This window comes from Pseudorasbora parva, chromosome 14 (assembly GCF_024679245.1).
Source record: "Pseudorasbora parva isolate DD20220531a chromosome 14, ASM2467924v1, whole genome shotgun sequence".
Classification (NCBI taxonomy): Eukaryota; Metazoa; Chordata; class Actinopteri; order Cypriniformes; family Gobionidae; genus Pseudorasbora; species Pseudorasbora parva.
The window spans coordinates 35,774,391-35,918,569 of record NC_090185.1 but is presented as its reverse complement, the minus strand read 5'-3'; the positions used below and the strand labels follow the sequence as shown (position 1 = coordinate 35,918,569).

The following is a 144,179-nucleotide window of genomic DNA, read 5'->3' as shown; positions in this document are numbered from 1 at the left end:
TCGTTCCTGTTAAAGAGACAAATTTGGTTAAAACAAACACATTAAAAAAATCTAAGATATAAAGTTTCAAACATCTTCAATAAACAAGCAGAGATACTTACATAGCCTGTCTTCCTTTCAGGATCTTTTAGGTTTGTAGAGTAAAAATGCCAAGGGCATACATAGATTGTGGCCTTAAGTGGTTTCCTTCTGCAATAATAAACAATATTCCATGAAACAAAAATCCTCCAAAGCAGAAAGCAAACTAAAAGACTCAAAATAATCAGGTCACTTTGTGTTTTACTTCAGGTTATTTTTATACCAACACATAGCAAGAAAACGTTATATTCAAAACATAAGCACTACTGTTACAGATTTACAATGCTACAACTAGAAAAGGCTAGAACTAAGTTGTACAGAAAAAATCGCGCATGGAAGGGCACTAATGCATGTCTGCTCAACTAATACAAAATTAGACGAAAAATGTCAAATAGTACGAGTGTGCAATGTCGTGGAATGTATACGCCAAAACTCATTTCGGCGTGCATATGATACACACTTTATGGCGTATATATGACACGCTCTCTTGGGTAGGTTTAGGGTAGTGGGGTGGGGGATTCGTATGTATAATACGCCATAAATTGCGTATCATATGCACGCAAAAAACAGCGTATCATATGCAGGCCACAATGAGTTTTGGCGTATATATTCCACGATTGCACACTCGTACTCGATCTTGAGTTTCTATATATTGACTGAAGCAGTTCATGAAGAAAAGCGTTTCCTACGATGTTTTCGACATTTTGGAGCGCTGTACAGAATGGTCGGCGTATGTTATCAAAGTACCACGAGAAGATTGCTAGAACACACAGAGCATTTCACTCGCAAAATGTTGCAGGCCGATCAGTATGCGCAGCGCCTGAGCGCCGACAATGATGGACCGTGCTATCCGTGGGTGCTCGGCTAGGGATCGAGCCCCGGCGTCACACAAGAAAAAAAAATTAAGAGCAATTAATTCATTCGGTTAACGTCTGCTTTCTCATTTGAATGACATTTCAAAACACCAGAATTAACTCGTATTTACGGGGTGAAAGATATAAACGGTCTTATAAAGGTCGGAAGCCCTAAAGATACTTAACGTTATGCCAAATGAGAAGAAATAACTATCCAAGTCCAGTGAGTTAAAAAATGACACAATGTTAATGCTGCTACATTATTACAAAATTAGTACAACGAAATTAAGTCACTTACGTAAATCTCGTCCTCCATTAACGAATTTAGTGTGTTAGTGGGGGTTATTCAGTTATGTTAAACTGAATGGCGGATCAAAAGCGCGCTAAATTTAAACTGAGGTAAAAAAAAAAAAACGCTAACAGAGTTAAGTCAACCACATCGGCTACGTTACTTATTATACAAGCTCATTAATAAATCACAAGTTGATAAGATAATAATACTATACTATACCTTGTCCTTGTAACCGTTGTGTGTGCAGGGAAATCCATAAAGATGGAGAGACCGAAGGATGAGCTGGGAAATTTAAAATGCTCTGCACATGCGCAGATGTTGATTGTTAACACCCAAAGGAAACACTGTGCTTTATCACCCAAAGGAAACACTGTGCTTTATCACTAAACAAGTGATAAAGCATATAATATTTGTAAATTAACACCAGATTTTATCACTAGATGCCCAACACCAGGTTTTTATCCCTCAGTAATTTGCTGTGTATATATATTGAACTTCAGTAATCCCATCTCATCCCATCTCTCTTCTGCTCACCAAGGCTAGATTTATTTGATCCAAAATAGTAAAACCAGTAATCTTGTGAAGTATTTTTACAATTTAATTTTTTTTAAGTAAAGTGTAATTTATTCCTATGATCAAAGCTGAAAGCCAGGCCTGGTTTGTGAGAGCGCCCCTCCCCCCTCAGGTTGGTGCGCCGAAGCATACATGTTACATGGAAGCGATGAGGCACGAAGACAGCGGGTGAGTCCCCTTTTTATGGAGCCAGAATGGTGACTTTAAAATTTGGCATCACAAATTAAAATTGTCATTGAAAACAAAAGCAGAACTGAAAAAGGAAACATTGGCATTGAAACATTTGCATTGAAAACAGTATTGGCATTGAAACAAGTATTGGCACTGAAAAAATAAAATTATTAAAATATTACAATCGTATTCTTTTATTGAATTGGGATTTATTTGTATTTTTCAATGACAATCTTCAGATTTTTTCTTCATGTCACTCTTTTTCAGTGACAGTTTTTTTTACAATGTCAGCTTTTTTTCAATGTCACTGATTTTCAGTTTCAACTTTCTGTCACTGTTTTGGCGTGGAGAGGGGCGGGGTCTGAGGGGAGGGGTAAGTAGAGCGTAGTTTGCATATCATTTGTATATAGGTATTCTGAAGCCGTCACCAGCTCTGAAGCCGCATGACAGATGTCCAGTTTACCGGAAACTTCCAAGCCGCAAGTTTAAGTCTTTTTTTATATTTTTTATCTGCCATTTATATGTTTTCTCGTGCAACCTGGCCGGCTTGGATAACTTTTAACGGCCGTTATGCTGTTTTGTTTTTTTCCGACGTCGACTGGAACATGTAAATTAGCCTACTGACATTAGCCGTGTTGGCTAACTTAACTGTGGTTAATGCGGCTGTGTAAGTTACACTACTGACATCCCCAACCACACACACACACACACCGGAGACAGACGTTACTCCTAGGGCCGCGAGTGTGCTTTTATCTGTATTTAATTTAGTTGTGCTGCTGCACAAGACCTCATAAACGTGCTAACGCAAAACGTTCAGCAGTATCACACCAGCACAGCAGAATCCAGTGCCGTCACATGAGCACCATTAAATACAGATAAAAGCACATTCGCGGCCCTAGGAGTTACTGTGTAACGCTGCGTTTAAGCCGAACTAGCGGCTCTCGTGTGTGTGTGTGTGTGTGTGTGTGTGTGTGTGTGTGTGTGTGTGTGTGTGTGTGTGTGTGTGTGTGTGTGTGTGTGTGTGTGTGTGTGTGTGTGTGTGTGGTTGGGGATGTCAGTAGTGTTACACAGCCGGCGCCCTGCTGATTATCATGTCAGTGTTAACGTCACAGGCTATGTTACTGTTAGCCACTGTTGTGATGTACTCGACAGACACCTAACGTTAATTATTTTTTGCCAAACCGGACTTTTAGCCTTATTCTGTGCATATGGTGACCGGTGTTTATATTTGACCCTGCATTAACCACAGTTAAGTTAGCCAACACGGCGTTAGTAATTTACATGTTTCAGTTGGCGTCGGGGAAGAAAAAAAACAGCATAACGGCCGTAAAAAGTTAAGCAAACCGCCCAGGTTGCACGTGAATAAACATGTAAATGGCAGATAAAAAAAAACAGACTTGCGGCTTGGAAGTTCCCGGTAAACTGGACATCTGTCATGCGGCTTCAGAGCTGGTGATGGGTTCCAGTAAAGTGACGCTCGGCCTACTGCTTCAGTATACCTATATGCAATGATATGCAAACTACGCTCTACTTACCCCTCCCCTCAGACCCCGCCCCTCTCCACGCCAAAACAGTGACAGAAAGTTGACACTGAAAATCAGTGACATTGAAAAAAAACTGACATTGTAAAAAAAAACTGTCACTGAAAAAGAGTGACGTGAAGAAAAAATCTGAAGATTGTCATTGAAAAATACAAATAAATCCCACTACAATAAAATAATAAGATTGTAATATTTTAATAATTTTATTTTTTCAGTGCCAATACTTGTTTCAATGCCAATACAACTGTTTTCAATGCAAATGTTTCAATGCCAATGTTTCATTTTTCAGTTCTGCTTTTGTTTTCAATGACAATTTTAATTTGTGATGCCAAATTTTAAAGTCACCATTCTGGCTCCATACCTTTTTAGGGCAAACATTCTTTCTTTTCCCATATGTTTGGACTCTATGCTTCCCTGAGGGTTTTTTTTTTTTTTGCGGATGTGTAATAATTTCATCAGTTAAGTCTGGGCCTGTAGTTCCCCAGAAAAGTGGCTAGAACAATGTTTTTGATAAACACAGAGTGTTTATGTAGGCTTTATGTTTGCTAGCACAGCACTGTGGTTTCTGGAGGCAGTTTCTCATCTGGATATGTGTAATATTAGCAGTTGAGGCCACCGCGCATGCCCGCGGGCATGTAGCGGCGATGTAAACTGATGTGCGTTCTCCTAGTCGAACTATTAAGCCCATAGCCACCTCTGGGTAGCGTTAGCACCTCTGCTAGTGAAATATCTAGATGAGTGTATGAGGTCAGGCTAGCGCATGAACTGCAGTAAGGTCTGTCCCAGCCCTTTTTAGGGCCGTGGTTTTTGGGGTTTTCAGATCGATGCTGGCTGGCCCTCACGAGGGCACTGCATCAAGTTGGCCTAGACTGCTGGTGGGATGGCGGCGGCATCTTGCGGTGGCAAGGTGCTCCGGCAAGTTGCCCCGGGCTCCTGTCAGTAGATCTGCAGGAGCTTTTATCCCTACCCGGCCTCCCCTCAGTTCAGGGTCGTCCGGCCAATGCCCGCCCCCCTTTCTCTGCGTTTGGGGGCTGTTATTAATGCAGAATGGTGTGTAGCAGAATGCATTGCGACTTTGCCATTGGTCGTGGGACGGGGTAGGCATGTAACATGCTGTCAGGTGGTAGGCCCCTCTGGGCCTCCCTGGGAAGGGATTTGCCGGATCCGGTCTCGGTGACAAGCTAGCCATTAGCAGGCCTTGCTGCCAGGTAGTAGGCCTCGCCAGGCCTTCCTGAGGGCGAACTCCACTGTTTGGACACTCGCGCAGCTAGCATGGGTGGCTTCTGGTGTTGATGGTCTCATGGGCGGCTTCTGGTGTTGATGGTCTCATGGGCCTCCCTGAGGGGACCAGTAAAGACACCTCCCTGTGGCCTTTAACAGCTAGCCTCAACGGTGCCAGGTTAAGGCTCCTTCGGGCCTCCCTGGGGGGAACAAGTCCCTTAGACAGGAACACATAATTGGCTTTATGCTGACAGTTAGCCTTAGTCGGCAAGACCCAAGGGCGGGCTCATGCCCTAGCATGACGAGACACCGTTTCTGCTGTGTGGTCCCTTCAGGACAGGGACCTGCCAGCCTACAGCCTAGTCAGGCCTCCCTGGTGGCATTCGGTGAAGGTTTTCCCGAATAGTGGCCGGCTGGGGCGCCCTCGGGCCCCCTAGCCACATTCCCTTAAAGGAACCCCTTCTGTTGAAGTAGTTGGTCCCAGGCCTTTGAGCAGCCGAGGGTAAGAGACCTCAGATTTAAAAAAAAAATAAATAAAAAAACAGGATCAGTTTAAACAAAGAGAGGGCTTAGCTAGGGTAGACGAAAAATTATTAGAAGTCCAGAACAATCATGACAGAATTCTGACAGATAAAGCTGATATCGCAGAGCAGAGGCTAGAGGAAATAGAGAAAATAATGGAAGAGTTAGACATAAATAGGGACATGCCCTTTGAACCTGAACTACCAAGTGTGCGCTTCAGCTTATTCAGCCTACTAGTGAAAGACCCCTTATTTGATAGCCCCTCACAGAGACAAGGCTATCATGCCTCAATATAAATCACGCTCGGTGTGCGGTGGAAATCGTGTTTGTGCGGGCACTGTGGTGCGATTGAAAAGGGCACTTTCACTTTCTTTTTCAAAGGGGCAGGGGCAAGGGCAATAACAATAACCCATATTGGCTGCCCCTCCCAGCCAAAGTCCGGTGAGTTCCAACAGAACACACATAAGTCCTCAGGCAATAGAGGATACAAGGGTGGCAGGCATACACGCAAGGAAAAGAGGTACAGTAGGTTCAGAGATAAATCAAGGGACAGTCACAAACAGGGTAGTCAGAAGAAAAGGGATCATGATAACTTTAAGCAAATTCAGAAAATACTTGCTAAAGCCCCCAAAGACCACAAGTCAGAGGAGCACAGATCCCAGAAAGAAAAGGACCCTCCTTCCAAGCAACCAGCTACATGCAGGATCAGGCCCATTAACCATCGGGTGTTGGTGGATTTGACCTTTGGTGAGATGAATATAGTTCTCCCTCTCTACGTTGTTGGATTTGACACAGAGCTGCTGCTTATTAGCCAGGATTTGCTGAATAGGCTAACACCATTAATTGACTATCACAACTGTCAATTGTGGGCACAAGTCAGAGTCTCATGGCCCATCGAAGCGACTAGCTCTAGTTAGAAGATATGCAAGGCAGTAGGGGTAGAGAGAACATTTGACACTGAAGGATACCTACCTTAGTTAAGACTCTCCTGCTGTCAAATCATCAACCCCCAGTCAGCAGAGACATCTCATGGAAACAGGACACCCCTAGAGCTGTTAGAAAAGAAAAAGGCATTCTTGTGTGTCCTGGAACTTCTAACACCCATGTATACTTACATGTATACTTAACACAAGTGGTGGGGGCATACATATTAATGAAGTACAGGTTGAGGATACTGTGGTCACACTCTGGTCAGAGAAGTCAGCAATAAGTCAGGAGCTGTATTCAACTGTTACACGAACTTGCATAAGTTGTAGAGAAGAAACAAAAAAAAGTTTGGCTCACTAGTTGCCCCCAAACAACAGTTAAGAGTGTTGGAGTTTGCTCTGTCTCCCTTAAGCTTGGCCATAAACAGCACAAAAAAACTACATGCTTGTGATACCTGACCTGACACACATTGGTTCTGATGTGTTAGTAAGATTAAGTGTGCAGTTAGACACAGTCAACAACGTGCTGTGGTCCAGAGCCAATATTGGCCTAATATTGTACTATCATGTGATCCTAACAACATGCGTTCTGCTCAGACAGTTCCACAAGCATGTCAGGTTATGAATGAGTTTGACAAAGTGGTCCCTGCCCAAACTGCAGAGGTCCCAGTCAGACTAGTCATAAAAAGGGGTCAAGAAATGAACCAGACAATAATAGCCTTCTTCCAACCCTCTGCTAAGTTTTGTAGTTTGGGACTCAAAAATTGTGTGAACTGTACAACCGCTTAACTTACCTGCTTGTACAAAATCTCACCAGAGGAAATATTTGAATACCTCCCCACACTCCTGATCGATAGTTTGTTTCATGATTTTGAATGTACTATTCCTGTAGGAGATCTTCCTGACTTGCCTATATAGAGAGACAATTGTGAGCAAGTGTATCTCACCTACCTTACCAACATGATTTCCATCATAACTAGGGGTGTAACGATACGCGTATTCGTATTGAACCGTTCGGTACGAGGCTTTCGGTTCGGTACGCGGTACGCATTATGTACCGAACGGTTCTTGGACTAATTAATTAGATTTGGAAAATAAAAAAGTGTGTGAAATATAATAATATGCGTTCAACAAGGTAGCCCAATAACCAAAACGACATAACAGGCAATGCCCCTGACACCGCCGAAGTGAAAGAAAACAAAAACACCAAATATGTTTTAGGCTGCTCAGTCAGGTGCTCGCTTACTCAGTAGGCTACGCGCTGAATGCTCGTGGCAAAATGGCTATTGCGTTTAACAAACCAGAAATAGAAGATCCTCCAATAACCAACTGGTCTGGTGTTTGGGTGAACTTTGAATTCTTGGTAAGCTATGATGGTGTTGGCAAGATTGATGGATTAAAAAACAACGGTATGTCGCATTTGCTGATGGTACAGCAGCGGGAATAATTCATGTCATGTCAATCAGAGCCGACAACAAGACGATCTTGTTGTCTTTACGCCAACAACAAGACGATCTTGTTGTCTTTACGCCGACAACAAGACGATAAAAAGGAGAAACAGCCACAAACTATCCCACAAACTATCCCCGCAGCATTTAGACAGACATTTCCAACTTATTCAAATGGCAAAAGACATCACCGCGGTGAGTGGTCCATTTATAGCCGCGGATATGAGACCTAACGCCCGTTTCACACATACTCCGTCTGCAGTGCGTGTGCGGTGCGTATTTTTTTCCGTACCCATATTAACGGATGACAGCTTTCAAACTGCACGCGGGTGCTGTCCGTCAGTCTGTTCCAGGAGCGGTGCGTCTGCAGCAGTGCACGGATCGTTTTCGTACAGAGTCTATTTTTTGCTGCGCTGCGCTGCGTTGCTGCATTAAAGTGATAGAACATTGTTCGCATTAAAATAAACATGTACTGACGCGAAAATCTAGTAATTTCACCACAGATGCATCTCATTTAAAATATACTCTTGTTTCAAAGTCAACAGATGGCTTTTTTTTCTCAAGTAAAGCAACAAAACGACACCTTACCTGGCACTTAGGTTAAAAAAAAAAGTGCCATAATGGAGAGCACTCGTACTTTCTTGGAGGTGAAAAGCAAAGTTCTTTTTGACCTGCAGGATTTCTTTTAAAAGGGGTTAAAAACGAAAGAAAAGAGAGTCGGCTGTTTTTGAATAGACTATTGTAAGTTTCTAATTTAAAATGTTTGTGATTTAAGGCTATAAACTATGTTTAAATGTTTTGCCACTTGTGTGAGCTAAATCTAAAGTATATACATATGAATAAATGAATTTAATAAAATGTTGTTTAAATGTAGTAGGCTACTTAACCTGACTTCTATTAAAGAGTAAACAAAGAAAATTGGAATTCTGACGAGGCATGTTCAGTAAAAACTTTTGGATTTTAAATAAAAAATAATGAATAAAGGCTGTGTTTGTGATATGCAACAGCGGATCAGTTGCGGACTGCAAACGCAGCATATGTAAAGCACTACATGGGTGTGGGGCTCCTGCAACGCACACGCAACGCAACATGCACCACATACGCTAATGTAAAGAGCTAATGTCTTATTCCTGTAACTACATAGAAGATGGGTAAAATCATACAACAACAAAAAATCATACTGTTAGTTTTAATAAAATAATAATAAAAAAAGGTAATTTCTGCCATTTTTTTCTTTTTGCTGTATCTAAAACATACCGAACCGTACCGAACCGAACCGTGACACCAGTGTATCGTATCGAACCGAACCGTGAATTTTGTGAACCGTTACACCCCTAATCATAACCCATCCAGGTGTATTTGAGGGAGCTCTGTATAGAGTAGACTTTGAAAGTGACAGTGAGATAGTGGTCCTGTGATGGCCCAAGAGTCGCAGGCACCAGTGAACAGTGAGGAAGATGCAGTTAAATGCACTGAACCATCCCAGAGGAAAAACAGTTTGCTCATTGGTTGCTTTTTCTAAGCTCAGGAGACATAGTTGTGATTCTCCTATGTCTGATTAAGTGTCAGTTGTTTATCAGATGTTTCTCCTAAAATTCCTTAGGAGAAAAAATATATATAGATGCAAATGAGAGATGTCTAAGAGAGTCAAAACTGAGATTGTAGTGAGAGAAGCTTGGAAAATCTCTTTATTGTCTAAATTAGGTGTCAGCTTTGTCTTCCCATGTTTCTCCTAAAATCCATTAGGAGAAATAAGAGTAGACACAACTGAGACATGAGGAATATCTGAGACTTAATTAAGATTCTTATTTAGCTCTTGTTGTAGTATCAGCAATGTCTCAGATGTTTCTTCTAAAATCCATTAGGAGAAATAAGAGTAGACACAACTGAGACATGAGAAATATGAGAAAAAGGAGTGCAAAATGAGAAACAAGAAACATTTGCGTTCTGTTTATTATCTTGCTGTAGGTTTTTTTTAGTTTTTTTGTTTTATGACATTGGGTTTTTCACCTTTAATGGACAGAACCATACGATAAGCAACCAGAAACAATGGAAGAGATGATAAGAGAACAGGAGCAGGAAAGTATACCTTAAGCTGGGACTTGAATTTGTGCTGTGCCTCAATGTTGATGTGTGGTTGCCACGGTGATTAACATAAATCTACTTGCGGGTAATGCGAGTGAACTTATTGTGAGGCTAATGACAAGGGCAATGATTTCATTAAGTAATCAATCAATCAATCAATCAACTTTATTTGTATAGCGCTTTTACAATCACGATTGTGTCAAAGCAGCTTCACAGTGTCAAACAGGATAATATTGCGACAAAATTAGATTTGGCTGTACAGTCATACTGGAGAAAACAGTGATGTTATCATCTTATTTTAATTTATCATATAGCGACAATGTTGGCAGATCAGTATTAAAGTTTATAGAATTATATAAGACCTAATTCATGAATTTTATTTGTATAATAAGTTGAATAACTTTAATCATGTTTTTAGTGTCCCCAACTGAGCAAGCCAAGCCAAAGGCGACAGTATGCAGCTTTTGTCCACTGGAGGGCGCCTATGCAAAACAAATGCGTAGTTTGATGACGCAAAGTGTGAGCGCAGCATCTTGGGAGATGTGGTCTTCTCATCACAGCCGGTGAAAAATTGGACTCGGGCAGAAATCACGTTCATGCATGTGGTTATTAACGTTACTGTAGTCTAAAGCAGAGCAGGACCGAGTGTTATGGACCTGAGCAAAGCTGCTGGAGCGATTGTTAAACAAATACCCGCCTTGCGAATACCGGGACTTTTATTATGATGGGACGGGACTCATTTGCCGGGCGCCTGCACAGATCCGCTCTTCCGGTTATGATTTTGAGGTAATGGAGCTCTGTTTATCATATTAGATACATTTAAGTGTGTTTAAAACGATGTTATGACGTTACTCCGTGCGTTCACTTGTTCACACTGCTAAGAGTAAAGCGCTCCTGCCAAATAAAAGCCGAAATCGAGGGTAACGCAGATATGACGCGATTGACAGGCGACTCCCTCAAATGCAATGCTGCAACGTCCCTGTCCTTAGTTAAAATAGCAATTTTCTCACAATTTACAAATAGTTGGAAACATCTGGGATATTGTAGGTACTCAACTGAACAAAATATATAACACTGGCCTAGTGGTTTTTGGATATTTTACAGCAAAAATACTACATAGTTCACCTTTAATGTGAACTTTACTAATGTGAGCATTCACATTTCAAAATATGAATGGGGCACTTTTGTGCGATCTAGGGGTAAAACAATGCTTCAGAAGGCTTAAGTTCAGAGCATTTTCACAATCAATGGTTAGCACACGGAATGCTTTACAGAGAGACCGGATAGCTGACCGAACGGTTGCAGCAAAGTGCAAGAAAAACTTACGTAATCTATCTGACTCTTCTCATGAAGTTTATTATCAGCGCCGTTCCCATGCATTGATGGGGCACTTTGCTAGCCTAGAAATCTAGACGCACCCTAGCGGCAGCAAATTTAATTTGCCCGCAAGTGTGGTCTAGCAACTCTCAATTCCTATCTGAGCTGTATTCCTCAGAATCTGGACGGCCCAATCACATCGTGTAGGCTATAGAGTCGGTGGGCGGGGCCATAATGACGACGGCCGAGTTGCGTTTGCGTGCTTCTAGTAAACACAGAAACTGGCGAACGGCAGCGGTCTTTCGAATCAGCTCTGCCCGCGCCTCCGGAAGACTTGGAGTTAAGCTTTCTTCTGAGAAAAGAACAAAGAGCGGCACTGAAGTCATTCTTAAAAAGGGAATATGTGTTCGGAGTTTAGCCGACCGGATACGGCGAATGTTTAATCAGTCAGCGAGCTCCCCTTCACCGTCGTTGCTCCGGTTGGTGTACCGCTATCCTATCGTGTGCAGAGGGAGTTTGAAAGACAACCGTTTATCCCGCCCCTCGGATTGAGCCCTGTCTATGGTGAGTTTCCAGACCAAACATCTTGATGTGGGTCTGGCTTGTCAGGCTAGCACTTTGCAACACTTCTCTGACAACTGTTACTAAACAGAGACATAAACAGCAAAGAGAAACAGTAATATGCATGCATGCAATGCACAGCTCGTGCGCTTCATCTATGGACTGCCCACTCATCAGTGAGTGAGTGAGAGTGCGTTCTGCCTTAAAGGAGCAGTACCTAATTCTATTGGTTACACACACATTTATGCAAAGCGAATTCTTGTGAACAATTACTATTGGCTAATTCTCCACTGCCACAGCAGTGCGGTTCAGATCCAGAACCTCTGAACCTTCATGACCACCTGATTTTAAGCATCCCACTTTTTATAGGAAGTGACCAAGCCCACCTGTCCAGACACCAGACAACCTATAACGCACACCCTCTGCACAGGCTACCAGACCCTCAATACCGCCTGAACACTTGACGTCACGTTTGTCCTAGCTTTTGTTAGTTTCTTAGATGGTCAGAACTTGCTATAACTTCAGAATTTCCACGTCATAAAAGCCCACCAAACCTTCATCGATTAAAACCTTCTGGGCCGTCCACCGGTGGGGTTTTCTCTCTGTCCAGCGAGCATTTGAGAGGACGCAGTAAGAAACCTCCCAGTTAAGCACTCATGCTTTTCTTTCCTGTTTTTCAGTGTTCCAATGAGAAGTGGAAAGTTTCCACGCAACTATGGAGTGGTAAGTTACAACGCAACAAGAGGGTGGAAAGTTACCACGCAACAAGAGAGTGGAAAGTTTCCACGCAACTATAGATGGGAAAGTTTCCATGCAGCAAAAGAGTGGAAAGTTTCCACACAACTATGGAGTGGTAAGTTTCAACACAGCTATGGAGTGGTAAGTTTCAATGCAATGGAGTGGGAAGTTTCCACAAATCTTTTAGTCAAGGTCTAATGTTCTTTTTCCTGTTTTCTCTTTCAGGTGGTCTCTCACATATGAGGCAGCATTCTGCTCCCGTCTGCTTGTTCCAAATTACAGTTGCTCCCCATTCGTGAGCCAACAGGGCCCGTCCGCCAGCACCACAAGCCACTCACAGGCCCTCCTGGTCAAGCAACTAGGACCCTTCTCGAAATGCCAGCCCACCAAGCTTGGCCCTCCTTTGGTATTTAGCAGGCGGCTGTCCTATGCTTTTTAACCTTTTGGGGGGTACTCTGGGTTTGGGCCAAATTCATCATCACATACTGTGCTCAGACTTTTCTCCTTAGTGAGAACACTGGAGCTCTCACACCCGTCTTTTCTGAAGATTCATAAAAGATCTCAACATCATCACATACTGTTCTCAGACTTTTTCCCCCTCAGCTAGAGACTCTGAAGCTCTCACATTTGTCTTCTCTAAAGTTTAGAAGAGATCTCAACAACATCCCACTGTGCTCAGACTTTTTTCCCCTCAGCTAGAGACTCTGAACCTCTCACATTTATCCCCTTTATAGGTTTAGAAGAGACCTCAGCAAATAACCAATCGTTGATACAATAAGAAAGCTGTACAGTTTATGTGCACAGGGCACATCATTTGTTTGACAAATGTGAGAGTGCCATAGTCTTAAACTAAGGAGAATATTCTGAGCACAATGTGGGATGTTATTGAATTTTTTTTTATGAAACTTTAGAAGTGACAAAAGTGAGAGTTCCAGAGTATCTAGCTGAGGAAAAAAGTCTAAGCACAGGGTGTGATACTGTTTAGATCTTTTCTTGAGATACTGTTCTGAATCTTTAGAAGAGACAAATATGAGCAACCCAGTGTCTCTAGCCAAGGAGACAAATCTGAGCACTGTATGTGATGTTGTTGAGATCTCTTCTGAAGCTTTAGAGGAGACAAATATAAGCCATCCAGTCTCTTTACAAAGGTGGAGTATGTTGGACTGACCGTTGGCCCTGATGGTATTCAACCTCAGAAGAATTAAAGCAGTAAAGAATATTAAACCTCCCACAAATATACCTTCCTAGGAGTATGTTTATAGAAGATTATGCAGACATCGCCAAACCACTACATGAACTGCTTCAGAAAGGTAGAGAATTTAGCTGGGAAGAAAGACAGGCGCAGGCCATGAAAGAACTGAATAACAGGCTGTGCACTGCCCCATGCCTAGCCTACCCTGACAAAGACAAATAATTTTTACTTCAGGCTGTTTTTTCTGAGCACTGCCTCAGTGCAGCACTCACCCAAAAGCATGACCAAGACAAGCAGGTTGTTGCCTATGCTAGTTGGGCACTCAGTAGTGTAGATATTAAGTTCTCAGACTGTGAGAAAGCCTTACTCGCTACAGTATGGGCAACTGAAAATTTTCGTAGCTATATTGGGTGTCAGAAAGTTATTGTTGAGACATGTCATCAGCCCGTCAAGTTTGCCCAATTGTAGGGATGTTGAAGGAGTACATTTCAGCTAATGAAAAAGGGATGGTATAACTTCCCCCTGGTCTTAATAGCCATTAGGTCCACACCCCATAACAATACAGGTGTCACGCCTTTTGAAATGATGACAGGGAGGCAAATGACACTCTCTCAGCATCTTCTTTACCAACCTTAAGATGTCAGTGTGGCCATTGGATATACTACCCACCAGTATGTGCAACAAGGTGATGTATTTCAACTTCACAAAGCCAGTAGGTGTTCCCAAAAAGTTTCTCCCAAACTGGTCTGGTCCATGAATTTGTATGTAAACTATCACCAGTAGCATACCACATTAAAATCTCAAAAGGGAAAAAATCTCCTGTGTACAAGTGGGTCCACTTTAACCAGATTAAGTTTTACAGACTCCAAATGGGAATACAAGGGGTGAACACTGCTCATGAGTAATTTCTGTTAAAGGTGTAAGATCTCAGGCAGTGTAGAGAAGTCTATACTATATCAGTGCATTGTTGCCAGTGTATCCGTGACTAGTTGTTGTGGCTGGTCAATGGTATTTGTTAGTTATACTCTGCTTACAGTAGTGAAAAGGGCCATGTCACCCTGTAGCCCAAGACTGGTCTCCCACTGAAGCTAAGCAGGGCTGAGCCTGGTCAGTACCTGGATGGGAGACCAACTGGGAAAACCAGGTTGCTGCTGGTAGAGGTGTTAGTGAGGCCAGCAGGGGGTGCTCACCCTGTGGTCTGTGTGGGTCCTAACGCCCCAGTATAGTGATGGGGACACTAGACTGTCAAAAGAGCACCATCTTTCGGATGAGACGTTAAACCGAGGTCCTGACTCTCTGTGGTCATTAAAAATCCCATGGCACTTCTCGTAAAAGAGTAGGGGTGTAACCCCGGTGACCTGGCCAGATTCCCTTGATTGGCCCTTACCAATCATGGCCTCCTAATAATCCCCATCCACTGAATTGGCTCTATCACCCTCTCTCCTCTCCACCTTTCGCTGGTGTGTGGTGAGCGCACTGGCGCCGTTGTACTGTGGCTGCCGTCGCATCATCCAAGTGGATGCTGCACACTGGTGGTGGTTGAGGAGAGACCCCTGACATGAGTGTGAAGCGCTTTGGGTGTACAGTTGTACATTTGAAAGCGCTATATAAATGCCTCATTCATTCATTCATTCATTCAAAAGTGACACTCCATATATGTGCAATTTAACCTGATTAACCTGATGAGTCTAATCATATTGATCTGAATTCTTAATGCAATCCAGCCCATGGAAATAGTTGAATCAGGTCATCCTACGGGCATTATAATTCAGGATGACCCTGGTCAGCTCGACCCTGCCGATGTGTACAAAAAGCATGTGACCTCAGGGGGGACGGTCCCCTGGCATGTCGCCCAATTAAGCAAGGACATCATAGGACACGCAGATAGCCACAATCCACATGTTTAAACAGCTACAAAAAGTAACTAACTCACTAAAACTAACACCTGTTAGTGAAGCCATAATGACATAACCACCATGCTGCTATTCCGATACCCCTCCCTAATGAAACTATGCTGATTTAAATCACAGTAGGAGCAATTCTCTACATCAAACATGTAGTTCTGTACCTTGATGCAGATGTACATGATATGGAGTTTGAAACAGTGGATGCTTTTGAGGGGCACACTTTGGAAGTAGATAAGTCACTCATGAATCAAATCTTGTTTGAGGGACCTAAATTAGCAATGATCAGTCTCCAGTTAGATAGCCTCTGAGCTTCACCTGTGGAGCCAAAACCTAAGAAGGTGTCTTTCACTTGGGTGTGGGATATCAGTGCACTATTACACTCAAAAAATGAACTTATGATGCTGTTCACTTTATTTAAGCAATGCATCTTGATTTAACGCTATTAAATCAGGTTTCTGGTTCCAATGTAATTGATTCATGTTAAACTGACTTAAAACCGTTACACTTTGACATAACTTAATGGTTTTATTTTGAAATAACATGTTTCAATCAAGTAACCCAATCAAACAGGACTTTCTTTCCCATCATGCTTTGTAAATGGGCTGAATTCGGAGAGTAAATATTTAAATAAAGTGCTATTTTATGCATTTCTAACGAGATGCAAAAATGGAGAGACTTTTTAATGTTTAATGTTTTGTTATGTTGGTATTTAAAAGTTTGTGTTATGTTAGTGTTTTTGGAGGTTACCATTGTGGTGTGGTGTAGAGCATGTGCTTGGGGTAAGGATTTAACTAAATGGCACTGAATTAACTTCACGTAAAAAAATTATGTTTACTGAAATAAACAATGTTAACTAAATTCAACATAACCCAATTACGTGGAACCTGTTGACATAAAAAAATTAAGTAAATCCAACGCATCATTTTTTTTTTAGTTTACTCATCTTCACACTATGTGAGTTTCCCATTTCTTACATACATGTGGATAATGTGTAACCTGTTTATCCATACAGATACAGGATAGCCTTAGTATACACTCTAAATTTAGTATATGAACTATTTAATTATAGTGACAGAAACTGCCAATGGTCAAAGGATGAGGTGAGGTTTGCGTTTTGTTCCTGCTTTTCCCCTTTTAGTACATTGCCCAGATCAAACAGGTCCTCGATCAGATTGAGCAGGAGGCATCGAGGTAGTGAACATCAGTTAGGATGGTATTCCAGAGACCAGTTTATGGCAAGGCCCCTCCCTAACTACCGGTGTGGAAAAAGATGTGCCCGACTTTGATTGGACCCTTGGTGAATGAACATAAACAATTGTTCAGCAACATCAAATAAGATGCCAAGACAACTGCCAGACACCTCTTACATGGTAGGAAGGGGGGAACTTCTGGACCCACCACCACCAAGGAGAGGACTTATCATTGGTCTACAAGTTTGATTTTAACCACTAAACTCATTCCTAAGGTTTAGGCAAGAGGCGCCATTTAAAATTATTTCTGGACCTCCTGGATGCAGCAGCAAAAGAGTGGCCACATAGGTCTATCTAAATCCATTCATGCACATGTTTGGAGGCATTAAATGTATATAAACTGCAACTCATCCACTTCATCTTCACACAAAGCAAACTTTATGTTAATGGTTATTGACTGTAAAAACAGTCAATGGGACAGATCCATTAACAGATAAATTAATGTGTGGAGGATGACTGTTTATCTGTTTCTAATCATGTTTGGTCTATCTGTTCCATACGATGCCTTTTATATTATAAAAGGGGTTTGGTAAAGAAACTGTTAATTATGCCACTTTATGCTATGCAAATGAGTTCCACATTAGGGTGGGCAACACCGTGGTTACTTCAGACCCCAGTTGCTAGAGGAATTAGCCAGAGGAGCTGCGCTCCTGCCGGAGCAGAAGAAACAGCTCTTCTGCAGCAGTGGGGAAATTAGCCAGAGAAACTGAGCTCCTACGTAGCAGTGGAACAGCACTGTTGCAACAGTGGAGAGATTAGCCAGAGAAATGACGGATTTCAATCTCCTCCTCACCAGAAAGGGATAAATATGTCCCCCTGGTAGATGCACCCTTGTTCTGCGTTTCTAACCTGATGGGAAGGAAACATTAACAGACACACCACGTCCTGAGCTTCTGACCTGACAGCCAGAGAAGCTGCGCACCTGCGGGAGCAGAGGAAACACTGCTGTGGCAGTGGAGAAATTTAGCCAGAGAAACTGAGCTCCGGCGGGAGCGGAGGAACAGCACTGATTCGGCAGTGGAAAAATTATCCAGAGAAACTGAGCTCCTGCGGGAGCAGAGGAACAGCACTGCTGGCAGTGGAGAAATTAGCCAGAGAAGCTGAGCTCCTGCGGGAGCAGAGGAAACAGCACTGCTTCAGCTGAGGAGAAAAGGTTAGACAGACAAATGAAGAACCAGATTCGTATAAGGGAAAAAGCACCAATGACATTTAAATCTAGCACATTTTGTGCATGAGCCCATGTAGTATCCTATTGAAATAAATATCCATATTTTCCCTTGAAATTGTAATTGCGATTATTTAATACGACTATCACAATTTATTTTGAATGATGTTTTGAATTGCTTCATACTAGGGGTGTAACGATACACTTGTGTCACGATTCGATATAAACCACAATACTTACCTTATCGATGAAGTGGACCCACAAATATTTCCCCATTGCATCATTATACATTATATTTCACATTATATGTAGTGGTTTAATGTAGTAATCTCACTGATGTTTGCACTTTGACATTGAGGAGCGCCATTCCAGCAGCGCTTGCGCTTCAGTTGATCAGTGCAATCCGACACAGTTCTGAATGCAAGAGAACTGTGCCAGAGAACAATAGATTCCTAAGATTTTATTCACAACAATGAAATAATGTACTTCCTTGACAATACAGTGATAGAGAGCTAGTTAAACTCGTAGCTCAAGTCAACAGCAGCTGGCTGAACTGAGGCATGAGTCACTTGGTGACGACAACTTTCCTCTTCGATTGATTGGCTACGAGATGATCTGTCAATCTAGAACTAGTGGACCAATGGTGATGCTAAGACCCGCCCCTGATTTACATGAAACTCGAACTGCAACATTTGGAAACGCAAGCGCAGAATGTGGAAACAAGAGCAAAGGAGAAAAGAGAACAGATATTCAAAAAATTAAAATTAGAGCAGAAAACCTGATTTTGAGTGCGATCCAGATCATTTCAGTTTTGAGCAATATAATTTTAAACTTGTTTAAATGTTTGACTCATGCTTATTATTTTTATTTCTGTGACTGCATTGTTTGTGATTCTGGTTAACTTTGCATTGATTTTTCAGTTTTGTGCATTATATTTTCACATGCGTTTTAAAAAGTTTGGATTCATGATTATAATTTTTTTATGCCTGACCGCAATTCAATTGGCGGGAATCTGATCCCATAATCCGGCCTCTCTGTGTGAAGCGTATAATACGACATACAATATTAATCAAAATAAAGAAAAAATCATTTTTAATAAGAATTCGCTTTGTCATGAATGTGCGCGATTCATTGTGAACTGCTCTGAACTGAAGCATTGGTGTGTGAGCCCGTAGAACGCTCAGAATCTGAAATGTGAGGCTCACATTATCAGCTGGTTCCAACTAGCGGCTGATCGTTTGATGTAATATGCGCTTATTATTGGCATCTTTTTAGTGATTAAGCTTTAACAGCAAGTAACATTATATTTATAGTTCATCACCACGGCATCCATGATGAACGCAATTCTCGCATGTGAAAGGTATCTGTCTATAGTGGGCAGAGGCAGCAATCGCAAGAAAGATTGATGTGTGCCTGTAACAAATTATTTAAGATATTTCTATTTCTGTTGTAGGTTCCCCTGTTGCAAGTCTGCGGTGTGCACTTTTACACTGTCCAAGCGTGACTCTGTCGTTATTTTTTTATTTTATTTTTTCTAAAACAACCCACTGTTAATATACCTTAGAACAATGATTAGACTTTAGAAGGCAGAATCGCAATTGTGAATGGTAGCAAACACAATTACATTCAGGAAAAGCTGAATTGGTTTTACAGTGAATACTGATGGAAGCGGCCGAAATGGCTTAGAAATCTGTAAGGAAAATTTTTAGCATTGTAGAATTGCTTTGAGCTGTTTGAGAGATCTATACAACGTGGGCGGGCGAGGCGACCTGCCGGAAAAGCCATCCATGCTAAAATGAAAATGATCAATGAAAGAAGGTAAATCTGCTATACACACCTCTTATCGTTGATTAGCTTGATGTGCTCCACTCATGTTTAATTAGGTTTAATTATCTGAGCGTGCTCCACTTGAGTTTAATTAGGTTTAATTATCTACATGTACTTTTCCCATAATTTGTTTAATAAAACATTGCTAATTGCTTATACACATTTTTTGCAGAATTTGACTCATTGTGTCAAAACTCTTCACACAAGCCAATCATACATAGTACTCGGAAATTAACAACTCACATCCACGCCAAACTAAATCACTGCAATCAAAACTAAACACAAAAAATTCTTGCAACAAAACCATACACACAAGCAACATTTGATTTACGCTTTCACATAACCAAGCAACACACTAATGGGCTTTATATAAAACACTGCAGTCTGTGTTTCTATTTTTATTGCCATTTTTTCACAGTCAGTATTCCTTAAAACTCAAAGGTAGAACTTCTGCACTAATCAAACAAGAGCTTTTACAAAAAAAAAAAAACTAAAACATTCTTACAGAAATATAAATATAACGGAAAAATAGAAATCACAAATCATCAAATTTAGCAACAAAAATGTTATTTAAAAAAAATAGTTACTGGATAAATTGCTATTGGGGAAAAACGGTGCTTCATTCTGAAGTTATGTTTCTGTAAGATGTGACTTAGTGTATAGGTTTAAGTCAGTGTAGTCAGGGTTCGACAGGGTTCGCCATTTCTGGGGAACACTACTGGAAAATAATAGATGCACGTATCCGGCCAGAGGCAGGAGTGGCATTGCAAGCTGACACAGAATGGGAACTGGCTCTACATAAAGGCTAAAAATATAGCGAACGTGTTAGGTGTTGCCCAGCCTGCAGCTCTACATATATCTGCCAGCGAGGCGACTTGAGCCAGTGGCCAGGATGAAGCCACACTCCTAGTCGAGTGTGCCCGCACCCCGAACGGGCAAGGCACGTCTTGCGATTGGTACGCTAAGACGATAGCATCCATTATCCAAATTATCCTAACCTCTGCTTAGACAGCCTTTCCCTTCTGCTGGCCTCCGTAACAGACGAAGAGCTGTTCTGAGGTCCTTAAGATGTGAGTCCAGTCTCCTGCAAGTGTGCAGGGTGTGAACAGAACACAACAAATCCAGGGCTGGGTCTGCCTCCTCCGAGGGCAGTGCTTGCAGGTTCACCACCTGGTCCCGGAAGGGAGTGGTAGGAAGGGGCCCAAGGAGCCTGTTGGCCTGTCGGGGAAGCCCTCACAGTAACCCTCAAGTCTCCACCAAAGGCATCAGCCAAAGTAGCAGCCCTCTGCTTCGCAGCTGGAGGGCCATTAGATTGGGTAATGCGCAATGCGACTCCATCTCGTTTGAGGTAGTCGAGCCTAGATCGTAATACTGCAATGGTCATGTTCCCGCAGTGCAGCAAAACCTTCTCACACTCTTCACAGAAATCAGCAGCTTCAAACAACAACCATTCCGAAGCCTTCGGAAGATGAAAGCGAGGATGCGCAATTTCACTTCCGTATTTATACCCACGCTGCGGGGTGGTGTGTGAACCACATGCCAACGTTATTGGCTTGTTTTTATACACTCTAAGCAGATTGGTCTTTGAAAATGATCCCCAATTCGTCGGTCAGTTCTGACGTACGTCAAACATGACCAAGTGAAAGAGAACGGGATTTCGTTTTTGAACAAGGTAAGAAATGTAAGAAAATGTGTATAGTGTTTCTCAATGTGTTACAGAATTCCAAACAAAGTGCAAAATTGACAATGTGTTTACAGTTTTTCTTGATTGCTTTGACCTGGTTAAAGAAACTAGGATTCACTCAGTTTTCATCATCACTATCTCGCCAGAGCAGAAGACATGTCTTGTGTTTACCCTTTCTCATTGGATTGACACATTTTCCCCACGCTTTTGCAAAACAGGTAAAATGGATGTCATTTAAGCACCTGTTTCACACTCCTTTGCACAAATCTTCAATTAGCAATAAGTCTGAATTTTTTTAGTGCTGAGCAGAAGGTGGCTGTTGTAAACATGGTCGTGGCAAACAATGCCATAAGGCTGCGTGAAATCAGGGAAGCAGGGATCGCAGATCAGGGCGCATTTAGGAACATCAACAACCTGAGCTTGAGCATCATTGACCGCGTCCTAAGAAGGACCCATATGGCCATGAAGCAGCTCTGTAGAGTTCCATTTCAAAGGAACCCTGACGTTGTGAAGGAGGGCAGATGCCAATATGTGGAGGTAAAGATTTTTTGCTTTTTTATGGTAAATGGACTGCATTTATATAGCGCTTTCAACAGACCATATGGCCATCCAAAGTGCTTTACATGTTGCCTCACATTCACCCATCCATACACTCATTCATACACCGACGGCGGCTTGTCGGGAGCAGTTTGGGGTTAGGTGTCTTGCTCATGGACACCTCGACACTTGGTCAGGTGGAACCGGGAATCGAACCACCAACCTTCCAGTTTGTAGACAACCTACATGAACCACTGAGCCACTGCCGCCCTCTGAGTGTCTTTTTTACTCAGAGAATAATGGAGCTTGAAGTTGAGGGGGCATATCATGTCTTCATTTCTGTTGATGAAGCCGGCTTTAATCTCAGCAAAGTGAGGAGATGTGCTATTGGCCCATAAAACAACGAACGCCTCATAACATTCGTGAATGCACTTCATGAGAGGCTGATCCTACCCGAGCAGAGAGGATTATTGAGACCTGGCATGCCACTCTTCGTCATTATCTGGGACAATGTGGCGTTCCACCACTCTCGCCTTGTCAATGAGTGGTTTAGGGTACACCCTCGTATGATGATTCACCATCACCATCACCATCCCTGTGAGGGAATGCCCTTGCTGAATGCAATGACTGCTGCTGCCCAAGAAATAGGTGCAGAGGAATGTCAAGGTTGGTTGCATGCACAAAGATTTTTCCCTAGGTGCATTACAAGAGAGGATATTGAATGTGATGTGGATGAGGCCATGTGGCCCTATCGTCACGACAGAAGAGACTATCAATAGTGGCTATGTCTTATACTCCAATATATTTTACTATGCATGTATTTTGGTTTGCATGCATTCTCTGTAATATTTAGAGTATTTAAGTTTTCAGACATAGTTTGAAAAAAAAAATACCATGGAATCAATAAAAAATGCATCAAAGCATGTCTTCACACTGAGTTCTGTATTTTGTATTTAGTTTTCCATTGTGTAATGATTGACGGAAAGAGCTGATATACTTGTTTGCAAGTTGTGTTGTTTGAAGGCAAAATTTGCTTTTGTTGCATATTTTCATCATGGATCCTCATGAGGGTGCTCAAATACGACCATATCACCCCCATTCTAAAATCACTCCACTGGCTTCCTGTGTCGTTCAGGATCGAGTACAAGATTTCTCTCCTTACCCACCAGTGCATCCATGGTGATGCTCCCTCCTATCTCAAGGAACTCCTCACCACACAAACAGCCACTCGTAACCTCCGCTCTGTTTCGCTGTATCACCTCAAAACTCCCACAGCCAATCTCCGTACTATGGGAGATCGGGCCTTCTGCTCTGCAGCCCCCAGTCTGTGGAATGCTCTCCCTGACCACCTGCGGACTCCACAGACTATAGATACTTTTAAGCGTGGTCTTAAAACCCACCTTTTTAGCAGAGCTTTTAATTGACTTTTAATTGACTTGCTACTTGTTTAATTTATTTTATTTTATTTTTCGGTTTTATTTATTTATTGTTGTTCATTGTTTTTTTTTTTTTTAATTCTGTAGCACTTTGAGATATTGTTTAATATAAAGTGCATTATAAATAAAATGTATTATTATTATTATTATTATTATTATATTTTAAATGTTTTGGCGCGGTTAGAGCCTTTTGCAAACAAAATGTGTCATTTTGACCATGAGTACCACTGTTAACTGTAGGCCTGTGTGTTAACTGTTTTAAAAATGTGGAGTTTGAGTTGACGGCTGCAGCAAAGCAATCAAGAAAAACTGAACGGTTGAAGGTATGCTACAAGAAGTTTTGCTATTGAGGCTTTGGTCTAAGCATTTCATTTTAGTGTGTAAGCAATGGGCAAAAACTGTAACTGCTGAGTTGTCAATTCACAGCTGTCAAACATTTCTTAACTCAACATGAGATCCTATTGATTTTTACGTAATGCAAACAAGGATTTTGGTCAGAACTGTTTCCCACGTCTACTATGCACAAACACAATCATTCACACATCATTGGGGTGACTACTTTTCTTTAAAAAAAATTACCCAGTCCATATGCTTGTTTTAGTATATAAGCAACATTGATATATCTCAAAATATGTCAGTGTCATTGTTTTTTCTCAAGATGCACGCCAATAACGCACTTTTAGATACTAAGGTCTAAGGCCTATTCCTGGCTTAATTTAAGCCCTGCCTGTGAAACCAGGCCTTAATGTCTTCATGTCAAAATACTTACTTGTTGCACAAATGAAACCTGACACTCAAACACTGGAACCACACACCAAATCTGGAAAACCATACACTAATTATCACCCTCCTAAGTTTTCAATTTTTATTACACATATTTTGCAAAATAACACACAATTCTCTATGTAACACACAAAAATCTGAGAGGAAGATTACCTTTTTCAAACACAACCAATCAAAATGCCACACTAATTCATCAGTGTCTCACACTAACTCCTCATGAGTGCAAACACTCATTGCTACTTAACCAACCAATCATGGCTTTAGAATAGGCCAAAGGTCAAGTTATAGGTTTTGAACAAGCAATGCAGTCAGTAGGGGAGTTAGAGACACATACACAAACACACACACACACACACACACACACACACACACACACACACACACACACACACACACACACACACACACACACACACACACACACACACACACACCCCACCCCACACACACAACTGTGTTCTTTACTGTATTATAGAATATACTTTTTGTTTACATATTGGTATTGTTTTGGTGTATGCTACACTGTACAGTAATGTTGGGCCTAATAAATATTTTCTGTTTCTACATTGCATTGGTTTACAGTGTACTTCTCAGCAGACTTTAACTGTAGAACATTGTATTGAAATGTAGATCCAAGCCTATGAAGACCAAAGAGCTTTAGATTTAGAACAACAGTGTTTACATGGTATATCCAAAAATTTACTATTATGAAATATGAAATTATTTTCAGTTATGAAAGTGTTTGCCATTTTATGCAAATGCTTCATTCTGATATGTGTATATGGCATTTTGAATGCAGTGTTACATTTTGAAGATGTTTTGCATTTTGTGTGTGCAGTTTTGGGAATTGTGTGTAGAGTTTTGAAAAAAGGAGACAGTTTTAAAAATGTGTGTAAGCAATTGGGAAAAAAAATATGATTCAGATCCGAATGGGGAAAAGCAAAACGATTCAATCCCAAGCTTTATCAGAGAAATGACATCAAAGAAAACTTTTATGATAGACAGGGATTTCCTAGTGTCCATCAGGACACATACTAAATCCATGGGGTCATGAACTGGTAGACGCTACACGCAAGCTGTGTGTGTATTAGTTAACTTGTCCTCTTCACTCTGTTGTGATTGGCTGACTGCTGTCACCTTCTGTCATTTAAAAAAGCAAAGCATCTGCTCCATTCTGATAGTCAAATCCCAATGACCCAAAATGAAGGGGCTGCAGTGGACACTGCTCGGGGTTTTGTGTTGTGCTGGCATTGTGTCTTCTATCACAAGGGAATATTTTTTTGCCATTAAGGAGATTCAGTGGGATTATGCTCCTAGTGGTAAAAATCTGATTCAGAACAAAACCATAAAAGAAGATGAGTGAGTATAAACACTTTTAAGTAGAATATACTTAAAGTTATGAGTTATGAGTCCTGTAAGCAAGAAACTAATTATAACAACATTTTAACTCAAACATTTAAACTACACTGCAGTTTTAAATTTGTGATTGCAAATTATAACCTTCTTTAGAACTTTTTTGACAGTTCCGCTTGTATATTGCTTATTACTGAAAAAACAAAAAATAGGAAATTACAGTATTAAAGATTATTATTATAAATTACTGTAGTCAGAAATTTACAGTGAAATGAATGCATGCTAGGTCATTTTCTTATGAATTACTATTAATTAACAGCAACATAATATAACAGTAATTTTTCTGCTCTTGTTTTACTGTGAAAGTTGTCTTTAACCATACCACTGTCAGAAATTATATTGTTTAGTACTGTAATTGTTTTGAAGTCACCATGATGTTGATCAGTGTTCCATTAGCTTGGGACATTGGACCTTGTATATTCTTGTGTGACAAATGAAAACATTTGTTAAAACGATGACAAGCTAGAATTTTTTTTTTTTTTTTTTTTTTAATTTTTTTTTTTTAGTTAACTGGCTGATTTTAAGTTAGTCAATATATACTATTGTGTTATCTCAGCATCTTATTTCTCAGATATGATTGACTGATAATTAGTGTAGGGTTGGGATTGCCTTTTGGGCAAGAACTCCCTGGGCATATATGCAGCCTAGCATGGATAAGAGCAGGGAGAACAGAACAGAACCGACATAATGTATAGCAGATATCATTAATGTGATTGAACATACAACATAATTCAGGAATTTAGTCTGATTCAAGAGGATACACTTGATTTCAAATCCACAATTGTTTGTAGAAGGATATTTCACAATAGCAAAGCAGCTGCTGAGATTATCTTATCAACTTGATGCACAGACATCAATACTCGACTCAACAATGGTGACACTCAACAAATGCTACTACTACTAAAGATAGATTCTGAACATTACTAAATAAACAAACTAGAAGTTTATCAGCACAGATAAAACCAACAAGAATCAATAAAATCCACAGCATAATCTATTCATGCCGCATTCCATGCTTGGAACTTATGCACTATAGAAATACAGTATGATATTCCAAGAGTGCGGTTAGATACAAGAAAAGTCCTGCTGTGGAATTACTGTGAAACATTAACCTGAAATATATTGTCATTTCACTCAACCCAATGGGAAATTTAGATGTTACAGCAGCATGCACAAGACGGTAAAAAGAAACACAAAAAAGAACAGATAATTTAGCAATGCCCTATTCAAAGTTTATGGAGTGGTCATAGATGCAGTCTCAAATCATAAATCGTTTTGAGAAGATGTCTACTAATCCTAAGAATTGTAAACATTAAAATAAATTCTCCATAGACAAGAACCATTCACATTTACTTTATTAATTGATAATTTATAAAAAAATAAAATAGACGCCTACAAGTGTAGGAATGTAGGTTGCTAGGCTTTCTGTGAGTGTTTGCATGTAAAAGCCTCACAGATAATGTTATTTTGGTGTTTGACAGAGATGCACAGGTGTTTCTGGAGAGGGGAGCGCAGCGGATCGGGCGGGTGTATAAGAAGGCAGTGTATCAGCAATATACTGACGCCACCTACAGGCAGGAGATAGAAAAACCCAAGTGGCTGGGCTATCTTGGACCCATCATTGGTGCAGAGGAAGATGACATCGTTTTTGTGCATCTGAAGAACATGGCCACTCGAGCGTACTCCATCCATTCACACGGCATCACTTACAACAAAAGCAATGAAGGTGCCTGCTGCAAATTATGTCAAATAAGTGTCTGGATTCATGTCATCAGCTTAACTCATGAATTTCTCATCATAAATACCTTGAATTTGGGATTTCTCTTCAGGTGCACTATATCCCGATTCATCGGAAAAAGTGGAGAAAAACGATGATTCAGTGCCCCCTGGAAAGTCTTTCACCTATGTTTGGACTCTAACGCCTTCCCAATCTCCTGCCAAAGATGATACTAACTGCCTGACCAGAATATACCACTCCCATGTTAACGCCCCCAAAGACATCGCCTCAGGTCTCATTGGACCTCTCATTACATGTAAAAAAGGTACAAATCTTTCTCTTCACTTCAGGTTTCACATGCTAGAACCGCTCAAATTACAGTAACAGTTTGGATTTTAATACAAGCAACTACAATGCTAGCAAAGTATAGCCACAAAGCATTATAAATTAGCATGAGGCTAGTATTAAGTAAAACGCATTTTGTCTTTTCACTCAGTGTGTCACACCACCCAGTTAGAATACAAATTTACATGTGTCTATTTTTTTTTTTTAAAGAGTAGATTTATAGATTACAAACAGCCTATATAACAAATAATTGTGTTTTGTTTTAGTCTTATGCATTGTGCACCACCACCAGTATATTACTAACGACCTACTGAAAAAATACTGCGCGATTGACTGTAGACCAGCTTTTTGTTGGTCACTGGTGCAGTCGTTTTCAGTTCCTCAAAATAGCAACGTGCAAACAATTCGCCTGAACACACCTGGTTTTTAGACTAACACGTCCATGGGCAAAACAGAAGGGGCATGAGTAAATTTACTTTTTTAACAATGTCCTGCTGGATGTGAAAATAACTGTCTGGCTGAATCTAGCAAAAACACTTTACGGTGCTTGTCTCAAGTTGCTTGCAATCTCATCATTGGGTCCTTTATGGAAAACATCTGGCTAAGTGCTACACTATGAGAGTTTGGCGAAATTTTATGCACTGTATTTTACATTTACAAATTCATATAATAAGCTGACCACCATGGAAGTCGTTGTATAGTATAATTTACACACTTATCTACAAGTTCTGAAATACTAATAATTAATCATTCTTTTTTTGTTTTGTGCAATTGTTAGGCTCTCTGGATATCCATGGTGATAAGACAGGTGACTATCTTTACACCCTAATGTTTACGGTGTCTGATGAGAACTTCAGCTGGTACCTGGATGAAAATATCAAGACCTACTGCTCAGCAGCAGCCAAAGTAAACAAGAGTGATGAAGGCTTTCTGGAAAGCAATAAAATGCACTGTGAGTTCAGTAACAATGTCCTGCAATAATGTCTCATGATAACATGAACAGGCCAATAGGTCAAACCCTGTTCTAGACACACCTATAATACTGTAAAGTATTCCATATACTGTAACTGTCCAAGAATTTCAATTGTGGACTTTATTGTAGCTATCAATGGGTACGTCTATGGCAACTTGCCAGACCTCAGTATGTGTATGGGAAATAAGATCCACTGGCACCTGTTTGGGATGGGGAACGAGGTGGACATCCACTCAGCCTTCTTCCATGGACAGATCCTGACAGACAGGCGGCACCATGTTGACACCGTCAGTCTATTCCCAGCTACTTTTGTTAATGTAGAGATGGTGGCGGACAATCCCGGGCAATGGCTCCTCAGCTGTCAAGTCAATGATCATCTGCAAGGTAAAGACTAACCACATCGGAGTGTAAATTTTGCATCATTTATACCTGTAATTGTGGTGTGGAATTTAATACCTTTTTTCCACACTATTAGCTGGCATGCAAGCAATTTTTGAGATTAAGAAATGTTTCCCAAACGTACATAAACCCAGACCATTTGGAGAAGTGAGACAGTATTTCATTGCTGCTGAGGAAATTATCTGGGATTATGGACCAACAGAGATAAACCAGTATACAGGGAAGAAACTTGTTGATGACAGGTAAAAATATTGTTTTAAGATCTTCACTGAGATACATATTGAAGTCAAAGAGAATGTTCTTGAATTCTTGCTTGAATTCTTGCTTGTGTCTGAATACCCACAGTGTATCTAACACTTTCTTTGATAACCGTAATAATCGAATCGGGGGCAAATACAAGAAGGTCCAATATGTGGAATACACTGATGACACATTCACTGAATGCAAAGAGAGGACCCTAGAGGAGCAGCACCTGGGAATTATGGGTAAATGTTGTAGATAGAACATTGCATTTAACTTGGACTCTTCCTTCCTTGGCTTTTACAGTTTTTCTTGCTTGCTAAACACATTTCTTGAAACTATGCCTCATATTCTCAAAACAGTGAACACAAATCCATATAGGATTTGTAGGATTTAGGACCCAATGCCCCAACGTCCTATTTTCAGGTCAAAAGGAAGCTCTACACTCAAAACTATTTACTCTTGCTGAAAAAACAAACTTTGCCATCAGACAACACACACAAGAAAAACTCAACACACACTCAGAAAAAACTCAGTCAGCTTTTTAATAGATTTTTTAATAGCTTTGTTTGTTGATTTTAAAGCTTATTTGGATGACTATATAGGCTATTAATATTACTTTTATCAAAGTGCCTATTAATTATAAATTTACTAAAGTGATAAATGTGTAGTTGATTAAGGGTATAATAATTATATAAATTATATCTAAATCATTCAAAATTAAGATTATTATAAATAAGCATTGTTAAAAGCCACACGTTTTAGTCTTTAAAAACAATTTGCTATGTAGTGACCTTTAATTTGGCGCAGAAACAGGGGGAAGGACTTTACTTTATCAGAGGTATGTAACTTTACTCAGAGCTGATTGGTCCAATTTCAGTTTGAGATCTCATATTCAGAACATAACCTATTATAACCTGCCCTGGAGCAGGTCAGCCATGGAGCGTAAGTTACTATGGCAATGAACACAGCTAAAAGCCAAACCACTTCAATGGTACCTAAAACCCAGGATTGGCACAAACTAAGTTTAAGTGAAGTTAATAAACGTAATTTCGGGAGGAGTACGCCCATCTAATCTTTCAATTAATACCAAGGTATAAAACCAGCAGCTTACCTCTTCCCCTTTTTAGTTCCTGAAGCATTTGGCCTGCCCAACTCTGCTTGACTGGCTGCGCTGCTCATTTCACCTGTTGATCTCCAGATCGCCGGTCTCTCCGCTCCACATAACACCTAGCTCAATAAAACCTCTCTCTTCTTCCATCTAGAATCATCACAGGGCTCGGTAGATCCTCATCGTGATGTATCGAGGCCATCAACATCATCCTCTTCAGCAGGAACGTTAGGCCTCGTACCGCCTGCTGAGAAATGGTCCGTCAACGCGCTCAGGCAAGCGTTATCCAGCGCGGGTTTTCCATTTCACCCAGAGGAATTCAAAAGCGCAACTTCACGATCTGCTCGTGTGTTTTCGCCAAAAACTCTCACTCTCACTCTCACGCCGCATTCAGCGTTCTCGCAGTAACACGCAAACATCAACACAAACAACTGCACGATCTATACGGTCAGTTTCAGTTTCAGCCGGCAGCCGCAGCTGCCGACGCTTTCACGTCCGCCCCTTAATTCGGCCGGCACTATCGCGGCCGCAGACATTAGTTCCGCGTCTGCTCGCAATAGTTCCACGGCCTCTTCGACAGTGACTGTTACCTTCCACCCTCCCACAGGTAAGTATAGCTTCTTCTGTTCTTCTTTCCACGCTTCCAATATTTCTGTGCTTTCTGGCTTTTATTCTCTGTTAAATCAAGAAAAGCTATATAATACATTTCTCCTCTGCTATTGGAGCAGGCCCAAAGCGTGAGGCTGCCTCCGCAAACGGTCCTGCCCCCCCACCCCCTATAATTTCTCTTCTGCTATCAGTGCAGACCCAAGAGTAAGGCTGCCTCTGCAAACGGTCCTGCCTCACCCCACCCCCACTAATTTTTGCCTCTACTATCAGAGCAGACCCAAGCGTGAGGCTGCCTCCGCAGATGGTCATGCCCCTCCCTCTCTTTCCTTTCTCTGCCGCCATTGGAGCCGATCCAAGCATGGCGTTCCTCCCCAAGCTTTCTATTCTCCAACCTTATTCCATCCAGCTTCTGCTTCCTCTACAGTTCATTGCCTCCTTCTCAACTGCATTGCTCTTATAGTTCCTACTACATCATTACTATGGATCCATCACCTGTCTCCACCAAGCCTCCGCACCTCAATCGCCCCAGGTGGTTGGTCCCAGTATAGCCCATAAGCCCCGCCCCTCCGTGGTTTCTAATGGATATGAGTAAAACTAAACAATCAAATTACACTTCATATTTTACAAGATGTTTTCTGTCTTTTAAGGCAGTTTTATCACTGATTTTATTTCAAGTATTTGTCAAGTATTTAAGTTTAGCTTAGTTCGTTGTTTGACGCTATAAAAGTTGTCACTGAGGAACCAGCATCTTTTTCAGGAGAAGAGTGGAGTTTTTATCTTAATTTCTATATTTCCCAGATTTTGGCATAAATATTAAGAGCATTAGCCCGAAGGTGGACACCATTCCAACCCCAGCATTGCAATCCTACTGGACAACTTGGAGAGCTTTCAAACAATTCCTACAACCAACTTGTTTTCCCAAATTCTCCCTCTTTTTTCATTTCTTGATGTCATATGAGATGTCCACCCAATCTAGTACCATCAAAGTCTATCTCGGCTGCTTTCAATTTCTAATCTACAACCATCCATTCAACCATCTATGATCTCTAAGTTTTAAACGAGAACACCATCCGTTTCCTCATCAAAAGCAATGAACGGATCAATTTAAAAAACTGCCTTTTCATTCCTATCTTCAATCTCCCGACACCCATCCAGCAATATAAATATCTTTCCTTCTCCCTTGCCACATGGGGGTGCAGATCTCCTCACATCTCGACCCGCTGTTTTCTGATGAGAACAACCTTCCTGTGACCAGGCAGTGAAGTTCACTTAAAAAGCTTCAGCAAATCCCCACACACTCTGGTATTTAAGCTTACTAATATTCACCTCACTTCTTCCGCAATGGAGCAGACACCACCGCAGGCCAAAAAAGGACTGCCATACCATCAATTAAACTACTGGGTTGGTGGTCCTCAGAGGCCGTTCGATTTTACTCTGTTCGGACCTCAGCCTCATCAAACAAGCCATCTTCGCTTAATGCTGCACTGCTCTGCCAATTTGATACTGCCACTGCAGTACTTGGCTTTACTAGATAACACTGTTGTAGTCCTTCACTTAATGCCACTGTCCCTCGCTTGATGCTCCAGGGCTTCACTTGCCACTACAGTGCTCCTTCAGTTTAATGCTGCCACTGCAGTGCCCTTATTATTTAATGCTGCCACTGCAGTGCTCCGTCATTTTGATGCTGCCACTGCAGTGCTCCTACTCTATTTAATGCTGCCTCTGCAGTGCTCCTCTTATTTGATGCTGCCACTGCAGTGCTCCTCCAGTTTATTGCTGCCACTGCGGTGCCCCTACTATTTAATGCTGCCACTGGAGTGATCCGTCATTTTGCCGCTGCCGCTGCAGTGCTCCTCCTATTTGATGCTGCCGCTGCAGTGCTCCTCCAGTTTGATGCTGCCGCTGCAGTGCTCCTCCAGTTTGATGCTGCCGCTGCAGTGCTCCTCCTATTTGATACTGCCACTGCAGTTCTCCTCCTATTTGATGCTGCCGCTGCAGTGCTCCTCCTATTTTGATGCTGCCGCTGCAGTGCTCCTCCAGTTTGATGCTGCCGCTGCAGTGCTCCTCCTATTTGATACTGCCACTGCAGTTCTCCTCCTATTTGATGCTGCCGCTGCAGTGCTCCTCCTATTTTGATGCTACAGTGCTCCGCCATTTTGACACTGCCGCTGCAGTGCTCCTCCTATTTGATGCTGCCGCTATAGTGCTCCTCCAGTTTAATGCTGCCACTTGCAGTGCTCCTCCTATTTGATGCTGCCGCTATAGTGCTCCTCCTATTGGATGCTGCCACTGCAGTGCTCCGTCATATTGATGCTGCCACTGCAGTGCTCCTACTCTATTTAATGCTGCCTCTGCAGTGCTCCTCTTATTTGATGCTGCCACTGCAGTGCTCCTCCAGTTTATTGCTGCCACTGCAGTGCCCCTACTATTTAATGCTGCCACTGCAGTGATCCGTCATTTTGCCGCTGTCACTGCAGTGCTCCGCCATTTTGACGCAACCGCTGCAGTGCTCCGCAATTTAACGCTGCTGCTGCTGCAGTGCTCCACCAATTTGATGCTGCCGATGCAGTGCACCTCCTATTTAATTCTGTCGCTGCAGTGCTCTTCCTATTTAATGCTGCCGCTGCTGTGCTCCGCCATTTTGATACTGCCGCTGCAGTGCTCCGCCATTTTGACACTGCCATTGCAGTTCTCCTCCTATTTGATGCTGCCGCTGCAGTGTTCCTCCTATTTGATACTGCCACTGCAGTTCTCCTCCTATTTGATGCTGCAGCTATAGTGCTCCTCCAGTTTAATGCTGCCACTTGCAGGGCTCCTCCCCTTTAATGCTGCCGCTGCAGTGCTCCTCCTATTGGATGCTGCCACTGCAGTGCTCTGCCATTTTGACGCAACCGCTGCAGTGCTCCGCAATTTAACACTGCTGCTGCAGTGCTCCACCAATTTGATGCTGCCGCTGCAGTGCTCTTCCTATTTAATGCTGCCGCTGCTGTGCTCCGCCATTTTGATACTGCCGCTGCAGTGCTCCGCCATTTTGACACTGCCATTGCAGTTCTCCTCCAATTTGATGCTGCCGCTGCAGTGTTCCTCCTATTTGATACTGCCACTGCAGTTCTCCTCCTATTTGATGCTGCCGCTATAGTGCTCCTCCAGTTTAATGCTGCCACTTGCAGGGCTCCTCCCCTTTAATGCTGCCGCTGCAGTGCTCCTCCTATTGGATGCTGCCACTGCAGTGCTCTGCCATTTTGAAGCAAGCGCTGCAGTGCTCCGCAGTTTAACGCTGCTGCTACAGTGCTCCACCAATTTGATGTTGCCGCTGCAGTGCACCTCCTATTTAATGCTGACGCTGCAGTGCACCTCCTATTTAATGCTGCCGCTGCAGTGCTCCGCCATTTTGATGCTGCCGGTGCAGTGCTCCGCAATTTGACGCTGCTGCTGCAGTGCTCTGCAATTTGACGCTGCAGTGCTCCGCAATTTGACGCTGCTGCTGCAGTGTTCCACCAATTTGATGCTGCAGTGCTCCTCCAGTTTAATGCTGCCACTGCAGTGCACCTCCTATTTAATACTGCCACTGCAGTGCTCCTCCTATTTAATGCTGCAACTGCAGTGCTCCTCCTATTTAATGCTGCCTCTGCAGTGCTCCTCCTATTTGATGCTGCCACTGCAGTGCTTCTCCTTTTTCGATGCTGCAGTGAGCTGCAATTCGATACCGCCGCTGCAATGCTCCTCCAATTTTATGCTGCCACTGCGCTGCTCCTCCATTTTGATGCTGCCCCTCCAGTGCTCCTCAATTTGATACTGCCACTGCAGTGCTTCTCCTATTTGATGCTGCCACTGCAGTGCTCCACCATTTGATGCAGCCGCTGCACTTCGCAATTTGATGCTGCAGAGCTCCGCAATTTGATTCTGCCACTGCAGTGCTGCACCAATTTTATGCGACGTGCTTCTCCTTTTGATGCTGCCACCGCAGTACTCCGCCAATTTGATGCTGCAGTGCTTCTCCTATTTCATGCTGACACTGCAGTGCTTCGCTAATTCGTGACTGCCGCTGCAATCCTTTGCTTGATACTGCCGCTGCAGTGCCCAGTGCTCCACAATTTAATATTGCCGCTGTAGCGCTCCTCCAATTTGATGCAGCCGCTGCAGTGCTTCTCAGTTTGATACTGCCACTGCAGTGCTTCGTTATTTTGTGACTGCCATTGCCATGCTTTGCTTGATACTGCCGCTGCAGTGCCCCGCTAATTTGAGACTGCTGCTACAGTGCCCTGCCAATTTTAGACTGCCGCAGCAGTGCCATGCCATTTTGAGACTGCCGCCGCAACGGCGGATGGAATCCGCAATGCCCTGCCATCTTGAGACTGCTGCCGCAGTGCCCACCATCTTGAGACTGCCGCCGCAGTGCCCGCCATCTTGAGAGTGCCGCTGCAGTGCCCTGCCATTTTGAGACTGCCGCTGCAGTGCCCCGCCATCTTGAGACTGACGCTGCAGTGTTTTGCTCAATGCTGCTGCATTGCCCCGCTATTTTGAGACTGCCGCTGCAGTGCCCCGCCAATTTGAGAATGCTGGAGGCTGCTGCAGTTCCCCGCCAGTTTGAGAATGCTGCTGCAGTGCCCGCCATTTTGAGACTGCCACTGCAGTGCCCTACCAATTCGAGAAAGTTGCTGCAGTGCTTTGCTTGAGGCTGCTGCAGTGCCCCGCTCAATGCCTGACTGCTGCTGCAACACCTCACCTATTTCATAAACTGCCACAGCAGTTATACCTACCTCAATACTGCTACAGTGCCATCTAATTTTGGGGGGTCTTCTGGAATAATTATGCAGACTCCTCCTGTAATCATGAGCTGTTCAAATTTCCATGATTCTTGCTTGCTGTCTATTTCTGCATTATGTTTTTGGGGGGCAATCGGAGCTCGGGTAATATATCCTCTCCGAGCCCCTCTATAGCAGACAGCAAGCCAAATCTGTTTACCACTTTCACTAAGATTATATGGGCACACAAACTCGTGAAGTGAAGTTAATAAACGTAATTTCGGGAGGAGTACGCCCATCTAATCTTTCAATTAATACCAAGGTATAAAACCATCAGCTTACCTCTTCCCCTTTTTAGTTCCTGAAGCATCCCTCCTCCTCCCCTGCTCCTCCCTTTTGTACAATTTTGTATACCACATTGGTGTTGGTTGAGGAAAGATCCCTGACACGAGTGTAAAGCGCTTTGGGTGTACAGTAGTACATATGAAAGCGCTATATAAATAACTAATTCATTCATTATTTTATTCATTCAATTTGCCTGTTATAGGGGGGCAATCGGAGCTCGGGTAGAATATCCTCTCCGAGCCCCTCTATAGCAGACAGCAAGCCAAATCTGTTTACCACTTTCACTAAGATTATATGGGCACACAAACTCGTGAAACATATCTGGCTAGCCAGCTAAACTAACTTCATGGTATAGGCACCTGGTGTTCATATGAGTCCACTATGAGTCCACACTCAGTGTTAAACGGTAACACTAAATCAATGTTGAAGTTAATGAGAAAAGTAAGTGATGATTGAACATTAATGATGCACACCCGCTGTTAATAAGCTGTTACCTGATGATAACAAGCAGAATCACTAAAGGAAAGAGAAACAAAAGAACTATATCTGACTTTGGCCACAGCCTTAGATGAAATCAACTGAAGATAAAAGAAGACATTACATCTCTGAAGATCTCATCAGAGGATTAAACAACTCCACAAACAGCATTACCAACTTCACACATTACTAACAGACTGACTTAATTTCTGTTATACATCTACATAAGCTCTTATTGAAAATGAATAGAGTGTGTGTGTGTGTGTGTGTGTGTGTGTGTGTGTGTGTGTGTGTGTGTGTGTGTGCGTGCGTGCGTGCGTGCGTGCGTGCGTGCGTGTGTGTGTGTGTGTGTGTGTGTGTGTGTGTGTGTGTGTCACCATTATATGGATCAGTGTTTTAAGTTGGACAGTTTGACAACTTTTTAATGTAATTATTTCTCTGGCTGCTGTATCTGGGTTTGCTATGGCAAGAAAAGCAAGAGAAAACAACTGTTGAGATTCATAGGCTGATTCTTGATGTCTGTGTGTGAGTAAATCTCGCTGGAGTTCAAAGTGCTTAGTATACCATTTGTTTTAAAAAAAAAAAATCTACTTTTCTCGTTAAAACCATGCTGGATCTTTTCTATGGGTGCATCTCAATCAGCTCCCTAGTTCAGTTGTCAGGGCACTGATCAGGGAGTCAGCCCATTGACATATGTCCTAATCAGTGCCCTGACTATTAAACTACCGAGCTGATTGAGACGCAGGGTATAATCACAATAAAACTAAGTTATTAGCATATTGCTCATACTCAGTCATAAGATCGGCTAATTAAGTCACTATACAATGATCTTATTCTGATTGTGGTTTATCTTGCTTGTCTGGCCATGGCAAAGCCAGACACAGCAGTGAGAGAAACACTAACTAATGTTAGTGCCCAACTTTTTCTTGTAGATGTAGTATGTAAAACACTAATCACCATAAAGGTGACACAAAAAAAAACCTCTATTAATTCTCAATAAGAGCTTATTTAGATGTATAACAGAAATAAAGTATTCTGTGAATGATACCGTTTGATTAACTGGTCATTGTCAAACATTTCAAAAACATTCTCCCTCTCTTGAAAGATTTGCGCACATCTCTGTCTCCTCAGTGCCATCACAAGCCCCTCCAGGCAACTCCTAACCACTTGAGACCTCTCGAGCTGTCTTAAATAACTGGGAGAGTAAGAGTGAATCCTAGCTTTAAGAAATTTGATAACTTGCTTTACATGAATTCTCAGCACTTAAGACTAAAATTGCACTTTAAGAAGCTTGATGAATCCGGGCCCTGAATAGTGAGCAGACTATCTAGATAGTGTGGTAAATGTATCTAGACAATAAGGATGTATGGCTGAAAACTATTACCATTTTAGTCTTTAAGAAGCCTTATCTTGTCTACATTATGCCTTTATTGTGAATCTAATTATAAACAATATGCTTTTGTGTTGTGCTGCTAGTGTTTGCCAGTAATTCTATGATTTTCTGGGGCCGGGAAATGACTGGAATGGTTATAGTGTCAAAATAACCTTTCCCAAGACGCACAAAAGTATTAACCTGGCGTCCTCCATTCTTTCTGACAACAAAACACCTGAACACAACAAGCTCTTAATCACGACTTCTGAAGTGGGAAGTAGGAAACATCCGTTACCACGTGAAGGCAGCATTAGTAGGGTTGGAGCTAAACTCTGCAGGACATCAGCTCTCTAGGACTGAACGTCCCTACCCCTTACTTAGAGGTACAAAAATGTACCCTTAAGGGTACCACCCCAGTGATGGACACTTGTACCTTAAAAGATAAAATTTCGTACTCTTTTTTTTTTTTTGACAGTGTAGTGCTTTCTAAATGACAACATGGTGTAGGCAATGAGGAATTAAGGGATTTGTGTGTAGAGTTTTGCAATGACAGTTCATCAAATATAATTAATGTGTCAAAATGTGAGTAATGTTTATAGTTTAGGGAAATGGGTGTGATTTTTGATAAATGGTTTTGAAATTTTAGTTCAAAAGACTAAAATGTTATAATGTTTAAGCAATCGAGACAAACTGTAAGAGCAGACATTATTTGTCTTTATTTCAATGTTTTGCTTATACTGTGATTTTAAGCACAAATTAATGTCTTTGAGTTGTTGTTGTTTTTTAGGTCCAGTCATCAGAGCAGAGGAAGAGGACACAATTGTAGTGACATTTAGAAATAAAGCAAGCAGGCCTTACAGTATTCAACCTCATGGAGTGCAATATAGCATAGAAATGGATGGAACACTCTACCACAATGTCCTGGAAGGTGAAGAAAAAAAACATATATTTTGAATTGTTTTCAAAATATATGAGCCTTTTTATTCTTTTCTTTTCTTTTTTTATGCAGAGTCATACACTGCCAAGAAGCTCCGTGAACTAAAGAAAGAAGAAAGTAAGAAAAAGATCTCAGTTATAAACAGAATGATCTGTAGATTAAGGGATAAGCTTAATCTACAACTGACTTCAACCACAGTTTTAGATTAAATCAACTGAAGATAAAAGAAGACATTAAATCTCTGAAGATCTCAGCAGAGGATTAAACAACTCCACAAACAGCATTACCAGCTTCACACATTACTAACCAGATTGATTTTATTTCTGTCAGACGTCTCCAGAAGCTCTTATTAAGAATGAACAAAGGTTTAACTCTAATGTGGTTCATCTGAAGTCACCATAACGGTGATCAGTGTTTCCTTTAGGTGGGCTCTTTACTCTTATTATACATTTGTCTCCTGTGAAAGTGTACCCCATGGTGTGTGAATAAAACACATTTGCAATAGCAAAGGAAGCGTAAACAAACTGACACTAGATGATGATGGTTACTTGATGGCTACTTGATGCTTACTTGATGGCTTTATAATTATCTTAAAAGTGACTGATGGCATTTGATTCTAACAATTGTGTTAATAATGCATTTTCATTGCAACCCCTGAGTTACTGCAGCATCAAATCTTGCAGCATTAGCTTAAAACAATCAATTACACGATTTTAACAACTATGCTCAAAAAATTAATCTACAACGACACGGACAGACATCAAGAATCCGTGTATGAATCTCAACAATGGTGACAGTCAAAAATGGGCATATTCCAATTCAGCTGCATAATTTATTAATGCAGCAGTGCATGCTGGGTACCAGCATAGTACATAACTCCCAGCATGCATGAATACATTTTGCAGCTGAATCGTCCTAATTTATTTCTAAATATTTGCTTTTATTTTTTGATTTTTGTTGATCGGATTATATGTTAAGATTCATACACTGATTGTTGATGTTTGTTAAAATCGTCTCCGGTTACTTTTGTAACCCTTGTTCCCTGAGAGGGAATGAGACACTGCGTCGTCGAGTGACGACACTCTGGGGAACGCCCCCAGTGTGACGGCACTGAAGTATGAATGAAATCAGCCACCAATCCGATTGGTGCAACGTCATGACGTAGTAGGTGACGTGTACGCGGAAGCTATAAGAAGGCGCCGTCTCATACAACAGACAGCCTTTGCGATGAAGTGAGCACTCTACGTGAAGGTGTGGCGACGTTCCCTCTCAGGGCACAAGGGTTAAAAAAGTAACCAGAGACGTTCCCTATATCGAGGGAACTCGCACTGCGTCGTCAAGTGATGACACTCTGGGGAACGAATACCCACTATGCCACACCGAAACACACCCATCCTGGTGTAAAGCTGACATTTCAACCACACTCAGGATGCAAGCACTCTAGCACCTGGCGTAGCCGGGAGGTCCAGCTTATAAAACCTGATAAAGGTGTGCGGATTAGCCCACCCCGCTGCCTCAAAAATCTCAATAAGTGAGGCTCCCGAAAGTAGGGCCACCGAGGAGGCCAAACCCCTCGTAGAGTGAGCCCTCACGGCTATGGGTGAAGGCAAATTGCGCACCCGATAAGCTGTGGCTATAGCCTGAACGATCCAGTTACAGTCTCGCTGTAAGGCAACCCTTTCTTAGGGGGGCCAAAGCACACCAAGAGCTGGTCCGACTTCCTCCAATGGGCTGACCTGTCCAAATAAATCCTCAATGCCCTAACAGGGCAGAGCAGGTGCAGCCTAGCTTCCTCAGCCGTCGCGTGAGGCGGAGGATGAAATGCCTGAAGAAAAACCGACCCCATCCCCGTAGATGGAACCTTAGGCACGTAGCCCGGTCTGGGGCGCAAGATAGCTTTCACCCCGCCAGGGGCAAACTCCAAGTAAATTGGCGTGAACGCCAAGGCCTGGAGGTCCCCCACTCTCCTCAGAGAAGTGATAGTGAGGAGAAAAGCTACCTTGAGGGTCAGATTTCTCACCTCAGCCGACTCCAGAGGTTCGAAGGGGGCCTCAACCAACCCTTCAAGAACCACTGCCAGGTCCCAAGACAGGACTCTGGGATGAGCCGCAGGCCTCAACCTTCTAGCCCCACGCAGGAACTGTACAACCAAGTGGTGCCTACCCAATGGGCCCCCAACTAAAAGCTAGCGAAAAGCCCCAATGGCAGCCACATACACCTTCAGAGTGGATGGGGTCAGACCGGCGGAGAAATGGTCCTGGAGGAACTCCAGCACTGAGGTCACAGCGCAGTTAACTGGTTCCACCCTCTGTTCTCTACACCAGCTAGAGAAGACATTACACTTAAGGCTATACAGTTTCCTCGTAAAGGGAGCCCTAGAGCTGAAAATGGTCTCTACGACCTCCTGTGGCAGGCCATCCCCTAGGTACTGGGCCCTCTCAAGGGCCATATCAATCAATCAATCAACTTTATTTATATAGCGCTTTTACAATCACGATTGTGTCAAAGCAGCTTCACAGTGTCAAACAGGATAATATTGCGACAAAATTAGATTTGGCTGTACAGTCGTACTGGAGAAAACAGTAATGTTATCAGCTTATTTTAATTTATCATATAGCGACAATGTTGGCAGATCAGTATTATAGTTTATAGAATTAAATAAGACCTAATTCATACATTTTATTTGTATAATAAGTTGAATAACTTAGTGTAATTTTATAATTATAATCATAATTTTAGTGTCCCCAACTGAGCAAGCCAAGCCAAAGGTGACAGTGGCAAGGAACCAAAACTCCATCGGGGCATGATGGAGAAAAATAAACCTTGGGAGAAACCAGACTCAGTCGGGGTGCCTGTTCTCCTCTGGCCTATTAACACACCCTGTAAGATTATTATTCTGGCAACCTTACAGGTCGGAAATCATATTAGATTGGAATATTCAAAATTTCATGGTATCACGGAAGAGACAGATTTATTTAGGATGGGGCATCGATTACACAAGAGTATGAATACAAGAAAGATCGGAATGATTGCGCCGAAGACGGGTTTTGAGCATGTTGTGCCAGTGAGGAAAATTTGGAGGAGACACCATTTGACACGGCTCAGCAGACACTCCAGGATGCGTTGGTCATGTCCAGGCAGGTCCACCATCCGATCCGGACAGGGCCCAGATCCGGGATAAACCTCGGGATAAAAAGAGAGACTAACATTAGCGTAGATGCCACTCTTTTTATGATGTAACGAGTACATCAGGTGTTATGGGAAGTGTTCCCGGTTCCGGCTGACCTAGTTAATGCAGCCTAACAATCAGTCAATTGATCTGAATAATGAAAGTTAAAAATGTTCTATGTGTATGCCATAGTAAGGGGATGTGTTTTTAGTCTAGATTTAAACTGACAGAGTGTGTCTGCTTCCCGAACAATGCTAGGAAGTCTATTCCAGAGTTTAGGAGCTAAATAGGAAAATGATCGACGCCTGCAGTTGATTTAGATATTCTAGGTATTATCAACTGGCCAGAGTTTTGAGACCGCAATAGACGTGATGGAGTGTAATGTGTTAAAAGCTCGCTTAAGTACCGGGGAGCTAAACTATTTAGTGCTTTGTAAGTAATAAGCAAGATTTTAAAATGTATGCGATGTTTAATAGGGAGCCAGTGCAGTGTTGACAGAACTGGACTAATATGATCATACTTCCTGGTTCTAGTAAGAACTCTAGCTGCTGCATTTTGGACTAGCTGGAGTTTGTTTATTAAGCGAGCAGGGCAACCACCCAGTAGAGCATTACAATAATCTAGCCTTGAGCTCATGAACGCATGTACTAACTGTTCAGCATTTTGCATTGAAAGCATGTGCCGTAATTTAGATATATTTTTAAGATGATAGAATGCGGTTTTACAGATGCTAGAAACGTGGCTTTCAAATGAAAGATTCGTATCAAAGAGCACACCCAGGTTCCTCACTGACGACGAGGGCTTGACAGAGCAGTCATCAAGTGTTAGACAGTATCCTCGGTTACTACTTGTGGAGCTTTTCTGTCCAATAATTAAAAATTCTGTTTTATCTGAATTAAGTTGCAGGAAATTACTATTCATCCAATTTTTTATATCAGCTATGCATTCCGTTAATCTTCTGAATTCGTAGGTTTCGTCAGGGCGTGAGGAAATATAGAGCTGAGTATCGTCAGCATAAGAATGAAAACTAACGCCATGCTTCCTAATGATATCTCCCAGTGGTAGCATTTACAGGGTGAAAAGCAACGGTCCTAACACTGAGCCTTGCGGTACCCCATACTGAACTTGTGATCGGTGTGACATCTCTTCATTTACTGCTACAAACTGATAACGGTCAGATAAGTACGATTTAAACCATGCCAAAGCAGTTCCACTAACGCCAACATAATTTTTGATTCTATTCAGAAGAATATTGTGATCGGTGGTATCGAATGCAGCGCTAAGATCGAGTAACACTAATAGAGATACAACCACGATCAGATGATAAGAGTAAATCATTTGTAACTCTAATTAGAGCAGTCTCAGTACTATGATACGGTCTAAATCCTGACTGGAAATCCTCACATATACCATTTCTTTCTAAAAAGGAACATAATTGTGAAGACATGGCCTTTTCTAGTATTTTTGATAGAAACGGTAGATTCGAGATTGGCCTGTAATTGACTAATTCTTTAGGATCAAGTTGCGGTTTTTTAATAAGTGGTTTAATTATAGCCAACTTAAAAGTTTTCGGTACATATCCTAATGTCAAAGATGAATTGGGCCATACCCAGAGGTCCCACAGCTCGGGCCTGGGGTGGAATATCATTCCCCCTGCCTGAGACAGCAGATCCCTCCTCAGAGGGACCTTCCATGGGGGGCCGTCTAGCAGTGCCACAATGTTAGAGAACCAAACTCGGGTCGGCCACCGGGGTGCTACTAATATGAGGCTGATGCCCTACCGGCGGACCCTCTCTAGAACTCCCGGGAGCAGAACGATCGGGGGAAATGCGCACAGACGCCGCCTCGGCCACGTCTGTGTCATGGCATCCAGCCCCAGCGGGGCCGGATGCCTGAGGGCGAACCACAGCGGACAGTGGGTTGTTTCTAGAGATGCAAACAGATCCACATCCACCGGGCCGAACCTCTTGCACATGGCCTCCACCACCTCGGGGTGGAGCCTGCCACACCCCGGGCCTCAGCCCCTGCCTCGACAGGACGTCCTCTCCCTGGTTCTGGTCCCCTGGGATGTACATCGCTCTGAGAGACGATTTTCCCCTGAGGAGAGTTTCCCCTGGGACCACAGGAGGATCTGATGTACCAACCTGCATAGTGGGCGCGACCTCAGACCCCCCTGGTGATTCAGATACGATACTACTGACATGCTGTCGGATCATACCAGGACATGGTGGCCATGGAGGTCCGGGAGAAAGCTCCTCAGAGCTTTGTAAACCGCCAACATTTCCAAACAATTTATGTGCCAAGAAGAATGCTGGGGTCCGCACAGTCCTATCGAAAACCGGCCTTCCATGACCGCGCCCCAGCCCGTGAGGGAGGCGTCTGGAGGTTTTTAGATTAGATTCTAAATAGATTAGATTTTAGATTAGAATCTAGATTAGATTCTAAATAGAATCTTTTAGATTCTAAATAGATCTTTTAGATTAGATTCTAAATAGAATCTAATTCAAATTAAGATTTGAATTAGATTCTATTTAGACCCCATTGACATGCATCATACGAGCAACGGTTGGAGTTAAAAATCTTAATTTGTGTTCTACTGAAGAAACAAGCACACCTACATCTTGGATGTCCTGGGGGAAAGCAGATAAACTTTACATTTTCATTTTTGGGTGAACTATTCCTTTAATAACACAACCGTCAGAATCAAATGACATCAACCAATTTTAAGATGATTATAAACATGTCAACAGGTAACAATCATCATCTGATGTCAGTTCTTTTAGAGTTCTTTTGCTACTGCAAATGTGTTTTAGAAACACACTCTCACAGCAGCCAAAAACAGACAAATGTATAATAAGGGTAAAGAGCCCAACTAATGATCACCGTTATGGTGACCTTCAGATGAAACACATTAGAGTTAAACCTCTGTTCTTTCTCAATAAGAGCTTCTGTATATGTCTGACAGAAATAAAGTCAGTCTGGTTAGTAATAATGTGTGAAGCTGGTAATGCTGTTTGTGGAGTGGCTTAATCCTCCTCTGCTGAGATCTTCAGAGATTTAATGTCTTCTTTTATCTTCAGTTGATTTCATCTAAGGCTGTGGCTGAAGTCAGTTGTAGTTCTTGTGTTTCTACTTGTGTCTTGTTCTGTTCTATGTGATTCAGTGATTCTGCTGGTTGACAGGTTTATGAAGGCTGAGATGACTCCATATTTAATAAATACAGATTTTGTAGCTCAGATAAAATCAATCAATCAATCATCTTTATTTATATAGCGCTTTTACAATGACGATTGTTTCAAATCAGCTTCATAGTGTTAAACAGAACAATATTGCAACAAAATATAATTTTAGTGTCCCCAACTGAGCGAGCCAAGCCAAAGGCGACAGTGGCAAGGAACCAAAACTCAAAAAAATAAACCTTGGGAGAAATTAGACTCAGTCGGGGTGCCAGTTCTCCTCTGGCCTATTATCAAACAGTGTATGATTATTATTCTGGCAAGCTTACAGGTCATAAATCATATTAGATCGGAATATTCAACATTTCTGCGTATCACGCAAGAGACGAGCTCATTATGGTGCGTCGATCACACAAGAGTATGAATAAAGATCGGAGTTATTGCGCCGGAGATGGGTTTATTGAGCATGACGTGCCGGTGAGGCAAATTCAGAGGAGACACCAATTGACATGGTCTCAGCAGACACTTCAGGATGTGTTGGTCATGTCCAGACGCAGGTCCATCACCCGATCCGGACACGGCGACTGCAGTAAACCTCAGGATAAACAGAGAGACTAAGCACCTAATTAATTAATTAATTAGGTCTTATTTAATTCTATAAACTATAATACTGATCTGCCAACATTGTCGCTATATGATAAATTAAAATAAGCTGATAACATCAATTTTTTCTCGACTGTAAACGACTGTAAAGCCAAATCAAAATTTGTTGCAGTATTGTCCTGTTTAACACTAAGCTGCTTTGAAAACAATCGTCATTGTAAAAGCCCTATATAAATAAAGTTGATTGATTGATTGACTTTATCTGAGCTACAAAATTTGTGTATATTAAATATGGAGTCATCTCAGCCTTCATAAACCTGTTAACAAGCTCAGCTTGCTCAGTTGGGGACACTGAAGCACCTAGTGTAGATGCCACTCTTTTTATGATTTAACAAGTACATCAGGTGTTATGTGAAGTGTTCCCGGTTCCGGCTGACCTAGTTAATGCAGCCTAACAATCAGTCAACTGATTTGAATAATGAAAGTTAAAAATGTTCTATGTGTATGCCATAGTAAACAATTGCGTTTTAGTGTAGATTTAAACGGACAGAGTGTGTCTGCTTCCCGAACAATGCTAGGAAGACTATTCCAGAGTTTAGGTGCTAAATAGGAAAAGGATCGATCGCCTGCAGTTGATTTAGATAGTCTTGGTATTATCGACTGGCCAGAGTTTTGAGACAGCAAAGACGTGATGGAGTATAATGTGTTAAGAGCTCGCTTAAGTACCGGGGAGCTAAACTATTTAGTGCGTTGTAAGTAATAAGCAAGATTTTAAAATGCGATGTTTAATAGGGAGCCAGTGCAGTGTTGACAGAACTGGACTAATATGATCATAATTCCTGGTTCTAGTAAGAACTCGAGCTGCTGTGATTTGGACAAGTTGGAGTTTGTTTATTAAGCGAGCAGGGCAACCACCCAGTAGAGCATTACAATAATCTAGCCTTGAGCTCATGAACGCATGTACTAACTGTCCAGCATTTTGCATTGAAAGCATCTGCTGTAATTTAGATATATTTTTAAGATGGTAGAATGCAGTTTTACAGATGCTAGAAACGTGGCTTTCAAATGAAAGATAGGTATCAAAGAGCACACCCAGGTTCCAGGTTATTTTTTGTGGAGCTTTTCTGTCCAATAATTTAAAAATCAGGTTTTAAGTTGTATTAAGTTGCAGGAAATCACTATTTATCCAATTTTTTATATCAGCTATGCATTCCATTAATCTTGTGAATTGGTAAGTTTCATCAGGGCGTGAAGAAATATAGAGCTGTGTATCATCAGCATAACAATGAAAACTAAAGCCATGCTAATGATATCTCCCAGTGGTAGCATATAAAGGGTGAAAAGCAACAGTCCTAACACTGAGCCTTGCGGTACTCCATACTGAACTTGTGATCATTGTGACATCTCTTCATTTACTGCTACAAACTGATAATGGTCAGATAAGTATGATTTAAACCATGCCAATGCAGTTCCACTAATTCCAACATAATTTTCGAGTCTATTCAAAAGAATATTGTGATCGATAGTATCAAATGCAGTGCTAAGATCAAGTAACACTAATAGAGAGATTCAACCACGATCAGATGATAAGAGTAAATCATTTGTAACTCTAATGAGAGCAGTCTTAGTACTATGATACTGTCTAAATCCTGACTGGAAATCCTCACATATACCATTTTTTTCTAAAAAGGAACATAATTGTGAGGACACCTTTTCTAGTATTGATAGAAACGGTACATTTGAGATTGGCCTGTAATTGACTAATTCTTTAATCTAGTTTATTATAACCAACTTAAAAGTTTTCGGTACATATCCTAATATCAAGGATAAATTAATAATATTAAGCAGAGGATCTATGACCTCTGGAAGCATCTCTTTTAATACCCTATTCGGTATAGGGTCAAGCATACAAGCATGTTGTTGATTTTTATGATTTAACAAGTTTAGCCAATTCTTCTCCTCCTATAGCAGTGAATTTCACTGCTATAGGAGCATGTCACATCGATATTCAATGCTATTTTCAATACCACGGGGGAAAAACGCTGCATATACTGTCAATTAGATATTTTTTATATAATTTTTTTTTGTCTGTCTTTTGAAAGTCTACTATATAAACATTGATCAATTACTATTAAAATTCTTTCACAAATATTTGCTAACTCAATGTATTTTTTTCAACGGGGTAATTGTGTTGCAATAGCTTACACACAGAACAAGCTTGATTTCGAATGGTAAATTGAATTTAAAAAGACGACTAAACAGTAATTAAATAAGAACAAATAAACATATTACAAGAAATAGCACAAATAAATACAATAGAATATAATATATAAATGAAAGATTGCTTTATTTTTTCAGGTAGGTCTAACATTCAGGTAAGAAACTGAATTAAAAAATGCAAAGTGGCTAATTAAATTTAAAATAACATTGGATAATGTTTTTTGCAAAAAATTAAATAGTTTCATATAAAACCATTAAAGTTACACACGTTGATCAGTCAAGAGCAGTGTGATCGTTTGTCTTTTTGTATTTTGTAATGAGTGTAATTTTTCCTCAGTGACACTACAATGCTCTGTCTGATGTGATACTGTAGTAGACAACTGCATTGTTGTCATTTTATTCCTAATATTATCAATCTTACTAGTAATCAAAAAAGACAAAAGTCCAGTTCTGGTTTACTTCTTTGCTCTTGGCTGGCATGTTGCATTGTTATTGGTCTGCTTATGGCCCATATCTGGGAAATAGGAGTGGGCCACTGAAGGGCTGGCATTCATCATAGCATGTGGGCCAGCTCAGTATTCCACATATGCCAGACGTGGGCCAGATCTGGGCAGACACAATGTTGCTATGTGGGATGGTCATCAGGATCACTAGAATTTTCCAGTCAAGTGTGTTGGAGCTAAACTCTAGAGGACATTAACCCTCCAGGAGTGGGACTGGACAAACTTTCAAACTTATCAACTGCAAATTCATATTCAGCTCTGACTGCATCTTGGTTAAGAAAGCCTAGTTTAAACAATTCAGCTTCCACTGGATAAAATGCCTTTCATATTATAAGGCAAAACAAAATTCACTTAATGTAGAAAGGTTATATGTTCTTCATCTCTTTTAGGAGTTTTTGAGCAATTTCCCGCTGCATTGGTCCGTCCTGGCACCACTTACCAGTATTACTGGGTGGTACCAAATGGTGGAGGACCCACTAAAAAAGATCCAGACTGCATCACCTACCTGTACTACTCAGCGGTAGATCCCATCCGAGACACCAACTCTGGGCTGGTTGGACCTCTTCTGATCTGCAAGCCAAAAACCCTCAAATCAGGAAAGCAGGTGAGAGATTACGCTGAGTGAGCTGTGCAGTATTTTTCACATTTGTAAAACTTTTGTCACTTCTTTTGTCTTTCAACTAACTAACTCTCATTGTTGTATTATTAGACTGTCAGTAGACTGGTAGGTTATGGTTAGGTGTAAGGGTTCGGTTAAGTAGAATAAGTTGAATCTTAGTTGTCAAGTTCCCTTTCAGACGGTCACTACGACGTATGTCATACCGACGAATTGGGATCACTTCTGGGAGCCGCTATAAGCTTCAAGATATAGAAAACGGGCCAATGAACATTGGCGTGCGTGCTTTGCATATCGACGTGGTCGAGAGCTTTGCCCAGCAGTTCTCGGCCGCCCAGAAGCAGATGGAGGGCACTTCCTGCCCTGGCGGTCCGCTGCTGCCTCCACGGTCGAGTTGGCCAGCCCGCTTGGGCCGCTGCCAAGCCAGGTGGCAAGCGTCGCCGTAAGAGACCCTGAGACGGGCCACCCAGAGATGGAGGATCCTGCTCGACAGGAAGTGGCAGCAGCACCACTTCCTCCCCCTGGAGGAGGGCCGGGGGGCTCCCTTGTGACAATTACATCTGTCCCAAAACTTAACAGAAAGTCCCAAAAAACAAAAAGTCCCAAAACTTAACAAAAAGAGCAGTTTCCAAAATCTCTGGGTGCCAAGAGAGTGTGCTTGGTGGTGTTCGACGCTCCCACGCCTTGTCACCCTCACTCCGCATTCACACGGGGCGTAGGCGTTAATGCTTCCCATTTACTTTGAATGGGTGACATCATCCGTTGCCGAACTGAATTGTGGGTTCCGTCGCGGCGCTTCACTCGGGTTGCAAGCGGCAGAAGTTGAAGATTTCTCAACTTTTCAAGCGCCAGCGCAGGCGTCATCCAATCAGATCGCCGTATGCATATATCCTACAGCAGACGCTAGCCAATTGCATTTATTACTGCTCCGTGAACCATCCAGACGCAGCTCCCGGACCACTACGTAAAATTCTTACCACTGTCGGCGCTTTTTCAGGATTTAATGTACTTAACAGCTTCGTGCACCTGTGCAGTGCACTGACAACAACTACACGGGCAATCGCTAGGGTTGGGCATCGTTTTGATATGAACGATTCTGATTCCGATTCCGATTCCGATTCCGATTCTTACTTTCGATTCCGGTTCTTTTCGATTCTCGATTCCGATTCTTTGAGGGGTGGAGTCAAAACATGTCACATCGATATTCAATGCTATTTTCAATACCACGGGGGGAAAACGCTGCACATACTGTCAATTAGATATTTTTTATATAAATTTTTTTTGTCTGTCTTTTGAAAGTCTCCTATATAAACATTGATCAATTACTATTAAAATTCTCTCACAAATATTTGCTAACTCAATGTATTTTTTTCAACAGGGTAATTGTGTTGCAATAGCTTACACACAGCACAAGCACAGCACAAGCTTGATTTCGAATGGTAAATTGAATTTAAAAAGACGACTAAACAGTAATTAAATAAGAACAAATAAACATATTGCAAAAAATAGCACAAATAAATATAATAGAATAAAATATATAAATGAAAGACTGCTTTATTTTTTCAGGCAGGTCTAACATTCAGGTAAGAAAATGCAAAGTGGTTAATTAAATTTAAAATAACATTGGATAATGTTTTTTGCAAAAAATTAAATAGTTTCATATAAAACCATTAAAGTTACACATGTTGATCAGTCAAGAGCAGTGTGATCGTTTGTCTTTTTGTATTTTGACTTTGAATAACAAATGACTGCTGTCCCTTTAAGAACTGCCGCACTCATGGATCCTGAACACTGTTCCTGTTACTCATTCTTCATTTCTTCCTGAATTGTTTACGACGGTGTTTACATTAAAACTCTAAATGTGCACTGAGAATTTGTTTGAGTGTATTTGACCAATAATAAGCTGGGAAAAGAAGCAAATATTTGCACTTGTATGTCAGAGGGGGCTTTATTACGGTATGTGTGTGTGCGCGCTTCAGATGTGAGCCTGAAATCTGAGGGATTCATAGAATTATGTGCAATCCCGCACCAAATTCAGACCGATCACACACACGCTGTCGTAAGGAAAAGTCCAGCAGAACGTGCATTCGCCGTGTAACCGGGCTGATTCCAATGGAATCGTTATTTTTTAAACGGTTCCAAGTTGGAACCGGTTCTCGATGCCCAACCCTAGCAATCGCACTCACACATACAACCAAATCGGCACCCATTTCGTCTCACAGACTAGCTGTCATAAAAGGTGCTTTTTTGTGTTGTTTTGGTTCAAGCGGCAAGTTAATGTCATTGGCTGTTGTCACTATGACGATCGCGTCAGCACCCAGCTTCAGCCAAGCCCTCTGTCAAGCGTTAACGCCTACGCCCCGTGTGAATGCGGTGTCAGGCTCCTCTCCAATCGCCAGCAGGGGGCAGGAAGCAGGTAAGTGAAGCAGGTAAGTGTTGCCACGCGCACGCAGACCCCACCACGGGCCGGGTCCCTGCATGCCGCTACGCTGCCCCGCTGCAGGTACGTCTGTGGTGCCGTTAGTCCCGCTGGTGCAGTTGCTTGGGGCCTGGCTAGCGCTCCCCAGCCCGTCCCGCTGGCTTATCCGCACCATCAGACACCGCTATGCAATTCAGTTCGCCCGGCGTCCCCCCAAGTTCAGAGGCGTCCACTTCACCTTTGTGTTGAAGGAGGGCGCCCCAGTGCTTCAGGCGGAGATTGCAGTCCTACTGGCAAAGGACACGATCGAGCCGGTCCCTCCAGCCGATATGAAGACTGGCTTTTACAGCCCGTACTTCATTGTACCCAAGAAAAGCGGCGGGTTACGGCTGATCTTGGATCTGCGGTTCTTGAACCGGTCCCTTCATAGGCTACCGTTCAGAATGCTAACGCAGAAACGCATCTTCAGGTGCATCCGTCCCCAATATTGGTTTGCAGCGATCGACCTGTAGGACGCATACTTTCATGTCTCGATTCGCCTTCGCCACAGACCGTTTTTACGCTTTGCGTTCGACGGACGAGCATATCAGTACAAGGTCCTACCCTTCGGGCTCTCGCTGTCGCCCCGTGTCTTCACGAAAGTCACGGAGGCGGCCATTGCTCCCATGAGAGAGCGTGGTGTTCGCATCTTCAACTACCTCAACGACTGGCTGATTCTTGCTCAGTCACAAGACCAGTTGTGCGAACACAGGGACATGGTGCTCAAGCACCTCAGCCAGTTGGGGCTTTGGGTCAACTGGGAGAAGAGCAAACTCTGCCCGACGCAAAGGATCTCTTTTCTCGGTATGGAGCTGGATTCGGTCGTTCTGCTTGAATTCGTTCAAACGCAGGACGGCGGTCCCACTGAAACATTTTCAGAGGCTCCTGGGGCATATGGCATCCGTAGCGGCGGTCACGCCACTCGGGTTGCTCCATGTGAGACTGCTTCAACGCTATCTACACGACCGAGTCCCGAGGTGGGTGTGGCACAGCGGGTCCCTCCGTGTCTTAGTTACACTGAGGTGCCACCAAACCTTCAGCCCGTGGTCGGACCCTGTGTTTTTACGGGCGGGGGTGCCCCTAGAACCGGTATTCAGGCATGTGATTGTCTCCACGAATGCCTCATCCACCGGCTGGGGTTCCACGTACATTGGGCTTGCAGTTTCGGGTCTGTGGACGGGGCCTCAACTGCAATGGCCATTTACCATTTACCATGGCACATCAACTGCCTAGAGTTGTTTGAAATTTGTCTTGCCCTGAGCCGCTTCAAGACGCCGCTCCAGGGCAAGCACGTTCTGGTCCGTACGGACAGTACTGCGGTCGTAGCGTACATCAACAAACAGGGTGGTCTACCCTCCCGTTGCATGTCACAACTCGCCCGCCACCTCCTGTTATGGAGTCAGAAGTATCTGAGGTCACTTTGTGCCACTCACATTCCGGGCCTGCTCAATCGTGCGGCTGACGAGCTCTCATGACAGCCAGTGCTTCCGGGAGAGTGGACACTCCATCCCCAGGTAGTCCAGCTGATTCGGAACTAGTGCTCTTTGCGACAGCACCTCCTTGGCCCATTCCTCTGAGGAAGGACCTCCTGACTCAGAGACGGGGCACCCTCTGGCACCCACGTCCAGACCTCTGGAAACTCCATGTCTGGTCCCTGGAAGGGACGCAGAGTTTCTAGGTGGCCTGCCACAGGCTGTGGTAGACACCATCACTTCCGTTAGAGCTCCCTCTACGAGGCACCTCTATGCGTCGAAGTGGAACCTGTTCGTCGACTGGTGCTCTTCTCATCGAGAAGACCCCCGAAAATGTTCGGGCGGGGCCGTTCTTTCCTTTCTACAAGATGGGTTGGAGAGAAGGCTGTCTCCCTCCACCCTCAAGGTGTATGTGGCCGCAATCGCTGCCCATCACGAACTAGTAGAAGGTAAGTCTTTGGGGAAGCATGACCTGATCGTCAGGATCCTGAGGGGCGTGAGGAGATTAAATCCGCCTTGCCCCCCCTCTATACCCTCTTGGGACCTGTCTCTGGTGCTCAGTGCACTTCAGAGACCTCCCTTCGAGCCTTTGCAGCTAGTGGAGTTAAAAATTCTTTCTCTAAAGACTACTCCTGACTGCGTTGGCCTCTATCAAGAGGGTAGGGGATTTTCGGTCGACGAATCGTGCCTGGAATTCTAGCCGGACTACTCTCACGTAATCCTGAGACCCCGGCCTGGATACGTGCCCAAGGTTCCCACAACTCCCTTCCGGGACCAGGTGGGAAGCCTGCAAGCACTGCCTTTGGAGGAGGCAGACCCAGTCCTGGCTTTTCGCTGTCCTGTCCAAGCTCTTCTGATTTATGTGGACAGAACGCGAATTTTTAGGACCTCAGAGCAGCTCTTTGTCTGTTACGGAGGACAGCAGAAGGGAAAGGCTGTCTCCAAGCAGAGGATGGCCCACTGGATAGTGGATGCCATTGTCTTAGTGTATGAGTCCCAAGACGTGCCCTGCCCGCTCGGGATTAGGGCCCACTCCACCAGGGGTGTAGCCTCTTCCTGGGCGCTGACTCGTGGTGCCTCGCTGACAGATATTTGTAGAGCTGTAGATTTTATAGCCTACGTGTAGAACCGGTATCTTCCCGTGTACTCACTTCTCATAGTCGGTAGCACCAGAGTGCCCATTCTTGTGTCAGCTTGCTGCCCCACTCCCTTTCTCATGGAATGGATACGTGCGCCTATATGCTCCAGTCGAGTTCCCCAGTATGGTGAATCCTGTCGAGTCCTCCGCAACCCGCGACAGTCAGACGTGGCGGAGTGTCTGATGCCGTTTTCCATAGGGATCCCAATTCGTCGGTACGACGTACGTCGTAGTGACCAACTGAAAGGGAACGTCTCGGTTACGTATGTAACCCTCATTCTCTGAGGGTGGAGTGGAGACGTACGTCCCATCGCCACAGTTGCTGTACCTTTACTGCAGTTCGAGCAACGGGTTTGGCTCCTCAGTGAAAAACAACAGTGCGTGGCGATTGCTTCCGCTTTATACCCGCGCAGCGGGGCGAGGTGCGATATGCAAAGCACGCACGCCAATGTTCATTGGCCCATTTTCTATATCTCGAAGCTGATAGGGGCTCCCAGAAGTGATTCCAATTCGTCGGTATGACGTACATCTCTGTTCCCTCCTTCAGGGAACGAGGGTTACATACGTAACCGAGGCGTTACTTATAGACAGTAGAATGTCTGTTGGGGAACCAAAAAAGGAAGTTTTGGTAAATATGTAAATATTTATCAGATAGCCAACAAATACTCTAATGAGATCTATAGTTAGTAGAATGTCTAAAGTGGACTATCAAAATAAAGTGTTACTAAAAACTGAGTGGTCCCTCCAGAGGGACTCCAAAGGAGAGAGAGAGAGAGAGAGAGAGAGAGAGAGAGAGAGAGAGAGAGAGAGAGAGAGAGAGAGAGAGAGAGAGAGAGAGAGAGAGAGAGAGAGAGAGAGAGAGAGAGAGAGAGAGAGAGAGAGAGAGAGAGAGAGAAACAAAACGTCATGGACGTAACAGTTGAGATGAGATTACTACATGGTTGGTAGCTGAAAGCAGCAGCAGAGAACTTTGATATCTGAGTTCCAACTCAGATTGGTGTAACAAATCTTTGCTCACAACTTTGCCAATATTTATTTTCCATTCCAGAAAAATGTGGATAAAGAGTTTCACCTTCTTGCAACTGTGTTTGACGAGAACCTGAGCTGGTATTTGGATGACAACATCAAGAGATGTGTTAAAGAGCCCAAATCAATAAATAAAGATGATGAAGAATTTCAAGAATCCAATAAAATGCACTGTGAGTGCTAGTCACATTCCTTGATAAAACATTTAGTAATTTCTTTAGCACACAAAACGTATTGTTTACTCTTTTGTCCTAAATAATATTTTTTTTTACCATTTACAGCACTCAATGGATTTATGTATGGGAATCTCAAAGGTTTGAGTATGTGTAAATGTGATAAGGTGTCTTGGCATCTGTCTGGGCTAGGATCAGAGACAGACATCCATGGACTTTATTTTGAGGGCAACAGGTTCCTCTACAAAGACACCAGGAGAGACACCATCAGTGTGTTTCCTCACATCTCTCAAACTGTCATCATGGAGCCTAACAGCATGGGTACAATCCCACCTCTTCTTTCTTTCACCTCACTGTGAGGAAAAACAATGATGTGCTATGTTGAAAATCTTGACAAGCATCCAACCAGTGTTGTATCAAACCTGTTTGCATTTCCTTCTTTTGCAGAACACAAAATAAGTTATTTAAATATATATATATATATATATATATATATATATATATATATATATATATATATATATATATATATATATATATATATGAGATATTTTTGTCCATACAAAGAAGACTCAGTGGTGTCTGATGTTGTTCTGGACCAAACTGACTTTCATTCTTTGGACAAAAACAGTTGAAACATTATTCAAAATAAAGTGTTCCACAGATTAATTAGTCCTATAGGTTTGGAGTTTCACTGAACTGTATTATATTTCTGCTTAAAACAAGACAAATAATCATTCATTCCTTACATAATCACATAAATATGCATTTCTGATACACATTAAAGAATTACAGATTGTACTGTTCTGATGGTTTAACATGCTGCATCAGCAGGACAGTTTGAGGTGAGCTGTAAAACCACAGATCATTATCATGGAGGCATGAGAGCCAACTACACTGTGGAGAAGTGCCACTTCTGGAACCGTCAGTCTGAGACGATGCTACACCAGAATAATTATTACATTGCTGCAGTTGAGATGGATTGGGACTATTCACCCACCCGCACCTGGGAGGATCAAATGTACCATGGTCTGAAAGATAGGTATTCCCCTTTCTTCACCATAAGTAATGGTAAATGGTAAACAAACCTGCTCAAGCTCTGAGCTGAACCTCACTATAGCTGTACTATGTAGAGGAAGAATGGGAGAAATAGAGGAGATGGGGAGTCGAAGGGATGTCGAAGTAATTGTACCTTGGCTCCTCCTGAACCTTACTTAAGATATTAAAGAGCACCAGTTGTGTTTTGTGTAATTATCCCGGTTTCCATCCACAGATTTTTTCGAAAAAAATGTTTTTTTTGTTTAACTTTGGAAGCATTGTTTGTCAAGAAAAAGGGCTTTAAACACAAATAAATGTGGTGTGTTATGACAGAATTAGCCTATACAGCAAGCATCCACATTTGTGGTGTTCCTGGTGTTAAAGCAACGTTTCTCTGTAGTTCAAAAGCATATTAAATCTATTATATTCATATTATTAAATTGTGTATTCAATTATTTTATTACTATTCACTCAAAAAAAGACCTACTTACTTACAAAATATGTGATAAATGTTTGCACAACTATATTGAGCAATTTTTACACATAACAATTTAGTTATATGAACAAAAAAATTCAAGTAAAACTTTAAATCCTTACAAACCATTTAATTTTGTCACTGTTACATAATATTTATGTGCCATTTATTTAATTATGTTATGTTAAATTTGTAATAGTTTATTATGTAAGGTGAACACTGTTATCAATTTAGTTTGCCTTTAAAAAAATACATAACAACAAGCATATTATTAAAAAAAATGCTAAATTAACTCATTGGACAAACTAAAAATATTAAATGGAGAATTCCATCCAATCAATTTGTATATATAGTGCCCACAGCCTAAACACTCTTCTGCATAATGGTAACCACAAAATGACAGAAACTCCACAACGTCCAACATAACTAAACATTAAACACTAGCGCAGTCCCTTGCAAAACATGCTAGGAACTACAGATCCACTGCCCAGTTAGTTATGTCAGCACAAATATTTCATGTAGTTTTAATGCAAATTAATTAAGTAAACTTCAGTTTTAAATATATTAGGCTGATTGAACACATTTCGACACAACTTAATTTAATTAGGTAAAGTAAACATAATTTAAATGTGTCTTATGAAGGGCCTGAATCATTTTTTTTTTTTTTTTTTTGAGTGTTGGTAAGAACATGTTACTTCTCAAACATATTTTTTAATTCTGAATATTGCTTGATCAAGTATTGATCTTTATAACAAAGTACAAAAAATACTTTCATAAATAAGAATAAATCACAATTTCATGGGCATGATCTGGCTACTTGACAAATTAAATTCACCAACATCACTCTTGTTAATAAAATAATTTTATAAATACATTTATTAACATACATTTATTAACCAAGGAGGGAAAAAGTGGGAATCTAAAAAAGCTCAAAATTTTAGAATTGTTAAGCTTTTTTTGTAGTATAGTATAGAACATTTAAAAACAGATAAATATAGGCCTACACAAATTTAAGGTTTAGGCTTACAGCTGCATCTGTCTCTGAGAAAAACATTTAACAGCGATATGATGTTTTTGATCCATTGACGTTATTGAAAACCAGAACAAGCAAGATAGTCTTTTTTTAGACTGTCATTAAAATATAAATACAAGTTCTAAATCATATTTATTTTGACATATTTAGTCCAGGCAACGACTTCCTCGAGAAAGAAGAGAAATTCATTGGTTCAAAATATAAGAAGGTTTTGTACAGAGAATACACTGATGAAACCTTCACCAAAACAAAGGAGAGACCTGCTGATATGGATCACTTGGGAATTATGGGTAAATATGTACAGAATATTCTGCATATGATGGTTGACACATCATTTGGTGTAAATGTTTGTAAACCTTCAGAATATGCTAAGCTGTGGTATTCCCCACCTCAGGGCCCATGATCCATGGTAAAGTAGGAGAAAAAGTGAAGATTGTGTTTAAGAACATGGCTAAGAGACCGTACTCCATACACGCCCATGGAGTTAAAACTGACAGTCCTCAGGTCGCCCAAACACGTCCAGGTAAATTACAAGATGATCTGACAGTTTTATGTTAGACAAATTGAAGTTCATATTGTTCCTTAAGTCTAAAGAAGTGTGTTTCTCACTCAAGGTGATACTCAGACCTATACCTGGTACCTCCCAAAGAATTCTGGGCCGACAGAGGAGCAGGAGGAATGCAGTGTTGGAGCTTATTACTCCACCGTAGATGTTATTAAGGTACTTCTCTTACCAATGAAAGTTTGGATCTAATCTTTTGCTAAACTTTTGCTGTCTATCTGAGAAATCAATATTTCTTAAACCCTAATGATCTTCAACAGAGTCTCATGGCAATCCATAACTATTTAATGTTTTGTTTGCAAATTTTTAATGCTTTTTTATAATATCATTTTTAGGGTTTGTATAATCACGCCCCATAGAAGGTTTACGGGTGGGAATAGAGGTGCAGCATAATGCTTATTTAATTATTTCTGAATGTATTCATTTTACTTGTTGTTATTCGGTGAAATGTATGAGTATTTATAATCAACATTTCTCTTGACTCATCCACCACTTTGGATCATTTATTTTTCATTGAAATACATTTATTGCAAATGTGATGCTGCCTTAGAATTTGGTCAAAAGAAGGTGTTTTAGAAGGCTGCATAATTATATCTATGGTTTTGGAATGGAGCAAGAGTGTGTAAATCTGATTTCTTCTTGCACAGGACATGTACAGTGGTTTGATTGGGCCGCTGGTCATCTGCAAGAAGAGCCTGGCACGTACACTGGGGCTAAAGAAAGAGATTGAAGAGTTTGCTCTACTCTTCATGATCTTTGATGAGAATGAATCTTGGTATCTCGATGACAACATCAAAGCTAATGTTAAAGCCCCTCCAAAAGAACTTAAGGAGGATGAGGAGTTTATCGAAAGTAACAAAATGCACGGTGAGTTTAATTTGTTCTTGTTTTTGATGACAAGTACAGTTTTTTAGAACGGGGACATGCTACTTAAGGTGTGTTTCTACTGAAATTACCTGGAGCAATTTGTCCCAGGAACTTTTTTGCCCCAGACCTGTTTAAGTACTATGAAGATTAGGGTTTTTGAAGACAGGATTTTGTCCTCCACATATAAGCTTAATAAAGTATAAACCTCATCGTTGGTCTATAGGTGGGTCCATCAGTTAGTCCATTGGGTATTTTTTAAAGTCAAGTCACCTTTATTTATATAGCGCTTTTTACAATGGCAGTTGTTTCAAAGCAGCTTCACAGTGTTAACTAGGGATGCACCGAATCCAGGATTCGGATTCGGATTCGGCCGAATATTGGACTTTTTGATGGGGTTCGATTTCTGCCGAACCGTAGAATTTTTTTCCACCAAACCGAACCTGCAATATGCGTGCTACTGGTGAACGTAATGACGCAGCCGTTGATTACGGGAAGGTGTTTGTTTACCAGGTGGACTGTTCGAAAGAATGCAGTAGGCTGTGAGAGTGAAAAAAGTTCAGCAGTTTGGCAGAGTGTAGTTTGGCAGTACTTCCAGTTAAAAGAAGCAACATGTTCACTTTGCAATGTCTCGTGGTGGAAAGGACCCCAAACAGTATACAACATCGCCGCTGTTAAAACATTTGCGCATAAAACATCCTAAAGAATACGAGTTGTGCATGAAGGAAGACAGTAATAGCCAAAACGCAGCAACTTCAGGTACGGCAAGGAAGGACAGTCACAGCTAAAAACTTGTGTTAATCAGACGACCATTACCAGCTTTGCTAGCCCTACACTGAACACGAGCGAAAGCCATATATGCAGCAATTGGGAAAATGATAGCCATTGACTTGTAGCCATATAGTGTAGTGGAAGAAAATGGATTCAATGAGCTACTTCATCTGCTTGAGCCACGTTACAAAATCCCATCCAGGCACTTTTTTGCTGACAAAATTATCCCTGAAATGCACAAGTCCATCACTTCCCGCATAAAAGTTGCCGAAGCACATGCTTTTGCATTTACATTTACTTGTGAGTACACTACACAGTCCTACATCAGTGTGACCTCACATTGGGTTAATGATGATTTTAAGTGCACATGTGCTATTCTTTGATGTGAAACGTTCGATGGAAGGCACACCGCGTTAAACATTGCAGATGCACTGCAAGAGATTATTAGAGCGTGGGACATACCTGTTACCAAGTGTCACCTGGTCTTGAGGGACAATGCTGCAAACATGCAGAAAGCCATGTCCGAGGTAGGGATTCCAAGTGCTGGCTGTTTTGCTGGCTGTTTTGCTCCAGTTACGCATCCAAGTGTCTCTGATATGATTGCACTGGCCAGGAAAACTGTTGGTCACTTTAGGCACTCTTCAAGTGCTAAATCAAGGCTTTCTGCTCTACAGCAGGAGTTTGGGCTGCCAAATCACCATTTAATCCAGGACGTGTCAACACAAAGGAATTCGACATATCTGATGTTCGATCGTTTAATAGAACAAAAACGTGCCATAAACATCTACATGTCGGAGACAGATGGTATGCAACATATTCATGCACAGAGGTGGACTCTGATGGAGGATGTTCTCAAGGTGCTCAGGCCTTTCGAGGAGTTGTCTAGAGAAATAAACGCAGAAAATGTGTGTATATCCACTGTCCTGCCAGCTGTGATGATGTTGACTACATCCACAACAAAACAGACGGTCATGGAATCAAGCAGATGAAAACCCACTTGCTGAAATCTCTGCAGGATAGGTTTGAGGGAAGCGAGCAGAATAGCAACTTATTTGTGGCAACAAGTCTGGATCCCAGATATAAGGTGAAAATTTGGGGGAGTGAAACAGAGCCGTGTCGATCAAAGTTGCTTGTGCAGGAGGCTGTATCCTGTTTATCTGAATCAGATCAAGGCGCATCTGCTAGGCCTACAACTAAAGCAACTGAACAGCCTGAGGAGGAACAAGGCCCGACAGTTAGAACTAAACGACACCGTTCAGGAATCTGGGGCGGCTGGGACGATCTGTACCGCAGCAATACAGGCAGTCACATCGGGCGCTGACGCAGAGATGAGCGCTTTTTTCAGTGAGCCTCTGATTCCTCTTAGAGAGGATCCTCTTCTGTGGTGGAAGACAAATAAGCAGCGATTTCCACTACTGGCAAAAACAGCAAAGGTCTACCTCTGTGCGCTACCAACCTCTGTGCCCAGTGAAACACTTTTCAGTACGGCTGGGGACATTCCCACACTCGCAATCGGCTATCACCTGTTAACGCCGAGCGTCTTGTTTTCCTGAAAGGAAACCCTCATTTCATGTGAAAGGTTAGAGTTTATAGCTTAATTATTATACAGGAGAGGTGTTTGTGATTTTTCGTAATATTTGGCTACTGTTCTAATTGTAGCCTAAACGAAACAACAGCCTACTTTATGTTAATTATTATCTATGTTTATTGAGTAAATGTTCAATAAAACAGTTAAGTCACCAAATATAATTGGATAAAAAAAAAAAAAAAAACATGTTTCTTTGCATTGTTACACTTTTATAGAAAGGTTTTGGTTTGTAGCCCACTTTATGGGATTATAAATCTAAAAGGCTAATACTGTGGATGTTGATTTGGATCTTGAAATAAACAAGCCTATGGTAATTGTCAAAATAGTTTTTCCCACTTTGTCATCCTGACATAACATTGCCTATTCTTTTTTTTTTTTTTTTTTTTTTTTTTTTACAGTTAAAATAAAATAAAATGAAAAATACACTCATGTGGACATTGTTTACTTCATTAATGTGTTTACTGTGTTAATGGATGGGATGGGAGTAGGGTTGGGCATCGTTTTGATATGAACGATTCTGATTCCGATTCCGATTCCGATTCTTACTTTCGATTCCGGTTCTTTTCGATTCTCGATTCCGATTCTTTAAGGGGTGGAGTCAAAACATAATAATAATAATAATAATAATAATAGATTTTATTTATAATGCACTTTTCATTCCGAAGAATCTCAAAGTGCAACAAGGGGGGGGGGGGGGGGGGGGGGCAACAAAAAATCAATAACAAGTAAAAATATAGAATACTACAAACATTCAACCAACACAGAAAACAGAACAGAAAACAGAGCTGATGGTGAATAGAAGCAGAGCTGATGGTGAACAGAAAACAGCTGATGGTGGAAGTCTCTGTTAGCTCCGCAGCACACTGTGGTCCACTCCATGTTTCAGATTTCTCCCAGCGGCAGTGTCCCGATGACATCGTCGAGGCACGACAGCTGAAGACCAGATGATGGGTCTTCATGACGATTCAAACGATGGGGATCGCCGCAGCACCATGCAGGAGGCAGAACATTTTTCCGGGCACTTCTGTGGACACACCGGGGTCGGCGCAGAAGTCCAAGCCGCTCCGCAATGCAGGACGGAACAGCGGCGCAGCCGAGAAGCGGAACATCCCAACATCATGCCGGACGCCGATTACGATGGCCCAGATGACGCTAGCCCGGTGCAAACTTCAGCCACCATGCAGCTTAAGCCTGAGGGAGACCACCAGTGAGCAGCCGCGGCGAGAAACATCAAATGTCCTCCAAACCAGAACCAACCGCAGCAATTCAAACATAAACATTAGAGAAGCGGTGGAAAACGGCGAAACGACGAACAACGTCCTCTCAGTGGCTGCCAGCAATCAGCAACAGTCCCAATTGTAGCTCTGACTGTTAGACTAGTCACAAACATAAGAAAATAAAATAAAATCTAAATCTAATAGTACATTAACATGATTTGTGGGTGGAGAAGCGGTGAACAGACAACGCCAGCGTCCTCTCCCCCACGAGTTGATCTCCTTTTATTGACAATAAAACATGTCACATGGATATTCAATGCTATTTTCAATACCACGGGGGAAAAACGCTGCATACACTGTCAATTAGATATTTTTTATATAATTATTTTTTTGTCTGTCTTTTGAAAGTCTAGGCAATCAAAAAGTTCTACTGAAGAGATCACTTTATATGATAGTGTATATGAAGTTTTTTAAGCTTTTTCTCCTATATAAACATTGATCAATTACTAATAAAATTCTCTCACAAATATTTGCTAACTCAATGTATTTTTTACGACAGGGTAATTGTGTTGCAATAGCTTACACAAAGCACAAGTAAGCTTGATTTCGAATGGTAAATTGAATTTAAAAAGATGACTAAACAGTAATTAAATAAGAACAAATAAATATATTACAAAAAATAGCACAAATAAATAAAATAGAATAAAATATATAAATGAAATAGACTGCTTTATTTTTTCAGGTAGGTCTAACATTCAGGTAAGAAACTGAATTAAAAAACGCAAAGTGGCTAATTAAATTTAAAATAACATTGGATAATGTTTTTTGCAAAAAATTAAATAGTTTCATATAAAACCAATAAAGTTACACACGTTGATTAGTCAAGAGCAGTGTGATCGTTTGTCTTTTTGTAGTTTGACTTTGAATAACAAATGACTGCTGTCCCTTTAAGACCTGCCGCACTCATGGATCCTGAACACTGTTCCTGTTACTCATTCTTCATTTCTTCCTGAATTGTTTACGACTGTGTTTTTAATACTCTTCAAAATGTGCACTGAGAATTTGGTTGATTGTATTTGACCAATAATAAGCTGTAAAAAGAAGCAAATATTTGCACTTGTATGTCAGAGGGGGCTTTATTACGGTATGTGTGTGTGTGTGCGCTTCAGATGTGAGCTTGAAATCTGAGGGATTCGTAGAATTATGTGCAATCCTGCGTGAAATTCAGACCGATCACACACACTAACACGCTGTCGTAAGGAAGTCGCCGTGTTCAGAGGGTTAACCGGGATGAGTGAGAATATACGGCTGCGAGTCAACTCGCTGTCGGTCAGAGAAGGAGAGGAGAGGAGGGCGCAGCTGGGATCAATACTGTAGAAACTCAGCAGGCTATCATATTTTCAGATATTTCAGTATCGATATTTTCGATAACACTATTATCGATAACACTAGTTGCACTGTGCCGACCCAGGCTTTTTAAAAGTGAAATAAATCCACACTTCAGAGCGCCGTTTACCGGGCTTCCATGGCTAAAAGAACAAGCGGGCGCGCAAGCACCGGAAATCAGGTGGCCATGACTCAAACTTGCGCGTTTGGAACCGATGATCAGAACCGAAAACGAATTTTCTAAACGATTTCAATGGAATCGTTATTTTTTAAACGGTTCCAAGTTGGAACCGGTTCTCGATGCCCAACCCTAGATGGGAGTAGGATTCAGTATTCGGTTTCGGATTCGGCAGAATCTTAACCAGTGGATTCGGTATTCGGTCGAAGCCCAAAAATGTGAATTCGGTGCATCCCTAGTGTTAACAGGAAAATAATGCAACATAATTTTATTCAGCTGTACAGCCGCTCTAAAGAAAACAGTGATGTCATCTAGCTCATTTAAATTATCATATAGTGTTAATGTGAGCAGATCGGTAATATAGTTGACATTTAAGTGTCCCTAACTGAGATAGCCAAATGCCAAAGGCAACGGTGGCAAGGAACCAAAACTCCTTCAGGGCCAGAACTGAGAAAAAGCCTTGGGGGAAACCAGGCTAAATCTGGTGCCAGTTCTCCTCTGGCTGACAAACTAATAGTGTAGGATTTTGATTCTGGCAACATTGCAGGTCTTAAGTCATATTAGGTAAATAGATATTCATAAGATTATTCGAAAGATTGGAGTCATCACATTGGAGACGGGTTCATTGAGAATGTCATGTTGATGCACCATTTACAGGGGGGAGATTAATTGACAGTGTCTCTGCAGACACTCCAGGAATGCACTGGTCATGTCCAGATGCAGGTCCACAATTTGATCTGGATACAGTCTGGATCCGGCTGACTGCAGTACAATTCCGTATAAACAGAGAGACTAACATTAGTGTAGATGCCATTCTTCTTATGATGTAACCATAGACTGTAAAAAATATGGACGTAGTGTCCGTGACGTCACCCATAAGATTCTGCAGAGAAGTTTTGAAGCATAAAGTAGAGACGAGCTGACTGTTGCCATCTTGGGGGCGGCAGTGGCTCAGTGGTTCATGTAGTTTGTCTACAAACTGAAAGGTTGGTGGTTCAATCCCCGGTTCCACCTGACCAAGTGTCGAAGTGTCCTTGAGCAAGACACCTAACCCCAGCTGCTCCCGACGAGCTGGATGGCGCCTTACATAGCTGACACCGCCGTCGGTGTGTGAATGGGTGAATGTGAGGCAAAATATAAAGCACTTTGGATGGCCATAGGGTCTGTTAAAAGCGCTGTATAAATGCAGTCCATTTACCATTTTGGCAACGTGTAAATGAGCAGTGAGAGCTCCCTTCTGGAGCCTGTCTCTAGTGGCCAGTCAAGGAATTGAAGTTTAAGTATTGACGAAAAAATATTCTAAAGAGTATTTCATTCTGTGTTGACAGGTGCAATATTTCAAAATCGATAATTGTTTTGTTTTTAAAAAAATTACAATCAGGCCTATATCTGCATTTATGTTAATTTAGAAAATTTGAAATATCAAAATGTAATTTATTAAAGGTGTCATGAACTGGCTTTTTAAAAAAAAAATATACTGTTGTCTGAGGTCAACTTATGACGTTTGCATGGTTTTTACATTCAAAAGCTAATAAAAAAGCTAACTAATAAGTTATAGGCTGTTTTCTACACTAGTTTTGAGACTCTCTCTGAACGCTTGGTTTTGATGAGCACTGGAGACATAAATGCCCACAGCTAGGATTAGAGAAGATTAGCATATATAATTAGCTTCAACTCCCTCTCATACACCCTTGATTGATTTTGTGACAATTCAATTTTGTTGAGTCAATTCAGATCTATAAATCAGCATAATCAGAAGTGGAGCCAGACCAGCAATTTTAGGTGATAGACATTTAAAACTGGAAACATTCAAGAACATCGATTTTTTCAAATCAAGAACATCAATTTTAGTCGCTTTATAATTGTTCTTAAAGATCACAGCCAGAAGTCTAGCTAAGTCTAGCTTTTATCAGGTATCCAGGAGGGGTTAAAAGATTCAGTTCAATGAAGTCATCAGGTGCTTACCAGGTTTCAGTCAAGAATAATAAATCAAGGTTTCTCTCAGTTGTAATGTCGTTCAGCAGCGCACCTTTGCCAGACAGGGAACGAGTGTTCAAAAGAGCATAATTGTGTCGATGGGGAGCAAGCGATGAGTAGACGACATCTCAGTAGTGACATGTAGGGGTTACATTGCAATTGTAACGCTTCGATCTCTACAACCAGATCACAGGAATTGACAAAGAGGACTTGCAATCATAGAACCATTGTTGTTTTGCAGACCGATGGATATAGCGAGCTTGATGAGCAATCAAATCAATCAAAATGTAGCGTTTTTTAGGCAAGAGTGTATATTTAGGCTATGCAGCTGTTGTAAACGTATAAAGAAAATTAATTCTGTCATTGAGAACCAGAGCAAGTACAAAAACTACTAGGGCCAGCAACCTCAGTGCCACCTAGTTATAAAACGCAAAATACATCGCCTCGCAGAGTTAAACACAGCACTCACAGAAAGCAAAGTGTAAAGTGGGAAAGTGTAAAGTGAGGCCACAGCACTCAACGTTATCCAAGCCTAGAGTAGGAAACCCACGAAGAGACACAACTCAGTTAACAAGAGGTAGCTTACTTACCGAGAGTGAGTAGAGTGTGGTAAAGGCTAGGTAATGGGCAGAGGGCTCACAGGGTTTTCACAGAGAGAGACGCTGTACAGCAGTTTGTAAAAGCAGTTGATTTCAAAGTTGAGAAATAAATCTTGCCTCAAATAAATCTTAGATATATTCACTTCCATCAATAGGAAAAAACAAACAAAAAGATCCCAGCGGTTCCTCCATGTGCTCCTTATCCCTATGCTTACAGTACTGTAGGTAACGAAACTACTTAAGTAAATGTGAACACGAGATAGTGCCCTGGGTCTGGGTCAAAAAATTAAAACAAATAAAACAAATAACTTCAGTGTAGAGTTTCTTTTTTATAACTATTTGTTTTAAACAAAGCTTATTAGCGGTGTCTCCCTTTAGTAGTGATTTTAATTTTACTTTCAATTATCCCACTAGTAATGTGACCTTTTAATTACTGTTATATCTTCAAATAAAACAACAAAATGTGAATGGGAGTAATTATATACACTTGAAATCATATAGTAATTATATACACTTTTTACTGAAATAAACAAGAGTTAGTATTTAGTAGAGGGAAATAACTTGTTTGAAATGGACAAAAGAGTTATACAATACAAAATAAAACAGTTTCAATATGAACCCTCTATTCAGCTCAAGTGGGCCCACACACACACACCTGTCTCACATTCATAAACAAAAATTTGTTCCAGGCCTGTGACGTGGCTTGAGAGCGTGGTGGCCAAAAAACAAAACTGGCCGCTTCTCACTTTATAAGCAAACACAAACACGTCATTGGAGGATTCTTTGGCCAGATGCTAAAGACTACAGCCAGCAGAGGGAGCTATTTCTGCATGTTTTCAACCCTCGCATGGGGGATGGGAGATCGCACTTACAGCTCAGGTCGCAGCTGCAGGCATCTATGTAAACGAAGCGGCCGGTGGAGCAAAGTGAATGTTTCAACTTCTCAAATTAATTCCTGAAAGTTAAGCTTCCAAAGGCATGAACTGAAAATGCACCAGACTGAACACGCACTGTGAATGTATATGACATTCAGCTCTCATCAGCAGAGCTCATTCAGCTCATTCATCACAGTGAATGTAATCTGACTCCTGTGCTGTGATGCGGTTGGAAACCAGATTGAAGATTGTCAAAGTATCCGTTTGATCTTAAGCATTTGCTCAGTTCATTTAAAACAACTTTTTCAATGACTTTGCCTATGAAGGGAAGATTTGAGATTGTTCTCTTGTTGCTCAATATGAGGTTATTCAGATTTATCTTTTTTTCAGAAGATGCTTAACTGCATCTTCATACTGCATACTGCGGTTTTATGGGAGTTTGGAAAAGTCACATAGAGAAGTGAGGAGTTTACCAATTCTAGGAGATCTGCTTCTACTGGATTGTACTGGATTCAGCATTGTCTATGTGAATGTTAAAATCCCAGCAATACCAAAACCGTCAAACTCTGAGGAAATTGTTGATAACAGCTCTGTAAAGTCCTCAATAAAGGTTGGAGAGTATTCCAGAGGCCTGTAAATAATGATAAGCAGGATGCATGGGGCAACTCTAGCAACTCTCAATACACTTCTGAGCTGTAAAAGCCAAACTCTGGTCGGACCAATCACATCCTGTATAGAGTCGGTGGGTGGGGCTTAACATAATGACGGCCAAGTTGCGCTTGCGTGCTACGAATAAACACAGAAACTGGCGAATGGCGGTCTTTTGAATCAGCTTTGTCCGCGACTCTGGAAAACTTGGAGTTAAGCTTTTCTCTGAGAAAAAGTAATTCTTAAGTCATTCTTTTGAGTTTTGCCGTCCGGATACAGCTAAAGTTTAATCTGTCAACTAGCTCTGCTTCACCTTCGTTGCTCTGGTTGGTTGTAGCACTATCCAATTGCGTGCACGCCGAGCAAAGGGAGTTTGAAAGACAAGCGTTTATCCCGCCCCTCGGATTGAGCCCTTTCAATGGTGAGTTTCCAGACCAAACATCTTGATGTGGATCTGGCTTGTCAGGCTAAGGCCCTGGCATTGTGAACAAAGAAATATCACAGGAGGAGGGGGAGGGTGAGCTGGGGCCACAGGCTTTGGTGGTTGTGGGGCTTGACACTTTTTGGTTGATATCTGGGGGCTCGCAGTGATTGAGTGTGATAGTTTGGTTCTTTTCTATGAGAAGCTCAAAAGTGGGGATGCTGGAGAGAGGAATTGCATGTCTGGTGAGGGTGGCTGTTGCTCGTATAGTTCGGGGATTGACCTAGACATTTCATTCAGCTTCATGGTCAGAATGCGTAATAGTTTCCCAATCTGACGCGAGGATGCCCACTCTTTCCTGTGCCTTCACAGTGTGGGGAGAGATTTTACGGTTCAGTCTCTCAATCTGTGTTACTGAATCTTGGAGTAGTTCAAATCCATCACAGTCTGTCCGTGGTGAGAACTATGGGCAGCGATCAGCTGGGAGGGTGTCCTTAAGCAGTGGTTGTTGTGGCTGCGTGGTATTAACATTGTCCTTGTGGGGTGTGTCAATCGCAGATGCTGAAAATCAAACCCTGTGGTCGTCCATACCCTGCATAAAGAAAGACAGCATAAAGAAAGGGGGGAAATTATATCACTGAATTTTTTTTTAAGAATTCAATGGTAAATCTATCTGGGCCAGGAGATTTATTGTTTTGAAAAGAAGAAAATGGCTTTATCAATCTCTTTGAGGCTTACTTTTGGAACATTGAAATTAGCTAAGAAATGAACTGCAGTATTGGCAGTTGTATTGTCCTGAGACCTATACACATCTTCATAAAACATCTAATTGAATGTATAGCTCAGAATACTTGAGCTTGCCTGAACTGACAATATTTTTGTTAAACTTGATTGAGCAATTTTAATTTAAAAAAATTAGACATATGCATTATATTCATATTTAAATTTTATAATTTTGTTAAGCGTTTCAGCATTTTGAGTGGCTCTATATTCTTTCCCCAACTGTGGGGAAACCTTTTCCTGTTTTCTTTCTGCAGCTTCATATGCTATTATATTTTCTCTCAACACAGCTTTAATAGGTTCCGATAAAGTTTCATCATGAACATCACCTTTGTCATTTGTAGAGATAACAAAAAAATAATTTTCTCCCTATGATAATCACGGAAGTGCGTATCCTTTAATAAGTTGTTATTCATTCACCATGTGTATTCTCTTTTAACTATAACTACATTTAAATCCAATGAATGCGGGGAGTGATCTGATATTAAAGGGGCGGTGAAATGCTGTTTCATGCATACTGATCTTTTTACACTGTTAAAGACATGGAATCCCATACTAAACATAGACAAAGTTTCAAAAGTTAAGGTGGACGTTTGATGGGAGTATTTCTTTGTCAAAAATACTACTTCCGGTTAGTCATAAGTTTCGGCAAGTTTTTTGAGATCATGCGTCCCCTTTGACGTTAATGGGGGCGGAATATCCTTGTATGGGCCTTACGGACAATTCTACGGGAAGCGCGTGAGAGAGAGAGAGGGAGAGAGCGAAAGCAACAGGCTACGCCCATCAAAGCGCTGGCTTGTAGGATGCTGGACAGGTGATGTGCAAATAACAATGTCACCAAAAAAGTGCGTTTTTGGTTGCCAGACCAAGACAGTCCTGCACAGATTCGCCAAAAACCCCGCGTTAAGGCAACAGTGGATGTAATTTGCTTTTCCGGATCAGCAACTGAGTTGCGCGAATGTTTATATCTGTTCGCTGCATTTCGGTGCCGACTGTTTCATAAACAAGGCCCAGCTCGACGCCGGATTTTCCCAATCGCCTAATGCTGAATGATGGAGCAGTCCCAACGTTAGAAGGGTGAGTGAGACTGCTTCAAATGTCTGTGTTTTTTTTAGTCCGCTTACTGTCTACACAAACCACGCGTAAACACACAAACACACGTGCACAACTGCACTTCCCACATGTACACCTTCAAAGACAAAAATACAACGATATAATTCAAGTATAAATATGTAAATAACACAAGCCGCTAAGCATATTATATAGTTAGTGTATAACTTGTACCACATACAGACGTCCTGCTCTAGTCGTTTTTTGCTGCTGCTCCTGTTCAACTGCAGCCTCTGGGTCTGATTCCGGATGGCTGTATCTGATTAAAAGCCATATTTTTATTTTGAATAAAGTTTTTTTCCCGCTGTTGACACAGCTTTACGACGCACTCGACTCAACATAGCAGCAGCGAGCACACGTCATTATTTAGCTCCGCTCACACGACACGCCCCCACCCGCTCGGCTTTTTTCGGAAAGACTCGGAACAGCGCATCTTTCTTATATAATTATTAAAAAAATAAAGACTTTTCAGAGATATGCAGGATGCAATGCTACTCTATAGGTACTCAAGATTGACATGACACTGACTGAAACTGAGTGTTTCACCCCCCCTTTAACACAATATGATATTTTAAGGCAACATCCATTGATATTAATTTAGAGTAATTCAGAAAATAGTAAATTCTCAAATCAGATTTATGCATAGAAGAGAAAAAAGAATAATATCAGTCTGATTAATAGTTATTAATATTTGTACAAGACTTTGATGACATTTGTGTCTTGCAGATTTGGAGTTTCAAATTACTTTAGTGAAAAATGATGGATCGTCAAAAGTGGGGCCATATAAATTGACAAGTGTAACTGGAATCAGATTAATCATCCCTTGAACCACAATATATCTGCCATTTTGATCTGAAATTGTTTGTTTTTGTATACATGGAAAATTCTTCCTAATAAGAATAGCAACTCCTCTATCCTTTGTTGTAAAATTGGACTGATACACCTGGGAGGCCAAAGCTGGCTTTAGACATCTCTGTGCATTTTTTTTTTTTTTTTCAAATGTGTTTCCTGAAGAAAATGTTTTTAATGTCTTTATGTGTGCAAATACTTTCTCCCTTTTTATTGGGCTATTTAAGCCTTGTACTTTCCAGCTTAAAAGTCTAACCAGCCCCTCTACCAAGTTACTCAGAAACTTTTAACCATTTAGCAAATGTTTGTGATAAAGTCCCCTTAAAATAACAATTATATAACATAACATAAGAACGCTGACATAATAATTAGTGCATAGTCCCTCATAGAACTCGAAGAACATTCTCCCACACTACCAGCAAGTCCATCTTTACCCTCTGCTTCAAGGTATTGCTCATGTAGGTTCCCATTTGTTATCTTGCGACGCTGAACCGAAACAGAAACAAAAATAAGCTTCATCCAACCTCCCTCTGAAGATCTTATTGAGAGAAAAAGAAAAAAAAGTGAAAATAATATCAAAAAGTACACTGGGAATCACCATAATATCTCAAACAAATCAGTCTGATATTGTACAAAAGTTCAGTTAGTCATTCATCTGCATAATGGACCAAATAGCTGAACACATCGATGATTCAAAAGTACAGAGTGCTTAGCTGCTGCCGGACCATTTAGCCACCTTGTCGTTCAGAAATTTGTTAACCGCTTCTGGGTTCTCGAATGTCACCGTGATGCTGTCTATGGTGCGCCCGGTCCACCCGTACCGGTGTTTGAAAATGGTCCTCTCCCAAGAGCTTTGGAAGCAGCATTTCAATAAACCTGGTAGGTTGTCCTTGCTCCTCTTTTTCTTTTATACCCCCTCTTCGGATGTTTTGGCGACAAGATCAAGATTCCAGGTCATCCAGTTTTGCAAACATTTGTGACGAATCCGTAGTCAACTTTGAACACAGCTGCTCTAAGGCCTCAATTTTCTGTTCATGTGCATTCAACGCATTTTCTATTCCTTCCACTCGTACGACAACTTCATCAAATGCATTTTTTACCCTGGAGAGTGAGGTTGAATTATCGTTAAACCTCATCCATATTGGCGCTGAGTGTATTAATAGCGATAATGAGATCATTGTTACTAACTAATGGAGCAGAGGAGCTTGTGCTAGCATCTACCCCAGCACCTTCGTTCATCATCGTCTTTGTTTCTTCCTCCTCTGCACCTTTATCGCATTTTTTAGCTTTGTTTGGCTTTGTCATTATCCAAGGAGTTTTGTGTGACGGAATTGCTATTGTATTTCCACAAATAAATGATCTAGTTGAGATAATTAGGGTAGGAGATGCAGATCGTCATAAAATGCGTCTATTCCATTTCGCGCCACCGGAAGTTCCCGTTTAATGTTCTAATCGAAACGGAAGAGTTTTTTTGATCCGCGACTATGGTGTCGCACAGTCACCCAGTTGCCCTGCTCCACAGGCTCTACAGCTGGCATCGAACAATGTGCAGAGTTTACTAAGCTAGACGTATCTAAAGTATTATCTAAAGCTGTTACATTCTCAATACTCTCAAATAGAGTTTAGGTGCATGTCTCTAATCCTGAAATCTCAGTCAGCCTGATTTTATCAAGATTATTGTAAAGCTCTAGTGGGCAGTTGCCCTGCTCGCATAATACATAAACTGCAGCTAGTCCAAAATGCAGCAGCTCAAGAAGTAGACCATAGTAGCCTGGTTCTGTCAACACTGCATTGGCTCCCTATGAAACGTTTTGCTTATATATGAAAATTTTGCTTACAAAATTACTTACGAAGGACTAAATGGTTTAGCTCCTCAGTACTTGAGCTCTTCCATTCTGGCCCTGAAGGAGTTTTGGTTCCTTGCCACTGTTGCCTTTGGCTTTCTCAGTTGGGGACACTTAAATATCAACTATATTACTGTTCTGCCTGCATTGACACTATATGATAATTAAAATTAGCTGGATAGCATCACCTTTTCACCAGAGTGGCTGTACAGCTGAATCAAATTCTATTGCATTATTTTCCTGTTAACACTGTGAAGCAGCTTTGAAACATTTTAACCTAAAACTTCAGTTACATCCTGGTTCATGTGGTCAAAACACACAGAGTACCAACCCAAAATGCTTAGTTCCTGTGTTGGAAACACTGCTTTAATTATGATGACTTTTCTTAACTCTCCCTAAGAAATTTCCGCCTTTATTTCCTTTAAATTGTTATTGCCTCTGCATTGAATTGCAAGAAATGATACCGTTGTTATTATTATTCACCAAAAGCTCTATTTAAAATTAAAATGAACAGTTATTTTTGAAAACTGAAAACAGACATAAAAACATGGACATTCTAAAATATTTTTTAACTCAAACTCTCCCTGGGAAATTTCCTCTTTTAATTAATTTCCTTTAAATCATTATTGCCTCGGCATTGATTAGCAAGAAATGTTACCGTTATTATTATTATTATTCAACAAAAGCTCTATTTAAAATGAATAGTTATTCTTTTGTTTATCACAGGAATCAATGGTTTCATCTACGGCAACCTTAAAGGCCTGAACATGAAGGTCGGAGATAAAGTCTACTGGTATCTGATGGGATTGGGAAACGAGGTGGATATACACACTGTACACTTCCACGGCCACAGCTTTGACTATAAGGTAAATCATCCAAAACCCACTCACCCACTCACTCAATGGCCACAGCTTTAAATATTAAGTAAAGCATTCACCACCCACTCACACACTCACTCATGCACCCACTCATTTGCTTGCTCACTCAATCACCCACTTACTCATCCACCCACTCATTCATTCACTTGCTCACTTACTCACCCACTCACTTGCTTGCTCGCTCACTCACTCATCCACCCAACCACTCGCTTTCTCACTCACTCACCCACCCACTCGCTTGCTCACTCACTCCCTCACTCACCCACCCACTCACTCGCTTGCTCACTCACTCACTCATCCACCCATCCACTCACTAACTTATTCACTCATCCACCCACTCATGCGCTTGCTCACTCACTCATCCACCCACCCACTCACTCACCCACTCGCGCGCTCACTTACCCACTCACTCGCTTGCTCATCCACCCACCCGCTCACTCACTCACTCACTCACTCACTCACTCACTCACTCACTCTTCAGGAAATATAAACATCTTCCAGAGTAGCATTTTGATGACTGTCGTTTTACCCGCAGATCAGTGGTACACATCGAACAGACGTGTTTGATTTATTCCCTGGAACATTCCAGACAGTGACCATGCATCCGCTGTATTCTGGCACATGGCTATTGCACTGTCATGTCACAGACCACATCCAGGCCGGAATGGAGACCACATACACCGTACTCGAAAAAGATAGTGAGTTTGCATGACATGTACAGCAGGTACCAGTCTATGAGATACGTTTTTCAATTTTAGGACAAGGAACTATTTTATCTACCCTGGTATGCAAAGCTAAAAAAATAAAACAAAAAAAAGAACCAAAAATTATTTTTACACAAATGTTTGTCTTATGATTAAATTGAGCACATTTCTCCAGTTACACAAACTAAAATATATAATTTTCTTTCTTTTTTATGGAAAATCATGGGTTTGTTTGGTATTGGTTAAAATGTGCTTGTAACAGGAAGTTTGTTTTAACACTTGCCCATGATTTTACTAAATAAACACTTGTAGTTATTCATAATGTCTCGGTTACGTATGTAACCCTCGTTGGCCGAGGAGGGAACGGAGACCTATGGCAGTGCCAATGCCATGGGCATGCGGAATTTGCATAGCGTAACGCTGCCCCACCACGTGGGTATATAAGGAAATACGCTGGCATGATCACATTATGTTTACCTGCTTAGGAGCCAAGACTGAACTCTTGGCCATTCTAGCGGTACAGCAGATGTGGCAGAGGGACGTCTCCGTTCCCTCCTCAAGGAACTATGTTTACATACGTGGATTTTTACACATATTTGCGCAGGCATACATCCGTGTGTTTTCAGGTAATAGATCAGGCTGCAGTGGGAAGAGACGTGGGAGGCAACAGATCTACCTGTGCGTCGCTGAACTGTTCCCAAATCAGCTGGACCATCTGAGGATGGTCTCCATTCTCCAGGGAGTGGCTGAACCCATGAGAGCTCGTTGACTGCAGTACCCCCTGGATATGGACAGCATGAAGGGACCTCGGATGCTTCTGACTCCATAGGACGAGATGGCGGGCGAGTTGAGACATACGGCAGGAGCGTAGACAGCACTGGTGGTTAATGTACGCTACAACGGCCGTGTTGTCTGAGCAGACTAGTACGTGTTGAACCCTCAGCAACACTCGGAAGGAGTGCAATCCTCTGCACTAGGCAGAGTTTGCTCTTCTCCCGGTTGACCCGAAGGCCCAGACTGGCTTAGTTGGCGGAGCACCAAATTTCTGTGTTCGCACACCTGCTCCCAAGAGTGACTCAGTATGAGCCAGTCATCAGGTTATTCAGGATGTGAACCTCATGCTGCCTGAGTGGTGCAAGGGCTGCCTCGACAATCTCCATGAAGACGCGAGGGGACAGAGCTAGCCCGAATGGGAGGACCGCGTACTGATATGCCCACCCCTCGAAGCAAACCAAGGAACGTCTGCTCCAAGTCGGATGGAGATATGAAAGAATGCATCCTTCAGGTCGCTCACTGAAAACCAACCGGCTGGATGAACGCATTCAAAAAGGCGTTTCTCTGTCAACATCCAGATCGAAAGCCTGTGAAGAGGTCGGTTCAGGACGCACAGGTCTAGGATTGGCAGTAATTCACTGGTTTTCTTGGGTACAATGAAGTAGGGGCTGAAGAAGCTGGACCTCATTTCTGCTGGAGGGACAGGCTCGATCGCACCCTTTGCCATTAGGGTGGCAACCCCCCACCATGGTATAGTGTACTCCCCCGGAAGTGGGGAGAAGCCTGCGCGAATTGAATCTGATCCGTTGCTGAACCTGATGGTTTTCGCGACCCAGCTGGATAGTCCCAGAAGCTGTAGCCAGGCTCCCAAGAATTTCACCAGTGGGGTCACTCGGATCACAGCCATAGCGAGACAGCGCTACCGGCCCGGACATGGGAGGCGCAGGGACAGGGATGGGATAGTCAGTTCTTTCCTAAAAACTGGCCATCCCTGAGCTGTCTGCATCAGGAGCACCGCTTAGCCTGGCGTGTTTTTATTTATTACAGTTTTTCTCAATTGCTAAAACACTATTTCTGAAACCTTGCTCCATTTTCTGAAACCATTAAACACAAAACCTCCTCTTCAAGCACTATTCACAAAACCTCTGACTCCTCTTGCAAAATGAAACTTTCGCCTCAAAACTGTTTTACCTGTGTTCAAAATCAAACACTGCTCTCAAATCATAAACAAAGTGATCAAAATGATAAACACTATCAAGCAATCAGTAAACAATACAGCAAAAAATAGAAAACACATTGTTCAAAACAGTTCTCAGGCAGAAGTACATTTTTAATCTCAAAACAAATTTCATATTTTTATGTCATTGTCTTGTGATGAATGAAAACGTGTTCCATCATAGTAGCTCAAAATTTGTCAGAAGTTATTGCTACTCGGCTTTGCTTTGCAATTTTTTGTTCTTCCTCTTGCTTGTAGCCCTATTTTTACCAAGTCATTCTCATGAAATGCATATACATCACAAATTGTATTTATTGTGCGATTTATACGGCACAATTAGTTTATATGTGCATATGATTTGCATTGTCACCCCATTGGGTAGGTTTAGTTGTTTGGAGTATGTGAAGATAACACAATATAAAGTACATATCATATGCACATAAAAACTAATTTTGGCATATAATCGCACAATAAATACAATCTGCTATATATATGAATTTAATTAGATTAGGCTGATTTTTACAGTACTGTACTCTGCATCTCACAAACTTGTCCTTTGTTTCTGTGATACTGTACTACTTGTTCTTTGTTAATATGAATCTGCAACCAGTCAAAATCTATTGAGCAGTCAGCACTCTAAACAAATGGAAAGCAACATGTTCAGGGCAATACAATTTGTTAATTGTACAGTATACAGCTTACAATGCACTGTACTTATATTGGTTGTGTCTCATCATTTGAAACAGGTTAAATCAGTTTTGAGTGGTTGTGTTCAATCAATGACATTGTGTTCTCCATTTGTATTTGATTGTTGCCACTTGTGTTAAGCCGTATGGATGACATGTGCATTAGAGTGCAGAATGTGTCTTGACAATGAGAATGTGTTTAGAGTTTTGCTGAAAAGTCTAAGTGAGATCTGCAAATTGTGTTTTACCATGTGAAATGGTTTAAGGTATTGAAAACAAACTCCACAATTAGCTAAATGAGTTCAGGCAACTGAGAAATTTGTTCAGCCGATGGGTTTTAGTGTTTTAGCAATTGAGAAAAACTGTAATATTTACGCGGGCTGCAGGGCTGAAATGGACTGGGACGCCTTCCTGCAGCCTCCTCTGCACGGCCCCACTGAAGGCTGCTGCTGGGGTGGCGCGAGAGGGACAGGGGTGGCGCTGGAGCGCCCTTGGCGGCAAGCAGACTAAGGCGACTGAGCCGGACACCTGGTGGGGCGGAGTTACGCTATACAAATTCTGCATGCCCATGGTATTGGCACTGCCATTGGACGTTTCCAAGATCTCAAAAATAATTGGCTTATAAACAATACCCCCATTTATTAGTCACTGGCGTTACTTGGAATGACTGAACGAAAAGGAACTATTTTATTTTGTTTGCAAAAGAGCAAAAAACATTCCTATCTTGGAATTTTTTTAAACATGACAAAGACATTAAAAACTTATTTTACTTAAATGTGACAAATATCTTAAAATAGCATTACAAGAACAAAGAACAAGACCAAGAAGTGTATTGTAATTAAATATGACTGGATGGTGAAGATTTTTCTTTAATAGAAACAGAATACAAGGGGTAAGAGATCATTATTTGGTAAAAATATTATGTAGATTGTGAGAAAATATGATTTTGCAAAGGTGAAAAATGAGCTACGCATGAGACTGCATTTGAATATAATTTATTAAACAAAACAAAAAATGCTTTAAAATATTTTCATTCTAAAAAAAAAACTGATGAAATGAGATGATAGATGCATTATTGAAAATGTGCATACACATATTTGAGAAACACAAACAAAACCAAGCTTGCAAGCTTAACAAATAATTTCAAAAACACTTGCAATTGAATAATTGTACATCAGCATATTTTGTTCTATTTCATAGTCTATATTTATCCTGATTTAATTAAGGAGTACAGAGTAAAGTACATTTGTAACATTCCAGACTTTATGAATGATTGTAACATGTAGTTCCAGAGAAGATCATGTTCACAGCAGTCAAAACATCTGAGTGGAGTTTTTTGGTTATCAGCATTCAAAGCAGCAGAGGATGACTGTAAATCCAGATCCAGTCTTAAAACAGGTTTAGTGTTGATTTACTGATTGTCTAAAATAAACAGCAAATGTCATGAGATGTCATTGGCTGCATTCGAGCAGATGTGGCAGGAAAAAATGGGCTGTTCCATCATCCGGTAACAACTCCAGAAACTCTAATGGGTTCAACTCTTTGGCCGCCACAACCAGAGTTTCTGTGAAAGAAAGGATGTTTTCATAAAAAAGAAAATTCACTTTAGTTCATTCTGTTGTGTTTGGACATGCAGTAGCTTAAAACAGCTGCTACCTTTGAGTGCTGAGAGGAGGACGGCGTTGTCATTTCCTGTTTTTCTCATCCTGTCACATACCTCAGGGAAAAGCTTCTGCCACCACAGAGGCTGGATGGAGAGAGTAGATATGAGAAGTAAAACTCAATCAGCGGCCCGTAAACAAGTAACTTATTTTAAACATTAAAGTTACACTTTTATCATATCACATTAGGTTTTAAGTATCGCTTTTTTAAAAATAATTATCATTGACATTGCAATGTTCATTTATGACAAATCAAGCATTTGTAGAAGCCTTATAAGTTTCAGTTCTTATTGCTAGAGTGCTTGAGCTTGTTACCAGTTTGTCATCCTGTAGCTCGTGGTTGGCGTAGGAGATGATGGCTTGTGGGCATCGGTCTAGAAGTCTGTCGATGGAGCTCTTGTGCTGGCCCAGTTTGGTGGCACAGAGCACATGCACGCTGAGACCGGTGCTGTCAGAGTCAGACAGCTGCTCCAGCAGAGGCAGAATGGAAGATACCTCCAGTGTTGGGCCACACAGCAGAGACTGCACACGGGGAGAAGAGTAACACATTTAGATACATGCGGCTATGTTTGGACCCCACCATTCTACATTTATCCTGTGTTCCAAAAAATAAAGAAATCTACAACAACATTAGGGTAAAGTCGAGAGAGAGTAGGAATCAAGGCTTAATTCGGACTGCATTGTGGAAAGTCATCACATACTGAAGCTCACAGATTTGGCGGGACTTTGTCTTTGTCCTGGCCTGGAGTCAACGGATGTTGAAGAGGCTTCCTTCGAGTCGGTATTCCACATGGACACTGTCTTCATGTCCCATGAAACGATGGAAAGACAGGTGATGGCAGAAAGGAGGATGTTAAAGAGCATCGGAGCCAAGGCACACCCTTGTTTCACCCAAACATTTACCTTGAAAGATTCTGACTGGTGTTCTCCCATGAGCACTCTGGCTTGCAGCTGCTGTAGGATGCTGAGAAACTTGGGTGTTTGAAAGCTTTACTGAGGTCAATAAAGGCTATGTAAAGGTCTTTGTGCTGTTCTCGGCTCTTCTCCAAAAGCTGCAGCAAATACAAAAATCATGTCTATTGTGAATCTGGACTTCCAGAAGCCACACTGCGTTTCCAGAAGCACAGCTTCCGAGATGTGCTCAGCCAATCTGCTGAGCATGATCTTGGCCACGACTTTCGCTGTGATGGAGAGGAGAGATATCCCATGGCTGTTGCTGCAGATGCTCTGTCTCCTTTCTGCTTGTAAATGACCACGATGTTGGCATCCTTCCGGTCCTGTGGAAGGGTCCCATGTTCCCAGATATTTTGGATCAGGAGGTGCAGATGGCGCATGAGGATTTATCCTCCTTGTTTGAAAACTTCTGCAGGGATTCCTTCGGGTCCAGCGCATTTTTTGTTCTTCAGCCCTGCAATGGCTTGCCGGAGTTCTGAGTAGAGTGGTGGGGTATCCAGGTGTATGGTTGTTGGCAGGTCTGGCAAATTGTCCAGGATATGTAGGTCAGAAGGGTTGGTATGGTTGAATAGACTCTCAAAATGATTTGCCCAACGGGCAATAATCTCATGGCGGCATGGGCGTAGATTACGCGGGGGACGCGGGGGACGTGTCCCCCTCACTTTTAATAAAATGTATTTTCGTCCCCCGCACTTTTACTGGGTCTCACCGATCCTAGTCGACCCGCTCCGAGCGGGATCCGAACCGGCGTTACCCTGCGCGGGGGCGGGCAAGTTAACAGGGACGCTAAAAACAGATTTCTTTAATCTGGGTTGATTGCGCGCTTCTTGAGGTCACGGGCAAGTGTATTTACATTGAAACCAATGTGAATACATCAAGATTTAAATTCAGAGACAAAAAATTATCTATGCATGACCTGTCATTTTATTCGCGTCTAAATATGAGGGCGCTCTCACAGAATGTCAAAAGCGGATTCGTAGAGGTAATATCCAGTCACGCTGGAGCTGCAGCTGAAGGAAAACAATCGTTATGAGTTATGAAACGTGACGACGACAATCAGACGATTGCGACAATATATGCTTTATGTGTGTTTTTCAAGTCATCTCAAGGCTATTTATTGACAATAAAGTATAGGCTATCATATGAATAATGCAGCTTTTAAGGTTTAGTATCTTCTGCTCAAGGCTGCATTTATGTAATCAAAAATAGTTCAAACAGTAATATTTTGAAATATTATTACAAATTAAAACAGATTTTTTCCTATGTGAATATAGTAATTTATTCCTGTGATCAAAGCTGAATTTATCATCATTACTCCAGTCTTCAGTGCCACATGATCCTTCACTAATCACTCTCATATGATGATTTTATAATCAAGAAACATTTATGATTATTATCTGTGTTGAAAACAGTTGTGCTGCTTAAAAATGTTGTGGAAACCATGATAGCCTACATGTTATTTTTCAGGATTCTTTAATGAATAGAAAGTTCAATGGACAGCATTTATTTGCATTCATTAAATAAATTATTATCTTTTGTAATATTAAAAATATCACTTGTGATCAATTTACTGCATGTCTGATCAACAAAAGTATTAATTTCTCTCTTTTTTTAATTTTACCACAAATGTTTAGATGATTTCCACAAAAATTAAGCAGCACCATGAGCAGCACAACTGATAATAATCATAAATGTGTGTTGATCATCAGATCCTCATATGAGAATGATTAGTGAAGGATCATGTGACACTGAAGACTGAAGTAATGATGATAAATTCAGATTTGATCACAGGAATAAATTAAACTTTTCTATATCTTCACATAGAGAACAGCTGGTTTACATCAGAATATATCTATATTTTTTTTACATTGCACAAAATCTATGGAGTCTTAATGCACAAGTGTTTGTAGTATATAAACCAATCATAAAATTGGCACAAAAAATAGGAGAATAATATTATAGATATTAATTAGTGGTTATTGTTCAGCAGTGTATTTGATATCTTGCCCAATTAAAAGCAAGAGATGCAATAAATGATATTGGTCCAAAAAAAAAAAAAATTCTGTCCCCCTCACTTCTGAAAAGATGGCTACGCCCCTGCATGGCGGTCCTTAAGAAGCGTGGACCCATCAACTGATCGGACTGGAACAGTCACCCATTTCCTGGGGCCATACAATGCTTTCAAGGCATCGCAAGCCTTGAGTGTTGTTACAGTCTACCAGGGTCTGGATTTCCTGCACCTTTTGCACCGACCAGGTGTTCTCCATAGCCCGAAGGGCTCGCTGGTTTTCTGCTCATGCAGCAGTGAAAGGAAGTTATAAGAGTAGGAGATCCAGGACAGGACAGGAGAGCTTTGTGGGCTTCTTGCTTGGTTTATAGGAGTGACTATATCTCAGTTGAATTACAGTCAAACCAGTCCTGATGAAGTTTCCTTGATTGGCCAAGCGCTAGTGTTGTCACAATACCAAAATTATGACTTCGATACGATACCAGACTAAAATATCGATATATTAATACTAAATAGATACCAAAGTAAAAAAAAATTAATAATAATAAGATGCTTATTATGACAACAGAACTTGTTATTATTCATTGTTATTACTAAAAATTCATGTGGCCAGCATGTTCCAGGGTTGGGCATCATTTTGATTTGAACAATTATTGATCAATTGATCAATTACTATTAAAATTATCTCACAAATTTTTGCTATCTCAACGTATTTTTTACAATGGGGAAATTGTGTAGCAATAGCTTACACACAGCACAAGGAAGCTTGATTTCGAATGGTAAATTGAATTAAAAAAGACGAGTAAACAGTAATAAAATAAGAACAAATAAACAGATTACAAACAATAGCACAATGAATACAATAGAATAGAAGATACAAATTAAATAGACTGCTTTTTTCAGGTAGGTCTAACATTCAGATAAGAAACTGAATAAAAAAAATGCATAGTATTTACATTTAAAACAACATAATAATGTTGATAATGATAATGCTCTTTGTAAAAAATTCAATAGCGTACAGATTAAACTATTAAAGTTACACAAGTTGATCAGTCAAGAGCAGTTGATCGTTTGTCTTTTTGTAGTTTGAATAACAAATGACTGCGGTCCCTTTAAGACTTACAGACGCATGGATCCTAAACACTGTTCCTGTTACTCGTTCTTCCTGAACTGTTTGTGACTGTGTTTACATTAATACTCTTCCTGATCATTTTTTTTGAGTGTATTTGACCAATAATAAGCTGGAAAAAGAAGCAAATGTTTGCACTTGTATCATGTCAGAGGCGGCTTTATTACGGTAGGCTATGTGTGCGCTTCAGATGTGAGCACGAAATCTGCGGGGATTAGTAGAATTAATTTATGTGCAATCCCGCGCGAAATTCAGACCGATCACAAACAGTCATGAGGAAAAAGTCCAGCAGAACTTGCGTTCGCCGTGCTCAGAGGTTAACCGGGCTGAGTGAGAATATGCCGGTGTGTGTCTTGTGTGAGGCTGTCTTTGGGCTGCGAGGTTGAATGCTCATGGATAATTTGGTTTAATTTGGTTTTGTTCAGACGTAAGGCCCTTTTGCGCGATTTTGACGTGCAAATAATTTGCGCAATGTTTTTTTTTCCGATCAGCTGTTTGTGTAATGAGCGCTTCCACACCGAACGTGAATGTGCTGAGGCGAAAAAACGACATTTATTTTTTTAGTTTCGATGTCGATTTTTTTTTACTCTAGCGGCGACAAAAGCAGCTTGAACCAATCACATAAAAGGAAACAAAGGTGACGAAATGTCCAGTTGCTGTCACAAGCTATTCAATCAACTTTAACCAATCATTTCTCATGAGATTACAACTGTAAGCTGTACAGCTGCAGCTGTGTTTGCCCACTATATGATACAGACAGCAATAACTTATAAGTTAGTATAATAACTTATAAGTTATTATCTTTTATAAATAGTTCATTTTTTTCTAAACATTGTGTCCGCGATTATGGAAAGTGAACGTGTTGCCATCAGTACGTCTGTGGCACTGAAATGTTTACATTGTGACTCGACTGGAAACATCTGCATGGATTCCCTGAAGTGCGCGGATTGTCTCGTCAGATGCGCTGCCGTCTCTGGAGGACATTTACATTTACATTTAATCATTTAGCAGACGCTTTTATCCAAAGCGACTTACAAAAAAGGGGAGAGCAATAGAAGCAACGAAACAAACAAGGCCAACAACCTGTAAGAGCTGTAAGAAGTCTCAATTAATTAGCACAGTACACAATTTTTATTTATTTTATTTTTTTATAGCCATCTACAATAGGCACCTACAACAAAAACTCACGTACGCAAAATACAGAACACTGGATTTTGATAGCCATGATAACAACCCATTAGGACTAAGGCTGTTGCCCCAGCTGTTGTCGTTAATGCAGATTCAGTGGCCCAATGGGTTGGTTTTGTATGGCATTCTAGCTAAACGCGCAGCAATAGCCATCTGCAACAAAAAATTACATACGCAAAATACAGAACACTGGATTTTGATAGCCATGATAACAACCCATTAGGACTAAGGCTGTTGCCCCAACTGTTGTTGTTAAGCAGATTCAGTGGCCCAATGGGTTGGTTTTGTATGGCATTCTAGCTAAACGCGCAGCAATAGCCATCTACAACAAAAACTCACGTACGCAAAATACAGTGCACCGGATTATGATAGCTATGATAACTGTGTAACACACCCGCCTGAAGGCACAAATCCGGATGAGAGACGTAGATATGATCCAGGAGTGTGCGCTTTTTGGTCGTTGCTGTGGTGATCAGTAAGTGCTATTCTGTATTGGTCAGGTGCAATTGGAAAAGATGTGTCTTAAGATGTTTTTTAAAAATGGCTACAGACTCGGCAGCACGAATTGAGATCGGCAGGTCATTCCACCAGGTGGGAACGGTCCAGGAAAATGTCAGTGAGAGCGATTACTTGCCTCTTTGGGATGGAACCACGAGGCGCCACTCACTCGCAGAAAGCAAGTTTCTGGAGGGTGTGTAAGTCTGAACAAGTGAGTTTAGGTATACAGGGAGTGCAGAATTATTAGGCAAATGAGTATTTTGACCACATCATCCTCGTTATGCATGTTGTCTTACTCCAAGCTGTATAGGCTGGAAAGCCTACTACCAATTAAGCATATTAGGTGATGTGCATCTCTGTAATGAGAAGGGGTGTGGTCTAATGACATCAACACCCTATATCAGGTGTGCATAATTATTAGGCAACTTCCTTTCCTTTGGCAAAATGGGTCAAAAGAAGGACTTGACAGGCTCATAAAAGTCAAAAATAGTGAGATATATTGCAGAGGGATACAGCAGTCTTAAAATAGCCAAGCTTCTGAAGCGTGATCATCGAACAATCAAGCGTTTCATTCAAAATAGTCAACAGGGTCGCAAGAAGCGTGTGGAAAAACCAAGGCGCAAAATAACTGCCCGTGAACTGAGAAAAGTCAAGCGTGCAGCTGCCAAGATGCCACTTGCCACCAGTTTGGCCATATTTCAGAGCTGCAACATCACTGGAGTGCCCAAAAGCACAAGGTGTGCAATACTCAGAGACATGGCCAAGGTAAGAAAGGCAGAAAGTCGACCACCACTGAACAAGACACACAAGCTGAAACGTCAAGACTGGGCCAAGAAATATCTCAAGACTGATTTTTCTAGGGTTTTATGGACTGATGAAATGAGAGTGAGTCTTGATGGGCCAGATGGATGGGCCCGTGGCTAGATTGGTAAAGGGCAGAGAGCTCCAGTCCGACTCAGACGCCAGCAAGGTGGAGGTGGAGTACTGGTTTGGGCTGGTATCATCAAAGATGACCTTGTGGGGCCTTTTCGGGTTGAGGATGGAGTCAGGCTCAACTCCCAGTCCTACTGCCAGTTTCTGGAAGACACCTTCTTCAAGCAGTGGTACAGGACGAAGTCTGCATCCTTCAAGAAAAACATGATTTTCATGCAGGACAATGCTCCATCACACGCGTCCAAGTACTCCACAGCGTGGCTGGCAAGAAAGGGTATAAAATAAGAAAATCTAATGATATGGCCTCCTTGTTCACCTGATCTGAACCCCATTGAGAACCTGTGGTCCATCATCAAATGTGCGATTTACAAGGAGGGAAAACAGTACACCTCTCTGAACAGTGTCTGGGAAGCTGTGGTTGCTGCTGCACGCAATGTTGATGGTGAACAGATCAAAACACTGACAGAATCCATGGATGGCAGGCTTTTGAGTGTCCTTGCAAAGAAAGGTGGCTATATTGGTCACTGATTTGTTTTTGTTTGGTTTTTGAATGTCAGAAATGTATATTTGTGAATGTTGAGATGTTATATTGGTTTCACTGGTAAAAATAAATAATTGAAATGGGTATAAATTTGTTTTTTGTTAAGTTGCCTAATAATTATGCACAGTAATAGTCACCTGCACACACAGATATCCCCCTAAAATAGCTAAAACTAAAAACTAAAACTTCCAAAAATATTCAGCTTTGATATTAATGAGTTTTTTGTGTTCATTGAGAACATGGTTGTTGTTCAATAATAAAATTAATCCTCAAAAATACAACTTGCCTAATAATTCTGCACTCCCTGTATTGGTGCAGAGCCAGTGGTTGTTTTGTAGGCGAGAACTAGTGCCTTGAATTTGATGCGAGCAGCCATTGGCAACCAGTGCAGTCTGATGAAGAGAGTCGTAACATGCGCTCTCTTCGGCTCATTAAAGACCACTCTCGCCGCTGCATTCTGGATCAGCTGCAAGAGTTTGATAGTGCATGCTGGAAGCCCAGCCAGAAGAGCATTACAATAGTCCAGTCTGGAGAGAGCAAGAGCTTGAACCAGGAGTTGTGCAGCCTGTTCTTATAGGAAGGGTCTAATCTTTCTAATGTTGTATAAAGCAAATCTGCAGGACCGGGCTGTTGCAGTAATGTGGTCAGTGAAGTTTAACTGGTCATCAATCACAACTCCAAGGTTCCTGGCTGTCCTGGATGGAGTTATGGTCCATGGAGGAGATCCTCAAATTGTCCCACAGACTTTAGAAAGTAAGTGCAGAACCGGCCATGATAGTTTTGAAGTTTTAGCTCCTGTTCAAGATTAGCATCCCCCCCTTCGGACTCTGTTCTTTAAGACTGGCTGCACCCAAAACCTTCCTCTCGGTCCTATAAATAAAATGAAAAGCTCGTCTTCACTGAATGATGAAGTGCCCGTGTTTTCTCGCAAATTCGTGTCGCGGCTGATGTGAATGGTTTTGACGCAAAATATTCGCATGCAAATAACGCTTTTTTGTTACGCGTCCGGTGTGAAAGGACCTTTACACACACTCCTGAAGCTTGCATTCTGCGAGTGAGCGACGCCTCGTGGTTCCATCCCAAAGAGGCATGAAATCGCTTTCATGGACATTTTCCTGGACCGTTCCCACCAGGTGGAATGACCTGCTGATCTCAATTCGTGCTGCCGAGTCTGTAGCCATTTAAAAAAAAAAAAAAACATCTTAAGACATCTTTTACAATTGCACCTGCACCTTCTTGCTCTCCCCTTTTTTGTAAGTCGCTTTGGATAAAAGCGTCTACTAAATGATTAAATGTAAATGTAAAATGTACCATGGGGTGGTCAGTCCAGCACTCAGCTCTTCTCATAACACAGGTGGTGAGGACATCTTGTCTGTCTTTTTGATGGACAATCACTTAGTCAAGCAGCATCCCATGAGTATGAGCCTGTCCGTAGCCCGGGTTTTCTGTAGGATAGCGTCAAGAGCTCTTTAGAAATCCTCTTTGATATTATGCTCTGCTTCAAGAGTTGGAGAGTATGTAATGAAATCGCTTTTTTCGTTTTGGTTTCACTGGTAAAAATAAATAATTGAAATGGGTATAAATTTGTTTTTTGTTAAGTTGCCTAATAATTATGCACAGTAATAGTCACCTGCACACACAGATATCCCCCTAAAATAGCTAAAACTAAAAACTAAAACTTCCAAAAATATTCAGCTTTTTTTGTGTTCATTGAGAACATGGTTGTGGTGTGGAGGTTTTGGACCACCTTTTCCAGGTCCTTCCCCATCTCAGGGGTGAGCAGTGTGGGGCTTCTCAGTTGCAGTGGAAGCTGCCGAAAAGACGCGCTGCTCAATCCCGCAGTCCTAACGACCATCACTCCATTGCCACCTTGTGTTCATGGTTTGGCTAGACACTCTCAGCCACATCCTTGGCCTGTGCCCACCATCATTCCACATCGCCACAGGACTTCTTAGGGGGGAGGGGGAGGGGCAAGAAGTTTGTGCATAGGTGAGGATTATGCACAGACCTCACCCCCACCCTTTTCACTCCTACCAGATGGATTTCCAGTGGCATGAAGGAAACCCATGATGACCTTCGTCTGGCAGGAAGTTGCAGGAGGCTGCAGGTGGTCCGATCAGCTGGACTACACCTGTGCCTGCCCCCAAGTGCAGTTTTGTCTTCGGGGTTTGCTCTCCTAGCCACTATACCCTCCCGAGTTAACCCACGTGGCTGTGGGGTTGGCCTCTTCCACATTTCTAGCCGTTGTGATTGTTCTCACACCATCGTCTTCCGCCTGCTCCGCCGTTGGGGTCTTCACTATTTACCCATAGCTGGGACAGTAGTTGACGGGCATCAGGGCATTTCCACTCAACGAGGGGCCTGCATGCCATGTCTCTGGGGCCCACTGCTGCTCCGAGATCCTGTGCACCTTAGCCTGGAACCTCATAGGACCAGTTACCATGTGTGCCACAAGGAGGCGTGCACGAGATCTTGACAGTGGAGAGGCTATGTATTGGCTGAGGAGGTATACACATTTGGCTCCCCTTTTTGCCCCTGAAGAACAAAGGGCTATCTGGTGGCAATAGCTGAAAGCAGAAAGTGGCAAGCTGAAGCATGCATGCTACTAACTACAAGCACTACTACTCCATCACTGTTGCACTGAGGCATCACACGGCCTGTGTTCTCATGCACACACACACACACAGACACACTTGACTCTTATTTTATCAAGCAGCCAATAAGTAATGACCTGAAATCTTTTACAGAACCATTTACAGAATCAGAACTTCATAGAGACGCTTGAGTTTGGCTCTTTTTGCAGAAATGCAGTCTATTAGTTTAACCTTGGTAACTCTCTTACCACCCCTAGCAACCATTTAGGACACCCTAGAAACCGTTTAACTTTATTAATAAGCCATATTTCAGCACCAGATCATTGTACAGACTCTGGAATGGGTTCTTTTGTTTCATGTGAGAAACCAGTCTGTAAATATCGCCATGGTTGCCACACCCTAGCAACTGTTTAGAGCACCCTAGCAACCATATTGCAACTTAAAGAAGCCATATTTTAGCTCCACAACATTACACAGACATGTTATTTGGCTCTTTTGCATTCACTTGCATCACAGAATCGACCATAAGAAATTATTTGCAGAGCCAAAGTTTGTGCAGCCTACAATGAATTTTAAAAAAAAAAATGTATTTATTACAAAAATTATTGGATTGTTTTACATGAAAATACAATTTAAATCTGCTGAATCTGCTGCATTCAAATCCCATTTCTTTCCATACCATGTATTTCTACTTAAAAATTTCACGTTTAACACAGTGTAACTTGTCGTATCTTTGTATTATTTGTGAAATTTACTAGCAGTGAAAATTGTTTCAAAGTAAACCCTACACATTTTTTTTTTTGTGTTGCGTGCCAAAAATAAATAAATATCATAAATATATCAGTACACACTTGAAGTTTGTGTAGGTCCTCCTGGTGGTCATGGGTGATGTTGAACTGGACTGGCGTCAGGATGCTTACCCACGGATACAACATCCCGTAATGAGAACAGGAGTTTATCTGGTCATGAAGAAACATTTAAAATTACTTTAAATACCACTTCCAAACTAAAGTAATAAAATATGTCATATGCAGCCTTTTTAAAACACATCTGACTTTCTCTTAATGTGACTTGCAGCCTAACTTTATCTTAGTGTGTTTGCTTAGGCAACAATAACTTTTACTTTTGCTCATTGATTTGAAAACCTTGTTTAAAACCCTGATTTGTGCTAGGGGGATTAAACAGAAGTTTTCCACACCATTTGTGCTACAGACATGATAAAAAATGTGTCTTGTTGAGGAAATTTTACCTGACATACAATTTTAAAAAATCAGCAAAAGAAAGTATAACATACACCAGCAAAAGGTAGTGTATGCTATACTTTGTTTTTGTTTTGTTTTTTCTATGTTTTTTTGTGTGTGTTTTTTTAGGGGCCAAGCCCTGAAGGGGTGAAGGCACCTATAGAAATGGTTAGTGTTCTTATTAGGGGCCAAGCAAAATGTTCTTATTTTCCGCTCTGAAAGTCTAAGTCAGCTCATAGAAACGCTTGAGGGAAAATTATGAAATTTGGCACAAATATAGAAGATATGTAGAGTAAGCACACCAGTGTTCAAGTCCCATAGTAAGCACACCAAAGTCTCTAACTCATTCCCTCTAGGGCCACCACCTGTCCAAAATTTTTACTCATTTTTATGCTAATAACTTTTGAACCCTAAGGGCTAGAAACTAAAATAAAATGATTCCTTGGCTCAAGCCGATGTGATTGGACCTGTCATTTTCCATTATGTAAATTTTCCTGCCATTTTGAGTTTTCTGAAAAACCTACATGGAATTCAAGTTGATTCATTAAAAGGTTTTCGATAAACGTGCAAACTAATTTTACATAGCGGTTGTGAAAATTCACGTAAGGCTATATCTTCACAACGCTTTATTGTATTCAAACCAAACTTGGTACGTCATCACAAGCATGACCTGAGGCAACCTGCAGTGTTTTGGCACAAGCCAAACACAGCGCCACAGAAAATAAATTATTTTTGCTTATAAATCATAAAATTGGTCTCGTTAGATTCGAGATGTCATGTCGAGTCGACTGATATCCAATTTTACCATGTCACCAAAATTTTGGCTTTTGGCCATTTTTAATTATGTGCTAAAATGCTGTGTTTTATAAACACTTGAACGGATTATTATGAAACTTGGTATGGATCATTAAAAAAATGCCCTGAAGTAGCCTGAGAAGTTTCGAAACAGCGGCACCTAGTGGAGAATTTTACTTATAATTTTTGGTGTGGTTGACATATTTTGATGTACAATTTTGTCTCCTGAATCCTTGCCGGTCTTAAGACCATTTTTTTAAAGGTCTTGTCTCGGTCTCGACCGCATTTGTACTCAGTCATGTCTCAGTCTCAGACTTAGAGGACTCAGAATTGTATATCAAGACCAGTCAAGACCACAACTGCAAGGATATCACTAAATTGCTGGTGCATTGTCTGATTTAACATTATTAATGTGATTTGAGTAAAACTTGCTGCTTAAAATGCAATCAATAACTTCTTTGTAATGTGATTTATTTTGTTACTGTTCTGATGGGTTCAAAAGCAGTGCAATATTGTTTCAAAAATGCCCAAAATTAATATAAATGCCAATACAATTCTGGGATAAATTTTTTTTATATACGGTGGGTAGGTAAAGTATTCAGGCCCCCTTACATTTTTCACTCTTTGTTATATTGCAGCCATTTGCTAAAATCATTAAAGTTTAATTTCTTTACTCATTATTGTACACACAGCACCCCATATTGACAGAAAAACACAGAATTGTTGAAATTTTTGCAGATTTATTAAAAAAGAAACCCTGAAATATCACATGGTCCTAAGTATTCAGACCCTTTGCTCAGTATTTAGTAAAAGCACCCTTTTGATCTAATACAGTCATGATTCTTTTTACGAAAGATGCAATTTTACGAATGTTTTTCTTCTTTCATCTTTGCCTTGATTTTCAACTAGTATTTTCAATCCCCCCCCCCCCCCACACACACACACACACACACACACACACAGCATGATGCTGCCACCACCATGCTTCACTGTTGGGACTGTTTGGACAGGTGATATTTTTCTCCACACATACTGCTTAGAATTAAAGGGGCACTTCAGCGCTGGGAAGATGAATCTGTATTTAAACTGGGTTATCAATGTAGTAGAAATGTGAAATTATTTTTGAATTTGGTGCCTTCTAGACTGAGAAAAGACAGAAAATGTATTTTTGTCTCATGGGGATGAAAGACTATAATTCCCAGAATGCTTCGCTGCCCTGTGAGGCCATTCTCAAAGCCACCAACTTGATTACTGTGACTGAGTTGGAGAAGACACTACAATTAAAAACTGAATGTGTCTGTTCAATATAAATGAGTGAGTCACCGTGCGAGTATCACAGCACTGAGCACTAACTACATGAGTGAGATAAATGAGCTGAGCTCTCGTGATGAGAGCTGAGGTAATCGCAACTACACTCGCGGCATACATTCACAACGCGAGTTCAGTCTGGCGTGTTTCAGTTCATGCCTTTGCAAGCTTAAACGTGCAGTATGCAACTTTTGGCCACTAGGGGTCACTCATTCAAAATAATAACAACAGACGTACTTTGATGACGTCGGGAAAGTGCGTGGGCTCATGGGAGTTGTTGTCATTATTGCCACTGTCAACCAGCGAATCTGGCATCTCCAGCAGAAAACATGTTCACTGACAAGGTAATTGTTATATTACATCTCTATTATTGTTAAGTTTAGTTACGGCTTTTCACTTTATGTAATGTCAATCTAATGAAATAGCAGCGAGCTACCGTTACTTAACAAACTTATCAGTAACGTTAGATAATGTGCGAGACAGAATGTTGTGCGGGCGGTCGCTATGTCAACATACCTATAAGTTGGTAGGCTATGTTGACATATTAACCGCGCATCATAATTTGAGTTACTCAAATTATAGATATGTTGACATGGCATCCGCGATTGTCGAACATTCTGTATATCAACTCTTCAATAAGGAAATAAATTTCAATTTAGTTTATCATTACCAACATAAAACAGTAAATGAGAGAACCAGCACCAGCAATACGTTGTTCATTGGAACACGCGCTGTGTCGCTCCCCACGTTCATCAATCATTCTAATAAACATTTATTTTGGAACTCAGAGATATATGAATAAGTAGATCATTATTAAATCAATATTATATGTAGCTAGTATTAACATATGATAAAAGTGACGGTCACCTTATATTAATTGACCAAGATAGTGGCATATTACCATATGAAGCTAACGTTACCTTCTCCAGCTACATATAAAACCAATAATAGCTAGTCTGCGTTTTACACATGACATCATCGTGTCACCAAATATACGGATAGAAATACTTTTGAATCAGTTTTTAAAAAAATAGCTCTTTCAGTCTCCAAAAACAGAGAATCCGCCTGTTTGAAAAGCCGATACAAAATGTATAACATTACGTATTCAGCTAAACGCGACTCAATGTGGTCAAGATCGCTATGCAATATGCAAACATACAGCATGTTATGATTATATGATTATTATGTTAGCTGAATGGTTACTTAAATGACCTGTTTATTAAAACGCAAGCGAGATCAGCATCTCTCTGCAGTCCGAGCTTGTCACGAAGATTTCGCCATCTTTCAAAGGCTTCTCCAAGGTTTACACGTCTCTTGCTTCTTCTACTCTCCCAAAATCTTCTCGGGTCATTTTTTTCACCCGTACGTTTGCGCTTTGTTGAGCTGGCAAAACGTACAGGCAAAGAGTAGTCATGATCCATTATCATACAGACTTTTTTATACGGGGGTTCCCCTTATACTGTCTGTCAGTGTTCCTCTTTGAGTTTGGCGGTTCCGCCGAGTTCGCAGGAAGCAAGGCGCAAACGTGGATATGACGTGAAAGACTGGCGACATAACGGAAATAAAGACACGGTCCGTGTCTTCGAATTAAAATATTAATTTCTCTGGATTTAGAAGTTAATTGGAACTGTCGGGATAATGTAAACACACAACTTTAAAAAATATATAACATAGATATAGTGATCTTTTATATTTTTAATGCTGAAACATTACATATTGTGCCTTTAACTTATATAGAAATTAATTTGAGAAGTTAAAAGACTTACATTGCTCACCATAGCTCCGTTTAAAGTATTGCCTGTAGCTGCAAGCTGAGCTCTGAGTGTGTGATCTCCAATCCCCCATGCTCGGGTTCAAAATGTGCGGAAATGGCTCCCTCTGCTGGCTGTAGTCTTTAGCCTTTGGCCAAACATTCCTTCTATGATGCAAATATCTTCAATTTGCGTCATAGGAGGAATTTTTCCAGAAATAAAATGCATAAATCTCTTGTGTCAGGGGGATATGAGGGGGGGAAGCACAATCATTTGAATATACTCCAGGGTTTCTTCTGATACAAAGCCATATGCTAATCGCTGAAGTAACCCTTTAAGGCCAAAAAGGTGTGTCTTTGTCTCATCAAACCAGAGAATCTTATTTCTCACCATCAAACACCATCTAGTGTTTTTTTTAGCAAACTTTCATGTGTCTTGCACTGAGGAGAGGCTTCCATCGAGCCAGTCTGCCATAAAGCCCCGCCTGGTGGAGGGCTGCAGTGATAGTTGACTTTCTACAACTTTCTCCCATCTCCCGACTGCATCTCTGGAGCTCATCCAGAGTGATTTTTGGGTTCTTCTTTACCTCTTTCACCAAGGCTCTTCTCCCCCCGATGGCTCAGTTTGGCCGGACGGCTAGCTCTAGGACGGTTCTGATCATCCCAAACTTCTCCCATTTAAAGATTATGGAGGCCACTGGGCTCTTAGGAACCTTAAGTGCAGCAGAATTTTTTTTGTAACCTTGGCCAGATCTGTGCCTTGCCACAATTCTGTCTCTGAGCTTTTCAGGCAGTTCCTTTGACCTCATGATTCTCATTTGCTCTGACATGCACTGTGAGCTGTAAGGTGGCTTTCCTCAATCAAGTCCAATCAGGAAGAAATGGACAGCACCTGAGTTAAATATGAGTGTCACAGCAAAGGGTCTGAATACTTCGGACCATGTGATATTTCAGGTTTTCTTTTTTAATAAATCTGCAAAAATGTCAACAATTCTGTGTTTTTCTGTCAATATGTGCCCTGTGCTGAGCGTACATTAAGAGAAAAAAATGAACTTAAATGATTTTAGCAAATGGCTGCAATTTGTTAGAGTGAAAAATGTAAGGGGGTCTGAATATTTTCTGTACCCACTGTATATAACATAGAATACAATTAAGCAGTATCACAAGAGCAAGAGAGCTGTTTCCATTGCAAAGGATATTGATTCATATAAACTTTCAATAAACAAGAAGTTAATATTAAATTACATTTTAAACTGTATCGCTGCTAATTTGGCAACAATTTGTTATTAAATGAATCAGCTGCTTTGAACAAATCAGTTGAATCAACGATTCTGTGAATGTTAAATAATGTTAATGTTTTAATGTTAAATTAATCAATTAAACATTATTTAGGAAGGTGTAATTGTACCAATTCAGATGCAACTTCTGTGCCATTAATTTTATTGTCAGTGGTTTGATTGGTAACAGCGCTGGGCGATATGGCCCCCAAAAATTATCACGATATAATTTACCATATCAGTCGATATCGATAAATATCACAATAAATTTAAAATCTTTATTTCTTTAAAGTTTAAAGGCATATTTTTGCTCCTGAGTGAAATATGTAGAAAACAAATAGTTAGCTGTGGTTTTAAACTATCCTTTATTGTCAAAACATGACAAACACTTCCCAAACAAGTGAACAATTTATTTAAACTGAGGTAGATTTATTTATTAAAATCTTAACTGTGGTCAGCATTTTTTTACTCAACACTATATATCAATAATATCATTATACAGGGCTTGACATTAAGCATGTTCATGTGCTTGTCCTTCGAACAAGTAATCCGTTCAAGCTTGTCCAAGTAAAAAATTAGCTTTTTTCCAGAAAAGTGAGTGCGTGTGTGTGTGTGTGTGTGTGTGTGTGCGTGCATGCGTGCGTGCGTGCGTGTGTGTGTGTGTGTTTCTGTGTTGTAAACATAATTTATTCTGAAGCAATATTCTCACCAGTGTTCAATCAGCTTTGACATACTTAAATCTGCATATTTGTGGTTTTTATTTTTATTGAATCATTTGAAATTTGTGATATTTTCACCTTTTATAAAGGGTATTTTCCCTTAATCTTATTAAATATAGGCTATGCGTCATGTTTCATTTTATATTTGTAATTTTGATCAATACATTAAATTAAAATAAAACACTATAAGGGCTGTTACCGATCAAATTAAATAATTTACACTCAAAAATTACAACAGCATTAAATAATGTTTTGAGATTTGTAGTTGGAAAGTACAAAGTATGTTTAAAGATCAAATTAAACCACCAGTAGGTGGCAGCAGGTGGCTGTCTTAATGAGCGAGTCATTGAGTCGTTCATTCAAACGATTCATTCAAACACTGAATCGTTCATTTACACACGTTGCTGTGAGACGCGTTGCGGTTCTGCTGTGAACGATTTTCGCTGCTGAAATAGAACAAAAACGCTCAATATTGCATTATATATACTTAATTGTGTAAGTAAAACACTAAAAACGCAAACGGGCAAAAAGCGTTTTAAGAAACATTTTGAGGCCCCTTCTCTTGCCTCACAGTGGATTGGTCCACCGTGCATCTTACCGACACACACACACACACACAAACACACCTCACCGACAGTGGGCTGGTCGGGAGAGAGACAAGTTCAGTATTTGTGGATCTCCAGTAAGGGCTGTCTAGTCTATTTTATTAATTTTAAACACCAGATGACATTATTTCTCTTTTGATACAGGCGATGCGGAGTCATTAATACATCACCAAAGACAAACAATTATGATAGCGATGTACAAGTCCGATGTTTTAGTGATTATAGTTTGGTAACGTTAGCTTGTTGTAAGTCACCCACTACAGCTAACAAGGTAATAAGCCGGTGTGTGAATGTAGTTAATGTAGATTTACCTAAATTCCGTGTGGTGAACGTGAACCTATGATAAGCAGTCCACGCAAGTCGCTCTATTTATGTCGGATGGGATCGCTAAAATATCTCCAAACCACTGAAGTTGAGCGAACTAACTTGTCAACGATATCTGTGTCCTCCGAGCTGGTCGTAAGCTCTGCATTTTCTTCACTATTGCTAATTTTTATCGCTCCACTTAACTCCGATCCTCCAAGCCTGTCAGCCACAGACTGTAAACATTACCGCGTGCAGCACCCAGAAGCCTGGTCTGCAATACGCCAGCGCAGCATTACGCATAGCGCGTAAGCATTATATCGAGAATTTATCGACCTGTTGTTATCGTTTTATCGAGGAAAATTATATAGTGATAATTATCGTTATCTGATCTTGGTCTTGACCAAGTCTCGCCCTGTGTTGGTCTTGTCTTGGTCTCAACCTCACAAAGTCTTGATCTTTGTCTTGGTCTTGGCACACGCTGGTCTTGGTCTCGACTTGGTCTTGGTTAAGGTGGTCTTGACTATAACACTACCGAACACTTACACTAGATCTCGCAGTAGGATGTTTTTAATTCTGTGATGAATTTAAACGATTTCTCACTGGATCTCCCAGCACTGTGATTCGGTGTCACGAGATTGGCCCGTGTATGAGCTCGCATTGCATTGTCTGCGCAGATCAAATGAGTACCGCGGTTCTGTTCAGACTTCAAACACACTTTGCAGTGGGGAATTGTATGTTCTGCAATTGAACCAATTACGAATGGCACTGTATGTTGTAAGAGGACACGGTCCTTGTTTATCTCTATGACAAACACGCGGGGGAAGGGCTGAGCCATTACGGGAGCCCAGTGGGGAGTCAATTTTCATTCAAACAAGTCGACGTAAACTACACATTTGAGTAAATCGATAAAACTGATTTATCGCCCAGCCCTACTGTTTTTCTCAAATTCTCTTGCTTCCCACTGGGGATCCCTGAAGCCCAGTTTGAACACTGTAGTTATCACCTAGAAACATGTAAACAAGCACTCAGAACTCCTGCTATGTAAAGTTATGATAGATAAATTATTCTGCTCACCAGATCCTCTGCAGATTTGAGGGCTTTGACGCAGGAGTGATCTCTGTGCGTAATACGGTCGATATAAACAGAAGTGAGACGGAACAGCAGCTCTTGGATGATAGATTCATGAGAGGATGCTACCAAAAGAGCCTCCCAGAAATCCACCAGTAACTGAGGACTGCTCTCAACCTCAACATCATCCTTACACAGCTCCTGAGAGAGATTAACACACGGCTATGAGAAATAGACAGACATAAACAATTACTATCTCTGAGTGCTGATTGTACCTGGAAGAAGAGATCGGCCTCCTCCAGTCTGATCTTGCTGTTCTCATGCAGCGCTACGACCGCGGCCACCAGCAGACCCTCCTGTGTGTCACGCAGATGCTGGGCCAGTATGGTGGGCAGGATGGCCTTCCCTCTGCCGTGTAGGAGTAGTTTGGGCTCTTCTATGAAGCCGTATACCTGGAGCATCTGGAGACGGCAGAGAATGATCAGTAACAAAGCAAACAGAACACTATAGTAAGGGGTGGGCGATATGACCAGAATCTTAATTCACAATATGAAAAAATGTATTTCACAATAAATGTATATATGGCAATATAGTTTTTTAAATTAAAAATAAGAACAAAGCAACATGTATTTAACATGCAGTAAGAAATACTTTAGAAATGTAATAATGAAATGTAAAAATAAAACATTGCATAGTCATTCATGCCCCGATGGAGTTTTGGTTCACTGTCGCCTTTAGCTTGGCTTGCTCAGTTGGGGACACTAAAATTTCGAAGTTTTCAACTAAATATTAAAATACAATTATTTACTAAATTAACTATATTACTAATCTGCCCACATGGTTGCTATATAATAAATTGAAATGAGCTGGATAAAATCAAAGTTTTCTCCAGAGCGGCTGTACAGCTGAATCAAATTTTGTTGCAATATTTTCCTGTTTAACTCTGAGAAGCTGCTTTGAAACAATCGTCATTTTAAAAGCGCTATATAAATAAAGTTGAATTGACTTGACTTGAGAGTATGAAATAAGCATGCACAGATTCTTATTAAATATACAAAAGTGATTCAATTAAAAGTGAGGTGTCTTTAACGGTGACAAATGCAAGTAAACTTCAATTCAAATTGCATCAATTATGTGGGATTAACATTTTAAATAGTGCTGTCAATCAATTAAAAAAAAATGGACTAATTAATCAATTTTTTTTCAGAAATCAATTGGGACTAAATCCCAACTAGCAAAGATTTTTTAATTGTAATAATTGTACAATTAATTTTCAAATTAATGTAGAAACAACATAAAAAAAGATAGAAAAAGATTCTGCCAAGACAAAGACCAGAGTGTATTGAGGCTGAAACAATATCTCCAAAATATGTCTCTAGTGCAACAACAAATCGGAACTGCATACTACTATACCACTAGTAAAAGTTATATGCCAGTATGTGGTTCCAAATTCAGCAAACTTGTTCTGATGTGGATTTCCTTGGAACTATTTTTGCTGGCGAAACGACAAGAACACATAATATTGTAGGGCTGGGCGATAAATCGATTTTATGAATTAATTCGAGTTTTTAGTTTACGACGATTTTTGTGAATGAAAATCGGTTTTCTCTTTAAAATCCGCCGACGCTCCCCTCTGGGCTCCCGTAATGGCTCAGCACTCCCCGCGCGCGTTTGCCACAGAGATACACGAAAAACAAGGATAGCGTCTAACAACATACAGTGTCATTCGTAACAATACCCCGCTGCAAAGTGTGTTTGAAGTCTGAACGGAACCGCGCTAGGCGCTACTCATTTAAAGCTGCGCTGACACGAACGCATCTCGTGACAGGCTCGATAACTACACAGCGCTGGTGATCCAGTGAGAGAGCGTTTAAATTCACCACAGAATTAATACCATCGCTACTGTGATCTAGTGGAAGCGGTCGGGGCAGAATTCTGTTATAAACCACAGATATCAGATCAAACAGCTGAGGGAAGGTCAGGGGTTTCAGTCACAAATAACCAACATTCACCATGATTTACTGTAGTAAAACCACATGGATTTAATGTTGTTGTTGTCATTATTTATCTCAGGATTCGTACAACCTTTTGAGATTGAAATTCAAGCACTTTCCAATGGTTTTCAAGAGCTTCACACTTATTTCCAGCACTTCAAAGCTCTAAATATCTGATTGTAATGTTATTTTTAATGTGATGGTTTGTAAAACTAAAAGTTTAAAGGGGTCTTGTGAAAGAAAAAGTGGAATGTTTTTTTTAGTTTATTTTTTAAAAATGTGTAATCCATTTATCTAGCTTTTTTTATCTAGCATATTTTCTGTAGCATTTTTATTTAAAAAAGATATTAAATGCCCACCACTATAACCAGCAGAAGAGCACTTATTGATTTATTAGATTTATTTCCACTCCCTAATGTATGGAGAAAAGTACAAAGTCACAAAGTCTCAGGAAAAACTAAACTTTTCTTCAAATTGTGACTAAATTACACAGAAAACAAGTAAAGAGCTCCTTTAATAATCACTGAAGCTGTCGATCAGTTCAGTGTGAGACTAAAACAATGCTAATCTATATTTAATAAGAGCATAACATTTAAATTTTCCCTATACTTCTTTTGCACATTACTGTTGTTAATAAAAGTTATCTGCATATCAATTCATAAACCTTTGATATGTATACTGTATATTGCAAAAGATATGGTGCCCATTTATACTGTGGAATAGTTGGGGGTTATTCACACTTTACCAAGCCGCAAATATTTAATTTTACCTAAACAAAATAAAGTTAAAACTTGTTTTGAACAATTTCTTTGTCATCTGCAGATTGATTTTAAGTAGGAGGGGAAAAAAAAATCGTTTTAAATCGTAAATCGAATTTTTGGTGAAAAAATCGGGGATTTTTTTTTTGGGCCATATCGCCCAGCCCTATAATATTGTGTCTAAAATGAAAGTCACTTAATATCAATCCTTTTGTTTATTGAATTATATAAACATTATATCATCACAATTGTCACAAACTGGCAGTGTAGATAAAAGTGATTAAGGTGAGTTCATACAGTTTAAGATTCTCTTGATAATTCACAGATGCACAACAAAGGCAAGATAAAGGAAACCACACATAAAACACAAACAGAACTGAACTTAAGTACACGTGCTAATGAATGCACAGCTGAACATAATGAGTAACCAAGACAACAAACGACTAACTCAGGCTCACTCAGAAGGTGATGACACACAAAAAGTCATGTGCCAGCACTAGAATGCTAATATTTAGGACAAACAGCATTCTTGCTCTTTTTTGCACCCATATATTTATTTTTAGGGGCAAATTAACTGGAAAACCATACATTTCCAACCTGCTTCCAATATTGTGATGTGATCTGTTATGCCAGTGTCACTCAGTTGCTGTCTGTATATTCCTTCAGAAAACAGTTTGTACAGTGTGCAGTGAGTGTGTTTAGAGTACGGCTGCCCCCAAATAGTCGACTAAACGTTAGTCGATATGAAGAGGGCTTGGTCGAATACATTTTCATTAGGTGGTTAGTCAGAAAAAAAAATCCCGTGAAAAATTATGCAATCAAGGGCTGCGCAGTCACGCCCGTTTCACACATACTCCGTCTGCAGTACGTGTGCGGTGCGTATTTTTTCCCGTACCCATGTTAACGGGTTACAGCTTTCAAACTGCACACGGATGCGGTCCTGCAGCAGTGCGACGATCGTTTTCGTACCGAGTCTATTTTGTGATGCTGCTTTTGAATAGCCTATTGTAAGTTTCTAATTTAAAATGTTTGTGATTTTTGGCTATAACCTATGTTTAAATGATTTGCCACTTGTGTGAGCTAAATCTAAAGTAGCCTACTAGGCTATATAAATATGAATTCACGAGTTCACACTTACAAATAATTCAGATAGAATAAATGGTATGCGTATTTGGCGTGCTGTCCGAGGAGAGGGCTCCGAGCTCGGTATTTGGCCCGAACCCAGAGTACTTCCCCCGTATTTCTGGTTAGGAAAGTTAACCAGGTGCGTGTGAGGTAGAAGGGGTGGTGGAGGGATGCTGCAAACTTTGTCAAGGAACGTTGGTGAGTTGACTGGGTATTTATGTGATCCTCCACTTGAGCTGATTGGTAGACATGTTGATTACTGATTGTTGACAGCTGGTTGGAATGACATCATGATTAGGTAGATCATTTGAACGTGCTTCTCCCGAACTTAGTTTTTTAAGAAACATCATTTAATGAATTCAATAAAATGTTGTTTAAATGAAAGGCTATTATACGTTATCCTGACTTCTATGAAAGAGTAAACAAAGAGAATTGAAATTCTGACGAGCCATGTTCCGTAACAACTTTTGGATTTTAAATAAAAAATAATGAATAAATGATGTTTGTGGTATACAACAGCGGATCAGTTGCGGACTACAAACGCAGCATTTGTGAAAGCACAACAGGGCGTGCGGATCCTGTACCGCATACGCAGCGCAACACGCACCAAGGACGCACTGCAGACGGAGTATGACATGACATCAAAGTAACGATCGGTCAACGAGACCTCGCGCCTCGCGGTATACCAAAGCGCACTTGTGGGAGAGGTGTCTGGCTGATGCTAATAATTATGTCAGGAAAAAAGTCCAAAGTGTGGGATCATTTTGAAAAGTCGAAGGATGACCCTAAAAAGGCTGTTTGCAAACTCTACAGGCAAACATTAGCCTATCACGCGTCAACATCGAATATGTCTTATCATTTAAAACATGTAAGTAGTAACGTTTCCTTTTTGTAGTGTTTCTGTTTGCTATCTATTAGGCTATATAAAAAAAAGAGTATTTTTATAACGGGTAGGCTATACAAATAAATAAATACATATTTTTATTTATTCGTTTTTATAAAATGCAGAAGTTGTTTTTTATTCTGTAAGAAAAATTAGTCAGATGTTTGCAACTTGTTGTTTCAGTTCAAGACTCACCCGTCGTCTTAATGGCAGTTTGCGGCTTTGCTCTGATATTTTTGATCTGTATTAGTGTTCTTTAAATTATTTGTTCTGCATTTTGTCTTAAATATTTGTTCTAAACAATTTAATCAAAGACTTAGGCTGTTGATTTGTTTGCCGCCTTCTTTTTTATATTCTAAGTTTTGGCGTTGTGCGATGTGCCATGTGCATTTATTAAATTGTTCGTTTTTGTTAATTTTCCTTTTGAACAATATAAAAAGTATATTAATTTTCCACTGTATTTTTATACCAAACAGCATTTTAGCTACAGTACTTGTTTTGTACTACGCCTAAGTTATAATACGTTTATTTAATTTATTTTAAAGGGGGGGTGAAATGCTGTTTCATGCATACTGATCTTTTTACACTGTTAAAGACATGGAATCCCATACTAAACATGGACAAAGTTTCAAAAGTTAAGGTGGACGTTTGATGGGAGTATTTCTTTGTCAAAAATACTACTTCCGGTTAGTCATAAGTTTCGGCAAGTTTTTTGCGATCATGCGTCCCCTTTGACGTTAATGGGGGCGGAATTTCCTTGTATGGGCCTTACGGACAATTCTACCGGAAGAGCGTGAGAGAGAGAGAGAGAGAGGGAGAGAGCGAAAGTAACAGGCTACGCCCATCAAAGCGCTGGCTCGTAGGCTGCGCTGCACAGGTGGTGTGCACAATTAACAATGACATCAAAAAGTGCGTTTTTGGTTGCCAGACCAAGACAGTCCTGCACAGATTCCCCCAAAACCCGGCGGTAAGGCAACAGTGGATGGAATTTGCTTTTCCGGATCAGCAACTGAGTTGCGCGAATGTTTATATCTGTTCGCTGCATTTCGGTGCCGACTGTTTCATAAACAAGCCGGATTTTCCAATCGCCTAATGCTGAATGATGGAGCAGTCCCAACGATAAAGGTCCCAACGTTAAAACCGCGGGCGGTGAGTTAGACTGCTTCAAATGTCTGTGTTTTTGCCTATGCTCATCAAGTAGCCCAAACATGATCACGTATAGTTACTATATATATTACTATATATAGAAATTGATCAATGGAGCATGCGATGTGTAGTGCGTGTACATTTGTTTAGCTGGCCACTATATGTGTAACTTTATGTTTGTGTATTGTAAAAGCACTCCAAACAACAATACACAAAGAGGGGGGAAATATGTTGAACTAAATAAGCGCGCTTCTTCATTCAAATGTGCTACTATTCCGTGTCTTTCTATGTAAACACTAACTTAGCCTGCCGTGCAAAACCAGTCCGCTTAATAACGTTACAATTGTCTACACAAACCACGCGTAAACACACACACACACACGTGCACAACTGCACTTCTCACATGTACACCTTCAAAGACAAAAATACGACGATATAATTCAAGTATAAATATGTAAATAACACAAGCCGCTAAGCATATTATATAGTTAGTGTATAACTTGTACCACATAGAGACGTCCTGCTCTAGTCGTTTTTGCTGCTGCTCCTGTTCAACTGCAGCCTCTGGGTCTGATTCCGGATCATAGATGTATGGCTGTATCTGATTAAAAGCCATATTTTTATTTTGAATAAAGTTTTTCCCGCTGTTAGGGATGACAGCTTTACGACGCACTCGACTCAACACAATAGCAGCAGCGCGCACACGTCATTATTTAGCTCCGCTCACACGATACGCCCCCACCCGCTCTGCTTTTTTCGGAAAGACTCGGAACAGCGCATCTTTCTTATATAACTATTAAAAAAATAAAGACTTTTCGGAGATATGCAGGATGCAATGCTACTCTATAGGTACTCAAGATTGACATGACACTGACTGAAACTGACTAAAACCCCCTTTAAATAAAACATTTTTGTTTATTTTATTCAAAACTGTTTTTTTTTTTTTTTTTTTTTTTTTTTTGAACATGTAACTGTTACAGTTTGCATTTTTTATAATAAAGTATTAAAATGCACGGGCAGTCTGATTGCTGTTTTTATGTTATTTTTAGCCTATAACGTTCCGGCCACTGATTTTTGTGCCTGTAAGCGCTGTATATTTTAACCGCTTTACTATTCTGTTTTAAGCACTTCATTTTTATTTTGAACGCGCTAATATCATGCTTTAGCAATTTTTGTCATAAGGAAGTGTTAAACTTCAACGTGGACTATACCTTTCCTTGCATATACGCAAGTTTTTATAATAATATCATAAATTAATGATTATTCGACTAATCGCTAATATGCAGGAGTGTTAGTGGACTAGGAATATCTTTAGTCTGGGGCAGCCCTAGTTTTCAGACGAATTACATACAAATCTGGGAAAAAAAGCTAACAATGTTACAGTGTCAGAACAATATTTACATCAAAAAAGTCTAGTTTTCTGTTTATTTTACACTAGTTTCAATTAAACATTAAAAGTTAAGCCACATTCCTACATGAGTAAGGGATAATCCACAGCTAGCCATGCATTAAGTAAGACCTAGAGGTAACCACCCTCCGCTTCACGTCGGGCGGTTCTTCGCCTCTATGTCGTGCATTAAAATCCTTTAATGCATGGCTAGCCGTGGATTAACTGTTATTGTTTGAATTATTCTATATTTTGACTGTTTTATTCATTTTTTTGTTCGTTTTTCCCTTTTCCATTGTTGCAATTTGAGATTCTTTGGAATGAAAAGTGCGTTATAAGTAAAATCTATTATTATTATTATTATTATACCTTGGTTATTAACAAGTTTTTAAAAAAAGTTGAAGATGTAACTGATGTTTACGGTGTAGTTTTTTAACAGACGGGTTAAAATTCTGGTTATTTTCTTAAGTTACAGCTCGTTAGTTCTAGCACTCCGCATTAAATAAAGTAGAGCCATCAGATTGTTTTTATTAGCCTAGAAATCTTGACGCACCCTAGCGGCAGCAAATCTAATCTGCCCGCGAGTGTCGTCTAGCAACTCTCAATACCCTTCTGAGCTGTAATCGCCAAACTCTTGCCGGGCCAATCACATCGTGTATAGAGTCGGTGAGCGGGGCCATAATGACGACGGCCGAGTTGCGTTTGTGTGCTTCTAGTAAACACAGAAACTGGTGAACGGCGGTCTTTCGACTCTGGAAGACTTGGAGTTAAGCTTTTCTCTGATAAAAGAACAAAGAACGGCACTGAAGTCATTCTTAAAAAGGGAAGATGTGTTCAGAGTTTTGCTGACTGGATACGGCGAATGTATAATCTATCAACAAGCTCTGTTTCACCGTCATTGCTCTAGTTGGTTGTAGCGCGATCCTATCGTGTGCAGAGGGAGTTTGAAAGGGGTACTTCAGCGCTGGGAAGATGAATCTGTATTTAAACTGAGTCATCAATGTAGTAGAAATGTGAAATTATTTTTGAATTTGGTGCTTTCTAGACTGAGAAAAGACAGAAAATTTATTTTTGTCTCATGGGGATGAAAGACTACAAATCCCAGAATGCTTCGCTGCCCTGTGAGGCCATTCCCAACGCCACCAACTTGATTACTGTGACTGAGTTGAAGACACTACAATTAAAAACTGAACGTGTCTGTTCAATATAATGAGTGAATCACCGCGCAAGTATCACAGCACTGAGCACTAACTGCAGGAGTGAGATAAATGAGCTGAGCTCTCGTGATGAGAGCTGAGGTAATCGCGACTACACTCGCGGCATACATTCACAACGCGAGTTCAGGCTGGCACGTTTCAATTCATGCCTTTGCAAGCTTAACTTTCAAAGAAATTAATTTGAGAAGTTAAAAGACTTACATTGCTCACCATAGCTCCGTTTAAATGAGTGCCTGTAACTGCGAGCTGAGCTCAGAGTGTAATCTCCCATCCCCAATGCACTGGTTAAAAACGTACGGAAATGGCTCCCTCTGCTGGCTGTAGTCTTTAGCCTTTGGCCAAACATTCCGACATATCGTCAATTTGCATCATAGGAGGAATTTTTCAAGAAATAAAAAGTATAAATCTCTTGTCTCAGGGGGATATGAGGGGGGAAAGCACATTTATTTGAATATACTCCAGGGTTTCTACTGATACAAAGCCATATGCTAATCGCTGAAGTAACCCTTTAAGCATAGCGAACATAAGCAAAATATTGGATTCCTCTGTGCTGTGCCGTGCTAACCGAGGCACAGTTCATGTAAAGTTGCAATTGCAGTTTTCGAACAGAGATGGCGACATAGAGGAAAAACTACGGACTGCACCTTTAACGATTCTTTAATGGATTTTTTAAAATTATTTATGAGTGTGAAATAAACCCGGCGTCTTTAACCACCATTTTTTTAATTATGCAATTTAATGCATTTCAATAAATGTAATGTTTCTACTATAAAGAAACATTACATTTATTGAAATGCATTAAATTACATAAAACAATTACATACATGTTAAAAATTTCGTTTTTGGTGATTGTTATCATGAAATTAGACATGAAAAAGTTATTTCAGATTTAGGCTTGGAGATAAAATTATGTTTCGCTTGCTTGTTGAGGTTCTAAACGTCAGTATGTCATGTGGGTGACTGTTAATGCGTTAGCCTATTCATATTTTATGTTTTTCCTAGAATGGACGACTGTGGCAAGCAGCGAGGTGAGGAACCGTGAGAGCAGGCCACACTGGTCTCGTCTGACGAAGGAGTGACGGGAGCATAAAATGAGGAGTGACGACAGAGCGGCCTGGACCAGGCCTGGATTTTATGTTATGGTTTTGTTCATGTTTTATTATGTGTGTACGGGCAGTCGTCCGTGAGGGGCCGCCCCGCGTTACTTTCGTTTTGTTTACTATTTGATTAGTCTTTGTTGAATGTTAGCCGGTTCCCGCCTCCTTCCTTCCCATATTTACGAACTTCATTACAGTGATGTATTACAAAACATTCAGTTGCACATGCCAATCAAATACAGACGTGACATAAATAACATGTTTGAAAAAATATTACTGAATTTAATGTGTTTTATTGACAACAAATTTAGGCTATTTATTTAGTATTTTGTGTCACAATTACGTCAGTATAGGTGCTGGAGTAATCTGTCAGTCACTACTGGAGGTGTCATGAAGAACAGCGACATGTTCTGCGACTCTGTTTTATTCAGGTGTGTGTGTCAGTGTGTGTGTCGTTATAATGTCAGTGACACGTCACTATACACTGGTATAATGCCAATGAAGGCCGGATGTGCCAATACGCATAGTGATGTGCCATTGGCTGTGTCACATGTCATGTCACAATGTTAAAGGGGTTATAAATTAAGAAATCAACTTTCCCTTGAGCTTTTGATTTATAAAAGGTCATGGTAATATAAGATTATCCTGTAAGTTTCAGAGCTGAACATTTTTAGTCAAAAGCCCCGTTTCCACCACAGGAACTTTACCCAGGAACCAGGAACTTTGGGTGGTACTCGGTGTGTTTAGACCGCAGGAACCAGGGTCTAAATGAAGTTCCGGGTAAATATTTCCCCCTCCAAACGGCCCTGCTCGCGAGGTAGTACTTTTTCAAAGTTCAGGAACTTTCGAGGGCGGGACTTGGGCGCTGAACATGCTGATTGGTTGAGCTGACGCAGCATTTTATTTCAACTCGGCATTTTTAAAAGTCATTTGCGAGGTTCGGTCTAAGTTCAGTAAGTTCAGTCTTACACGCCGCGCTCATGTTGACAAGAGAGGAAAGTAAATTTTTCTGAGGGGTTAACTTTTTATTTCGTAAGTTATGAAGATAATGTTGGAGTAATGACATAGCGTATATTGCCCCAGGCAGTTTTTACTTTAACTGCGCCTGACAGAAGATTTTTTTTTTTCTCAGATGATTATTTAAACAAATAAATAGCTTATAATATAATACTGTATTAGTCCTGGTGGCCGTTTAGAGTTGCTATGGCTTCAGTTAACACATAGCTGCTGGAGAAAACAGCGTTGACATTTCTGATGTGGCAGGCTTATGTGACAAAATGATTGCGATTGAAAGTCATCACATGTAAACACCAGATCGGTTTAGATAACGTCTCATGTAAACAGTCCACTAAATCTTTAAATCGGTACACACAAAAATGATTACTGTCCGTTAGGGCTGTCATTTTTGAAAAAAATCTAATTCGAACGGAATTAAAATATCAAGCAATGCATTCGAATATATTCAATGATCTACAACGCCATCATCTCCAGCAGCTGGAATGTGTTTACGGATGCCATAGCAACTCTCAACGGCCACCAGGACTTTACGGTTTTATAAAAGCTATTCATTTGTTTTAAAGTGTAATAATCATCTCAGAAAAAATAAATTCTAATGTCAGGCGCAGTTGAAGTAGTTAACGATTGTTTGCTTACATAGGCTTAGGGACTGTCATTATGCCAACATTATCTTCATAACTTCTTATGAAATAAAAAGTTTATCCCTCAGAAAAATGTATTTTCCTCTCTTGTCATGCTTGGTGCATGAGCGCGACGTGTCGTGTGCTCTTCAGTGGTGTAGGCGCACGCTGTGTACATCACATAAGGACGCACACTCAAAAGTATATTTCACGTCATCTTCGAATGCATATCGAAAAGTGACAGCCCTTGTCCGTCACTGGCTTGGAGGAACAGTCGCGTGCAGTCCTACATCACCGGACTAATTTGCCTAATCTTCTCGGAACTTTATCGCAGTCGAAATGCAGACAGCTGCAGGTCGGGGGGGGAGAAAAGTTCCTGTAAAAAAGTTCCTGGTACAAATTGTTCCGGGTAATTTTGGTGGAAACGGGGCTAAAGAAAAGCTTTTATAGGCACCGGGCCCAGAAAACGATCGTGTGCTTCATCCTTATGTTATTTCGCAACGAAAAACGTGGGGAAGACCGTATAAACAAGCGCTTGGTATATTGGTCCTTCTATATTGGATCCGACAGTAATGGTGACACAGACTTATGTGAGTAAAACTTATTTTTTATATGTAGTAGTAGAAGTCTAAGGGCTATGTGTTGCCACTACCTAACTATACCATTAACTATAAGACACACTACAAGACGGGCTACCAAAACGTACGCCCGTTGACAGAAATTCTTTCTTGATCTGGTTGCGCATGTGTGTGTGTGTGTGTGCGTGCACACGTGGTTTGCACTTATATCGACCGATCATGCGGGCCATGTAATACACAAATTAATATTTCAATCAATTGTGGGTGGATGAGAAATAAATCATTGTGTTTGCTTGATAAAGACGTTTACGAGCCCTGTGGTCGAGAGAATCTTTGCAGTTGCCGCTTTCAAAATAATCTCTCCCTCATGTGACCTTAACTGATAGGGGCATTGATATGACAGGAGCTGAAGCTCATTAAATATGCAAACATTCTCCAATCCTAGCCGTGGGCATTTACTTCCGAGTCTCCAGGGCGGCACGCCCATCAAAACCCAGCGTTCAGAAGACAGCTTTAAAACCAGTGTAGAAAATAGCCTATTACTTATTAGTTATGATGTCATTAGTCATTAGTTGACCTCAGACAACAGTATAAAAAAAGAAAACAAGCTAGTTCATGACACCTTTATTACCATAGCAGGGCTCAACATTAACGCTTGTCCGCTTGTCCGGGACAAGTGCATTTTTTGAAGGGACAAGTGAACAATAATTTTACTTGCCCAAAGGACAAGAGCCTGATTAAAACCAAAAATAACAAGCCAATCACCAAAATGCAAGAATGATTGTGCATATTTAGTGTAAGTGGCGATCGATAGTGGTGGATAATATATGATGAACTGGTCGGATAACAAGGTCGTGCTGTTGATGCTCGTGCAGCCTCTCGAGGAGAAATTACAACACTAGAGCGTTTAAGCCATTTCCTGAATACCATAATGACTGAAAATGACACTGATTTCATATGAAAGTTTCATAAACAATTAATTAACATTCACTTACATTAACATTCACTTAAAGTCACTTACATTTTAGATGCAATATTGAGTGCTTTTGTTCTATTTCAGCAGCGAAAATCGTTCACACACAGCAGAACCGTAGCGTGTCTCACAGCAACAAGTGTGTTACTGAACAATTCAGTGTTTGAATGAATCGTTTGAAAGAACGACTCAATGGCTGACTCATTACGACGGCCACCTGCTGCCACCAACTGGAGGTTTAGTTTCATGTTTAAACATACTTTCCAACATTTCTTATGTGTCTATTCAAAACTACATATCTCAAAACATAAGCAGTTGTAATTTTTCAGTGTAAATTATTTAATTTTATTATTAACAGCCCTTATAGTGCCTTAATTTAATTTAATGCATTGGTCAAATTTAACAATATAAAATGAAACCTGAAGCATAGCCTATATTTAATAAGATTAGGGGGGAAATGCCCTTTATAAAAGGTAAAAATATCACAAATTTGAAATGATTCAATAAAAAAAAATACAAAAAAATACAAATATGCAGATTTAAATATTTCAAAGCTGACTGAACACTGGTGAGAATATTGCTTCAGAATAAATAATAGTTACAACACACACACACACAAAAAAAAAAAAAAAAAATTATACTTTTTTCCGGACAAGCACATTTTTTACTCGGACAAGTGAATGAACGATTTACTTGTCCGAAGGACAAGCACATGAACATGCTTAATGTCAAGCTCTGCATAGATATGTAACATTATACATTTACATATCTGTGGTTGATACTGGCATTGTCACTCGTTTTGCAAGCCGTTTGCAAGTTAACTGTGTTATTATGGTAATCAATGTTTATAGTGGCGGAGTCATTTCGAGCTGTAATCAAACTGACCTGTGCATTAAACGGTTTTACTGCACACCTTCCAGCCAATCAGAAACAAGTATTTAAACAGACTAAGGTATAATTAATAAATAGTACATCATGAAATGTATGTAAAACGGTACAGAATTCCACATGAAATACCTCAGCGTGGCGGTCCATCTGTTGCCTGTAAGTGTGCAGGTCCCCCTTCCGCAGTGCCAGGGAGGCTATACACAGGGACAGGGTGATGGACGGGGCGCCGGAGGCCTCCAGCTGTTTTAGGTGCGTAATGGTGGCGTCAGGATCGGCTTTCAGCATTGACGGACTGCTCACAACATGAGGAAGCTGAGCAGGTTCAGCCACACTGACAATCTTCAGGACTTTATCAGCCATGTCCTGCACCACACACACCGTGCAAGAATGACTGTTATAACACCGTTATAATTTAATAACAAGTATACTTAGTTTTAAATGAGGCTTGAAAAGCTGTTACAAAGATTTGGTGTGATTTCATTATTCTCAACCAATTCATAAAAATAATGTTATGAAGCCAATAGGTCTCCCTGTGCTTTTTAGATCACATGTCACATAAATCACATGTTAGCTATAAGTCAAATATCTTATGTGATGATTTGCAGGTCATAATGGAGCGGGAAGTTTAATGTGACCATAAATTGCCTAAATTAAAAAAATATTCCAGGAGCAGTATAGGCATTTTGTGGCATTATTCTGATACACATAAAAATAAATCTGGCTCATTCCTTCTTTTCTTTTATATCAGCCCATGTTTTTTTTTTTTTTTATACGTATAGATATTCAGGAAACTGACATCCCTAAATATGATGTTTCTTTTGTAAGAGACTCCCTTACTAAAATGTAACAGCAGCTAATGTTACTGTTATTTATTAATGCTACTGTTACTTATTACTGTAAAAAAAAGTGTTTGCAATAGAAAAATAGAAAAATCATTGATTTCATATCAAGTTCAAATTGTAACAACCAAAAAATATATTTTTTTTTAAATTCATATAAATGTGCACAGAGCCCCATGCTTCTCACTGTTTGAAAGCTCTTGTAATAGACAATTTTTAGGCAATTTTGAGAGTATCTATATCCATTTGCTTAACCTACCTACCTGCCAAGGGAATTCTGGTAAATATGTAAAATAACCGGTCATTTAATTTCAAAAATGTTGTGTATATCTCATTTGCAATAAGCAAATTGCATTTTAGCATTTATTTGATGACTACTAGTCAGAAGTCAAATCACCTCCATAACGGTTTTACACAGATTGCTTCAAAGCAGCTTTACAGTGATAATAGAAAATAAATAAAAAATAAAATAAATTTTGCTCAAAAAAAAAAAAAAAACACTGAAGTAAGTTTTTGATTGATTAATTTCTGTTGTAGAAACTGATTAGGTAACACTGGTATGGGGAACACATTGACTATTAATTACAATTTTGCCTCAATAAACTTCTAATTTACCGCTTAATAATAGTTAGTAAGGTAGTTTTTGTAGCATTTAAGTTTAGGTATTGGTTAGGATTAAGGGATGTAGAATAAGGTCTTGAAGAATAAGGCATTAATATGTGCTTTATAAGTACTAATAAACAGGCAATATTCTGATAATATGCATGCTAATAAGCAACTAGTTAATAGTTAATAACTGAACCTTAAAATAAAGTGTTACCACTGATGAGTTATTTAATTTGGTGCCACTTAAACAACACCATCCTCAGCTAAAACAGAAAACCCCCAATGCGTTCCAGACCAAATCCGCACGGCAACAGCACTTGGTGGCCCGAGAAACGCAAACCATTGAAATCGTTTTAAAACTATACCATCATCATCACCCCTAAAAAGGGGAATCTGTGAAAACGGCGACGGCATGTCCACAAGCATTATGTATTCAGCCTATAAGCAAGCACGTTTGAATACATACAGCATGTGTGCATTTGTAATTTTATCTGTACAAAAAAAAATGTCCCATGTGAGAGAAACCGGTGTTTCCGTCATACCTTGCTAAGCTCATCCATGGATTCCTCATAGATCGAATGCTTCAGAAAGAAGAGAAATCCTTTGCCGTAGCCATCTGAGTAGCTGCTCATGGACATATTCCTCTTAATGACATCAGTCACAGAGAGGCCTGACATCTTATAGTATGGAAGAGCCAAATGAGAGTCCTTCTTATCAAACCTGCAAATGAAACATGAAATCAGAGAATGATACTGACAGCTACTGATCCCACGCTCATGAGCCGCAGCTGACCTGCTGAAGCAGTCTCCTAAGTGGGCACAGCTCTCCTGAAAGGCCTGCTGCAGCTGCTCTCTCTCCGCAGGCTCACTGACCCGCCGCAGGAGGAGCAGTGCCGTCCGCAGGAGCAGGTGAGCTTCACTCAGCAGGTGAATGCAGCTCTGAGACGACGGGCTCGACTGCTCGTATCGCTTGCTGTATTCCACCTGATGGAAACAATGAGGAATGTAAAACATGCATGTAAGAAACATGGGCCCTATGAAATATTGAAATATACTTTATTTTCCCCCAAATTACACACTGCAAAACATGCTCTTCTTTCTTAGTATTTTTGTGTTGTTTCTAGTCTAAATATCAAAAAACTCTTCAATTAAGATGCTTTTACTAGATGAGTAAAATTACATAAGATATTTATTCTTGTGTATATTTAATATATATACATTGTTTTTTAAATGAAGTGATTTTTTGCTTAAAACAGGCAAAATGATCCTCCAGTGGGGTGAGAAAAATAATCTTGTTTCTGTTTGAAATATTGTTTCTTGTCTCCATTCCAAACAGAAATAAGATTATTTTTTTCACCCCATTGGCAGATCATTTTGCCGGTTTTAAGCAAAAAAAAAAAAAAATCACTTTATTTTTTTATTTTTCCTTAGAAAACAAGAAAAAAAATATCTTATGCACTTTTACTTGTCTAGTAAATGCATCTTTATTTAAGAATATGTAGATATTTGGACTGGAAACAAGAAAAAAATTGTAAATAAGAAGAGCATTTATTCCAGTGCATTTCTTAGATCTGGATTCTCTTTTTATTTAAATTACATTTTAGTAATAAAAAAGCATATCTAATTAATTGAAATTGAAAATGTATGCAATTTGACATTATTACAATTTAATTTTTTATATAAAAATCCATTATTTTCTTTCCCGAATTCACAATTTCTTTTCTGGATTCCGTTTTAATGGGTTGATTATAATAGGGGCCCTATTTTTTTCAATAATACTGTGCCGTTTTTTATTGTTATTTTTATGTGTTTATGATTTAATAAGAATGTATTAACAGGAAAAGAGTGGTAATCAAATAAACATTTGAAGGTTCCTTTTATTCATTACAGTGATGCACATTTACTGTTCAAATATTTTAAAAAAATGTATTATGATTATTATCACTAACTGTACAATAACCATGTATTTTTAAACCAAACATTTATTTTGAAGGGTTTTTCATGACAACTCTGTGTACTCTCATAGAGAAGATAGTGACTCTCAGAACAGCTCTGGAGAGGAAGTTCAGATGCTGAAAACACCACGAGCGCCATCTGTACGTATACTAAACTGCACCTCCTATTTACACAAAGAACATGTTTATTTCATATTTAACTTATCTTTTGCATTTTAATATTTACAGACCATAACACAATTTGGAAGTACACGTGTACAGCCTCTTTTTTTGATCTATACATGAAAATTCACCAAATTATGTGACATTCCACTATATACTGTGCAGTTAATTTTAATGGCTAAATTCCACGATTCCACCTGTGTTTTCTGCTTCATGGAAATTATAGGGCCCTAAAAACATAATGTTAAAAAATGTTTTACTTTCAATATAGGCAAATTAACCATAATAAAGGGTTTTCTGCATGTGTAATTTCTGCGTCATTAATGGCAGCAAACAAGATTGTAAAAAAATAATTGTACATTCTTATAATTGTGGCATAATCGATTTCAGAGTTTCCCATTCATAAATATTGTTAGATGCTTTACATGTCAAACAGTCTCTTCCCATCAAATTGTGCATTTCTTGGCCAGAATAAAATACAAATGTCTCAAAAGACTAGCTCTACAATGGTTTTTGATAACTGAATTAATATTTTTGTGTGTGTGTTGATATAACAGCTGAAGCTACGGTACTATTTCTCTGTAGAGCTGCAGTGTGGACACACAACTGATGACATAGAGGTTCCAGCCATGTCCACTGTCAGTCGGCTCTGTGGGTTTGGAGATGGAGGTCTTCCTGGATCTGAGGAACATAGAAAAACATGATAACAGTCATAGATTGTAACTGCACAATTGTGTTTACTGCGTGCGTTTTCTTGAGTTAAGGTGCTGCCACATTTACCATTGTTTGTGTGGCAAAATGCAGTTAATTCAATAGGAATCAACAACCATCTGGAAATTTGGAAAAAATGTCCCTATGCTTATTTTGCAGGTAGTCACGCAAATGTGCCGCACTGACCAACAGAAAGCCGCTTGGTTTAAAAATGTCTTTCTGTGTGAGCTGTGCTTTATACATCACTATTGAGAATAAACTATTTTTGCCCACAAAAGTTGAATGAATTTCAATGAAATTTCACTAATGTGACCGCACCTTTAGTCCACATTCACTGCTTCACGTGTCAGTATTTTCGGTCACTTCATTATACAAACAATACCAATAAAACACATTTAAAGAAATCATGACATGTATTTTATTTTATTTTTTACATGTTCCTCAAAGTGCATTTATAATGTCAATAAAGTGTTTTGCCCCTATTTTTAACCCTCATTCTTAACCTCTGTCTGAAATTATCTGTTTTTAAGGGCCGGCTCCTTTAAGGCTTGTCAGTAAATGGCCACTGTTATGATTGGCTAACGTCATTGCACAGGAAACGGTATTAACTCCCACTTGCTATTGCATGTGAGTGTTTTGAAAACATCCACATAAAACCGTCATTTATAGACAGAGCATTATGAAATCCAATACAGCTCAATGCTTCATCTTTCAACAAAAGTTTCTTTGAAAACTGTCCATTACACTGTGCCACATTTACATAACAATATGTTATGTAACATATTGTTACATAACCAACAATACCAACAATATGGCTTTCCTGTAGCTCAACCAGTAGAGCGTGGCGCTAGCAACGCCAAGGTCATGGGTTTGATTCCCAGGGAAAGCAAGAACTGACAAAAATGTGAAATGTGTACCTTGAATGCAATGTAAGTCGCTTTGGATAAAAGCGTCTGCCAAATGCATAAATGTAAATGTAAATGTATAACAATATGCTCCGAACAAACATACAGTATAATCCTCTGATGCGATTCGGGACACCAATTAAATATAAACCAACCACTTGTTTCTGATGGATGGATCATCCTTCTGAAATCTGTACAGAAGATGCAAATTAGCTGTTTAAACTGGACGTGTCAAAACAAAAGTTCTTTCACTCTTCCATTTGTCCATTTGTGGAGTATATCAGAAATTGAACGCACATCTGTAATGGGCTCTATTTGCTTTTGATGCGACGCTCACATCCGGTGTAGACAAATGTCAGCCGTTAAGCATCTGAACAACATATGATTTATAACTATTCATCAATTTCTTGCTCTGGAAGAAGTCATATGCAAATTAATTTGCCAGTGAGATGTCACAGATCCCGCAAAACAAGCTGTTTTTGAAGCTTGATTAGCTAAATTATTTGATTATTACGAGGAGGATGTTTAAAGCTCTGAACACTTGTAGTGTTTTGATAGTATTAAGACCTCTTATATGTCAAAAGATCAATGCAATCAATTTGATTTCTCATGTCATGACCCCTTTAAATGGAGGAACAACAATTTACTTGTTCAAATTTTTGACTTTAAGGGGTTGTGGGATTAGTACAGCTGTGGTTGGTTAAATTCAGTTATAGCATTAAGGTGTTCTCATTCAGTCGGTCACTCTCGACGCCACGTCGGAGTACCGACGAATAGGAATCTCGCTAGCGAGAGCCAATCTACTTCGGGTGTAACTAAACGAGCCAATGCACATTGGCATGCAATGATTGCACCAGCTGCCCATGCCACGCAGAGCGGGTATAAATGAGGCACAGGTGCTTGCATCAAATTAGCCTTTTGCTTCGGAGCCGAGTGGTGAATGGATCGTCCTGAAATCACTCTCTACAAGCGTGTGTTAACATTATAACGAGTCAAGCTCTTCGGGTGAATCTCTCCTCGTTTGGTGTTGGAGTGACGGCATTGCAGCGGGGTCAAATTTCTCTCTTTCACTTTCGATTGTTTTATTAAGCAAAAACAAAAGGCTGTTCCCTTTCGAAAGGGAACTCGAGCTGCGTCAGCTGACGCTATGGGGAACGCCTCCAGCGTGACCGGTGTCTGAAACGTTTATCCAATCACATCAGTCCTACTGACCGGCGACAGCCTCTGACGTCATAGACGTGCGACCAGGAAGTATAAAAGGGCGCCTTGCAAACACAACCGCAGCCAATTCGTCTTCAGGGACTGTTTGTCTGATTCGAGAAAAAAAGCATCATGTCTAAGCGCACGCACAAGTCAAAGCACGGCTTCAGAAAGTGTGCAGACCCGTGTCCCAGGTTCCTCACACCTGAGGACACACACACACTCTGCGTGTTCTGCCTGGGTGAGGAGCACGCACGGGAGGTTCTGGAGGAAAGTGCCTCCTGTGCGAACTGTGAGCGTCTGTCACTGAAGACGCTCCGCTCTCGTCTGGCCCTCTTCTCGAGGGAAGAGGGTCCAGCGGCTGGGAGTGGTCCCGCTTCGGCCGAGGCCGAGCGGCGACTTATGTCCTGGGGCTCCCAGCTGGATCTGGCCCGCCGTCTAGAGACGGAGGTTGTGCTCGGCGAAGGGCCAGATCACGAGGGGCGGCCGCCGGAGGAGGAGTTGGGTGATAACTCCTCCTTATCGTCGGCCGAGGAGCTCCCGCATCAGCAAGGGATGGAAGTGGAGGGTGGTGAAGCGGCCGAGGCCGAACCCTCCCAGCCATCCTGCCCCGTGTACGGGGAGCTGTTGGAGGTTGTGGAGCGGGCCGCCGGGCGGCTACAGTTGCCGTGGCGGCGCGCTAGGGGAGAAGCCGCTCGTCCAAATCGCCTGGACGATCGGTTTCTCTCCGGCCATAACCCCCCGGCTCTTGGGAGCCTTCCATTCCTCCCCGATCTCCACGAGCAGATCGCGGGGGCATGGAGAACCCCGTTCTCGGCTCGCTTATTCCGCCATCAGCGGGCGAATTTCGCTGATGTGGAGGGAGTGGCCGAGGCGGGGTACGTGTCGATGCCGCCGGTTGATGAGACATTTGCGAACTATCTCGCATCGGGCCGGGCATCGACATTGAGAACTCCCACCCTGCCGTCTAAGCCGTTGAGAACGACCTCACGGTTAAACGGCAGGGCGTACACGTCAGCAGGTCAGGCGGCGGCGGCGCTGCACACCATGGCGGTGTTGCAGGCTTACCAAGCCGACCTGCTGAGGGACCTCGATCAGGGGGAACGCCAGGGTGGCCTACCCCCTGAGGCGATGGCTGAGCTCCGCCGCACCACGGATTTAGCTCTCCGGGCCACCAAGCAAACAGCAGTCGCCATCGGACGGTCGATGGCGGCTATGGTGGCCACGGAGAGACATCTGTGGCTGAACCTTGCGGACATCGGGGGGAAAGAGAGGTCCTTTCTCCTCGATGCCCCGGTTTCGCCCTCTGAGCTCTTCGGCACCTCCGTCGAGGCGGTGGTGGGAAGGTTTAGAGAGGCGAAGGCGCGCTCAGCGGCTTTTAAAACCTGCATCCCACTGAGGTCCGGGGCCGCGCCCAGGCAGGCGGGTGTCCCTGGTACGTCACGGTCTGAGGACCGGAGACAAGACCAACGAGCGAGCGTGGCCTCTCGGGCGCCCCCTCCATGGCGGAGTAGGGCGCAAAAGAGGCGGGACACCCGGAACTGGAGGAAGGGTGCCGGTGCCGAAGACCGGAACCAGCGTAGGCGGGGGGAAACTCCGCCTACGAGGGCGAAGCGGAGGTAGTAGGTGAGCCCTTCCTTCCACCCTTTTCCTTGGCGCTTGACATCAGGCCGGGCGGGGCCAATGATGAGCGGACGTGAGACTCTGACGGCCCGTCTGGTCTGGTGAGCAGGCGCCCCCGTCAGGTTTGGGGTGCTTTCGTTTATGAGCTTATAGAGAAGTTATCATAAGCACTAGAAGCGGAAAAGTGGCGTTTTCCTTGTGTGAAAGGAGTCGTCTGAGTAAACTCGACCGCTTCCCTGAGTGGGCATGAGGAGGAAGATTCAGCGTTGGACGCCTCATCGGGAAACAACCCTCGGGGTCGGCGCAATGGATACTGTGAGTATATGCCTGTGCACGGATGTCATCACGCGCCGGTGGACAGCGGGTAAGCCTTAGTATGAGGGACGTTTTATGTTCTTAAAATGCTGTGTGCTCCCCGCCGAGGGTGTGTTGTACGGTGTCCCCGTTTGGTGGCCGGAACGACTTATTTAAGGAAGCCGTGAGACGGCTGGTGAGAGCTAGCCTCGCTAGTGGAGAGTAGCCGTCACGTTAAGCCAGTAAAGTAAACATGTTACTTGGTGTGTTCTCTCAGTGCGTTGAGAGCGGTTACCGCTCATTTTCGCGGAAATATGTTTCAAGAGGGAAACTAAGCGAGTGTGGGTGTCCCTAGCGGTTCGGCTAAAAGCTCCGGGCCACCGGAGGGCAAGTGTTGTAGCATTAACCCCTGCGGACGTAAGTAAGCGCGAGGGTGAGTAGGCTAACACACGAACGAAGATATGTGTACCCAACCCTCGAGATATGGGCTTGGGACGTTAAGTTGCTATGGTGGCAGCCTTAGCAGAGACTGGTATACAGGCAGATAGCTTAGGCTGTGTTTTTACAGGATGATAAAAACCCCTATTCAGCCCCCTCTCATGTGAGAGTCGCCTGGCCAGGGCCCGCCCCCGGGTCTGCGCTCGGGGGTGCGGTAATACAGATGGGAAAAGGTGAGAGCATTATAGTTTTGCAACCTAGCCTGTAAGGCGGTAAGTAAGGTTTGTGGGTCACCTGGGCCAAATACTTTTACCCCATCCAAGGGATGTGGGACTGTGGTAACCATTATTCGCATATTGCAATAATTTGCCCTGTGTTTTTTTGCTCCATCTTTCGTAGGGCTCGGGGTGAGCGACACGCACAACCTGTGTGCCTCTTGAGGGCCCAGCGTTGGATGCTCCCCTGGGAAGCCAAGCATCACCATGGCGACGCCTTGGAGGAAACTGCGGGTTGCTGGAAATAGCAGCGGTCTCCCCGGGGCTGGTGTGGTAAGGAATGAACTCCCCTTACTTAAAGGGGTTGTAAGAGCAATGTGTTGAGTACACCGCTCTGGCGATGCAATTAGGTAACTGTGTTGTAGGTTCTGCCGGAGGACTGGGCTTCGCAGGGAGGACCCCGTGAGCCTCCGAATGAAGCCAGCTGTGAGCTGTGAGCAGCCAGCCCGGACAGTCCAGGCAGTAGTCTCTGAACAGGAGGCCTCGACGGGCCTTCTAGTTGGAGTGACGACATCGGGGCCCGTGTGCGGGATGGTAAAAAAAAAAAAAAAAAAATCTCCCTTTTGTTGTCACAAACAGTATTGTCTCGTCAACAGGCTTCGTCAGCCAAGCAGACAGCCATGGTTAGCCCGACATGGAGCGGCCAGCATTCATCCGACCTGCCAGCGAGTATTCATCGCTGGCATGGCTACAAGCCCAGTTAGTAGGCCTCCCTAGGCCTCCCTGAGGGCCTGCTGGGGTGCAGCAGGCCTTGCCGGGCCTCCCTTGAGAGGGTATTCCCGTGCTTCAGGTGCGAGACGGCAGGTAGTAGGCCTCACCAGGCCTCCCTGAGGGCCTGCTGTGGTAACAGTAAGCCTCGTCTGGCTTCCCCCAAGGGGTCGTTCCTGGGCTTCAGTCACTGGATGATAGGTAGTAGGCCTCGCGGGGCCTCCCTGAGGGCCTGCTGGGATGCAGCAGGCCTCATCTGGCTTCCCCTGAGGGGGTACTCCAGGGAACCAGCGCTGGATAACAGCTCCCGGGCTCCAGTCACCAGATGGCAGGTAGCAGGCCTCACCAGGCCTCCCGGAGGGCCTGCTGGGTTGCAGCAGGCCTCATCGGGCTTCCCCTGAGGGGGTGGCCCAGGGCCTCGGCCTCTGGGTGACAGGGGTTAGGCCTCGCTAGGCCTCCCCGGAAGGTGAGCAGGGAGCATGGTTGCTAGCCGGGGCGGTTAGCATGATCTGCTATCAGGTAGCAGGCCTCACCAGGCCGCCCTGAGGTCGTTCCCCGGCCGAAGTGCCGGCTACGAGTAGCCTGGCAGGTAGTAGGCCCTGCGTGGCCTCCCTGGGGGAACGAGTTCCTTGGAAGGAGACACAGAACTGGAACTCAAGCTGACAGCTAGTGGTTCCTGCCGTCAGGCTTCGGTCCTAGCCGGCAGCACCTGATGGCAGGTGCATACTCTAGCACGACGAGTTTACACTGCTGCTATGCGGTCCTTACAGGACAGGGACCTGCATAGGTTGCCTACAGCATGGTACCTACCAGGCAGGCTTAAGAGCTCCCCTCTTAGGAGGGTTGTCTGTGAGCTTACGGCCGCCTGGGCCTGGTCAGTTGGTCGTAGGCCCCTCGGGGCCTCCCTGTGAGATCAGCCTGTAGGCCTTCTCAGGCCTCCTGAGCACCCCTGTAATGTATGTGCTCGGTAGATCCTAGGATTGAGCAGCTGACTCCCCTCGCTAGCAAGGGTGGGAAAGCATTACGCTGAGCGCTGTTCTCCAGGATAGCCCGTCTCTGAGTTCCGGCCTGAGGCGGACACTGCCAGTTCGCAGTCCCTCAGCTTGATGCCTCTCCAGAGGCGAGTTTCCAGAGGCTCTGTTGTTAACAGACTGGGCTGGCAGACGGAAGCGTCCCGCATAGTGACGCCAGGTCTAGCCTCCCTGGTGGCATTCGGTGAAGTTCTTCCCGAATAGTGACTGGCTGGGGCGCCCTCGGGTCCCCTAGCCACATTCCCTTAAAGGAACCTCTTCTGTCGAACAGGTGGTTCCAGGCCTTTGAGCGGCCGGGGTAGGGTACATGAAGGTGCCCCAAGGCCACAGCTCGGGCTATGACCGTAGGGAATGCTGTCACTGACAGCCTAATGTGACCAGAGGGGGAGTGGTTCAGGCATTTCAGTTGAATTTGCTTGTCCTGACAGTGGTCACTGCCAGTAGGCATGCACTCCCCTCGGCATGGCGGCGTGGGTATATCGTTCCCCATAGCGTCAGCTGACGCAGCTCGAGTTCCCTTTCGAAAGGGAACGTCCCTGGTTACGACTGTAACCTTAGTTCCCTGAGAACAGGGAACGAGACGCTGCGTCACTTTTGCCATGCCTCGGGGCCTGCCTGCAAACAGTCCCTTCAGACGAATTGAATGCGGTTGTGTTTGCAAGGCGCCCTTTTATACTTCCTGGTCGCACGTCTATGACGTCAGAGGCTGTCGCCGGTCAGTAGGACTGATGTGATTGGATAAACGTTTCAGACACCGGTCACGCTGGAGGCGTTCCCCATAGCGTCAGCTGACGCAGCGTCTCGTTCCCTGTTCTCAGGGAACTAAGGTTACAGTCGTAACCAGGGACGTTCTCACAGCTGGTTTGGTGCGCTGTTTTAGAGCGCTGAAAGGCCGTTTTCACGGCTGGTAAGAGATCGCCTTCTATGAGAAAGAGAGGAAAGAGAAAGACAGGCTGCACGAATTCCCTGTCTGTGTCGCCGCGACTATCCCCTGTGTGCTTCAGCACCCCAGAGAGCATTTTCCCTAAAAGAGCTACACAGGTAGGACTTGCATCTTTTTAAAGATGACAATCTACCTGTGTGTTTCTGGTTGCGGTTGTTCCCTGTCCTCACTGACGGCCACGAGCACTGTTTCACATGTCTGGGCTGCATGCTGAGACTACGTTCGTGGGTGGTTCATGTTTTCAAATGGGAACATGACCACGTCAGCACGCCGGTCGCGACTCTTCTTTCTCCGGGAAGCTTGAGTCCCCTTTGTTGTTGGCCAGCCGCGGCTCGTGTGTAAAAGCACCGCCGCGGGTCTGCTCGACACTCTGGGAGACCGTGGAGATCAGCGAGAGCTGCCGCCGGGGGAAACCCGGACGGACCTCTCGCTTCTCTGCGTGTCGTGTGCCGTCGAGCGGCTAAGCTGCAGCGCGCGTTGTCACGGCAACCCAGCGCTCGCTCGCCGCTCTATGTGCGCTGTCCCCGGGCCGATTTCCCGTTGTAGCACCCTCCCTGGTGGACACAGGAGAGGTCTACTTTGGTGTAATGGCTGGGGTGACCGGAGGTGGGTGGGGCTTCTTCGGGGATCCAACCCCCTGGGGCCCCTCCCCCTCTAGCGCACTGCAAGCTGTGCAGCTTGTTCAGCATTTACGACCGAGTCCCGAGATGGGCGTGGACACGCGGCACTTACCGGGTGAGCATCACTCCGTCCTGCCGCAAAACCTTCAGCCCGTGGTCAGATACCGGGTTCCTTCGGGCCGGAGTGCCTTTGGAACAGGTATCCAGGCATGCTGTGGTCCTCACGGATGCCTCATCCAGGGGCTGGGGTGCCACGTACAACGGGCATGCAGTGTCAGGGGTTGGGATGGGCCCGCACCTGCATTGGCATATCAATTGCCTCGAGTTGCTAGCAGTACATTGTGCGCTGAGCCGCCTCAAAGGCCGGTTACGGGGCAAAGATGTACTGGTCCGTACGGGCAACACTGCGACCATTGCGTACATCAACCGTCAAGGTAGTCTACACTCCCGTCGCATGTCGCAACTCGCCCGCCATCTCCTCCTCTGGAGTCAGAAGTGTCTGAGGTCGCTTCGGGCCATTCATGTCCCTGGTGTGCGCAACCAGGCAGCCGACGAGCTGTCACGAGCTGCGCTTCCGGGAGAATGGCGGCTCCACCCCCAGGTGGTCCAGCTGATCTGGGTTCAGTTCGGGATGGCACAGGTTGACCTGTCTGCCTCCCCAGAAACGTCCCACTGCCAGTGGTTTTATTCGCTGACCGAAGGCACACTCGGCACGGATGCACTGGCGCACAGCTGGCCCCAGGGCCTGCGCAAAGACGCGTTTCCCCCAGTGAGCCTACTTCCACAGATATTGTGCAAGGTCAGGGAGGACGAGGAGCAGGTCCTGTTGGTGGCCCCGTATTGGCCCCACCGGACTTGGTTCCCAGAACTCATGCTCCTCGCGACAGCCCCTCCTTGGCCGATTCTTCTGAGGGAGGATCTTCTAACTCAGAGACGGGGCACCCTCTGGCACCCTCTGGAAACTTCATGTCTGGTCCCTGGACGGGACGCGGAGGTTCTAGGTGATTTACCCCAAGAGGGAGTTAACACCATCACTTCGGCTAGAGCACCGTCTACGAGACAGGCCTATGCCTTGAAGTGGAACCTGTTCGTCGATTGGAGTTCTTCCTGCCGAGAAGACCCCCGAAGATGTTCGATCGTGTCAGTGCTTTCCTTCCTGCAGCAAGGGTTGGAGCGTAGGCTGTCGCCCTCCACCATCAATTTGTGTTGCTGCTATTTCTGCCATGTAGAGGTAAGTCGGTGGGGAAGCACGACCTGGTCGTCAGGTTCCTTAGGGGGGCGAGATGGATAAATCCTCCTCGACCTCCCTCCATACCCTCTTGGGATCTTGCTCTGGTGCTCCGAGCACTTCAGAATGCCCCATGTGAGCCCTTGCAGTCAGCAGAGCTTAAGATTCTGTCCATGAAGACTTTACTGTTGGCTGCATTGGCCTCCATCAAGAGGGTAGGGGACCTGCAGGCATTTTCGGTCGACGATTCGTGTTTGGGCCGGGTGACGCCCAAGTGGTACTGAGACCCCGGCCTGGCTATGTGCCCAAGGTTCCCACCACTCCCTTCAGGCACTAGGTGGTGAACCTGCAAGCGCTGCCCCTGGAGGAGGCAGACCCAGCCCTAGCTTTGCTCTGTCCCATCCACTCAGGTACATGGACAGAACTCAAGCTTCAGGACCTCAGTTCAGCTCTTGGTCTGTCACGGAGGCCAGCAGAAGGGAAAGGCTGTCTCCAAGCAGAGGATGGCCCACTGGTTAGTGGATGCCATCACCTTGGCTTACCAAGTACAAGGTGTGCCCTGTCCACTCAAGGTGCGAGCACACTCTACTAGATGTGGTGCATCCCCCTGGGCGCTGACACATGGCGCCTCAATGTCAGACATCTGTAGAGCTGCGGGCTGGGCGACACCCAACACGTTCGTTAGGTTCTATAGCTTACATGTGGAGCCGGTTTCCTCCTGTGTTCTCACCTCAAACAGGTAGAAGCACTGAGAGGCCCGACTCCTGTCGGCTTGCTGCGCCTCGGCGCTTACATTCTCCAGAAGCAAACTCTGTGAGTCCTCCACCGCCCTCGGTGCCAGGCGTGGCGGAGCGTCTGGCATCAGGCCTCCTACCGCTGAATCCTTGAGAACCGGTATTGGCTTGGGCCATGTGAGTGACCCTGCTGGGATCCCACATATTGTTCCATGGTTGCTCCTCTCGGAAGCCCGTGTCTTTCCCTTGGGAGAGCCCTCCTTTTTAGGGATGGGGCCCCCTCACGGCGGCGGGCTACGGCTCAGCTCTGTGTACACTTAACTCCCCTTGGTATGATGTGGTTCCGCAGCGGCCCCCCATTAGGGCACGCTTCCCAGTGTTATCCAATAGTCACTGAGCGGGTCATGCAGAACAGCAGTGATGGACTTCTCTGTGGCACTGGAAGGGGGCACAGGCCATGGCGCTTTGGTAGGGATTCCTATTCGTCGGTACTTCGACGTGGCGTCGAGAGTGACCGACTGAATGGGAACGTCTCGGTTACGTATGTAACCCTCGTTCCCTGAAGGAGGGAACGGAGACGCCACGTCCCGTCGCCATGTCCTCTGTACCCTGCTGGGGTGCCAATTCACCTACTCGGCTCCTCAGCAAAAGACTAATTTGATGCAAGCACCTGTACCTCATTTATACCCGCTCTGCGTGGCATGGGCAGCTGGTGCAATCATTGCATGCCAATGTGCATTGGCTCGTTTAGTTACACTCGAAGTAGATTGGCTCTCGCTAGCGAGATTCCTATTCGTCGGTACTCCGACGTGGCGTCTCCGTTCCCTCCTTCAGGGAACGAGGGTTACATACGTAACCCAGACGTTCTCTAAATAAGAGGGAGTCCTGAACCATCTTGAGTTTTTCTTATCTTATTTAAGATGAAATATCACGTCTGAACAAAACTGAGATGTTAGATAAATTTACGAATGGCTGCATGCAGGTAACACTCACAGTGGGTTAGGAGGAATTTTAGGGTTTGTTTCAGAGCTGCCCACTGTTAGGATCATGCTACTCGCTAACTTACAGGAAGGACCTGGACAGAAGGCTTTCCAGAGTTGGCGTTGAGGGCGGCTCTAGACCTACAGCTACTAAAATGCCTGTCAGCGCTCTGAGTTCCCTCGATTCACTACAATAAGAGTTACAGGCCATTTACTCAGGATACATCTACAAACCAAACAGCAACGTCATACTGAAAGAATCAAGCAGTCAAAACACATTAGATAATCATTTCCAATTTGTGTACTCTGAAATGTGTAATCAGGATAGAAATATGATTGTGAACACGCACACATACATGTTTTTGCGGGCTGATTTCTCCACATCCTCTTTGCTGTCCACGTCTGCTGCTGTCAGGAGAACAATGTGATTTCCATCCTGACAGAGAACCTTCAGTCCGATGAAGAGCTGGATCCTCAGAGCACACACCTCCATCGTGAAGGGTGGACAGGCCTGATGGAACAACATTTAGATATTGACAGTCAGACAACTAGTGAATATGATTGGTTTCTGGCCATGCAAAACTCACAGCCTTGATTCTAGGGTCTGGTTGAGTGATTCTAAACTTAAGTTGCTTTTCCACTGTCGGTTCTAAGAACGGTAAGGAACTATTACAGTTATACTTCAATTTGAGCTTGGTTCGACACAATTACAAACTGTTCTCAGTTGCTTATAACCGTGCTGGTATAATGTGTGCAATTGTCTTTTGCAATGACTGACCCATTTTTATTACATTCCAAAGAGCACCATAATCAGTCACAGAGTGGAAAATTAAACCATTTCCGTATTGGCTGGACCCGATTGGCACAGAATGGAATACTTATGCAATGAGAACAGTTTGCCTGATGCTGGAAAAATGGCTTTAGTGTCTTACTTTGGACCTGGGCTCAAAAAGGCCCAATTCTAAGGCCCAATTCTATTGCAGGGGAAATACAGTCATTTCAATGGGAACATTGCAATTGGGAATTGTATGTAAGTACTAAATATTTCCCCACGCAGATTCAGTATTTGGATTTAAAGCATTTGAAATTTCGATAATGTGACACACTGTTATGGGACATTTTTAACCATTCTGTCACATTGTCACATTTAATGGCATTTGAAACTCTTGACTTAAAGTAATGGCACACAAGCCACATGATCTATCATTCAAGTTCATAGCACAAACAGTGCAAAACTTCCACTGAGGGTTTTTAAAAGTAGCACTGAGTTTGAAGACTGAGAATTAAGGAAATGTTGGAGAAAAAGGAAAATTACAAAATCTCATGGTGACTTGCTTTACCTTCATCGTGGTGTCGATGTATGGATCATCGACCCGGGCCACTACCGCACTGCACCTGACGGTGAAACACTGGAGAGCATTCCTACAGTAAACACAAAAACAAGCAATTCACTTTTTTACTTCTCTGTTTTATGTAAAAAATCAGCATGAAATTTGAAAGTCACATTATTTACCATTTAAGCAAAGCATGTCTCTTCTCTTGGTGGATTGTGTTGGTCATTATGGATAAAAAAATATGAATTCTAAACAAGTATGATGATGTGCATTTATAATAAACACCGCAATATTTCTTTATGCAATAAGACATCAATTTTGAATTTATGGTGACTTGGATTTATGATTTGCCTTCCTCCAAACAACAGTTGAAAAAATTAACCAAGTACATGTTTGTACTGACTATGTACTGTGTCACAGCACTCATAGATTATAATTAATAAACAATTAATTAGTTTATGATAGTTCATATGTCAGGAAGTACCGCATGTGTACTGTGGACAGCAAGAATTTGTCCGTCCTACCTGGTAATGACGTAGAGGAACTGGTCACTAAGCACAGCCTGGTGGGACTTTTCTGGGTACTGGTAGGTGGACACAAGCTCCACGTCGTTCTTAACGCTGTACATGTAGCCGGTGTTTGGCAAGGAGAAGAAAACAAACATACAAGTAGGTTCCCCACCTTTGGAGATAGAGGCTTCTTCCTGTTTACCTGTTCAGACGGTAGGAGTAGGCCATTCAGTTCAAAAGAGAGGGATGTGTGTGAGTGAATGTAGTGTGGACTTACCAGTAAACATGGGGTGGAGCTGTAGGGAATGTAAGTGTGTCTCCTCAACACTGCAACCTTGGAAGAAATCAGGCGCAAACCTCCTAGACAGGGCAAACTAGAGAGGTGACATCTGACAAACAAACATATCACATTCAGAAAGCAGCTTATTTTCTTAAAGGGGGGGTGAAACACTCAGTTTCAGTCAGTGTCATTTCAATCTTGAGTACCTATAGAGTAGCATTGCATCCTGCATATCTCCGAAAAGGCTTTATTTTTTTTATAATTATATAAGAAAGATGCGCTGTTCCGAGTCTTTCCGAAAAAAGCCGAGCGGGTGGGGGCGTATCGTGTGGGCGGAGATAAATAATGACGAGTGCGCGCCGCTGTTATTGTGTTGAGTGCGTCGTAAAGCTGTGTCATCCCTAACAGCGGGAAAAAACTTTATTCAAAATAAAAAAATGGCTTTTAATCAGATACAGCCATACATCTATGATCCGGAATCAGACCCAGAGGCTGAAGTTGAACAGGAGCAGCAGCAAAAACGACTAGAGCAGGACATCTCTATGTGGTACAAGTTATACACTAACTATATAATATGCTTAGCGACTTGTGTTATTTACATATTTATACTTGAATTATATCGTCGTATTTTTTGTCTTTGAAGGTGTACATGTGGGAAGTGCAGTTGTGCACGTGTGTGTGTGTGTGTGTGTGTGTGTGTGTGTGTGTGTGTGTGTGTGTGTGTGTGTGTGTGTGTGTGTGTGTGTGTGTGTGTGTGTGTGTGTGTGTGTGTGTGTGTGTGTGTGTGAGTGTTTACGCGTGGTTTGTGTAGACAATTGTAGTAAGCGGGCTGGTTTTGCACGGCAGGCTAGTGTTTACATAGAAAGACATGGAATAGTAGCGCATTTGAATGAAGAAGCGCGCTTATTTAGTTCAACATATTTCCCCACTCTTTGTGTATTGTTGTTTGGAGTGCTTTTACAATACACAAACATAAAGTTACACATATAGTGGCCAGCTAAACAAATGTACACGCACTACACATCACATGCTCCATTGATCAATTAACTATACGTGATCATGTTTGGGCTACTTGATGGGCATAGGCAAAAACACAAACATTTGAAGCAGTCTTACTCACCGCCTGCGGTTCTAACGTTGGGACCTTTATCGTTGGGACTGCTCCATCCTTCAGCATTAGGCGATCGGAAAATCCGGCGTCGAACTGGGCCTTGTTTATGAAACAGTCGGCACCGAAATGCAGTGAACAGACATAAACCTTTGCGCAACTCAGTAGCTGATCCGGAAAAGCAAATTACATCTACTGTTGCCTTAACGCGGGGGTTTTTGGCGATCTGTACAGGACTGTCTTGGTCTGGCAACCAAAAACGCACTTTTTTGGTGACATTGTTAATTTCTTGAAGTCACATCACCTGTGCAGCGCAGCCTACGAGCCAGCGCTTTGATGGGCGTAGCCTGTTGCTTTCGCACTCTCCTTCTCTCTCTCATGCTCTTCCGGTAGAATTGTCCGTACGGCCCATACAAGGAAATTCCGAACTATTAACGTCAAGTGGACCCATGATCGAAAAAAACTTGCCGAAACTTATGACTAACCGGAAGTAGTATTTTTGACAAAGAAATACTCCCATCAAACGTCCACCTTAACTTTTGAAACTTTGTCCATGTTTAGTATGGGATTCCAAGTCTTTAACAGTGTAAAAAGATCAGTATGCATGAAACAGCATTTCACCCCCCCTTTAAGCTCTTCATTATACCTGAATAAGATGTAAACCACACTCATGTCTCCTCGACTCTCTTCCTCCATACCAGTCCACTCCAGAACTAAAGAGAGGCCGCACTCCTGGGCTTCGTTACCCAACATCTCCTGATGCTTTGGGAACAGAAAGAAGTCCTCTTGCTCATGCAGGGGACTGAATCCATCCTTTTTCATCTCTAAAAGAAAAACAATAATTGAAATGTGAGGAAATTACACATGTAAGCACAATGGCCCTCATTTATCAAAAGTGCGTACACCAAATTTCCAGCGTACACCTTGCGTACACCCAAACCCACGGTGACTTTGAGATTTATCAATATGGACGTTGGCGTACGGCACGCTCAAATCCTACGCCAGCTCAGGAGGTGGTGTACGCACGTTTGAGTTAGTGGGAAAATGCGCAGAAAAGCAATTCCTAACACTACAAAACGCACTGACAAGATATGCTATATGGCCCACTGTTAAAAACCACAAAAACAACATTCATAGTTTATTTTTGTGCAACATGAACGTCAATGTTTAATTTTTGTGACTTTACCAAAGCGTTTGATTTGTAGGCATATGTATTCCTCCAGTCGCGAGCCTGTGCGCTTTATCTGACGTTTCAGGCCCGCCTGGCCCGGCAGCTGCGCACGGACTGGGACTAAAATAATTCAGACTGACAAAATAATAAAAATGACCTTCTTCTTTTAAATAATAATAAAATCAATAAAAACGACATTCTTCTTCTAAATAACAAGCGTCATTAAGAATAATAATCATAATAATAAAAAGAAGAATCTTACAAATTGTCAAGTAATTATTAATGTGAATGAATCTTACTCCACATCACATCATCATCACTATTGTACACCCCAATACATGTGCCGTGATACGAAATTAAATGCTAATTTTTTCAAAACGTGCTGTAAAATAATGCAGTGATGGTAATTTATCATCCAAACAGCTTTAAACTGCTGGAGTGCGCTTCTCAACCTCCACACTATTAACAGTACTCGTTATTTGTGTCCATATTTTGTTTTTGTAGGTGCCTTTAATTCCACTCTTTAAACTCCCAAATAAAACAATTTCGTTTTTTTTTCCACTTCCCTGGTGATCTCGATGGGCGCGCGTCTCAATCATCTCAATATCGCAGTGATCAGGGAGTCAGCCCATTGACTTATGTCCTAATCAGTGCCCTGACTAGTGGACTAGTGAGATGATTGAGCGCGCCCGATCTCCACGTCGGAGAAGTTTCGCTTCTTTGCCGTCTTCTGTTTGTCCATGGCGTAAAATGAGGGCGTGGGGGAGGCGGAGACTTGAATATATAGGGGCGTGTTATTCTAATGACGATCGTTTTCAGCCGCCGCATTTATCAAGGGCAAGTATTGCGTACACCTGGATTGCAGGGGTACGCACAGCTTCATAAATCAGGCGGTGAGAGGAGTGTAAGCATAATCTTACGCCAACATATACACCAGTTTCTACGCAAGATTGATAAATGAGGGCCAATAAGCCTAAGTAGATCGTAGAGATCAGTGGTTTCCATGGTCTGTAAATTGTTGGTTTATCTCAAAATTTTAATCCTGCATTTACTCACGTTTTCACTCGTCATGCAAGCATTTGTACGTCTGTGTTTACTATAGTATGTGCGTTGTACATCTGTTCATCATATAAAGCCATCGTGTCTCATTAGAAGACTTGGATTTGATTACTCGTTTTAAGTTACCTTTATAAAAATGTTTGGATCTTTTAAGTTTTAGAATTATGGACTTTAAATGGAGGGACAGAAATCTCTTAGGTTTCCTATCTTCCTATCCTAATTTGTGTTTGTAAGTTTAAAACTACATGAGGGTGATTAAATAATGATAGAATTTACATTTCTGTATGAATTATATCTGTATCAATTGTAAGCTGGGCCTTGGATAAAACTAACTCTATATCGCAAATCATATTGTTTACATCAGTGATACATATCGTCACATTTTTATGTCATGGTATCTTGTGATATTGTTGCATTCCTAAAGAGGAGAGTCGGCTGATCATACTAGCACCGATAATATTTGCCTGTGAGCAGCCTGTTAATAATACCTGCATCTTCATCTAAGCCGGTTTCAGTCATGATATCATCTGGTAGCAGTGAGTGTTGCTCTGCAGCCTGGCTGCTCTTCTGGTGCTGGGTGAGCTTCACCACCAGGACCTCCAGCTCAGTTTGAAGGGCTACGTATCCAGCACAGAAGGCCACCTGAGATGGGCTCCAGCCCTGGATGTGCAGAATGAGAACTCTCTCAAAGTCCAGCACAGAAAGTTGTTCGCTCAGCATCTGTCGCTTCAGACTAAAGATCACCAAACTCTTGGCACAGCCCACTAGAAGATCACCTAGTAAGTAACAGAGGACTCAGTTACATGCATCTCAGGTAAATGTGTGTAGTGAACTGTAAACCGGTAGGTCAACTCCCAATGCATGTATGCTGAATTGAGTTCTCTTTCACGTCATCTTAAGCTTGAACAGAGATATTCACACAAAATTATAAAAATGCCATATCAGAGAGTATCCTTGTAAATATAAACTGTTAAGTCTTAACGTCTTAAACTCCAAGACAATTTTTGGGGGATTTCCGCCTGGATTTGGCCCCAAATTGAAAAGCTTCCCATACACACATACAGTGGTCTAAATTCAAAATGTTGGTGTCATTTTACAGGAAACCCTTTGAAATTACATAAAACACTGCTAAAAGTCAAAAACATGTAAGTATATGTTGTCTAAGCTGTAATAACCCCCAATTGCTTTTAGCAGTGTTTTATGTAACTTTAAAGGGTTTCCTGTAAAATGACAGCAACATTTTGAACCAAGACACCTCTAAGCTTTCAAATGGTTCAAATTTTCAAATTCGAATTTTTATGTTTGTTCTACTATATTTATTTGTGCAACTGCTCATAATTTGATTATTTGTTCTTATTTTATTACTGACAGTTTACTTTTAAAATTTTAAGCGTTAAAGGGATAGTTTACCCAAAAATTTAAACCCTCCCATAATTTATTCACCCTCAAGCCGGCCTCGGTAACTTTCTTCTTTCAGCTTACAATCAGAGTTATATTTAAAAAATATCTGGCTCTTCCAAACTTTATAATAGGAATATACATTTTTTAACTATAATCAATGGCTTCCGGTAACAGCCGTACGAGTCAAATTCCGACCTCTGACCTGACACATGGGCTAGGATGTAGGAGTAGCGTAAGCTCAGGTGAGAGTCAATGCCTTTCGCAGTTCAAACAACAAACACCTTACTCAACCTCCTCCCACATTTCTCTTTTAAAAATCTTCTTTTAGACTCTAATTTGTGACCGGTGTTTTATTTTGCTCTATCATCTGCATTTCTGCGTTTTCAACTTTTTTGTTGTGGGACAGTGAAAATTAAGCAAAATCCTTAGCTTTGAGCCCTGTAAAACTTGCTTGAATATCTAACCATACAATTGTTTTCCATTTTCCAAGGTTCCATTTTTATTTAAATATTTTTTTAATATAACTTGATTTTATAGATCGCTTATACTCTTCTTTATTATGTACAACAATTGACCAAGGTGAACATATTTTGGCAGGTTATGAACTCAGACAGTTGAATAAAACTTTTCATCAACAGCGGTCACAGTTTCTAGGTGGCAAGTACAATCCTCCGTAAGCAAGACCATCCCATTTAACAACACTCGGTCCGACCTTCACAGCCTTCGAATTAATTAGCCTCTGAATTGGGACACAACTTGAGAGTCTATAAGCAGCCTTCTGGCTTGACCAATGGTGTGATTTTTGGGGATATCCTATTTGTCTGAACTTGCAAGAACAAGCAAGCAAGACTCCACCTAGAAAAACCTAGAATCATCATAGAAACCATTCAAACATCGTAAGGACCACACAACAGCAGTCTTACACCACTCTGAAAACAGCAGCAGGGGTGCATCCATTGGCTCTTTAGTTAAGTATTTAGTGCCAAGTAGTGGCGACTCATCAGGGCATACCCAATATTTTAAGGAGGAAAATCGGAGATTAAGTTTTTAATGTTAATAAAATTCTTAGTTATTTATTACATGTATGTGTATTGTATGTGAATGTGTATTTAACCATTGTAACATCATAAAATACCACTGAAGTCGGAACCATCGCTGCTCTTTCCCGTGAACATGTCGAATCTGACGCTTGTAAAAACGTGCAAAAGTGAGCTGATTCTGTTTGTTTTCCATGTAAGCGGTCTCACCGGTAAGACTGCAGCATGCCATACACAGCGGTGGCTCAAACAGAGGGATTTCAATGATCTCCATTTGCTCTTTGGGAGCTCCGCGGAAGGACGAGCCCCGCAGGAAGTGACCCAACAGACGCACCCCAACACGAGTCTTCTCGACAGCCTGATACCTCCAGTTAGTATAGGCCCTGAGATAAATGGCATTGTTCTTCTCCTCTATAGTGACTAGATAATCCCCTAAGAACAAAAAAAGCCAAACACAAGTATAAAAAAGACAAATACATGATCACACACTTACTGTAGAAAAGAGTACTATAAAGAACCACATGTCTGTACCATTGTAATCACACTTTTCATGGCAAGTTTTTAATATTGTAATGTGGTGGTTTTTGGACATGTTATTCCAATGGTATTATTTTAAATTAACACAAATTGCAACTGTACCATACCACTTAAGTGCACTTAAAGAGAGCACACTTCCTTGACTTTAAAATTCTTAACAGATTTTAGTACACCTAAAAATGCACTTTGTTATCGTCACAGTAAAAGTTTTACTTGAAATCATTTTTTAAGTATCATTTGTACTATGTTAAAAAAGTACACTTATTCTCGACTAACATACTAAAGCACAAAGTACTTGTTTATAAGTTATAACTAGTTTCTTATTTGATATTTTCAAATCATGGAAGTGTGTAATTACAAAATATATTTAAATACATGGCATACAACTTTCAATACAAAGGACATTAAAGTAGGGTAGAGAGGGAGAAAATGCATCAATACTAGGCATGGTAAAAACATGGTACTCACTGTAAATCAAGAAAACCAGATTTAAACAATAAGACTAACAGTGTTGAGCTGTATAACAATGATTTGTTTTCTGTCGATGAATTATCCAAACAGTTGCTCACCTGTCTAATAAAACACACAATATATTAAAGCGTATTCAGTCTTTCCATGGTTTCTACGAAATCGAGTGTAACACGGGTATGATGTCATTGATAGGCAACGCACAGACACGGTCTGGTTAAAATAGCTTATTTCTCTGGATTTAAACATTATTGGAAACATTTGGGATAATGTAAGTACACAAGTCAACAAAATATATAACACTGTTCTAGTGGATTTTGGGTATTTGAATCAAAAAATCTTACGTATTGTGCCTTACAACCTGCAGAAACATTGACAAGGTTTCTGCAGGTTGTATGAAGGTCAATTAAAGACCTTTTTAAGAGCAATTAAAGAAAATACAAGGAATAAACTGAAGAAATCATAACACATCAATATGTTCTCTAAATGTAAATGTATAAGCACACAATGAGTTTTATTAGTGACACTTTATATATAGATTTTACTTTATAAATATCTGCCAATGGGTTAATAAAATTAACCTTATTCAAATATACAGTCCCTGACAAAAGTCTTGTCGCTTATGTATTTTCTAGAAATACCTGATATTAACCTGACTTTTAATTAATTAATTGGTGTTAGAAATAGCTCATATGAAAAGCTAAAACCCTCCCAAATGATGTTTAATGCACTGAAATAAATAATTTTCACAGAAAAAAATATTTATCATTTAATCAAGACAGAAAGGTCAAATTTTGGCAAGACAAAAGTTTTGTCGCCTATACAGAAATGGAACACATTTACTGCAAATACAAAAATATGTCAGCAAATTAAGTTGTGGTGCTGTGAGATCCAAATTTAATATCTTGTACGACTTCCATGAGCTTGAAGGACTGCATCCATGCAGTTTGGCAAAGATTCATACAATTTATTGATGAAGTCATCAGGAATAGCTAAGAAAGCAGTCTTGCATGCCTCCCAGAGTTCATCAATATTCTTTGGTTTCATCTTCCATGCGTCCTCTTTCATCCTACCCCACATATGCTCAATGATGTTCATGTCTGGTGACTGGGCTGGCCAATCCTGGAGCATCTTGATCTTCTTCGCCTTGAGGAACTTTGATGTGGAGATGGAAGTATGCGATGGAGCACCGTCCTGCTGCAGAATTTGGCCTCTTTTATGATTGGGAATAAGAGGTAGCTAAGATTTCTTGGTATTTTAGACTATTGATGTTGCCTTCCACCCTGCAGATCTCTCGCACACCCCCATACTGGATGTAACCCCAGACCATGATTTTTCTGCCACCAAACTTCACTGTTTTCTGAGTGAATCTCGGATCCATTCTGGCTCCAGTAGGTCTCCTGCAATATTTGCGGCGACTGTGGTGTAATTCAACAGAAGATTCATCTGAAAAATCCACCTTCTGCCACTTTTCCAGCGTCCATCCTTTTAGCAGGCTGTGGGCCTTGGCAAATGCCACACGGTTTTTCAATTGTCTTTTGTTTAGTGCTGGCTTCTGGGCACTGATTCGACCATGGAGGCCATTTCGAGACAGAATCCGACAAACTGTTCTGGTTGACACAGGGACTTCAGGTGACCAGGTCTCGTGGAGCTCTGCTGCAGTGGAAAATGGGCTGGCCTTGGATTTTCGAGCCAACAAACGGTCCTCTCGAGCAGTTGTCTTGCAGGGTCTGCCTGACCTGGGCTTGTCAAAAACGTCTCCAGTCTCTTCAAATCTTTTTTTTTATCCTCTGTACTTGACGCTGAGACACATTGAAGGTGTCTGCCACATCAGCAGTGGATCTGGTCTTCAGCCTCTTGATAATCAAAACTTTAGTCTCAGGGTGAATCTTAGGCATGTTTGCAGAGGTCTGGTTGCAGTTGATGTGAAGGTCTAGTGTACTGGGGTTCTTTTTATACACACTTGAGACCTAATTGATCCATTATTAGTCACAGGTGAAGCTCATATGACAAGGTGACAACACTTATGTCTTTGCAAAAATTGACTCAATGGGCTTTACCAAGCTGTGAATATTAGAATACTTTTTGAAAGTTTAGTTTTTCACTGAAACATTATCACAAAAGCTGGTGGGATTAAAATGAGCCATTTCTTGTAAAAATATCTTGATTAGAAATATATTTCAGCGGCACTTTAGGTCAATTTGTACACAAGCGACAAGACTTTTGTCAGGGACTGTAAGTAATGTTCATACTCAATGACAGATATTTGTTAATAAACTCAATTGATTTTGTAAAATTACAAAAAAGACTTAATTTCTTCATTATGCATCCTAAGTAAATGTGTCTTGATTTAAGGATGTTTTGTCCATTTGTACTGGAAAAAAAATCTGAGGAAGAACATATATATATTATTTTTTTTACATTTTTATATTACATTTACATACATCATTTTTTTCTGTTATTGACTGCTTTAAAGGTTAAATAAAAAATGTTTCTGATTTCTGACCCTCCATTGACAGTCTACGCAACTTCCACTTTGACGCTTCAGAAAGTTCATAAAGAGATATATGAACCAAATCCATATGGATCAAGCAGTTTATCTAAAATTTTCTGAAGACACTTGATCGCTTTATATGATGATCGAATATTTCTTACGGGTTTGAAACAACATTGGGGTGAGTAAATGATGACAGAATTGTAATTTTTGGGTGAAATATCCCTTTAAGTGTTATGTCCTATGTTTTGATTTATTCATCGAAAATCTGACAAATTCTGTGACATTCTGTATTATACAGTAAATCAAATTTTTATGAATGGATTCTGCAATTCTGTCCACGTTTTCTGCATCTCAAAAGTTATACGAAATGCCATGATATTGAATTTAAGACTTTTTGATCCAGTTTAAGATATTTTTAAGGCCTTAAATTGTGGAAGGTAAAATTACAACCTTTTTAAAGATATTTACAAGACCCTTGCAGTATGCTCTTTTATGTCAAGTTAAACTTTATTTATATAGCGCTTTTACAATGCCGATTGTTTCAAAGCAGCTTCACAGTGTTAAACAGGACAATATTACAACAAAATTTGATTCGGTTGTACAGTCGTTTTGGAGAAAACGTTGATGTTATCAGCTTATTTTAATTTATGATAGCGCGGATCAGTATTATAGTTTATACAATTAATTAAGACCTAATAAATTAACTTTATTTTTATATTTAGTTGAATAACTTAAATCCGAATTTTACGTTCCCCAACTGAGTAAGCCGACAGTGGCAGGGATATTAAAGTATATTATTTCTGTGATTAGTACTCTTCAGAAGTATGCAAGTGTACTTCATGGTAATTTTAAGACATTACAAACCACACAGTCATCTTATATTCCAGCTGCTGTATTGCTGCCAGTGACTGACCCACAGTGCTGTGGCGGATGCTGAGCACGGAGCCCATGCTGCTGAAGCGGCAGATGAGCGGACATCCCTCCCGCTGCAGGCTGAACGCCTCGATCTTACATCCGCCGCCGCTCACCACGAACAACGCCCCGCCGCCGCAGCACACCAGCCCGGGCTCCTGCTCCGCAGCAACGATCTGCTGAGACGCGAACGGGTGGCAGTTATAGACGTGAACCATTTCTGCAGCGCGGACTGTAGTCTACATGTCTGAGAATCACGGAAGACTTTTGTAAACATTGAATAAGTGACAGAGTAACAATTCGCATAACACAGGAATTTTAAGTGGGCGCGGTTTAGCTGCCCGGACACTGTCTCTCATTGGTCCGATTCGATGGGATTAAATAACGATTGTACTATTTTAACTAATTTTAACTATTTTCAATTAATTCGACATTTGTGTTTCTCTGCTTCATTATTTAGGTAAGAATAAATTGTTTACACCAGTGTTGAACCAGCATATAGACAACAGCGTGGTCATGGAAAATCTATTACTTTTCTCAGCGCTGGTTAGGCTTAACCAATCATAGTCGTTTGAATGTAGCATCATATACTTTTTTTTAATATAGAAAATAATGGTGCGGATATTAATGTGTGTGTCTGAAACCAGTAACTAAAATTAAAAGATTTGAAAAAGTATATGCGGTTACTTTCAAATGTTTTACACGGGACAAAAATAATAATACAAATATTTGATGCGGCCTAATGAAGGCCTCCGTTTCCTGAGCCGGTGACCGCCCCCTAAAGGAAAAACTGATATGGCATGACCTTAACATTGTACATTCTCCGCACAATGCTGCACGTCTTTAATAATCTTATCAATCACATGCCTCACTGTCTTGTGACGATCAGCACAAAATCATTAACGCCGTCAGTTCACTTGCCCGCAGAAAATCTGTTTGTGTTTTGATTTATTTAGCCTAGTTAAAACAAACTGTTGGGAGAAAACTGGTGTGTGGATCTGTTAATAATTGTAAAATATTGGCTACTGACTTCCTGAATAGTTTTTTTTGGCTATATATATATATATATATATATATATATATATATATATATATATATATATATATATATATATATATATATATATATATATATATATATATATATATATATATATATATATAATAAACATATAATATAAATATATAATAAACGCAATATAATGGCGTGAGGTTTATTATTTTACTGATTAGGCATTAGACGGTGAACAGAAACCGGGGACATTTCCTCCTTTTTAAGTGGCCACAATATCGTTGAAAACTCAATAATTAAAAACAGGAACAGTAGCCTATAGTTTTTATTTTTATTTTATTTTTTTATTTTATCATTATTATTATTGTTGTGGGTTCCTTAAATAACTATAATTATATATTTATATAATTATGATATAATCGTATATATTTATATACTATTATATATTCGTATATATTTATATAATTACGTATAAATAATGATAATAATAATGATAATAATATAGCCAATAATTATATATTATTATTAACATTAGCCTAATAATTTTATGATTTAGTTTGATGATTAGGATTTTTTTTTCTTTCTTTTTTTCGACTACATCGAGCAAAACAAATAAACAAATATTTCATAATTGTATTTCATATTTTCATTTTCAAAGCTGTTACAGAAATTACTAAAACAAAATTTAACTTCAAATTTTTGGTTATCTTTTTCTTCAAAATGACCATCCTTATTTGGGCTGTTTATTTTGCATTTTAGTCTTATTTTAAAGGTGCCCTAGAATTATTTGAAACAATATGTTAAATTGTTCGCTGATATCTACATTTGGCTTATTTAAGGGCAAAAATTGTCCGGATACAGTTTAACAGGTCCATTTACATAAATTATCCCTAGGATGTTAATTAATGCTCTGTTTTTGCCTTATTTGGAAGGGAAGAATAATTAATGTTGAGCTCTGCTCTGATTGGCTTATTTCAGCAGCTCACCGCTCAGAGCAGTTCAGCTGTTCAGCGAAGCGGCTCGTGAGTCCTGACAGAGCACAGGCCGACTGAAAACACTTTAAGCAGAACATCTCAAAGGGAGATTGCTAAAATACAGCTTGTTTATTGGTATTTTCAGATCATCCGTGCACGAGAGAGAGCTCGCGTTCGTGCGGTTGCCAGATTTGTGTAATTTAAATCCCTCAAACAGAATCTGGCAACCATATGCACGCAAGCTCTCTCTCGTGTGCGGATGAACAAGTAAAAACACCAATAAACAAGTAAGCTGCATTTTTGCAATCTTCATTTGAAATGTTCTGCTTAAAGTGTCATTCAGTCTACATTTTAGACTTTTTCGTCAACGATATTGCATTATATAACATTAGTCACAATGTAGAATAAACGTTACACAGTGACTGTGATGTAGCCTAATCTGAAATACAAATAGGCAAAAACAACATAGGAAACACCATACTTCAGTTCTCAAAAATATAAATCTATAACTTGTATTTTTTCAAATGAATAGCCTTGTCAAATAATCTTTGTATTTAGGGCACTTTTTGCGTTTCTTTGCCTCTTCATGACAGATCGCTTCCTGGACTCCTCAGTTGTAAGTCGCTTTGGATACAAGCATCTGCTAAATGCATAAATGTAAATGTCTGCTAAATGCATAAATGTAAATGTCTGCTAAATGCATAAATGCAATGTTTACATTAAAAACGAAAGAAAAGTATGAAATAAAAAAAACATCCTGTGTGGCATTTAATTGCCCCTCTCCACGCAATTAAGGTTGCATTCATTGCTATATTAACATGTAAGGCTTCCATTCTGTTTTCATTCCAAATTATCACTGGACAGTAGAAAAGTGAAAATATTTATTTAAAGTGAAAGTAATGTGAATACCGCCACTGTCTGAACTCTCCCCATCTCCATCTCTCCTCGCACCAGGAGCTACGTCACTCAAATCGATCTGTATGGCAACAGTGCCCAGGCAAGCATACACTTAAACAGATCAAAACTTCAAACACAGGCAAACACGACTAAAACACGACTTGGGTAATGCAGGAAAGCACGTTCCTATAGTCTACTAAAGTAGTGTAGTTACCGATATTTGTATTGTAATGCTTGCTTTTCTTTACTGCGTTACTCAAAAAAGTAATATTGTTACTGTAATCTGTTACTTTGTAACTCGTTACCCCAACACTGGCAATACGCCCCAGGTGGTTGGTCCCATGTTGCATTCCAGTTGGTTTTTATTATGCCCTTCACTCGTGAACTTCCCTCCGCTCCATTCCATTCCCTCCAATCCACTATGGAGTTTATTTATTTATTTATTTTTTCCTTTACGAAATTGTTTAATCTATATTTATATAGGTGTTTTGGGGTTATTTTAAATGTTTTAAAAAAAATAATTAAAATATCATAGAGTTGTTTGTGGTGGGGCAAATTAAACACGATATGCGGTGACGTCACACTGTGGTATATGAAGCTGCCTGAAGTGTACATATGAAGTAGACTCGCTCCCTCGGTCAAAATCAAGGGAGCAAGAGTCTCTCCATGTCGTTTGAAGTGGAAGGCACTTCAAAATGACAGCAGGGATTCCCTGACGGGAAGTGCTTAGGGAAGTATGCAAGTGCATGTCTAAAAGTGGAGTTTTATCACAATGATTTGATTTCCAGTGTTCGTTTTTTAAATAAGTTTGGTTTTAGTTAGTTATTTGATGCTATAAAAATGGAGGTGTGACGTCATGATTGACAGCTAAGATTGATGGCTTCTCTGAGTGAAGTAGTCACTGAGACGCCAACTGCCATTTTTCGGGAGGAGATTGGAGCTTGTAATACCGCCCAAATCGTGCCAATGGAGGCTAACGATTGGCCTGTGAAGGTCGCTGCACAATACACTCTAAAAAATAATTCAGTGGCTTAGTAAATATCACAGTAATAATTAACTTTATTAACTTAATAAAATCTCTCAATATCATTTACTTGATGGTTTTAGTTAAACATACCAAAATAATTGACTAAAAATCCAACAGTTAATTTTGTCTAAAATGTATAGTTATATTTAAGTTTTTTTCACTAAAATAATTTAGTATTCAAATAACCAATTCTTTATTTTAAATATACTTAATACATTTGCAAAATTTATTTCAAAATATTTGAGAATGGAGAATTAAACCGATCTGTTTCAAGAACCACAAATATTACTTAATTAAAATCAAGATTATTAATATTTAACACACACTAAAGAAATTGAATAAATTTACTCGATTAAAACAATGCCTCCACCCTCTGACGTGAAGACAGCTCGACGGTTGAGTGATGCGGATATTTGAATTCTCCTCAGTCACCAGAGCAGTTCCCTTTCGTTCAGTCACTCCGACGTAACGTCAGTGACTGACGAATGGGGGTTTCGCTTAGAAGCCTGTCATCTCCGAGACTAGAAAGCGCCCAATGGCAGTGCCAATGCCATGGGCATGCGAGATTTGCATGCGTAACTCCGCCTACCCACGTGGGTATATAAGGAAGTAGCTGGCATCATCGCATT

At 41.4% G+C, this 144,179-nt stretch overlaps 2 protein-coding genes across 3 annotated transcripts; one reads left to right on the top strand and one right to left on the bottom strand.

The window, feature by feature from the left end:
• The first annotated feature begins 25,306 nt into the window (after window positions 1–25,306).
• Window positions 25,307–75,911, top strand: LOC137039785 (ceruloplasmin-like). The gene is made up of 20 exons (XM_067415060.1): window positions 25,307–25,467; window positions 27,003–27,247; window positions 27,351–27,563; window positions 28,362–28,535; window positions 28,686–28,940; window positions 29,032–29,197; window positions 29,301–29,440; window positions 38,642–38,782; window positions 38,864–38,908; window positions 48,852–49,066; window positions 55,195–55,345; window positions 55,454–55,666; window positions 56,180–56,387; window positions 58,042–58,181; window positions 58,286–58,414; window positions 58,506–58,612; window positions 59,101–59,320; window positions 74,287–74,426; window positions 74,974–75,136; window positions 75,769–75,911. The coding sequence occupies exons 1-20, from the start codon at window positions 25,310–25,312 to the stop codon at window positions 75,909–75,911; spliced, it is 3,366 nt and encodes a 1,121-aa protein (XP_067271161.1). The 5' UTR covers window positions 25,307–25,309.
• A 2,886-nt stretch (window positions 75,912–78,797) lies between these two features.
• Window positions 78,798–139,969, bottom strand: hps3 (HPS3 biogenesis of lysosomal organelles complex 2 subunit 1). Of its 2 annotated transcripts, XM_067416312.1 has the most exons (19): window positions 139,642–139,969; window positions 135,437–135,658; window positions 133,277–133,564; window positions 131,205–131,382; window positions 129,448–129,530; window positions 129,186–129,372; window positions 128,668–128,749; window positions 127,684–127,838; window positions 127,414–127,515; window positions 116,210–116,318; window positions 114,314–114,504; window positions 114,064–114,241; window positions 112,206–112,439; window positions 98,669–98,854; window positions 98,400–98,594; window positions 90,176–90,283; window positions 79,795–80,001; window positions 79,475–79,565; window positions 78,798–79,382 (listed from the first exon to the last, which is right to left on the bottom strand). In XM_067416312.1, the coding sequence occupies exons 1-19, from the start codon at window positions 139,856–139,858 to the stop codon at window positions 79,270–79,272; spliced, it is 3,126 nt and encodes a 1,041-aa protein (XP_067272413.1). In that variant the 5' UTR covers window positions 139,859–139,969; the 3' UTR covers window positions 78,798–79,269. The 2 variants fall into 2 exon arrangements, with proteins under 2 accessions (XP_067272413.1, XP_067272414.1); XM_067416313.1 differs by lacking the exon at window positions 127,414–127,515.
• Between the last annotated feature and the right edge of the window lie 4,210 nt (window positions 139,970–144,179).

What these genes read in the sequence shown, in the direction of transcription:
- LOC137039785 (XM_067415060.1), top strand. Translation starts at nt 25,310, where the DNA reads ATGAAGGGGCTGCAGTGGACACTGCTCGGGGTTTTGTGTTGTGCTGGC. An exon ending in AAAACCATAAAAGAAGATGA is followed by an intron (nt 25,468 to 27,002) that starts GTGAGTATAAAC and finishes GGTGTTTGACAG; the next exon opens with AGATGCACAGGTGTTTCTGG. An exon ending in AGAATCCAATAAAATGCACT is followed by an intron (nt 55,346 to 55,453) that starts GTGAGTGCTAGT and finishes TACCATTTACAG; the next exon opens with CACTCAATGGATTTATGTAT.
- hps3 (XM_067416312.1), bottom strand. Translation starts at nt 139,858, where the DNA reads ATGGTTCACGTCTATAACTGCCACCCGTTCGCGTCTCAGCAGATCGTT. An exon ending in GCTCCACCCCATGTTTACTG is followed by an intron (nt 129,373 to 129,447) that starts GTAAGTCCACAC and finishes CCGTCTGAACAG; the next exon opens with GTAAACAGGAAGAAGCCTCT. An exon ending in AGGCCGATCTCTTCTTCCAG is followed by an intron (nt 98,595 to 98,668) that starts GTACAATCAGCA and finishes AATCTCTCTCAG; the next exon opens with GAGCTGTGTAAGGATGATGT.